We start from the raw sequence: 104,830 nt of genomic DNA, 5'->3' as shown, positions 1-104,830 counted from the left end.
ATTTCTATAGAGAAATTAACTTAGGTTTCCGAAAAAGAATCGAGCTTGATCTGAAACTCGCACAAAAAAATGTTAGAAGACTGTAACCTTATCTGCGATTCCGAGAAAACTACACCATCAACAATAATAATACATTTTCATTTATGAGGACTTCTCAAGAAACCCTCAGCCTTGACTCACATCAATACAGTATGGAATAAAACGGAAGTAACCCCTTACCAAGCGAGTGTCATGCATTAACAAGACTCTTACGGTACACAGCTGGTATATGGAGCCAGGGTTATTGAGCAATGCACATCAGGGTATAATAAGTATTTTTTGGCAGAGAGAATAAAGTATTTCAGCGAAGACTGTCTGGACTGCACATGCTGCCAGTGCCTGCCCTGGACTGCTGGAGGCACACAAAAGTTGTTGAGATGTTATAAAAATCATCGTCAGAGCTGCTGATCACATTTTAATGGGTATTTGCACACATACAACATGCTAATACGATTTGTGACAAGCAGAATATTTTGGTGCAGCTATAAATTAACTTTCCTGTTTTATGACATTTAAAATTAGTAGTATACATTAGATCGGAAAGTCGGTACAGTACATCTGATCTGTTTAGCTATTTCACTGGTAATACTGCTGAAAATAATTAAAATTTTCTGTGCCACGTGAAAAGTTTTAATAGCATTACAAAAAAATAGTCAGTAAAAGGTGGCGTTCACATATTCTTAATCATTTTACACCTCTAATAAGCTTTATTTTATTTAAGCTTTGAAACACTCACAGTATGTGGTCTCATGAAAACACAGTTATTCTTACCAATAACCTTAAACGGCTTTCAGCATTTGAAAAGGATGTCTATCATAATCCATATCCAGTGTGTTAAAGTGCCAGTCTCTTTTAAATAAAATGATCTGAAATTAAACAGCAGAACCTTTACATTTTTAAAGTAAAATATTTCTATTTAGTCAGACACCAAAATGTTTTGGTGGCACAAAGTGTTTTGGTACACAGACTTTCAGGTGTTGTACAGTACAGTATATGTCTAGTTTGAACAAACTTGCCAACAGCAAGACACTGGAAGTCTGTAAAATTATGCAATGAAAGCCTAATCCAGTGCTTTTGAGTCAGTTGTAGTGAAAAACCATGACAAGACTTCACTCAGGATTTACAGAAGCATAATTTGCTCAAAACCTCCTTAGTTCAAAAGTGCTTCTGTGTGGTTTTTAGATGGACAAACCTTTTCTTTGACTACTGCTCACTGAAGGGGGATTTACCTACTGAACTCCAGTTAGGATCTGAAAGGGAGTTTTCTAATGCAAATAACAGCCAAAAGAAGGATTTTCTCCTTCACTTCAGCTTCAAGGGCAAAAGGGGATAAGAAATGAATGGGCAACGTTTGATAGGATCTAAAAAGTCGGAAGTAATTAAAAAGCTCTTATGTGGTGCAAATCATAAAATAGGGAACTCGGGAAGGGAGACTTGCACTGGGGTAATGCTGAGTCAGTGAAGTGAACTATCTTTAACAAACCTATGCTGCTTCATTCTTTTTTCCCATTGCACCTCACAGATGTGTACATTTACATTCCTTAAAGTGTATGGGGGGAAAAATGTTTGAACAGGGCTCAATTTCTCAGCAAGCGTGTACAGCAGAATGGAGCTGAGGGAGAAGCATGGTTTATACTGTACCTTTGTTTTTCACTTTTCTTGCCTGGTGTTTAAATCACATTACAGTGAAGATTTCATTGCCTGAAATCACATGATTCATGAACACGCAAAAGCAGTTCCCAAAGTTATGTTTGTGAATTTTACGTTTGATTGCAAAGCCGTATACAATACGGTTCAGTGGCCTTTCAAACCTATAAAAATATTTGTCCTGTGAAATGATAAAGTGATGATGTAATCTTTCAAAATATTAGGTAGATGATATGCCCACCGAAGGGACTATGTATCTACAGAAGAAGCAAATAACAAGGAAAACCTATTTTTATAAAGCCTTTCAAAATTAACAAACTGTACAGTACTTCAGGGGCACATAAATCTCTTACTTTGTTCTCATCAGGCTCAAACCATACATGCTAAGAAATACTAGAGGGTACAGATAAAGAAAACTGTTCACTGAAGAGAAAAAAATGGATTTGTGAGAAAGGATGAAGGTTTTTTTAAATAAAGCTAAAAAATAACCTGGGAATTCATAGTGAAAATGAATTCAAATTGAAAAGGGGGATTTATAAGAAACATTAAGGCTGATATTCTTTGGTACTTTTCCATTTTCTTTTAAAAGACAGCTTCTAAAATACCAGATGGATACTTCATGTAAAGTAGTTCTGTATCAGTCCAGATTCTCATGATATGTTCCTTAAAAAAAACCCTTATCTGCCCGACATTCAAGAAGATTCCTTTTTCAGTTTGATCTTCGTCAGTATGCTATTTTTGTTTTTCCATGACTTTACCACCATTACACAACAAATTTACTTTGCCAAATCATACTTCTCTGTGCCTTACAGTTTTTTGCCACGGTCCAACGATACAATTTTATATGGGCTAATTTGTTTTACTGGTGAGCCAAATCTCATCTTTAGCCATAGTTCTTGTATTTTTCCACAGGTAAAATAATGGAATGAAGTATCTCCCTTTTGAAATATTCCAGTTCTATAAGCATCAGGACCATCAGGTTGTCAGTTGAGCAGAAAATTCCTGCATTCTCAGAATTTTAGGCAAGAACTGTGATTGAAAACTCCTCTACAGTACTTCATCAAGGAGACTTCATACACCCCTGAGCAGCATGCTCTACATCTCTGGCTGGAAATGTATTAATAAGCTGTAGTCCAAAATGCAAAGGCATCTTAAATAATAATTTAGAACATGCACAAGTACAGTAGACATTTAATATACAGTATATATATACACTGTACAGTATTTGTTTTTTCCTGAAAAAAATCAATGCCACATTCATAAAGACTTAACGGTGAAGGAATAAATGATTATGGACTCTGTAATGAAAATGAATTTAGGATGCAATAACATGACGTAAAACATGACAATATTCAAGTGTTTCATTAAATCCATTTAATGATCTCAATTCACAGTAATATAAGTTTTTTTTCCTCTGTCAACAGATGCAATGTCTAAAGCATCTTATGTCTTTCCTTGGAAATGTATTAACAAGCTATAGTTGAGAATGCAAACATGTACAAATCTTTTTAATTTAAACATGCAATTAAAACCAATATTGTAAAGTAGCAAGGTATACATTTAAAATAAATCTAATATTAGTTTTTCCCTGAAAAAAATCAATGCCACATTCATAAAAACTTAAAAGAATGGTGAACCAAAAAATGATTATGTACTCTGTAATGAAAATGAACATAGGATGCAATAATACAACATAAAACATGACAAAATTCAAGTGTTTCATTAAATCCATTTAATGTTCTCAATTTACAGTAATAGAACAAGTTTCTTCCTCTGTCAACAGATGCAATGTATAAAGCATTTTATGATGCAACACAGTTTATTATCTCTCATTAAGTAACATTACCAGGCAATGTTCTGGCTGGGTGGGTGGACAAAAGCTCATGACTTTATAACAAGGAGTCTGCTATACATCTAATCCCAAAGCATTTACATCAATATACAGTATACTGTATACATTGCATTATTTTTTTTAAAGTAAAACAATAACATTGTGGAATACTGAAATATCCAAAGTTAATATAAAAAATGGCATTACTATTAAAATCTACAAAAACTTTTCTAATTTTTTTTGTTAAAAAATAAAAATCTAAAACAACAAATTAGAAAAACTGATAGCTTGATGGTTCATCTTTGCTAGCACGTTTAATTTTGAGGTGAGATCTTTTTCCGCCACCTTCACAGCTGTGATGCCTTGCAAGATTTAACAAACCTGGATTCAGGAAACATGGAGGGTGTGATACATATGGTTCTTTGAATAATTAGAGATACCAGGACATCATAAGGAAGCATCATATTGACTTTCAGCACTTTCACTGGGTGAGGATTTCTTTATGCCAAAACCAGTTTTCTGACACCAGATGACTTAAAGATTCTAGTCACAGCTGTTTCTACTGGTGACATAGAGCAGATTACAACATCAGAAGATTATTTCAATTCAAATTCCTTAGGCAGTGACGCTAAAACACTATAAAATGATGTTTGAATGATTCAGTGGGGACGGAGACAGCAGAGAAGAATGTCTTCCTGCAGCTCAGGGAAGACTGCGACCGTCTGGAACCCCCACCAGCATGTTGTTCTTCGGGGAGCAGCTCCCGGGCTCCATGGTCATTACTCCGACGCAGTAGCCATGACTCTCTGCTGCCCAGGATCTATCCAGGTCCACAAGGCCCATGCACTGCTTACCTGTCAGGGGTCACAACGTAAGGTGGCAGGCTGTTTGAGATCCTTTTTCACTTTTAGCTCGTTGCTGAATGGACCAATTAAAATGTTCATATTCATATCTGCATAATAATAATAATTCCTGACACTTACTATTGTATATATAGCGCTTTCCTGGACAGGAACAAGTAAAGGGTTATTCCATGCTGAAAAGAGAAGAAAGGAAACACAGCGTTTCGGTTGTGGAGCCTTCTTCAGGCGTGAGCCGAAGAAGCCGAAGAGAAGGCTCCACAGCCGACACGTTGTGTTTCCTTTCTCCTCTTTTCAGCATGGAATAAACCTTTACTTGTTCCTTTGCAGTCTACGCATGCTGACGCAGCTTCCTACTTGAACTAGCTTTTCTGGACACTCCACTCAAAGAAATCGTGCAACTGCCAACATCAACAACAAGTCTTTTTTAAGGTAAGTTCATTTTTTGTGTGCATCTTAATCAGATTCTTGATTGCAATGTATTGTACTTCTCACTATGAAAACCTCACAGTAAAGTAAAACCTTCAAAGTAAACTCAGCACACCAGGCTTATCTGGTGAGGGTCTGGTATGGAGATATAACCCTCTGGATCATTAAATGTGTTGCAAACCTACTGAGAGACATGATCAGTCTTTTGGCTCAACAGATTTGTTTGCCTGTCTGTGGTCCATGCAGCTTTGGAGCTGGGAAATGAACGAGAAATCCCAGACAGGTACAAACTGTGATGTGATGTGATGCTGACCATAACTGGTCAAGCTGCTGTGGTAACTAAAACACCAGCATCCTCTTGTGGTACAATAAGTCTCACCCTTCTTTTGAGTCTACAGTATAAACAAAATAGCCTTCCTGTGTTTTCTGCCTGCCCTTTCTGACCAGGAGTCTGACTGAGAAAATTATTGTCCTGAAAATTCATCACAAAATACACATCTGTGTGACTTAGACACCTATATGATAGGATTAACGTCTGACTGCTTTGTGATTACAAATAATGATTAGAATAATATTAATCAATTTGACATCCCAAAGAATCTCAAAGTGCTTTTACATACGGGAGGGGGCTTAAACTAATATTGCTACTTCTGCAGGTAAGTCTTCTCACAAGTGTTGTCTCAAAATACCCAACAAAATTACAGAACTTGTTTATAGGATTTCATTAGATCAAAGCCATCCTGCAGAAGGCAGATGTCCAAAAGATTCCTGTCACAGCTGTTTCTACGTATGACATACAGTAGAGCACCTCTACTTTAAAGCATCAGCAGATCAATCAAATTCAAATCAGTCGGATGGGAAGCTGCAACATTATAAAAAATATGTTTGAATGATCTCTGCTTCTTTGCATGTATCTCACAAAAAATCCATAGTGATAAAATTTGAATCCTAACTCCATTTGTATTTTAAATATCCTGAATTGTTGCAAAGTGGATATGCTATGCATGCCAATTTATCAAATTCTGCATAATAGCACTGGAATGAGATATGCTTCATTATACATATGACAGGGTAATTTGCCCAAACCATGAATTTCTAATTTTTACATTTAACAAAGGAGAATTAAGGTTACATTTATATAAAGGTACTTTATATAAAAAGTTTCTCAGTTCATCAGGAACAACATTTAATTGTTTCGAAATTGATCTTCTTAGTGAAATGGTTGATAGAGTTCATGTACTGCGGAAAGCTTGTGAAGGGTGACAGCAATATCACTGCAATAAAGACACATTTGTTAAGCATTAAATCTCAAGACCAAAGATGGCTAGCATGTGTTTGTTGAAAACTTGAAAGTGTTATTTTATTGCCAATAAAAAAGGAGTGGGAAACAATATGACAAAAACAATCGGATGTATAGACGCACACATGCCTCTTGTTAATGGGAGAGTGGAGAACCCGTGCTTTTTTTATGATCTGTAGCAAAAAAACTGTTTATAAACAATTGTTCTCTCATGGAAACAGTGCTAATTAACAATTATGTAGTGATTCCTGTAATTGTTTTTAATAATCCCTCCCTTCCCTTTCAAATGTGAATGCAAACCTGTAGTTGACAGATTTAAAAAATATTTTGATACACTACTTAACGAAGTAAAGTATTAAAAGAGTTTCTGGTGAATTTATATACAGTAAGTTACCAAAACCTCAAAAACAAATCAAACAAAAAAGTAATAAATGGGCCAAAGATTATCAGGCAAAAAAAAAAAATTTAAATACTTATTTCTTCAATCAACCTAAAGTTCTACTAGCTACAGTATATTAAAGAATGAAAAGATATCTTAACTGTTCTATAAAAGAAGCCAAAATTCAGTTTTACCTCTCACACCTGTTGGAGTGAAAGAACATTAAAGACCATCTGCGTTACATGACCAATATACAGTATATGGTGTGATAAGTCCATGGCACCAGTAGAAAAATAACACCTACCTATTAGGCGTCGACCAGCAGGCAGTTGGACAGCTGTCTGGTCTGCAAATCTGCACAGGATCATGTGCTCCTATAAGAGGCACACACAGAAGACATGGTGCAAACGTCACATGGCTCTCAATGTTACATGGGGAAAGAGGCAGTATCAAAGGAAAGCTACCCTTGGCTATACAATCTGAGCAATACAGAAATGATTAAAATTATGTTAATATACCCTGATGTTTGAAATTCATTATCAGGGACATACAAAATGAAATAAAAAGGAGAAAGCTGCAAGTTAATTTATAGTGCACTTTAAGTATAATTTATTGAATTCAATTAATCACTTCAGATCACTGATATTCACAGCTGGTTCAGAAGGGACCTGATTAGTCCTGCAGATTGGATCTCAAAATCCCCCAATTCAAGGCCATTAGCAACAGGGCTTGAATGGAACAGAAACCACAAGACACCGTGACTCTGTAAAGCAGCCTTAATGAAAACATAAGATGGCACAAAGGGGGGAAATAACAATTATTTAATTAAACAAAACTAGCCTTGGGTTTAATTAAACTATTTTGATCAAAGTTGATGTTTTTACTGATTTTCAATGAAACACTATCCCAGGATATAAAGTGAACTGCAAGGAAAAAATGTTTTTTAATGCTCTCAAATCTCCAACTGTTAAATCATGACAGCTGCTCTCTTCTTTGTGTTAGATGGGGACATGTGGCTTCACATTCACACAAGTAAATCCTGTACCCCTCTGGAGTTATAAAAGGTCTCATACAGGGGTGTGGACATTTCCATCTTGACCACAGGGATCATTCTGGTATGGTTAGGCATACATTCACGACAAAGGTCTGGGAATGATCAGAACTAGGATTACACTATAGTTAAGATTAGGTTTGTGCAAGGGTAGGACCAAGATACAGTAAGTGTATGATATGATCTGGTATTTTTTCTTTCTTTTGTATTGTGCACTGGTACAGTACCTCACATGAATACCAGGTAAAATTATAAGGTAAAACATACCTTATAGGACAAAGCATCCAAAAACTGCTTGCTGTAACAAAGCATATTTTAAAAAGTGAGAGACAAATAACAATAAAAACGAAAACAAAACCATTGACACCACAATATGATTCCAAATTCCATTAAATTTCCATTCTATACAACAAAATAACTGACATCTTCAGTAATGTTAATATATTAGCGATTACGAGAGTCCAGGAAAGAGATCGATTCGTACTTCCTGTCAAAGCATCAGAAATTTTGACACTTTATATTGGATACTACTATATTCATTACAGACATTTTGAGCTTTATTCAGCAAAGTGCTGGGTAAATTTAAGTTTTCCTTAAGAGAAAAATACAATCATATAGGCATTGATTTCAAACACATTATGAACAAGTGAAAATTGAAAATAGATATTTTAAGCAGCATCATCTGTAGGAAGATGAGGGAAATTAGAAGATTAAGGAAAAAATATAACAGAATTCACTGCAGCCAAATAATTTCTTCTAGTTGCATTACCTTCATGTGTCTAATTATTGTACCCAACCACCTGAAGCAAAATAATTGAACTGAGAAGTAAATCTGATCAAACTATTCTACCAGAGAACCTCAACTGAGTTTTAATTAAAAAAAATTACAGCACCAGTGAGGGAAATATTCATTTTTTTACACTATGTATACAAAAGAAAATCTCAACTAGTTGTTTGATATAGTCACATGGATTCCATACTCTTTTAAAAGTGCTCTAAAATATAGCAATTGCTTAGCTCTAGGAATTTAAAATGGTCAAACACACCCCTTACGTTGGAGTGGAAATCACATCATTAGGAATTTGCTTGGAAACAAAGTGTGAGAAATAGAGATCTGTAATGTATGAAATTACTCCACTTCCCAATTGAGTCTCCTAAAAAACGGGATTTGATCTAATCTGATTCTAAATGTTTTAAATACCTATTATTTTACTTTTTAAAATGTACCATTACTAATTGTCAATAAAAATCACCTAACCACCCCTGAACTATCTAATATATTTTATGCTACAAGCCATAAAGTCAGTGTCAAATGGGGGATATTTGCAGCTCTTCCTGACAGCATTGCAAACTCACAGGCACACATAGCCAGGAGCATGTGACTGTCTGAGTACCCCCCCCCATCTTCAGAACACCAATCTTCAGCCAGTCCTCTGAACAAATGCTTTTACTCGTCCAGCAAGTAATTTTTGCTTCAAGGATCCTTATAAAGCTCGCTCCAGTACATTTAATGAACTCGAGACTCACTACGAATCAGTTCTCTACAAATCCTCACAACAGTGTAAAAATGGAGAAACAAAATGTGGATGTTCAATATTAAATTGGCGGCTTTGAAATTTAATAAGAGGTCCCACGGCCCCCTTTTTAATATCTGATAGCAAGGCTTTAGTTTTATACACAGTCATCCTGGAATCACACTACATTTCTTAATAAACCCGATGCTTGTAAGTCCTATATTCAGCAGGGAGCTCATCCTGCAGTTTTCATCAGTGTCTAACTTCTTAAAGCAGAGGGCAACATAATATCTGTGCACCAAGGTCAAGACACTCGCTAGGAAGGCCAGGCTGTGCTGCGAGAAACAGATCTCTTCTTACCTCCTAGGGAAGGTGAACTTGAGTGTGTTCTGAATGAACCCGTAGCAACAGGGGCTGATGACAAAGGCAGCTTGGGCTTTCACACAGAGCTCAATCACCATGTCCGTTGCCACTCCACAGGCGTGAAGTGCAACCTGAACGCACACAGACAAAAAAAAAATCCCCCTCTGAGCAATGGCAAGAAAGCTGACAAACACAACAGTCAACACGCACATCAAACACCAATTCTTTTCAAAACTAAAAACAACATGCTTTTTTTCTTTCGCTTATGTGTCGTAAGTAAAACAAAGGAAAACACCATGTCTGACTTTCAATCTAATAAAATGTACTTGGGTGAAATTAAAATTTCCATACAGTATGTAACAACGGAATAAAATGCGTGGCCTCTGAAGCAGTGGTTATGCACAGATACAGTGCCTTGCAAAAGTATTCATACTGTTACCTTCCTAGGGTTTCCCATTTACTGCAGTTAACTTCCAAAATCATATATACACCTTTTTTTAAATTAATATATTTAAAAAAAACTAAAATCTCAAACTAAATACTTCCAAAGGCAAGACAAGTCACCTTTACCTTGGCAAAAACTAAAGAGAAAAATGAACAACAGGAGCTGCATTAGTATTCAGAGCTGTAAACTCAATATTTGGTGGAAGCACTTTTGGCAGCAATTGCAGCCTCAGGTCTTTTTGGGCACTTCTCTACCAACTATACACACCAGCCTTGTGTACTTTTCCCCCATTTTTCTTAGCTGACATGATTAGGTTCTCTCAAGTTGCTTGAGGATTGCTTAAGGCCAGCAGTTTTCAGACACTCAAGGACATTCACTTTCTTATTCTTAAGCCACTCCAGTGTAGCTCTGGCCTTGTGCTTTGAATTATTGTCATCCTAAAAGGTTAATTTATGTCTCAGTTTTAGCTCTAAAGATGTTTTTTTCTGTAAAGATTTGATTTTTTCTGTAACCTTACAGAGATACAGTAGGTATATTTCTTGTCAAATCATGTGGATCATTATTATTACAGACAAAGGCCACTCAACAAATTGTGTGTTATGTTAAGGTATTTTTACAAATTTTAATACATTTATTTAGGTTTGCCACAGTAAAGGGGTTTGACTAGTTTTCCATTTTTCTTCTAAATCAATTAGCTATTAACTTTTTTACATTTTGGTTTGAATACGTTGTAATATGAATATTACATATTGAATATGTTTGCTTTGAAGGCTTTTATCATATAATGAATTTATATATAATACATTAATTGATACTTCAAGCATCATGGCTGCAAGTTTTCAAACAAAATATGAAAACCAGGCAAAGATCTACAGTAAATACCTCTGCAAGGCACTGTTATCATGACTCACTAAAAAATGAAAGGACCAAGACTTTGCAGTGCATGACATTTTTGACAGCCCTTAAAGAAAACTAGTGCAGAATTAACATAAATACTTAACACAGAAAATAACTGTCATCCGACATTTTAAATGGAATAATTTAAAACGTTTTCACAGCTTATTAGCTCATTATTAGTATTCAAACACTCCAATTTTATTCTTACAGTTCACAGATATAGAGTAAGAATAGCAAATATTACCCACAAATATACAGTGCATGTTAGACTGAAAACCATTAAATTGTTTTCCAGTGTTTTTCATCGGACATATTTATTTGCAATGTATCACAGAAAAAAATGAAATATGAAACAACCACTTACCAAATTATATAATAAATACAAATTACATTTTCGCTTCTTTCGTTATTTCATATGCATTTTACCCCTTTTTTGGGTGCTTTTACTATTTTGACATACTGTAGAGCTTGATAAAATACTGTCATTGAAAACTAGAAAAAAGGGTAAACGTTTGGTCCGGTGTTTTAAGAGCTCCTATTCTCTATTGGAGTAGAGAATCCTGTGTCAATTGTTTTACTTCCCCAGAATGCTCTGAGCTGAATGGTTGCATGTTGAGAGGTACAAGTTTAGCCAGCCAGAACCGTGGGATTAATGAACTGAGAGCAGAACATTTTCGAGAAAGCAGTCCAGCTCTCTATGGAAATTACACGGTATTTTCTTTTATATTGTCACCGCAGGAAAGCCAAATACCTGTTTTTTTCATGTAATCCTGTCAAAGAAATCTTTCATGGTGGTATTGTCGGACTGAATAGTGCAGCAGGACTGACTTTTTAAAAGTATGATTGAAGTCTTTTTTTAAAATTTAATTTCTCAAGGGACATAAAAATGCATTTCATCAGCACTCTCCTTTTAATTTCCCACTTCCACAGCCTTCCAACATTAAGTTGTCATGGCCCTCTGTCGTTATTTCTCCTCTCATTATTACGTCCCAAGAGCAAAAAGGTGGCATCACTACTGTACATGTGCAAAAGAGGCAAATTGAAACAGCTTCTTTAGTAATTGTTCATAGATGTTTAATAACATTTATTAACGTAATACAAGTTATGTTAATAATTACATTAACATTTATTATGTTTATAAATATTAATAACATAATTAACAGTAGTTCATATAGTTAATAACAATTGTTCATAGCAACAACAATACATTACCCAATATAATACTGGAATCTTATCTGAAACCATAAAGTTGAAGATCACAGTTGAACAACACAGCAAAATAAAAAAACTGCAGAGCAATTTGCGGAGCAATACACTGCTGTATCATATACACAGATTCCTAAAAAATAAACATAGCAGTTTATTTTAGGTAAGGAAGGTTCTGCAGGATGAAATAAATTTGCCTGTGATCAAATTGAAAAAAATGTTGATCAAACAAATGACTTCTTTATAGGTGTAGTAACAGTAAGCACCATTTGACACATGCCCCTTGAAATAAACATGACTGGGAATTTATATCATTTTTGGTATGTTTAAATTTGATCACATTGGAACAATTAAAACTCATCCTGAGATACGTCACAATTTAAATTTAGCCTCTCAAAGACAGAAATCTGTAAAAATCTGTAAAAAATGTACTGATAATAACTTACAACAGTCATGGTATACTGAATTGTTCATTATTAGGTCACTCCAGTCAAAAACAACCCAGCATTCCTGACAAAAAAAATAAATGTCATAAAAATGATGTCAGGCATTAAACTTACCAAATCTCATAACTGAATGTGATAACAATTTCCAATAAAATTAGAAAATAGAAATATGTTTGCAGAACGTGTCTGGTTTTTGAAACAGCAAGATATACTCAAATTATTTCAGAACACTCTGGGGTATAATTCCTTGAACCAGCACATTCACACATGGTGATTTTTTTTTCTTATAAAAAGGCACAACTGTTCCAAACTTCCTTTGTACTAAAATAAATCTTCTGAAGTTTAATCTAACACAGACTCCCTGTTGTGTGATTAAAGCTCTTTTTCTGCTTGTAAGTGGCTTGAGATTTTTTAATATAATTTAGGTAAAATCACGTTTTGGGGGGCTTCAACAATTACTAGAGGATTCATCCGTTCATCCTAAAGGATTACAAAGTACTTGACATATAGGAAGGGACCAACTTCATCCACCACTATGGTGCATCATCCACCTGGGTGATATACAACAGTCATTTTAAACCAGCAGCCTCACTACACAGCAGATCAGATTGAAAAGAGAATACCTGCTTCACCAGTTGAAATAAGGAACACATTTTGGAAGACCAGATTGCAGAAACCAAATGCAATCTTCGAACTTCAAACAAAAAGCCAATTATTAAATAACAGAACGTATGTGCTACGAATGCTTTTTGTTTGTTTTGAACAGGAAATTAAAGAATAAAATAGGAAACAGGCCTTTTTGTTAATACGTTTCACTTGTTTTCATTAACAATTCAAGCAATACAAAACTTTTGACTTCAGTTTAAAGTAATGAAAGAAAGAAAAGCACACCATCCTACCATTTTATAGAAAAATCCTTTAATTAATCCTGACACTGTTAACTACTGAGAAGGCAATGTTGTGTAATGGACTGTACATTTTTCTCAGTACTGGTGGTCTTCTGTTATGCTTAGAGTAGCTGCAGAGACTAATGTAACATTTTTCCAATTTTGCCAAAATCAAGCATCACGTCTAATGCTTATTTCAGTAAATTAGGTGTATTTTCAGTGCCCTTCAAAAACTGCCAATATTGGACACAGAACGTCTGTTCTTTTACAGTATACTATATAGATGTTTATTGCTAATCTCAAACCAAACTGAAAACACACTAAATTGGCCCCAATCTCTGATTTCTTTGCTGTTTTTCCTATTTTCTAGTTAAACCTCATGAAGCACACAATTCCAGCCAGTTTTGTGGCTTACTGTACTTTTGACTCCTACTAGAATAGAATGGCATACTGTATACAAGGTATAAACACATGTATGGGCTCATCCTTTTCCATGTTTATTTTTAACCATGTGACATTCCTTATAAATGGCCCCTGACAGATTGTTTTCCAGTAAAAAACACTAACAATCTGCTGATTACAAAAGGGGGGCACTGCGTTTCACTTAACCTCTCAGCCAGAGAGCTTTGTTTCTCATCAGTCAAGGACCTTTTACAGTTGACACTGGTCAGCAGCCATTTATCTTACATTTCAGTCCAGCAGTTTCCCAATTTGGTTGTATTTTCATTATTACTGCAGTTATACTTTTTTGTTCAATGTTTAGAATAAACACATTTAATAACTATGGAAAAATATCCTAAGCCCAGAGGCCACCAAATAAATCATAATGATTTTGTAAGAACGCCATTACTTTACCTTGGGGATGTGGTGAATGTGGTGAAAGCTTCACTTTTCGAATGCACTGGGATTTGAACGTCTGAGCAATTTAGAATATTTGTTCTGGGTATGTCTTTGTGTGATGGAACTGTTATGCATTCTTTGGAAATACTGCTGTAATAGCAGAGATAAGCTACTGTAAACTGTCTCTGCATAAAGGGCAAATTGCCGCTAGTTACTTTAATATAAAAACAATTCCAGGTCTAGTTTTACTATAGCCAATTCCTACAGTATTTGTTTAGTATTATCTGCATGGTCAGCAGCTCTCACAGTTCAGAGATATCAATCAGTACCATGCCTGTTGTTTCCGTTAACTGGGCAAGAAAATGTCTTGTTGGTAGTTTTGATAGAAGTGTGGCTTATGTATCTGTGTAACAACAATAAATAATCATAGTACAACAGGGCAAAAAAGACCCCTTGAATATAATTAGAAAGCAAAAATATTCCGTAGTAATAAGAAAAGTGAACTCCCAAATCAGAGTAAGTAAAAACAGGAACCACGATGCTTACTGTCAATCTTTGCACAGTAGGTGTTGATGGTACAAAGACCATCAAAGAGTACAAAGAGTCTCAGAAGATGTTGTTCATTTTTATTGAACCTGTCAATGCTCATGGAAGGTTAACCAGGCGACAGAAGAGCTGAGTGATCTAAAATCACCCAAGATATTCAAGTTTTTGCCCGGGAGGATATGCCAATTTCCTAGGAAACATCACCTTACAGTTTCACTAAGCTGTTTCCACTGGTCAGTGTATTTGGAACTGGTTAGGCTATAGGAGATGCAGGAGCAGAGGAGGTCTTTTATCAAGTCTGCCTATTAGGTCCCTACTTCTAAGCTGAATTAAACCAGTGCTGATGAGTGCAGTCTATACTGCAACAATGTAAATGTTAATCCACAGCTCTTTAGACAGCATTTTCTCCCTCCGGGTTAAGTAAGGACATGCATTCCCAAGGAGTTCCTCTGCCTGAAGTCATTGTCTCCTAGCTTGCTTGTTTACGTCCAAGCACAAGACAAAGCCTCACTTGACAACTGCACTTACAGATTGAGTCTTGTTTACAAATTATTTTTAGGTTTACATCAGAGTACCTTGTCAGATCAAAATAGTATAATATTTCAAATGTGAAAACCATTTGAAATAAATAGAAGCGACAAAATGCATTCTTAAGATTAAGACTTGGATTAAGTCAAAAGGTTGACCCATCCCTGAAATGCCAATTATAAACACAGTATTTTATTACAGCTTTGTGTTTGCTATCAGCCTCTTGCCTCTTTTGAAAGGAAACCAAGCACCAAATACTGGGTTTGTAATCTGCAATTGAAGGGCTGCGATTTAAGTTTGGTCCAAATGCTGTTCTAAGAAAAAGAGAACAAAAACAATACAAACATATTGAGCATTTAAAGATATCGGCTGGAAATAAAGAATCAGAAAAATAAAAATGCAAAAAAAATAGAGACCAAAGAGTTTCCAACATTACTGCAAGAGTGAAGAAACTTGTAACAACGTAGACAAAAGGCAGGAACATGGAAAAACTCTGGATCTAGGAAATATGAGAAAATAAGAAGATGAGATAAAAAACACACTTATTAAAGAATAAGAATGTGCCAGCTGCTCATAACGCAACCATGATGGATTAATTGTTATTGTGAAATGATAGCAATACTTACTCCCACTTGGAAAGGCCCAGTGAAGTAGTCAAGATTTGCCTGGATGAATCCAATGTTGTTTAAGCCAAGCTCACGGCATCTGTTCTTAGCTCTGACCAGAGACTCCTCTTTGTTCTCTATCAGTAAAACCTGAAAATTGCATGTAAACAAATGCCTTAAAACCAATAACCGACTGCTTCAAAACATAAAAGCTGACCCACTTCTTGGCAACAAATAAGCATTAAGTTGGTAGATTATGTCTTTTGTAGTTCATATGATTGGATTGGATTATTATAATTGTATCATTCGTTACACTGTTTTGTGTTGACTGTGTTAAGCTGCTGTTGCACTGCAATTTCCCTCATGGGATCAATAAAGTATCTATATGTCACTGCAATGACTACATCGCTGTACAAAGATGAAACACACATACTGTATAGGTTTTTTCCCCAGTTTGGCTCACTTGCAATGAATGGAACGTTTGAACAAGATGTAGTCCATAATAGAAGAAAGGGATAGTTTCACTGAGGCCTCACCTGGCATTCTGGTAAGGTGTGAGCAAGAACAATTCCCACATGACCCTGAAAACAAAGACAAAATAGAGAAATTCAAAGAGGACATCGCACAGCTTCAGTCCATTTCTAGGTATCTATCATAACATTGACACAGACCTGAGAACGTACAATAGGGTAAAAACTCAACATCGTCTCAGGAATGACTGCATGGCATGACAAGAATTCTGCGCGGGAGCACGATGAAAGGAGACAGGTCACTGATACAAAGCATTACTTATACACTACCCCTCCACTGCAGAAATCCACTACAGTGTCACCAGGCTGGGCCGCTTTTGTCACCATGGCAACAAGGTTGTTCAACTGCTGCTGTTTCCTCAAAGCACGGACATCTGACATTTTTCCTGAAACCAAAAACAAATTTTGTTAACTGTGTCATTAAAGCATACGCAATTTTAATATGCTAATTACTATGACTACATTCTTTCTTAGAAGCCGTGGGGTTTGTATTTACCACTAAGTTACACAGTGCCTGTACCATGGTAAAACAGTGATAATTGCAGTTTTGTACACAGAGGAAAATTAGGCCTACAATCCTTTGTAAAAAAAAAAAGAATATTGTGATGTAAAATGATTGAGCAAATGGTGTTTAAATAGACTTCTTTAAAAACAAAATGAACAAGTGCACGAGTTTAAACAGATGCAAATGCAAAAGCTGCAAAACACTGTTCTCGGATATGGTCTGATGTTGCTTGTTACCTATTCAGGTAATTCACCATGAAATGTTTCTGACAGTTTGAATTTAAGGGAATGGGATAAGAGGAAGCATATCAATTCAAAATTGCTTTCACAAAAATTTCCCCATGATTCACTGCACGGTGACACACTGATTGACTTCCCTGCTATGTATTTATTTTTTTGCAGTCGGTTTCCAACAGCTCAGTAGTCTGGAAAAAAAAACACTGCAATGCAATCCAAACAAAAGGAATGACAAATAGCAAGTATGAAATACGATAAAATGAAACTGCTCTATGGTTTTACATAAATAGAACATTTAACTCTCCCCAGTGTAATCTTGAAATGGGCCAGAATTAATCTTTCAACAACAAAGGACAGGACTGGTGTTGTATGTGATGCTCCAACTTGCAGATGTGCTGTAAGAATCACGGATTACGATTTTTTAAATGGAAGGTTTTGCTGAAGCTCCTTAAAAAATCCCAACATATAACAAGTGTTCATCTGCATACTAAAGTATTGAAAAGGTGTCTTACAATTGTGGTGAAATTATCTCCGCATAATTTTATTCACTTTTTTTTAACTGTAAAAAAAGTCCTTGAAAAACTTTCAATGCTCATGCAACTGTGCTTTAACACAATAAAGACACCACCCAGAAGAGAGGTCTTCACATTACAGGTAAAAATTAATGAGGGCCATCCTTTTCTTCAAGGGGCAGGAAGTGTTTATGTGAGCTAGTTTGCAAGTGGGACCTTTTCAGTTTATGCTTTGCTCAAATTACAAAGCAAAAAAAAATCCCTGTTAAAATGCCTCCCAGAAATGCTGTTAAACACCTTTGTAAATAAAGGGTCCTCATTTCCCCTTTTATCCTTCTAGATTTTCTGATTATTTGCAATATTTTGCAGCTATGGTGCACCATGAGTGATTTTGCTATATTAAGTGATCACTTGCCTATTTTATAAGTCACGTCTGTTTCAAAAAAATTCCTTGCCTAACTTTCTGCCTTACATACTCTTTTAAAACAGCAGAGTGGGATTCCACTATGCAGGTATGCCATCTGGGTGATACGAGAACAGTAGCCAATGTTTTGCCAAACGAAGATTCCAGAGATTTGGGAAGAACAATGGAGGAAGGATGTCCCTTATTAACTCAAACCATATTTCTGAACCTTCAATCCCGAAATCAGCATCTGGCTGTTACTCTATCATGGGTGTAAATCAGAAGTGATGACGGTTTTCTTTTGCTTTGTGTCACGCTATAATAAGCAGTATGCTGGAATAGCAGCAACACATTATACACGCTTTTCCTTTTCACGCATTTCAGAAAATGATGCATGTCAGTCGTCATACCATAATTGTGTAAAGTAGGAAGTTCAAACTGTATCGTCCAGCAATCCAGCTTCAAAAAGCTGCTTATTCCTGGTCAGGGTCATTGAGACCCTGGAGTCTACTGCAAAGCAGGAGGCCAGTCCAAGTACATACCCACACAAGGTCCATGGGGACATTTTAGAGACACCAAATAACCTTGCCAACACATCTTTAGAAGCTGGGAGTAAAGTGCAACATCCACAGAAAACAGATTTGTACGAGGGTTGACCATGCAAACTCTTTCCCACATGCTTGCTCTATTTTCAATTCTGTATAAGATTTTTTTTTTAATTCTGCTTATTCGTGGTAATAATCATGTTTATTCCATGAACACCCTTCTGTGCCTGGCTATTAAATCCAGGTGGAGATCAAGTCCTAAATCACCAAAATAATAACAAGAAAACTGAGAGCAGGTAAGTCAAGGAATTATATCATTTAACCGATTACTAACTGTACAGTATATGATCTTGATTAGACAGAAGGAACAGCAACATACATTGTAATTTTACATTAGTCAGTTTTTAGAATTGACCAATGTGGAAAATGACACACTTGGGAATACAAATTTTGATAGGAGAAAACAAATGCTAAAAGTATTGATGAGTTAGATGAGTGCCATTTACTACTATCCACTGCAAACAATGGCAGCCCACTCTTTCATGCAACCAGCTCATAACAGGCAACTCCAAACACCTGTACAGCCCGTGTGCCTACATTACACAAAAGTGAAAAAAACATAAAATAAAGGCGACGAGAGACATCAGTGCAGTAACCAAGCATCGGGTTCAATAAAGGAAGCAAACGTGATCCAACTAGCAAAGTGTTCTAAATTCAGGATGCAAATTATAGCTATTAACACCTTCTGTCCCGGGGCACTCAAGCCTGTATTAAAAAGATTATGTTGGTGCTTCCTCCAGTGATCCCGCAGAAGCCTGGAGATAAACCACATGACATTCAGAATGCTTTGCCCGCTGGATCAGGTTAAGACCTGTGAAAAAAAGGCACTTGGCCCACATATGTAATTCAGCACAGAAAGCGCTGTAGCCATGTGTTGGCTTTCTTTGATGTGCCATTGTGCTACAATAATTCGATCAGCAGTCATGAGGGCTTTCATGAGCCCGGTGAGCAGATTGGCTTGCAGCTTACACTTCTCATCTGAAGGCACTTTTGGTGGTGTTGCAGCATTTATCACCCAACAATTAAAGCTGCACAGCACCTAGCAATTTCCACAGCAGGCATTCTCATAAATAAAGGAATCTGCCTCAAATAAATTGTTAACACCTCACAGCAGTACAGATGGGATGGGACACCCATATATATAGCAACAGGTGTGTAACAGCTTAGTTACTTAAGGCACATTTTCCCCCAAAAAAGTATGGTGTGCAACAAAAGACTTGCTGGAATGTAAGAGGGAAATGTTTACACATACTGCTGTTTTGGAACGTATCTGACAAGAGATTAATTAAATTTTTCTCAGTCAGGTTATAGAGAATTGATGTAGTTGCATACAATGTATATATATATATTATTTTGTGGACAGGTCTTTTAAAATCATTATGAAAGCAAAAAGGAATTAAAAAATTCAGCCAAGAAAGTTTCTTTGTAAAAATATATTACATATATATTCAAATATATCAAACTTGTTGCTTATCAGTTTTTACTGTTCTAGCTTCCTTCAGAAAGTCCAAATTCTTCCACACATTTCTTCCTACAGAACACAGAGGTGCATGGTCTGGAAATACACAGTACAATAAGAGCTCTGTTAGGCACAAGAAGGCACTTATGTTTGCCGGGGAAAACAATATGATCTTTTAAAATAGCAGTAGTCCCACCTATGATACTTAAAAATACTGAGGATTTCAATTAGACTAATCAATTAAATAAATCAATGCTGCAGTTTTCAAATTTCTACCTACCTACAGTACCAAAAATGCATAATGCAACCTTGGGATTCATTTAGTAATTAAAAGAAGAAGAAGAAAGTTCTTCGAATTTGTCCTTCACTCTCACTCATACTATTAGAAAAAAAAAGTTTTCTGTAGACTGTCAGAAACATTTTTTCAGAAACAACAATCTTTTTGCTGTAACATGGATAGTAACCTTGTTTTTATTAAAACTCTCACCTTCATGTCTAATACCTTGCTCCTGCAAAAAACAGAAAATGTTTATAGTAAAGGTCATTTAAAAGGGTGAGGCAATTTTTATTGCATAGTGATATTTTTAAACCGTAACAAAGTGCTCCAAGAACGTGCTTCAACATTTTATGTTCTCACAGGTAAAAACATTGCAGTGTGACTTGGGCTCTGTTGGAACACACTCGCATTTGAAATGTTCCTGCAGTCAGGAACACAGCATCTGCGTTATCAAGCACTTATTATGATACAACCAGGTCTTCTCATCTTCTAATGCAAAAGCAGTAAATGTAAATATACTGGAGCATGAGTGATTGAGATCGGACATTGTGATGTACAAAGAAGGAATCTTTAATGCCCTCTTAAAGGGAAACGCTATTTTTATATTTCGGGGTTAGAAAGAATCAGCATTGATGATTGCATTTTAAACCACAATAAAAGTAATATGTACACAGTAACTTGTAAAATCTTCAATTTACATAATAAAATAGATTAAATTTCCAGGTATGCGCAGTGCCAGGTTCTGCGATTCAGAATGAGGCCGGGGACGTACGCTGCCTTATTACATTGTAATCACGCAGGCTTGTGAATACCTCTACTGTATGTTAATCCAATAGAAATATTGCCCTCGATTTAGAGATGATTTTTGCCGACAAATATTATTTATTCTTCAACATTAGAACATTTCTGTGTTGAAATATGTGCTGTACAGCCTGTTCTTATTTGTTAATACATCATATAACATTAGTAATTAGAGGGACTAGTGAGCAGGAAGGGCCGCATCATGTCGCAATTTGCACAAACTCAACAACTTGGTGACTATACTGTACTTTCGCAAAGTTCAATATTTTGTGCTTAATTTGAAAATTGTAAGATTTTTCTATGACATCAATGGATTTATTTTGTTACTGAGATTTAATAACCGGTCTCAGAAACTGGGACAGCAGATCCTTTTTAATGTAGGGAAAGGGCAAATCTGAAACTGAACTGGTAACTGAAAGCAAAAGAGAAAAATGGAGCCCAGGCCAGACTTTTAAGCTGCAGTGTCAGTTCTGGCATGAACAAAGAAAATTCACTCAGTTTTCTTTAGTTTCCCTTTGTCTCCTTGGAAACCTACAGTAGCCTTCTCCCTGGCCCCCAATGAAAATAACAGCTGTGTCTGCCAAATATCAGGTGAGTAAAAACAGTGACAGGTCCAATACTTACAAATAAGTTAATGCAACAAGAAAATGCATGTTCATGTTTCTCATTCATGGTCCATTGTCACAGGATATTCAAATTTTTACTCCAGTACCTGAGGTCTTAATTACACATTTGAACAAAATTACCACTTAATTGCACAAATTTAATTAAATCTAAGCTGTGAGGAAGGCAATGATTTATGGATGCTGCACAGTGGCCTTCAATGATCAGAGCTAAGGAATGATGCCATGAAAGTCTTCTTTTTTCTGAAGCTGCCCATACATTGCATCTCCTTAAATAAGTAAAATGACAACCAATAAATCCCAATTTCATTCATCTAATTAAAGGACTACAAAATATCTGTCATAATCTCCATTCTTCAAACAACAAAGCCCCTTAAAATGAAGAAAACAGATCATAAAATAAACAAGGAAAACAACCTTAATTAATTAAACCATTAATTACCCAAGTGTTTGTACAACGGTCAGTGAATCAGTATCACAAAAATTGAGAAGAACAGACACCAATTCTCCAGTTCAATATTCCCTGTCTTCTTCTTAAAGAATGTAACACAAGTTGTTCTCGCTTCGCACACAAAAAAAAATTCAGGAAATCTTCCTAGCTTGCTGTCTGCCAAAACCTGAATCTCAATAGAGGAACCAAAGCTCAAAATCACAACTAGAAAACACAACTAATACTTCACTGTTGTTTTGGCACTAATTTCAAAGAATTAGATGTCTGCTCTGGAAGATTAAACACTGTATGGACTCCCAGCATGCTAAATAGTCACCATAAACCATTTGGAACCTCATCAAGGTCTTTCTAAGGAATTTCTAAAGGGGCCACATATCGTTCATAGAGCTTATGTCTTTAAATTTTGTAAGGCATTGATGTATTAAATATTATGTTAATGCTTTAGCTGCCTTGTTTCTGGTGTGCTAGAACTAGTTCCAAACAACAACCTTCTATATACATGATTAAAAGAACAACATTTAGATACAACTCATTCCTCACTTATGTACTAAAGGAAAGCCTTTGTTTATACTACTTAGTCTTATTATATGCAGTATACTGTACTTTTAAAATGGAAATCCCCTTGTATTATCCGAACAACAGCTAAAAACATGAATAACTGGAAATGTCTTGCAGGGTAACATACTCAGTAACAATGAAAGAGTAAGAACTGTATGTGTATGACTGGGGTAAATTTTAAAAGTCGTGACTCTGTGAGATCATACCAAGTGGGCTAAAGTATCAGGTCACTAATATTCTCATCCTGCTTAAATCTAATCTCATTATGCCAGCATCTATTCCACCCTGCAACTCACAACTGGCAATTGGAAGTTAAGTAGGTATGAGCCTGGTCAGTACTTGGATGGGAGACCTCCTGGGAAAGCTAAATTTGCTGCTGGAAGAGGTGTTAGTGGGACCAGTAAGGGGCGCTCACCCTGCAGTCTGTGTGGATTCTTATGCCGCCAGTATAGTGATGGGGACACTATTCTGTAAAAAAGGTGCCTTCTGTCAGATAAGATGGAAAACCAAGGTGCTGACTATGCTCATTAAAAATCATAGGGCATTTCTTAAAAAGAGTAGGGGTATAACCCCAGTGTCCTGACCAAATCTCCCCCTGATCTTCATCAATCATGGCCTCCTAGTAATCCCAATATATGAATTTGTGCACTTTGGCTGCCGTCCCATCATCCAGGTGGGGGCTACACATTGCAAAGCGCTTTCAGTGGAGTGTCCAGGAAAGCGCTATATAATTTTAAGGATTATAATATTATTATCCTGAGGGATCATAGCCCTGATTAAAATTTCATAACCATTGTTACTCCCAACTACCAAAGGCTGTGAGGTAGCCTACACTAAAGATATCACTGGTTCCCAATTTAAAAAAATCAATAGTCATTCAGTTCAGATATGTCATCAGAAAACATGAGGATGATGCAAGTTAGGGAATTTTAGATGATCTCATAGGTGTGGTTCAGTGTGACAAGATGTATCTTGTAATCTAGGAAGTAATGCAGGTAATTGATTTATAATGTAATGCTCAGTACTCAATTAAACAATAATTCTTAACAGGGTATGTGTTACTGGCATGCTTGCAAAAGCCTTCAGCAGCAACCCAGGATGTGGCAATATCTCATATTAACACATATCTTGGAATGTGTTGCATCCTTAATTAAAGTGATTTATGAATGTGGCAGTGTTAAAATAAGAAAAATGTTGTATTTTAATGAATGCATCCTCTGATGTGCAAAAATAAGTGGAAATGCTAAACTGTTTTAGTAACTGGTTGAAACTGTTAAAAATAAACATGCTAAACAGTTCTTGAAGTGGCTTGTGCTGTAGGTTTTACTCAATTTTGAGACGTACACTATTATTAAACCTAATGCTCCATTAACCCTTCTTAGGTTGTACAGTGATTGCACTGTTTTCATGTGATGTTACAAAGTTCATATCGGAATACTGTTCTTTAACCGTTTTTATCCTGGGGATTAATTAAATAATTAATAACAATTGCTTGATTTTCTATAATATACTCAACTCGAACAATCTCAGAGCACTTTATAAAGAACAGAAGCCCCACTTCATCTACTGTATCACTGGAAGAGCACCCCTGAACCTATGCAGCATCAAATCTGCCCCAGCAGCACCACTTGGACAGTAGATCAGATGGAAAAGACAAAAAAAATTGCCATCTGATCTGATGGGGGAGTTCAGGCAGGTCTGAATATAGGAGAACAGTATGAGATTTAGTCAGGACTGGAGTCACAACTAATCTTACAAACAGCACCATAGGATAGTTAATCACCAATGGTCTAGAGGGAAGTCTGTCACCTACTACTGACACCTACAGTTCAACCCATAATTAAACTCAGAGTAATAAGGACAGCATATAAAGACAGGAAAAGGGCAGACTCAGGGAAGCTGTTGACAAAATATTATCAAGTTCTCACTATAATACTTTGCCTTTTAAGGTTTTTTAAAGATGTTTCATTTACTCCACAAAGTTACAGATGGGCTAAACAGTCACAAGAGTCCAAGAGCCCATTTTTGGAACTACATCGATAAACCATGTGGTCTCAAGTTCTCTTGTATTTACAGCAAAAACAGCAAAGCAGTTAAGAAGCTGAATGCCAAACCTCTCCAGCTTATCCAAGGACCACATTACCACAGCAACAGAAAACCAAGGGAAGAAAACAAAATCAAAATCTGCAATAACAAGAAAAAGAACTCCGGTTCATTGAACTTATTTCTGCAAGCAATTATTTCAGGAGAGGATGCTATAGTATTTCTAATTTTAAAAAATATAATATTAAGTTAGGGTGCAGAACTTACACTGAACAAATGAACTTCATCAAAGGGAGAAACATACGTCACATTTACTAAAATCCCAAATTAAATATTTTTTGAATCGCCCAAAATAAATATAAAATAAGGGCAAAAGAATGAGCTTTTTAGTAAATCAAGATCTGCTGAGATAAATAGCATGATAGCAGCATCTACCAGGAATCCATCTGCCCAAGTGTCTGTGAAATCATAATCTCAAATCCCAAAAGAAGAGGTTTACATTCTTATCTTAGACAACATGACTGAGCATGTTGCAATGGGTGTTGGGCTGTTGTTCTTTCTCACCAAGCCACATTGAGCTAACACCAGAGAGATCTCTGTTTTGCCTTTGGCAGTCCAACAGATTGGCAGTATCGAGATAAGAACAGGCATTACAGTCCAAACCATGGTTACTTGCACTATGACAATGAACTACTGGGCATTACAAATTGCTGACAAATTTGAAAGAAAAATAAAAAAATATATATTGCCATTGTCAAATCTTCACTCCAGATGACCATTTCAAGATGTATCATTCAATGCATCTTATAGATAAATTATCAATCCCTTTCAATCCCGTTGTCTTTAAGTTTAAATTTAAGTTTAAAAACTATTAAGACTTCTACGGTAGAAGAAACCATGGTAACAAGAGGAAATGGAAGAGTAATTTACACTCAAGTTGCATGCTGATTCTGAAAACCTATGAGCACCGATATAAAGACATATTTAAAGCATGACAGCTCCTGCCTGCGTGACAAATGTAGATTCATTTGCAAGGGTGAAAGCATCAGAACATATGAAACAAGTAATTTGGTAATTTTGCACAACTTTAACACAAAATTCAGCGACAATGATCAAGTATTAAACATATTTGAATATGATCTCCCTACAAAACTAAGCAGAAAAACAAAACAATGGGTTTTTTAATATTTTTCACACAGCTTACAGGAATATTGGAAGACAGAAAATACACTTAAACGTTGTGGTAGGGAAAGGACTGAATAAACTGTGAAATAACAGCAAGCATTCTGCTCTGCTTTGTTTGTTTCACCATATTTTCGGACTCGTGGCACTTTGCTGTCATCAAAGATATACCCTCTCCTGTGTGCTGGAGTCAAAGCAACTGGCTGACATGGCTGAAAAAATTAGAATCTTCATTCACTATGTGTAAAACGTAGAAGGTGCACATAAGTAAACAGCTTCATTATACAGGGCTGTAACTCAATTCATTTGCAGTGCATCGCAAGTGGTACATATTCACAGGTGTGTATTTTTGTCTGAGGGAAACACTGAGCTGTTTGTAATAAAGCTGATGCCACCTATACAGCAGCAGTGGAAGATAAAGAACATGTTCCACTCCCTCATGCTGCAGCGAGCTGAGTGATTTGCTGTAGTGTTACAGCGCCAGTAAAGCACCAGTTTGTTTTGAAAGAGCACTCCTGAGGTCACCCAGCGAGAAAGAGGCGCCGAGTCATGCACACTTGGGATAAGAAAAGCAGAAGTAGGATAATATGGAATATTTTAAGGGTGGCCACCCACTAAGACTGAAGAAGAGGATTTTAAATCCTACTTTTTTGATCAGCTCCCAAAATGTGAGATACAGTGTAAACAGTGATTCAAGGAGGCAATTTCAAAAAGAACATGCTTTCCAAATTATGTTTATTAAATGTCTTAGACAGATGATAGGTGTAAACCCAGGTCCCTCCATTGCTATAGGGGAATAAAGTAAAGAATGATAAACATGTTATGAAGAATCAACACAACTGCTAAAGTACATTTGATAGATATTTTGCAGTTATTTCCATACCAGGTTTGTTTTCCTTCCATAAGAAAAAAAAACAATTAATACTGAGTTAAAAACATACTTTCAATCTTATTATTCAAAAATACTTTTAGCTTGGACAACATAATAAAAAAATCAGAAATATAAAATGGTAAACAGTATAAAAAGACAAAAAAAAATCCTGTCCAATCTTTGAAATCTTAACATTTACAGAGCATTAATTTAAAATTGAACAGCTCTACTGGGAGCCAATAAAACAATATGGAGAAAGAAGGAAGAGTAAACTGCACCATTGTCACTGAGACAGAAAGTATGCAAGCCCAGGCCCAGACAAAGTGCAAGCCAGGTGAGTGAAAAACAAATAAGTCCGAATTTCAACAGCTACTCCTTTTCTTCACAAAATCGGAGAGAATGCAAATTGCTCTCTGCAAGCAGAGGAATCCTATCACCCTAGGATTTACACTTTCGGCCCTGCACATACTATCTGACTGACTAAATCGATAAACACAATGCGGGATCAAGGACTGCTGGGCCTTGCTTATGTTTACCTACAGTATGTCTGCTTCCAAGTGAAGTTCTTCAGTGATAACAAGTACAACTACTACCTTCTTTCTCCCTCATTGTCAAAAACTGTGGTTGCCAGTGCTGTTCTAGTCATTTTAAAAGTAATTTTTAGTTCCAGTTTGAGATTTTACATAAATGGTTGTAGAGGAATTGTACTTAAATGAACAATTGTACTTGTACTTAAATGATTGCTTTTGTATTTTTTTTTTATTGTCAGAAAAAGGCAAGAGTCAGTGTGTACTGTATGTGTAATGTTGACAATTAAAACACCATTATGTTGCACAAAAATACAATCATGTATGAGAAATATCCTATAAAAAAAAGAATCTAAACTCGCTGGCATTTGTTAACATATGACTTGAATATTAAGTGTATTTAAGGGAACAACATATCAATGCATAATCTTCTTAGGCGGACTAGCTTGGAGGCTTATTGTAGTTTAGGAATTTGCTCCCTGTCACATGTTGACACGGTAATTTTAAACATGGCTCTGAAAAGTTGAAAAATAATGTGGAAAACATTAAAATAATAAATCTGCAAACAACTGTTGAACAATGATAGATAATAAGGGGACTTAATCCGCAAACTGTGATTTGATATTGAATTGCATACTTCTTATGAGGAACAAATGGGCATCTCTAAAATGTTTTCATCACACATTAAACGTGAAATTTTCTGAACATTTATTATGACAGTGTTGACATGTTGGCCATGCAAGGCATGTGCAGACACCCAGTGGTTACAAAAAAGCTGATTTCCTATAGCTAGACCAGCTGGTGCCAAAATTCAGAACCATGCATTGTGTACAAATTCACAGATAATACTGAATGGGTCCCAACATAAAGAAAAAAGTCTAAAGCATGAAAAAGAGTAAGAGGAAAATAAGAGTAAATGTTTTACTGTATTACACAGTAATAATTAATGTTACAGCTTGCAAGCTGTGGTAGAAATGAACTTGGCATGAGATTACCATACAGGACCTACACCAGAACAAACAGTATCATTGCACTAAATATGTTCTTCGACATGAACTTTTTGCCCAAATCTTTAAACCATTGTAGACACAGAAATTATGTATTATTCGCTTTTTCTTTTATCAATGCGCTGTGGGTTAAATACGCAACCAGCAAATAAGTAAAAAAAAAATGCATAATTTATATGGTTAGCACAGTGGCACAGTGATTAGCATTACCTCCTTGCAGCATTGGGGCCCTGGGTTCAATTCTTGGGGTGCTATCTGCATGGAGTTCGTATGTTCTCCCCCATTCGTATGTATTTCCTCCCACAGTCCAAAGACATACTCCTATAGCTGGTTAGTTGGTGTCTGGGACATTCGGCTCTGTGTGAATGCGTGCATGTTTCTGTCTGTGTGTGCCCTGCAAAGGACTAGCGTTGCATCCAGGGTGTATCCTGCCTTGCTCTCACTGCTAACTGGGATATGCTCTGACTCCCCTGCAGCCCTGTATTGTATCAAGTGGGTAGAAAACAGATAGGTGGATATAACTTTCAAGTATAGAATACAAACTATTTTATGTAATGAACAATAAATAATGTAAATATTCCCGTAGAGATACAGTTTTAGATGATAAAAAAATGAAGTATAGTACACATATATAGTATTTTCTCCAACTTTTGTAGACTTCTAAACAGCAATAGCATTATTTTCTGAAAACAAGCACACATTCCACAAGAATTACTGCATTACAAATGCTTACCAAAAATATAAATAAAAAACAATTAAAGACGGGGTAGGTAAATATGAAACCCATTTTTAAAAGTGAAATTGTACATGAAGTTCTGACCTGGTATTAAGTGTTTCGTTCAGATTGTGTTTCGTTTGGAAGCTTTAGTAAAACAGGGAACCTAAGACACAATGCCTGAAGACTTGTAGTGTGTTCAAAATCCTGTTACTTTCAGCTGCACTTAATCTATAAAATAAACCAAGTCTGTTTTCCGAGGGAATGAAAGAATGTCAGGGTGTCAATTTGCCAGAAGTCCCTCAAAGTTTTCTTTTTCTTGGTTTCTTAAAAATTAACCTGGAGCACCACTGTTATTCTGGCTGGATGGCATTCTAACACCTCTCTACCACCCCTGTGTTCTGGCCTAGGTAATTAATTACAGAATTAGAAAGCAATAAAATAGCATAAAACATTTTTAGAAAGCAAGATAGGTGCTCTTCTAAACTTTACTGAACAAAGAAACCTATCATAATATTTATGTAGAAAAATGAAGTACAGATTTTTGGCTTTTGATTCTTTTTATATTTCTGATTGCCCATGATTCTGTAACGCAACAGGGGCTCAGGCGGGCGCCCTTGCCGCATCTGGTCGGCCCCATCCCGACTGAGGCTCGAACCTGGGACTCCCGTGTCTCTCTGCAGTGACCTAGCCCCGTGAGCTAAAGAGAGATCTCTCTACAGCCCAGTAGCTGTAGTCCTGCTATCACAGGGAAGGGCGGTGACATCACCTGCTCTGGTACGCCGGCTCTTACACAGTGCCTGTCGGCCGTAAGCGTTACAATACGTTCGAGTGACTATTTTTGCATAAGCATTAGCACTATTACCTGTCATGAATGTCAAGCCTGGTGAAAACCAAGACAGAAAAATGGAAAAGAACTAAAATGCCCAATTTATCAACAGAACCTCATAACTCTCTAAGAGCAATTTCTAACCTGGCAGGACGTTACATCTCGTAGACCATTAGTCATGACACCTCGCCAAGAACACTGGGTAGGTTCAAATGCCAAATATGGAGGACTAGTTGCTACAGAATACCACTTTTAGTCTAGCATACCTGCCCTGCAGTGCATTAATCAAGTAATGGAACCACACTTTCTGCCCTTCCTGTAGGCCCATCCGAGACATAACAACATTCCAGGATAAAAATGCTTGTCCTCATGATGCTTCTATAACACTGGTTTACTTAAGCACCACTGAACGTTAGTGGGACAACTAAGGTTCAGAGACCAATGAAAAGGATCATGCTTGTGCTCATGCTCATTCCTATGAGAGGAATGGGACCAAACCTCACAAGATGGGATCTGCAACATAGTGAAAAGCATGCGTCATGGGTGTACTGCTTGTATTGCCTCGAGCATTGGCCAATCATACTACCAGCCTGTGACTTTCATAGTATATTAGATTTTAGATCATTATAATGAATCAGCCAATTGTAAGAGGGCTGTGAATGGGAACAAGATGGAAGGTATTGTCAAAACTACATGGCCCACGAAACAGTGGGGGTATGACCTCCTTTCCTCTATCACCTCACGCATTGGAGGAAAACATTTGGTTGGGCGACAGCCAAAAAACAGAAAATGAAGGCTTTCAGTTGCTGCAGACCTCTGATACAGAGCAGAACCTCTGATTTGTGCTGCACCAGATGGAGAAATGAGTGAGGAAGTGACTGACTAAAAGACCACTGGATATATTATGACATTTTGTGAAAAAAGGTTACAGAGAGACTTGGTTTATGCAAGATGTTTTTTTTGTCTTGATACAGGTGAGCAGTTTTGCTGCCTGGTTACTGATAAAGAACCACTGAATAAGTTTAGCTATAGCTCAAAAAACAACTGGGCTTTGTTTTATTTTTTTTAAGTTTCTCTGGCACTTTCAGTAAAGAGTACCTTATTTTTACCTTATGGCTATATTTTTTGTGTCTGTTTTTTTCCTGAGCCCCACCTATCAAAACATCACTCTAACAGCAATGCCTCCTCAGTGATGTCCCACATTGTTTTGTTCGTTCGATAAAATGTTAATGTAACTTCTATAAATAAGATTTATAGAAGATTTATATCTCTTGCACATAAAGTGGTTGCAGGTATAAAGTGATGTTTCTTTTAATATTCAGTGTATATCAATGACCTTGATTTTGAAATAGCTAGTAAACTTGTCAGCATTGCAAATGATACTGAAATTGAAGGAGCTGCAAGCATGGCTGAAGCAATAAAGGAAACTGAAAAAGATATATGGGTATATATACAGTATACACTATTCAGAAGTGGACAGATATATGACGAATAAAATGTAATGCAGACTAGTGCAAATTATTATATGCTAGTAAAGGACAAAAAAATAAAAAATAAAATGGATGCCACTAACCTTGAAGAAACAGCTTTTGAAAGACTTTTAGGTTATTGTGTCATCACTGTCCTCCTCTAGTTAATATAGGCCAGAAGTAAAATACTAGGATATATTGCAAAAAATACAGAATGCCAATTACGGGGCAGCTATACTAAAATGAACCAATGAAGTTGTTAGAACACTGTGAACAATTCAGAATATTACTGCTTTGGAAAGACTTCAAGGAATGGAAAACAGCATTTCCTAAATATGCAACAGATTATTCAGGAAAAAACAATTCAACAATAATCCAGAAATGCCAAATGTTAAGAACTCTTGAAATTAAGATTAAGAACATAAAACAGTTCTTCACATAAAAGATGCCAGGCATCTATAACAAGCTACTCAGACATACTGTTAAAAGTGAATCTATTGAATCTTTCAAGAAACAGATCAATGAGATTCCTGAATTGATTAGCTACTAATGACCAAGGAAGCAAGATGGGCTGTAAACTTTATTTTTTTAAATTAGGTTTGGAAGCATGACAAACGTTTTCTACCGTCAATGTGTCAAACAATTCTCTGACACAAACAAATCAACAGTAACAGAAATCTTTGTGGGTCATTTTAGTGTAGCAATGCACAGTTAGCCCCTTGCTTGCTTTATTTTTCTTTTTGAACATGTTTATACATATTTTAAAACTGAATACAAGCAGAAAATGTTGTCATTGCATATAATAAGAGTTAAGACGTCGTTGGGGGTGATATAATTAAATAAACATCACGGAATAACAAGGAAACTGCAGCGACACAGGGGAAACCAAGTGTAAAACTGCACAATAATTGTTTGGCAGAAAGCTATGTTTTCTCTCTGGCAAAGGAACATCAAATTTCACAGACATGTCTCTGCAGTTTTAAATGATGATGATAAGAAGGATGGGGAGGAAATTATGATGGTAACAATGAAACTCATAGGGGCCATATGTTCTTCATTAAGCGTTGTGTAGACCATAACAATTACCATATCACAATGAAGGCTGTAATAACAATTAACAGCATTGTACACCTACTGTTACTTCTTTGTTCTTACAATACTTTGCATTGCTTTTCAAAATCAGCTAGCAAAAGATTGACAGTAAACACAAGCAGTGTTAATGGTTTGACTAAATTGAGACATTTATTTAAAATATGAATTAAATGAAAATCCAATCTCACAACTACCCTGTTGCTACAATTCCCACAAGATAAAAGGTTCTAAAAATGGCAAAAATGCAATAATTTTTCAGTTCTACTTCACCTTAAAAAGATAATGTAAAGGTTGTTTGGTGACTCAGAACTCATCAATGCAAACTACAATGTGGACTTATGTTACTTACGTTTTCAGATCATTGCTGGTTACTATTGTTGTAAAGAGTTTTTTCATGTCTATGCACTTTCAATGACTGCCTGTGTGTTGCCAAATGCAAATACAGCTTTTGTGTGAGCAGTGTGCTGGGCATTAGAACAGTCCTCAAACCCCAGAAAGATATTCCTCTCTCCCTACAATTGTTAAGGGACTTCAAGTTCTCCATGTTGAGAATTCTGAGTTTTGTAATAAATGTACCTTTCTTCATACATCATTTTAAGGTACTGTATAATAAAAAAGTCACATAAAAGACACACTAGACTCAAATTAAAATAGTAAATTAAACAGAATTGCACTGTAGCACAATGGTATAAAAATAATGTTTTAAGACAGGATATGAAATTGCTGACTGAATTGAAAGCTCTGATGTGGATGGGATATTATTTCACTGTGATGGAACAACAGAGTAGAGACCATAGGCTCCCAGTGTTCAAAGCCTCATCACATAATACAGTCAGGAGACACACCATTCAAGCCAGTAATGGTGAGCAGCAGTATTTTGATTTTTATTTCTACTGTAAATACACAGGGAGCCAGTGCAAGGAAACAAAAAGATGATATATGCTCATTCATTTTAGTCATAACCCAAGTAACTGAATCCTGAAACGTGCTGCAACATGTTAAAAACATATTTGGGTACTACTGTATATGAAGCACTGTATTACAATAATGAAGCCTGGAAAAGACATGCATTCATTTCTGTATCAGACCGGAAGAGATTGGATATGGATATGGACAATATCATGAAGTTAAATTTACAACTCTCTGAATATGAAGTTGAACAGAGATTTCACAGCTGAATATTTAAGACCAATTCTAGGACCATCAGTAGCCAAACTTTGTCTTGTCATAGTTCAGATGTAAACAAGTTTTGTGGCATCTTTTTTTAACATCATCTAAAGCAGTGTGACCCGATCGAGGGTGCTTGCTTAACATCAGGTTTCATGATAACATAAATTGTTAGCAAAAAAGAAATAAAAACTAATGCCATACTTCTGAAGACTCTGAGCCAATGGTGACATACAGATACTAAAAAGCATTGGAATACGAAAAGAGCTCTTCAAGACACCGACTGTGTTGAGGAGAAACGGAAATTGTTTTGAACAAACAGCTTTTCGTCAGTACACTATAACAAAGCAGTTCTAGTTATACCAGCAGCCCTCTCCAATATATTCAGATAATTGATAAGATCAATAATGTCAAAGGCAGCACAAGGTTCCAGGAGGAAAAAATGTGATAAAAACAAGTGACCCTAACAAGAGCGGTGTCTGTGCTATTGCATAGTTCTGAACCCAGACTGAAAAGACTAATATATCATACTTTATTTACAGATAAGTGAGGTTGCAACAAAAGAGCAATATCCTACTTTAGATCCCGTGCCAAAATGGCTGCGTTGGACATTGACCGATACTTACTGAGAAGGCTGGAGTCTACCTTCTGCTTTTTTAAACAGTAGGTAAGTACAAGTACAAGAGCTGTGAGAACAAGCCCATACCTGAGTGATTCACTGATAATTTTAGTGACAATGGGATAGAGAAGAGCAAAGTTTCAACACAGCAGGGCAGAGGGAATGAGATCCACATGAGAACATGTGGTAGGTGCATTAGGATACATTAGGAAGCACTGCAGCGATCCATTTTGGATGATTTCAGCTGCTGAAGAAAAACTGCATGAAACTCTGCTAGCAGAGCTGCATTTAACTTGAAAGAAATACATTATTCTCAGAACTGGAATCACAAGATACAATCTGACTCTGTATGTTATCAAATTTATATTGAAAAAGCTTTGAAAATGATTGCATTGGATTGCAGACTTTTCTATAGTGCCATTTGTAACTAGATTAAAGTGCTGATGAATTGTGGGAAAAAAAACGAGTTTTAGGATTACTCTTTTCTTCTTCAATAAGTATCCTTAAAAAGCTGACCTTGTAACAGTCAGGCCATTACTATTAGATTACTGGTGTTGTTTGAAGGCAACCAAATGCACAGACAGTCCATCCAACTAATGCCATTTGGGGTATGCCTGCAATGTAGTTTCAATCCAGGGTTTAATGTGCTTGGCACATGTGGAATTAGGAACACTGCACACAGAAATTACTTAGATTCTCTTGTCAGTTTTAATGTCTAAATAGTGACATTTTGATTACGAGTCAAACTGTACTTGTAAAACATGTTTTAAATGCATGTTTAGAAATTCATCGGATATACATCTATCCATTTTATGACAGCTTTATCCAAAACAGGGCTGCGGGGGAGCTGGAGCCTATTCCAACAGGCAAGGGAGGGGAAACGCACCCTGGATGGGATGTCAATCCATCGCACGGCACACACACACACACACACACCAGGTTTCCTAGAAACCAGTTATCCAGCCAGTTTGTCTTTGGACTGTGGAAGACAAATCAGCACACCTGGAGAACATGTGAACATGGGACCCCAGCACTACGAGACAGCAACCACCATCTGATGTATATGAATAACCCAAATGTTTTTTTTTTAATTATTTGAATATCAATGTTTTTAGAAAAATAAAGCTTGCATATTGATTAACTGTTTTTGTTCTGATTTTGATTCATTGCTTATTCACAACTATCCACTCCAAGCAAACCTTGACTGTTGAATTAGACAAATGTCGATCAGCATAATATAAATAATAAACACATACAATTACTCGCCATGTGCCTTCAATTAAATATCCGTGCTCCTTCTACAAAAGGAGCATGTAATTTTCCTAACAGTAACTTTGCACATTTACAGCAGTTGTAAGTGTTCCTTTTGACTTTCAGTATAATGAATTATTTCACTTCAGCACCTTGTAGCTCCCAAAGCAGTGTTTAAATATGAGGCATATGCTTTGAACGGTTAGACAATGTGTGAAAACTGTAATGGAGTGAAATAAAATCCTAATGAATTATATAAAACTATCCTTTAGGATGTGGTTATGTCAAATTTCTTATTTTTATGAATAAATAGCTGGTAAAAGCCCATGGAATTTGGAGTAGTCATTCTCTAAATATTTCCTTCTCACTCCCTCCAAAAATGGCTTTCAGAAAAAAAAATGCAATTTAAGAATCCGTTTCCTTCAAGGGTCTAGGGCCAATGTTTCACATTTATACAATAACAATGCAAGTGCTGAAAAGCAGTGTCACTCCAGGAATCTGGACACACAAAAGAACATACCTGCCTTATCTTGCATACAAAACACTTCAGCACAAGATGCATAACTAACACGAATACTAAGAGATTAGCTGGTGGTGATGCTTATGATTTAGTACCATGCAAAGCCAGTTTGGTCACACACTATGGCTGTATAAGAATATAAGTGGAAAAAATTCACAAGCCACAGAACGTTTTTGTAACCCAAAAAAAATGAATTGTATTTTGCAATTGAACAGAAATGCAAATTGGTTGTTTTAGATAACGTCTCTCTTCTAAATGCATTCCTCAGAAAAAAATAATATTTTAAATAAAACGAGATATTTTAATCAGAGGGAGGCTAGTTCCCAAGTGTCCGAACAGGTGAAGGCCCTCACCCAAGTGTCTTCGAGCTCTGCGACTCCAGTGTCGCCAGGGTGAGCCTGGGTCATGTGACTAGCCGACTGTGACCAGGATTCTCTCAGCCGCGATGCACAGTTGGCTGAGGATGAAGGAGTCTCCCTACACTTACTCATTCTTCCCCTGTGTGTGGTTCCACGGTTTGTAACCAGGAGCTGTGATGCGAACACATCATAATATGTGGCTGTTCGGAAAAAATAAAATAAAAAAAACTTCCAGGAATGTAAAACAGTTTATGCACATTCCGTTCACAGACAAGGATGGATGATTTCAGAGAGGGGGCCTGAAGACCTTCTCTGGTTTTCAAGTCAGTTGCATACATTATAAAAAAGAGGAAAGAAGTAATGAGAAAATTCCGTATTCATTAGGCTTAAAATTCAGGAACATTTCTTTATATTGAAGCTGGAAATATCTGTCCTACTCCTGCCTGGCTTCCAGACCCAGGACATGCTGGAGGAATTATATGGGAATTTTAAAGAATTACGGAGAATCCCGCTGGAGACAGTTACCAGGGAAAGGGAAGTCTTGTCTGCCCTGCCTGTTATCACTGTGACCCTCACCAGGATTAAGAGGGTAGAAAATGAGATGTGACGAATTTGGAAAACGATAACCTAAGTCACGACCAAAAGTGAAGAACACTGTGCCAGTATGCAAAAATCCCTACATCTGAAATTTTAGTTGGTCCCAATGGATAGAACTAGAGGAAAATAAATCAGTTGAAGATTTCATGTGAATAATGTGATTGTCACAGTTTGGGCTTTCTACTTAGCTTACAAAGAAATGAGCTGAGGTGAGGTTTTTATTGTTCAAACACATATTATATACTGTAGCAATTTCATCTACCAAAGAAAGATGAAAAACACACTTTCACTAGTGCCTTTTTACTGGTGGAATTAGAATTTAGAATTGCCAGCATCTGCATAGCACTTTTCATCCAAGATTTTAAGGAACACAGATCTCCCATAGATGAAGCGCAACACCCACCTGGGGGATATCTGGCAGTCTTTACATACCAGCAGCCTCACTACACAGCAGAATAGCAGGACAAGTGAGAAAATACATACTGTAAGCAATAAGTTGGTTTTAGACTGTACATACCCAAGGTGGAATTTAGCTAGAACATTGGGGGTTAGCACACTTTCTCTTTCAAATAGTGTCAACGGATCTTCTTATAACTGGGCAGTCAGCACACTGATCTACTGTCTTACCTGAATGACTGCTCTTCTTACACAGTCTCCCCTGTCTCCATACTGGGGTATACAGTAGTTCTTTCTGGTCCAGAGGGAAAAGTATTGCCTATTGCTCAACCAGTAGTACATACAGCAGCAACCTGGCTTTCCTTCTGCGTGTCCCAGTGTAGTAATGATGAGACCCAAACTTGTGCAACTATTGTGTGATCAGGCTATAGGATAGTAATGCTACTGTGAAGTAGGTTTAAGAGGTAGAAGGAGCAGTAAACAAAACCAAGAACTAACAAAGATAATACATCAGATGAATTTTACTGCATTTATGGAGTGTAGTTGAATCATGCATATCACATCACTCACTTGGTTCTTGGATCTTGGCTTTAAAGGTAATCATTGCTCTATTCCTGATATTTTAAAGTATTTTCTATCAGAATGCACAATTTATAGATTTAAAGCCTTTGTATATTCTTTGTGCAATTCAATTTGAATGACACAAGTTTAGCTTGCTACAATCTATAATGTGAAAAGTGATCAGTCCTTTTTAATGAGATGGTAGTGTCCAAATGACAAAAACAACTAAGTTTAATATATATATATTAAAAGCGAGAACTTGTATTTTTCCAGTAAAAGACTAAAAACAGCTGCATGTGTAACTAAAAACAAAGGAGAAAAAAATAAATTTCATCCATCCATAATATGTTGTGTAATGAAAGGATCAAACAGCCATACTCAAAGCGTTGTTCTTGCCAAAGTATTAAGTCCAGAAAACATTTTAGCTAGTACAGCCTCTTTCCATGTGGCCATTAATACTTAAAACACACAACTCATGCTCGATAATGATGATGTTTAGACAAAAACATTAGAATAAATGGTACTGAAAGCAGGCTTTGTTTAAAATATCCATCATAATTGTGCATTTCTCATGTAAACATCCCTTGTACAAGACTCAAAAGCTATGATACGCCTTATAATGTCATAGCCAGGGTTTTAGCAGAAACCTCATAGCTTCTTCGGTTGCAAGAACCTCTAATGCGATGTAAGGTAAAACCACCATGCAATGCAGACACTGATAATGGAAGCTTTTTCCCCGTCATTAAAAGAAAATCACAACCAAAACACTCCAACTCATCACCTACCACCCCATACCTGGAAATGCTATCAGGCACAAGGCTTGTCACTTTTTTTTTTACAGTGAGCCCCTTTGTTTGTCTTAGCTGTCAGGTAATGTGCCATGATGGTCTGCTCTTTATCGAAAGCATGTCATCTTCCCTGCCTGCAGGCTTTGTAAATCACAGCCAAGCGGCTCCATCCCCATTCCCACAGCATATCCCCGGGATTAGTAATACTCTGGCCGCAATCCAAATGCTGCCTCCTTCTTGTACAAGCTTCATTCTTAAATCTAAAGGGCACAGGGGGCCGACAAAGCAAAGCTCTGCCTGTCTTCTTCCAGAATCCTGCTGCTGTGTGAGATAAAGGGGATTCACATCACACTGCGGGGCCATTGTGTTTCGCATTGTGGGAAGGCAGTAAAGTGATGCTGCTAAGGGAATTGGCTTTTCAGCTATTGCTTTCACTGTGTCTGAAATAATTATACTTACTATTAAAAATATCTAAAAGGATTAAGATATAAACGTGATGGGGCATGTTATTTATCTATTTCTATTTTATGACTCTATACTGTAGGTTGCAGGAGTTCAGGGAAAATAGCTGCAATGAAGGGAAAGGTAGGATAATATGGTAGCACAAATTCTGATGAAAGGCTAATTCTGATGCAGTAGACTGGGAATACTTTTAAAGACTCTATAAGAATGAAATGAAGTATGACAAATATCAGCGCATATCTTAACACAAAGGTTATCAGTTCATACAGGTTCTTGCTAATTACTTCCAAACCTACAACACTAGCTTCCTTTTGAGTGGAACAGTGGATCTCTTCTTTCTCTAGCGAGTGTATTGGGATTCATTTTTACTGTTATTAGATATGACCTGTGGTCTGTTTCGTTAAAATGTTTTTTCTAATATACAGCATTTCTGGTGTCATTAGGGAAAAGGCGATGAAGGCAATTCACAGATGGGTGTTTTGCAGCCAAATTAAAATTAATCCACTGCATTATCTGGACAACAGAAATGTAAAGTTAAAAGGAATTTATTTTAGAGATGGAATACCTCCCCAAAGCCTTACCATATTCTTATAACCTTCACAATTGGTATGAAAGGTCACAGTTTTTTTCTCACAGTCCAATTAAAGAAAGCCGAAATCCAGACAAAGGCTTAAAACCTAAAATGCCCTGAATTGAATCTCTGTGTCAAATTGTCTTTTATGCCTGTCAGGATAATGGACGTAGAGATCCACTGGACATCTGTTTGATTTCAGCTACATAGTACGTGGTACAGAATTCACTCCCCCTTCAAATCAAACAAACTCATTTCCACAGCTCAGACACTAAACAGTGCCCCTTGCATTCCATTCTGTTCAAACCAGGCCCTGTGATATGGGTGTAAGGATGTACTTGAGTCAAAATAAAGAACATATTTCAATACAGATGTAATTGCTAGGCTATGCATTACAATATATTTGATGGTTCTGATGGGCTACTTTGTAAGGCATGATAAGATGTCACTAATGATACAGGAGAGACAACCATATTTTTTCTGTTTATTCATTCCAACACATCTGTAAGATGTGATTCAAAGGTGGATACCCATTGTTACATCAACACCAGTCATAACCCATTAAAGAACCACATTGGTTGTTCTCATCTCACATTGGTTGTGATTTGTTTGGTCTTGCACTCAAATTCTGTTACATTCTTTCCAAATAATTAATCATTTTAAATCAGTGGTTTCCTCAAATAGATTTCAAAACTAGGGAATCATGAAAAACATATTAGGATTGAAAGATGGAGATGTACTATGACAAGGACTCCTGCTAAATTAAAACAAATAACCCTGAGGAGGCACAGAGATATAACAAGGTGGATAAAACACCAAGCAAAAAATTGAGCAGGCCCAAGCACATCCATGTAGTCATGAGACAGTTATGAAAGAGGATACTTATGTTAATGATAACATGCTGTAGGACAACTGGAAAATCCACTTTTCTTCTGAGGGGAATTCAATCATTCACTTTCCCTGTCAATACATTATGATACCCTAGTTTATATAATATAACCTGGCTTAAGGTAGCATTACTATGTTGACAAACTAATATAATTGTATGATTACTATGTCACAGCATTGTTCACATATTTATGCATTATTTAAAGCTTGTAAAATTATTTTTTCAGCACAGAGTTAGAATTCTGCCAGATTTAACTCTATCAATATACTTGTAAATGCTGATAAAACAAACCCAAAACAAGCTAGGAATTTATATTGGGTTTGATCTACAATCCAATGCTTCCATGTTGTGAACGAAAAGTAACAATTAAAAAGATTTTACGAACTTGTTTGTGCTCCACCAGTTACTGCTTACTCAGCTTTGAAAAAAAAGGTGCACAGATAAGGGTGCTTGAACATCTGCAGGTGCAAACCAGAGAAAGAATCTGAGCAGAAATGAATATAGAATGGAATTAACAAAACAAAATGATGAACAAACATTAAGAAAAATTATCTTAAGGATGTTCTAAATATGGATTCATGCATGTTAAATTACATTTCTATTGAAATGCTGAATTGTGACATAACATAACATTTATGTTGATGATAAAAGAAAAGAAGATGAACTGGCAAGCAGAACTGAACCATATTTAGACTGCATTGGTGCCAGGAGTTACCGGGAGTCCAGCCCAGGTTTAAAAATACTTCTTAGGAAGCATATCAATACAATGTGCGTGGAAAATAAGAATGGAAAAAACTACACATTTTTTCAGACCCGTGAGGGGAATAAGATACTTGAGAATATCTTCAGAACCAACCAACATATCCTCAAATAAATAAAAGCTGCTGAACTGGTCTTAGGCACTTCTATCAAAGATGACTGCGATACTAAAATATGCAAAATACAACTTTGAATTAAAAATACAAAATGGATCACACCTTTAAAATAATTCTGGAGCGTGGATTTACTCAGCTTTATGTACCTTTGATTCAGCACTTTAAAAGACCCAATCCTCCAAGCCCTGTCACAATTCCAGAACACCCCCGTTTTTTCACATAAGTGTTGGATTGATCACACAAACTTAGTGCTGAAAGCATCAATGAGCAACAATCTGGTCATGTCAAGCTGAAAATCGTCTATGGAGTAAAAAGAGTGACTAGAGATCACGAATGAAAGATAGAAGAAAAACAATCCCCTCAACTTGAGTTGTTAAAGAAAGAGGCTTCTGACTGACTACTATTTCAAAGGAAAAGATCTTGATTTGCAGTACAGGATCATGTCTATCTTAATTAATTGGATCAATGAGCTAATAGTTACCAAAAATACAATGGATCAAATCTTCTTCTGTAACCTTCTTAAGTTTTGGAAAATACATACAAAATTCATTGAGCCTCTTTCCATGGATAAGTTAATTATGTTTTTAAATGTGGCACACTAAATACACTGTAGGTCAATGTTTATTATTATCTTAAATGATTCATAGACTGTTGGATAACATTTACAACAAGGAATTACCTATTAAAAATGGTTTCTTAAAACTGCACTGCATTAATTGGTTCTTTTTGTTAAGACCTTAGGACTGTTGTTCGACTGTGTTTTAAGTCAAAGTTAACTACATGATGGGATTGCCTGTCTTTTCATTCCTTTTTGTAGTCTCTGCACTGGTTTAGATACCAATTAAAGATAACCACACAAACTACAGTCTAATAATCTCAACTATAATGTATACATTCACCAGAAGCATTATACTGTATAACCATAGAATATAAATTAATTTAAAAAAATACAAATTAAAAAGGAAAATAATTGTCACCTTGCAAATCATGCAGTTTGGGCAACAGGCAGACAGAAAGCAGGTTTACAGTAACCCTGCCTAAGACTACAAAAACAATTCAAGCAAGTATCCCAGGTCAGATTCTCTTTCACATTTGAAAGCCGGTGAAGAAAGGTCCTTCAGCTCTGATATTTGCCAGGTAAGAGATAGCTTGCCCTCTGGCACTGAAAACCTCACGAATAGTGTTGACGGAGACCAGACGTTCTCAAACACAATTGTGCTTGCTTTGCAAATACCACCACTGGAAAAGATGCTTTTGAGCCTTCCTAAGCAAATTTTAAAAAATGATTTACTGCTTATCTTAAATATGACAGAAGTAACCAATATGAAGTTTAAAAACTGTTTATAAAAACATAATTGGTTAAGTGATTAAAAGGCAAAGTTACAATTATGCAATTGAAAGTATTGCTTAATTGCATAGTTATAGGAAACATTCATCTGGATGGAAGCACAAATGACAACACATGTAGCATTTATGTCGTCATGGCGCACATTAAATTAAAGGCCTGTTTCTTATCCTTTGTAATAGAGTACCTTTTAGCAACAAACCCTTCATTATACAATTATTTTCAATTATGAGTTTATAGCTTTAACACCCCCCATTGTAATGTGCAAGCAAATACTTATTATGATATAAACTTTAATCTGCTCTTAATAAAATATTTCCTTAACCTCCTAAACATTGTTCATCTTTATTGATATGGTTATTAAAAATAATGACCTTTCTAAAATGTAACCTCCATTTTGCCCAGCAAGACATCCGATCTTATCTACATGTATGGTATTACTGAAAGTACAAAAAATGCAAAGACTCTCGCAGCATCAATTTGGAAATATTGTGGCAATAAGATTTAAAAATCAATCATAGATGTAGCACATCTCCAGGAGGCCGAAGTCTTTTTGTCCATGGAAAAAGTACTTTTACTTTAACATGAAGGTGAGATAATGAAGATAAGAGTGATAATAAGCTTAAATTGCCCTCCTGGGATGAATAAAGTATTTTAAATTGCATAACAAATATCAGTTTGTCCCAACAACAGTTTGCCTAATTAAGACAAGACAGATGTATTAGGTCACTACAGAGTACTGGAAAATCAAGACAGCAAGAAGAGCAGTTAAGAATAAAAATGTTGTTTGCTATCTTATAGGAAATTTGACTTTGGATTTATTAGAAGAGGGGGCATTCTCTTCAAGTCAAGACTTGACAGACAATGTGTTTTACTTCTTGTTGCACTAGATCTCATAGCTGATATTGGAGACACCTCTGTCAGTATTTGATCAGGTAATTGATACTTACGCAAGGCAGGTATAGCTGGTCATTCCTAGGACTAAACCCATAAAAGGTGTCTGAACACTATTGTTTTTCAATGTCAAACAAAAACCTGAGCAAAGACAGAAAAATGATACCCCAATCCTTCCCCCACTCTTTTGAAAAGTGTCTGAGAACGGCACTTTCTACATCAGTATTCCTGATCATACTGAGGAAGTGGTTTGGAAATTCTGGTCCACAGGAAAGAATAATCACCTACTGTTCTACAGTATCAACACTTCTCAACAGATCTTCAGGTCCCAAGATTTGTTATATTATACTAACTATATAAAGGAGACAAGAAATGCAATTCGCAGGCTGTTAATAAAACTCTTAGAAACGTCTCTCAAGAAAGGGACAATACTGACAGGCAGACAGCATTTTTAAGTTCCACATACAGTAGTGTGTGGACCTGATACAAGTATACAAAATCCTCACTGGCTTTGACAAAGTCAAGTCAGTGAAATTCTTCAGAATCAATAGTGAAATACAAATGAGAAAACACATGTAGAAAATACACTTCCACTGGGGAAATGCATTCAAAAAAGGAGGCACTTTCTTTGCACAAAGGTTTGTGGGAGTAACACAAGCTGCCCATCTATGTTGGTGATGGTGATATGCAGGCTTCTTTCAAAAAATGAGATAGAGTATTTAGATTTTTAGTTGTTCAGAAGCTATTTGATCTACAGTACCTGTGCTAAACGGTTATTGTTTCTAGCCAATTTTATGTTCTGTGTACTAACACTTGCTGCAGCTTTCTTTGGAGGTCTCTCATCCCAGTTCTGATCAGGGCTGGCCTGGCTTAGCTGCTGAGATCTGACTAGATAAGGCTACTGCTGCTATTTTGCCTCAAGTAAAATCTTAACAAGACAGAGAGAGAGAGCTGTGGACCCTACCCACAGAGAAAAAAAGATACCTCCATCTGTCTTAGCTCCAAAACAGAACTCAGACAGCCCCAAGAATTTTATAATGTCTTTCAGCACTTTAGGAGCCAACTCTAGACAAAAACCTTTGAAAAACCCTTAGCTAATTATTCTTTGTAATTTAGAAAAATGTAACTAAGCAACAAGTGACAAACATATAAATACAAATGAACATATCTGCATTTGTTAAATGTCTTCACTTCTTATTTTATCTGAATTAATTTACTGAAATTTAAAATTTTAAAAAAAAGTTTTAAATGTTGGATCCAAACTTCATTTGGCATGCTTCGTTCAAATTTCCTTTGATATACAGCACAGGTTTAAAAAGGACAAAAATGCAGCTATTTACTATTTCTGTAGTCAGGTTCAAATTCCTTTCCTATACAATGATTTGCTATTATTTGCTTTTATGATGTTTAATACAGTGGGGGAGTAATACAATTTTGCAAATGTTTGCGATAGTCTAAATGGCTTGGTCACAGTCCAGCATTGCACTTACCCACTGGACATTTCACTGAAACATCTGTTGTGTTACTGTATGTGTCATGAATCATAATATTTTAATACCTAATGATCTCTGTAAACCAGGCAGCGTGGAGACTTACAGTATTATTAGATCAACAAAAAGATGGTTGTTGGTGAAATGACTGAAGCACCTTATCTGTCAAACTGCTCATTCCTATGGCCTCCAAACATACTTGGATTTGACTCAGCTGGGAAAAGTTGATCAAGTTTAACACAATATTGGCAAAAAAATGTAATTAAAGGATTTGAGAACTAGATAAATGGTACTGGATCCTGAAAACAATGCTTCCAGACCAGAATTTTCCAAGAAGATAAAAATCCAAATCTTTTCAGAAAGAAAATTGAGTGTGAATAGTCCACATTCTAAATTCATGTGTGTTACGGTCATATCGAAGAAATTGTAAGCCACTTTTAATTTGGCCACAGCTTTCACATCTTGTGCCTTGACTTATGCAGATTAAATTGTGGTGTGGGAATGGGAAACAGGAGATACAGTACTAAACTTGAAAAGACATAGGTGCTTATGTAGACACATTAACATTTTGTAGTCAATGTAGGGAAACAAAAAAGTCCAACAAAATGTTAGGATCATTAAATCATGAGATGAGTATGTTAAAATAATACCATGCCCTAGAAAGCCCTCATTTGAAATACAAAATACAATTTTGGCCACCAAAGTATTCAACAGGATATTACTGTTCTGGCTTCAGCCCAGAGAAGAGCAAGAAGATAACATTCCAAGGCCTAAAGGAATGTCCTACAAAAACAGACAGAAATACCTGAATGTTTTCAGTTTTGAACAGAAAACAGGTCCTACAAGTGGACCTGAGTCCAATATTCAAATTCCACAAAGGTATTACCAATGTCAACCCAATGGAAAAAAAACAACAGTAAAAAATATATCTTATAAACCAGAGATTATAAAAATTAAGTGCATTTTAAATTGAGAACAGTTGGCACTTCCTTAGGCAAAGGATTATGGGACTATGGAACAACATAACCAACAATGATGTTGAAGTCAACATCCTATAGCCAGGATATAGCTTCTTTCAAGAAATGGCTGGATGAGATTCTTTGTTCAATTACCTACTACCTACCAAATAGGTAAGATCAACAAATGAACCCCTCTCATTTGTACTTATATTCTTATGGTAAAATGCAGTGGACAAAATTTGTCATGGTTTACATTAAATAAACTGCTAAACCTTTCGATAATGGGTCACAAATGCGACAAGCTGTTAACTTTGAATTATACATTTTAAAATAATTTATATGTTACAGTTAATTTTAACTACTTTTGGTAATAATATACAATACGTCAGTTGCTATTAGGCTTATGAGAAGATATAGCTTTATTAATGCATTTGAGATTATAAGAACTTTAGAAATATTTTTTTTTATCTTCCCTAATCCCAACTACTTTCAATGCATTCAGATGGAAAAATAAAATAATCGAACAGGCTTCTAAGAGGGTTAATGTTTTTTGGGATTTCTTAATCTAAAGAGATCCAAGTCCTGCATATTTCACAGACACTGTTTTCATCTTTGAATAAGGCATATTATGAGTACAGTATGTTGCAGTAAGCAGAGAGGTGAAATGAAAAACGGAATACCCTCCAGTCCTCCCGAGGGTATCCCAACTATAAATAAATAAATTACTGCAAAATTGTCACATACATAATGGACAAATCTGACAGCAAATAGATTGGTAGTCCAGAGGGAAGCCTCCCCAGACAGGAGGTCATGAGGTCAGCACAGCCTCAGACTGCCATCATCAGCCTCTAACACCTTGAGTAGATCGCAGTGCAGATAGCTAGAGATAGTGGAACTAGCCTGAGCTTCACAGGGGAAATAAACTCCCGACTGTCTCTGACCCCTTAACAGATCTGAAATAAATCTTTAAACAGTTATTTTCAGCCAAGGCTAGCACACATTCCCTCCAATGTCCAAAGTGTTCATTTAACACTCACTGCTAGATTTGTCGAAAAACGTTGCCAAAATGTTTTTTATACGGTTTTGACAGCTTAAACCACATAGCAAATGTCAATAACAAATGATAAAGACTTCAAACCTTCAAAAAGCTGATTCATTTATTTTTTCGCTCTACAATACTGAACAAAAATTAAGAAGATAAGGAAATAAAGATCAGAAAGGTGGCCTGAAATAGTTAAGTAAGGAAAGAGACAGGTGTCTTAAAACAGATCAGAGCATGTGGATATTGGCAATTATACATAAGATAAAGATGGATGTGGAAAATGTATCAGATGACCACAAAAAGTTGTATATTAACTTGCTCCAACTTAGAGTGCTGTCTCAGGTCCTAATGAAAACAGCTTTTGGTTTGAGGTATAACACTGCCACCCAGTAAAAAGAATTGTCCAACCAAGCCAGGTGGATGCTGCACATTGGTGGTGGTGGAGGGGAGTCCCCATTACCTGTAAAGCGCTTTGAGTGGAGTGTCCAGAAAAGCGCTATATAAGTGTAAGCAATTATTTTTCTTCTTCTTATTATTATTATAATAAGTCAAAGTCACAGGCTGTATTGTAGTACAAAATGTATCAGCAAAAATAACTTTGGAAAAGAAGAATGTGAGAAACTGGAGCTAGACAGTAATTTAGTATTTAACAGACTGTGCCCAGGACAGAAATTCACCAAAGGACATCAAAGCACTGCCCATAAGCATTTTACTGCTCTATCACACTTTCTGGGAGGATTGTTAAAAGAAAGCTGTTCAGGGAATGAGTTGCTAAAATAACAGAGCTTTACTATCTACTCAATAGTATAGTCATAAACGAAGTGGCAGGGCTCCCAGATATCATGACTCAGTTAATAAAGGTATTTCATTAGTAGGCTGGGTTATATAACTCACTACTTCAGATCAACACAATGGCCTTGCAGACACCGACAGGGATCCATCAAGAAGTGAAAAACAAAAGTGCTGATGGTAGGAAGGTTTGAAGTTGGTTGAGGTTGCTTCATCTTCCCACGCAAAAGTAATGCCATCTGGCTAGCTGGGCACCTATGCATTTGCAGGTTTGTTGTCAGCAAGAACTGCATCAGTCCTCCAGCCCATAGCCTAATGCTCAGCCCAAAAAGAAACAAAATATGAAGAAGTGTGAAATGTCTGAGGTTTAATAAAAAACGTCATAGGTTGGAGAAAAGAACAAGTAAGTGCATTATTAACACAAATTATTGTTCTCTTCTTCTTTGCTCGAGTATGAGGGTGCATTAAATGCATGAAGAATTGAAAATACACTTCTAACTGAAAACAGGTTCATCTGAGAGAAACTGAAGTTGAAGAAACTGATTGTGTTGAGAAGAACAGAACAACTTCGCTATGCACCCTTAAGAATTTAGCTGCTGTATTGGTCAGAAAAACAAAATCTGAAATGGAAAGTCTGGTTTTGCAAAAACTCTCTACTAAATTTTCTTCCTGTAATCATAAAAAAAGTGCTTTAATGGCAATACCATATACAGTAATAGTGTGACAACAGTATCGGGTTTTCATCCCAAATGTGAAACTTCATTCTTAAGGCACATGTGGCCCATGTTGCTCATGAGAACTCCACAACTCTAGTACAATATGCCACATTTAGCTTTTTGAATGCTAAATAATCAAAATCCTAATCTTTTTTACAGACATTTTTCAGCAACTGCAAAACTCTTTGCTTGATGGGTGTAGGCCTGTTGTCAAACAAAAAAGTGCAGAACCAGAGAAAGCTCTACAGCATATGACAAGTAAAAAGCTTTGTAATGTGCACAAAGGGTAACCCATGTGAAATGAGCAAATTCTCTAATCAGGACTGTTTGAAAACAGTACCCACTATATAAAGTAGTACAGAAAAAAAACGTGCAGATTTTCTATTTTAAAATATGCTGTACAATCAAGTGCTTCACATTGATGAGATTTTCAACAAATTAATTTCCCTTTTAAGTAACACCTATTGACTTCAAAAATGTAAAATTAGTAAAATTCTGAAAAACGTTAGCAGAAATAAAGGAAACATTAAAAAACAACTGCCAACATCCAGTTCAGTGTATATAAATGGAAAATATATATATATAAAAATATATAAATGGAGCAGGCCATGTGTTATTATACAATCAACACTGCATCCAGAAATGTAAGTAAAACCCGCACTCTACTTTTGCCTTGGATATGTACTCATATGTTCTCATTTTGAAAGAAAAACACTTATTAGTTCGTACTTTAAGAATTACAGTAATGTGTTTCTTTATTTTCTTATTCTTGTCAAATACTCAATTCTTCAGCTGCATAGTTTGACTATAAATAGCTTTGACAATCAGCTGAGTATTCACATCACTGGCTACCTGTCTTCAGAATGTTCTCATCACGATTAATATATTCTTGCTTGAAAGCTTCTAAACAAACACATTCAAAACTAACAGCAGACAGTTTTCCCTGAAGCACTGCTATTTTGTAGCTCTTTGTGTGCCTTGTTATCACCTCAGTGAAGGCAGAAAGTGTAGACAGATGAAAAACGTTCTCAACGAAACCCTGTACAAACTGACTTACTCTTGTTCTGGCTCTTACTAATTACAAATACAGTACTTGATACATCGAAGAGGAACTTTGCAATACATGGACAGATACACTGCTGGATAAAGACAGCAAAATCATAACAAAAATCCATTAAACCCTTAATTATTTGGTTATATGTTTTTTTTCTACTGTTCGGGTAAAAAAAGAAACAAAAAATATTAACAAGAGTGGAATGTCTGAGGCTTAATAAAAAACTTTACCTTCTCAATACAATAACATGCATACCTTCTAAGCAACATAGGATTTAGCACTCACCATAAGAAACGTAAAAGAATAATGCAATATCATGAAGGGATATAAATACTAATGAATAATTTATAACATTATTTACAATCTTTATTGCTGCACAATTAAAATCTATTCACATAACCACACATTCCAAAACCTAGGTCACTCGTAGACTACAGCAGGTGACATATTACAGAGTTATTCCATGGTTTTGAAAGTAGCCAGAAGGAAAGCCATAGAAATGCAGAGATGGCAGGATAGCAGGATGATGCTAGTTTCTTTAACAGACAGTCAGCAAAGTTCTTTACAGATCATCAATTTGTACACAGTCGAATATGTAAAGTCAGCTATTTGGTAAAAAAAAAACAGCTTGCAGAAAATCACCTTAGTAATTATTAGCCCCCATGCATGTAGTACAGAAACAAGTTTATTTTGTATTTCTTAAATAAAACATGAGCATTTTATTGGAGCTGTAAGCTGGTGACTTATTATACTGCTAACAGCACACAAGAAACGCAAGTCAGTCTGTTTCTTGGTTTCTATTAATGATGTAAACATGCCAGCAGAATGAATTCTCATCTTGTACAGTGTCATAATAAAAGGTTCCAGACAACTTAAGGGTAGGACACATTTCTTAGCATCCATTACCCTGAGGAATGTGAGAGCACAGCATGGAGTAAATGAGAAAATGACACTGTAGATCTACAGTATTACAAACATGAGACTGAGAAATGAATTTGGACCAATAATAGCAAATGTTCTGATTTATGATCCCAACACAGAATCAAATCTCCCAACCAACAATAACACTACAGAAGTTGATTTTGCAGTCAGCCATGAAGCTTCACCACACCTTCAGCAACTATTTTGTTGCATCCATGATTTCTTTCCGTCAGGTAGACAGCATTAAGAAGAAACAGCCAAAATAGCATCAGATGTGGTCTTTAAATAAATGTAATCATCAGCAGGTCACGATAACAAATTGCCAGAGAATCTGGTCCAATAAAAGAGAAATTAATAGAAAATAGCAAAGGTACCAAAATTGGACCCTGAAAAAAACCTCAAGGAAATAAGCTATAATAGATGTGGAACTACAAGTGATTGTTTTGTCCTAAAAATGAAACAATGTTATTTCCCCTCATGAAAGATAATTGTGCCTACAGTATATACTGCATTAGCCTACATGATGTGCAACTCTGCTTAGGATAGCACGCACAAACAGCTACAGTCACAACGCTATACAGCGCTTTCATCCTTAGGGACGTTACAAAATTGCTCACCTTCAGTGGGATTGACAGCTGTTGGAAGGCTGTTCCAATCCAGGGTCCATGAAGGACAAGGATGAGGAGTGAAAACAGCCTCAATGCCACATTCCTGAAGCAAAGAAAATCATGACATTACATTAGATCGTCCACGCCTGTCTCTTGCATTACTTACATTATAGAACTATTTATGTATTTTAAATAGAGATCTTAAATCCTAAACATTTTAAGTACAAAGTACTGCATATACTGTAAGCAGGGTTACACAACTGTCTGCGTTTCCCCCTTGTTTAATTTCTTCATTATCTTGACTTCCAGCTATTCATAAAAAAAACAGCTTGCAGAAAATCACCTTAGTAATTATTAGCCACCATGGATATAGTTCAGAAATATGCTTATTTTGTATTTGTTAAATACAAGATGAGTATTTTAGCAGTCCTATAGGCTGGTGACTTATTATACTGCTAACAACGTACAAGAAAAGCAAGTCAGTCCTTTTTTTTGTTTTTTATTAATGATGTAAACATACCAGCAATTCACCATGAATGATGACATAAGGAGGTTGGTGAGCTGAATGGAGGTATTGTCTCAAAGGAATGTCCAACTAAATGTAGACTTTTAACACAGAAATGTACTGAAAGTGCATGTGCCCTAATAATTATGGCTATTTTAAATCACTTGTTTGAACATGAAGAATGTTTTTGTTCTAATATTATCAAATAAATACATGAAATAAAAAAGAAAAATACATTTTATTGCTTGTATTCTTCACATTAATCTCATGATCACGGATTCAAATTTTTCTTGAATATAAAGCAAAAAGCAAACATTTTTAACTTTTCTGTCCCAATACCTTTGGAGAGCCCAGTACTGTGCTGTACAGTGTACTGCATATAAAAGGACAGACTACAAATCATACTAGCTCATGAAATTTTAGTGCAAAGGCTTGGCATAACAATTACATTGGGTCTACAAAAATATATAAACATTTGCACTACAGATTTATCAGGTCTTCAAGTCTTATATACTGGTGGCATCTTAATTATATGCATATACATATGTAATATATTTATACTGTATAAAGATGCTCAGATGTTTGGTTCTTTATTCTTTTTTTATTCTTATTGGCTAGAGAGAGCAGTCCTTTTAAGGACAGCCCTCCAGGGGGTGTGGTGGCTCTGTGATGGCGGTGCAGTGGCTCTGTGGCTAAGGATCTGCACCTGTGGCTAGAAGATTACTGGTTCATATCCCCCGGCCGGCAGAGGAATCCTACTCTGTTGGGCCCCTGAGGAAGGCCCTTAACCCCATGTGCTCCAGGGGTGCCAGATAAAAGGTAGACCCTGAGCTCTGACCCCAAGCTTCTCTCCCCGTCTGTGTGTCTCATGGAGAGCAAGCTGGGGTATGTGAAAAGACAAATTCCAAACACAAGAAATTATATATGGCTAACAGAGTGATCTTATCTTATTGTGTTATTTCCTGACACACAACGTACTCTATTTTAACATATCCAAACTGAAGTGCTTTCTGCATATTCATCATTTCCAGACATGACTAATGCACAGTACTGTAAATTTTCCTGCCGCAAAACAGGATAGCATGTCACTTTGGGAGCCAAGCTTGATATCTGCTTGGCTCCAGAAGCAGGGTTTGTTTGCACAACAGAAGGCGGCACCAACAACAGGTGCAGCAAAGCCCAGTCTGGAGACACACAAGAACTTGTAATTCCATCTGCAGGACACGGGGAAAAATCACATTTACAAGGTCTCTGTGTTCCTTTTACAACTGTTTTATATGAACTTCTCCCATGCGTGTTCTTTACCCAGCAGGAAATCTTAAATTTATGCCTAGTAGGTGTAAGAAGCACTTTGCCCAGCACAGCAGTTAAGACCATTGGGATGTAATGAGAAGGAATGGATAGTGACTCAAAGCCACAGAACTCCATCACCCCAGCTGTGTCAATTTATCTCAAACCTAAAATTAGCTTTGGATGATAAAGTGCTAGGGACCACCACTTTGGGCTTATAGAATTACTTAGTACAGTACTACACAGTGGAAATTAGGATTGTAGGGGACAGCAAGGATTCTAAGTGAACTATGAAATGGTTCATTATATGACAGGATTTTTTTGTGACTTACACTTTAAGCAAAGTAAGATTTCATAGTAAATTGAACTAGACTGAATGTTAAAGGTGCCAACCTTTGTGGAACAGACAAATGTTGTTGATAAATATCAGAAAATGCCATTCTTTTTCAAAATGCTGCGTGTCACTAGATTGTCTGTTTCAAAGAACATTTTATTACATTACGGTGTGTTGTCCTAGATGAAGGTACACAGCCTCAGGGGTTGAGCTGTGGAGATGTAAATCATTATTTGGCAATAACTATGTAGCTCAGTGATACTACAACTAATCATTTGGAATAACATAGAAAAAAAGAAACAGGAAGGAAAAGAAAAGGGTAAGTATTCATTCTGATGAAAAAAAAATTACGGTATGCCATTCCAAGATAATTTATGGAGACACTATTTGTAAAAACGAACTTTTAAAGTGGAAGTGTGGCATTTAAAAGACAATGAATAGGGTTTTGCAAATCTGCCCAAGGAGGTCTTTATCTCAAAAAAGGCTGTTCAGCATTTCTCTCTACTTTCCACTTTGTCCTAAATTTTCATTATGAACCATGCAATACCACTACAACTTGTTTGTAGCAAATTGTACGTTTGATTTCTCAGAGATGTGGGGGGACTCCATAATACAACCCAACTTCAGTCTCCGAAAGTTGGAGGTTTGGGGAAATAATACACAACACTCAGGAGGAAAATGGCACGACACTGCCCAGCCCCCCCACACCTCTCAAACATTACTGATTCTGGCTTTGAGAAAACAGCAGCAGCAGGTGGATAAAAACAATAGGCAAAGAGGAGCAAAAACCTACAAGCAGATACAGACACTGAAGAATCAATTTAAATCACACAGTGGGACAGTGAAACAAATAACTGCACTGAAAGAAGCATGTAATTCATGAAACATCACGTGGTATACAGTTATTACCATTCAGAAGCTACAAACAAACCCCGGCATTGTGATTATGAAGTTTGATTATTGATTTTTCGGCTTTATCCTAACCGATTTAATCCAATATGGAAGAGGAAGCTGCAGCTCCTGATCAACCAAGAGACTAGAGGATGGTGAGGTGATGAATGCCAGGAAAAAGAGGTCTAGTAGCTTATATCTATACCGTAGAGCTGTTGATTGTCAAAAAAGGTGGCTTGTCCTCCTTTCAAAGTTTAATTTTGAACTACATTTAGGGAACGTGTTCCGTGAACTCAAGAAAACACAATTTAAGAGTCAAAGCTAAAATTACACTGGCTGTGTAGTAAAAATGAAAGAAATGCTCTGCATTTACGGCACAGGACAGAGACCTACTAAGAGGACAAGTACATTAAGTGAGCAGAATCACGCAGCCGTCCTATTAGTGCGAAACTGCAGAAAACAAAAAAAAAACTTTTGTGCTGACAGTTTTACGGACGCTGTGAACATGTTTCAGCAACAACTGCCCCGGCGTGTAAAATCGCCTTAAAAAGCATCTGTGAAACAAAAGGGGAATAAAAAAAAGGAATATTGAATTACTCTGAGTTTGGTCATAGTGGGCCTTGGGCCTCCAATGAAGGGTGCCTGTGCTTTCTCTGCAGGTTCCTGCTCGGGCGGGCAGAGCTCCCGGCTCTCCAAGGCTGGGTGCCACCCTGAGTCCGGGAGGAGAAGGAAGCCGATTCCACAGGTGCCCGCAGCCCTGGCCACACCCGGCACTTCCTGCACACGGCGGTACCACCGCTGCAAAAGAGGGAGCCGTGCCAGCTTATTACTTTCACGGTGGTGGAGGGAAACCTAGAGGAAACCAAAAGGAAAAACAAGAATGCAGATCAGTGATCCATCCAGGCAATTAAACACAGAAAGGCAGGTGGTAAGCCTGGACAGCGAGAACACTCAGCCGGGAGTGAAGACATGGAAACTGGAGGAGGGGGCAGAAATTCAGGGGGGTTTTCCCATGTCACATGCACTTGGATCCAGCTAAGGGAGATATGCTAGACTGACTGTGAAACTCAAAACCATCCCTGACCAACTGACCCCGAAACCCTCATCGTAATAGTTTGCTTCCTTCCCTATCTGAGGGGATGGAGGGTGTAGGTGCTTGTTAAACACTTAGGAGGTAACCCAATCCTCTTGTCCTCAGACGCATCAGGTTCAAAGCTCAGCCTGCCAACAGTCAGCCTAAGGATGGCATGAAGGCATGTGAAAATGGTTACTGGATTTGGCATTTTCACTTTTAACACCATGCTCACATTACCAAAACGATAGAAAGAGAAGTGCGCACAAAAATATGCTAAATGGTGATGCTTTGAAATAAAGAATACAAAAATTAAAAGTTGGATTGGTCTACTACATATTCAGGACAACAAAACATCCTGAGATGACAAGAAAAACACAGTCACAGAGAATGAGCTCTCTCGGTATAATATTAATGGTCATAAGACTGTTGTTCTAGAAGGACTTCATCATTTCAATTAACAACAGAAGACCTACGTTTGAATCCAAGAACTGACAAGAATGCTATTAATTCAACCAGCAGGACCACCATCAAGGAGGACATGGCGGAACTGTCTGTTGCCTCTTCTACAGTACCTTCTGTGAAAAGGGTATAAAGGTACACTATGAAATGCAGACACATCAGAACTGCGATTGGAATGTTGCGCACACTTGGTGTCTGAGATATTTCACCCAATAGCAGAGGTCACGCAGTAGGTCACTTTGAATGAGGCCAGAGTGAGAAAGTCATTGCATGTGCTCTTGACCTGTCAAATGGATGAATGAATGACATCACCTAGTTTAATGACAGCAGTTCTGCAGCTGCCAAGCACTGCTCTGGATGCCCATCAAGCATAACACCATGTGGCAAGAGGGCAACGACAACAGCTAGTTCACAAAAAAAGGCCTTGCTGGAGCCTGTAAGATGTTGCAGAGACAACATGCAGGACCGAAGATATAGTTTAGATATCCAAAGTATGTGCATCTGCCAATGAGGAATTCTAAAGGTTTGAGAGGTTAAGGAAGTTGTTTGGTCTTGTTCACAACAAGGACTGCAACACCCTGATGCAGGTGTCTATCACCTGCTTCCACATAATGGTGAAAGGTAAGAAAATACAATAGGCTTAATGCCCTAAAAGCAGACTTGCAGGATTTCAAATGCTTACACATGCATTTATGCTAGCAAATATATTGGGGAAGATTCTGTACTCGGGGTGGAGGCAACTTCGCACAAACAAAAACTCACTCCCACCGAAGAGAAAAGAAGTATACAAGAGGGTTACTGGCTTTAATAATGGTTCAAAAGCAAAGAAAAGAAAAAAAAACGGAATCTCCTGTTGAACATGTTATGCAGAATTAAGCTAATAAAACTTGGGTTATCACCAACCCCATGAATATGGTCTACCCAGCTTATTCTGATCCATGCTACCACACTCACATCTACCAAACCTGTTCTACTGACCAGCGCTCTTTGGGACACGTATACATTTCATACAGACCTCACATATCAACCCTATGGGACAATCCCAACAATCCAAACAATTTGCAGTAGATAGAGTAGCTCCCTCCACAAAGTCTATGAAGGAACTGGGTTGGTTTCCCTTTTTACCAGCCCCATCATTACCACACGCCTTCAATCATTGTCTCATTCATCTGTACATGTATATAGAACCTATATATGTTCCTCTTTGAGACCTTTTGTTTTACTGTTTTGTTTAAAATCACCCTGTGAATACAGCAAACCACTATGGATTGCTATGATAATCACCATCACACGTTTAAGAACACTAGGAAGGAAGCATCACAAAGGTTATTCAGTGTGACCATACCATTTTTAAGTCTTCTCCAAGACAAGATTCCATTCATGAGATGGATGATAATGCAAAACAGAATTTATCTACATGTTTTATAATTTTCTAATAACAATATCAGGCTTGTGTCCAGAATTGCACACCAACATAAAATGGAAAGATTGAGTAACGATTTTGCACTGACTCCCACACATGAGCTAGGAAAAAAATCAATGAGAAAAAAGTCGCTGAGATGATTTAAATGTGGGACCACATTAGAGAGCTCAGAAGGCAGCAGCATATGTATCTCCAGTTTCACTGTAATACTGCTGTGGGCCCTTTCCCATTTCAAGACCCTAGATACACAAAGGCTTGTTCAGAGCCCTGTGACCATGATATACTAAGCATGTCAAGGTTCCCTTCTTACTCTGCGTACACATTCATGAAATACACCACAATGTTCAGTGGTCCCTTTGCTGGTAACAGAACATGAAGTGTAAGTCATAAAAATCCACCACACACAAATTAGATAAGGGCCCTTACCTCTGGGTGTAATGTGGGTTTCTTTGTCATTTTTTTCTTTTTCTAGCTAAAAGAAATAAAATATTTATTTTCCTGCCCTGTGAGACAGCAGTATAAACCATTTCCTCATACGTGACACTCAGCTGTCAGAACTGTCAAACACAGCGGTTTACGGAAAGAAAGCTTTCACCAGTACCTGTACATGTAATGATATGTTTATTCTAATTTCTCATCAGTTCAAGTGCTTAATACCCTCTTACTTCCCTTCCTTGTCGTGTTGAACATTTTTTCTCCTGTTTGCTTACACAAGAACCGTAAAAATGTTTCGGTACAGTGTTGACAGTGGCCAGCCCACAATTATTCAGTCTTATACAATGTTTTTCAGTCTGCAACACACAACTGAGCAATTCAGTCCCTTCAAACAGTCCTGCATTTGACAAAATGGCATTAGACACAAAGAAACACTCTCAACAGCCAGATGCCTGTAGCTGTCTGGTCTTTAAGGGGACAGTTTAATAGCTTATTTGCCACAAAAAGGCCTCTTTCATTTGTAGATAGACACACTGGGTAATAATTTGTGAATGAGATTATTCGTGTTTGATCATTCAAAATTCTTGGTATGGGACTTATTGAAATGTTTAGGCATATAAAGGGCTTTCACTGTGTCATTGGTGGTGGTGCAGGGCTTGATAGTCTGTTAAGCCTACTTTGGAGTATTTTATCTGCAGAACCTGCAAGATCTTTGAAGTAAAACCTCCGGCACAGTATTAACATTATGGGTTTTGTATCTTCTCAGATCCTTGTTTTAGGGCAGGGTTTATAACAATGCTTTTTATCCTTAGCATTATCCACTTTTATTGTGAAAAGAACCTTTCTTACACAAACAGCAAATCCTGAATCCAGCCGAGACCTACAGGATTTCCGAAACGTTCTTTACATGCAAAACTGGTATCTGTCAGTTTCACAGGGTATTCCCTTTCCAGTACATGGATTTGTATTTAAGAGCTTTTCTTTTTGCTTTTCTTTAGAGGGACCTTTACCATCACATACGGGAAAATAATTCTGTGGTTGCTTAGCAAGAGCGTGACAAAATTAAAGCATTTAAAGCAATGTTTGCATTTACAAGATCTATAATTAACCTTATCACTGCTACATATGAGAATACAATAGCAGTATGTCCTGATAATAATATAATATTACAAAACATTAAAGATGTGAATGGTTAAAGCACATGGTACAATTCTCCAACAAGTCAAAAACACTTCTAGTGGACTTAACATTAATAACGTGCACCTCATGCATTCCACACCTGCAAGGTGGCTGATACTGTACTTTAAAACTGACCATAGTTAATGATTAATTCCCTTCATCTGAATTAACAGGGCACAGAAGGCTAAAGGGTCAAATAAAGTTCTGTTTCTGAAAGAGAATTTTGTGTGCATTGCTTTTGTTCATGTTATATTGGCTGACAGCATGTTTCACTAACCAGCAACAGCACAAACACTGTAGGCTTTATCATTTTTTTTCCCCCAAAGTATTGAGTATTCTGAATTTCTGTTTTGTTCCAACCTGACACTCTGTGGGAGGTTCGAAAAATCCTACTTTTTTTTTTCACTTCCACAATTATATTTGAATGTAAGTTCTGAAATGTAGCTGAATACAAGTTAATGTGTAAGCTAAAGATACATCCACTAACATTTAATTATTTTATTAAAGATTTTTATTGAATTAATAGCATTGGTGAGCCCCCCCCCCCCATATGTAAAACTACAAGTACTTTTTTCACCCACAATAAAGACTCCAAAAAGTTGTGAATAAAACAACTTTTTTTCACTAAGTATAGCACCTGGCCTGTGTTATTCACAATTTCACTGATTTGCATCCTTACCAGAAAGTGGTGCAAACAAGGCAGCAGGACAAGGTCTGTAAGGGTGAAGTACAGCCCCTCTGCAAACACATGCTCTAGGGCGGGCAGCTCAGTGGTCTTGACTCTCCTGATGTTAGAGGGCCCCCTAGTGGCTGACAAAGGTGTATCCTCCACAGACAGCTTGGCCAAGGCAGCCCTCAGCTCCAGCTCTTCCGAGTTCACTGACTCCCGGAATGAAGCAGGCTGGGTGGCAGAGCCTGCCTCTTCCTTCTGCTGCTGCAGTTTCTGCCGGCGGATCTTGTCGTCATTGTGGACCTTAACGGGCTCTTCCAGTTTCTTCTCCAGGCGCAAGATAGCGGCGGGTATCTCTGGATCTGGGCCTGCAGGCTGCCTGAGAAATTCCTCCACAGCTGAGGGGATGTTGAGCTCACAGAGCCGCGTCCATTGACTCACCTAGGCCAGAAATCAACACAGTTATTCCAGTAAATAGAATTCACTAACATTTCCCTCAAGACAGAGATACAGCAGCCCCATGTCCCCTTTTAAAACTATTATCATAATCACTGATGACCTCCCCTACCTATGACAGAAGTAATATAAGGTTTATCCTGGTGATGCAACATAACTACACCATACAAGTAGCAGAAAACAGACCTGTCATTTGTTCCTATAAACTAAATCAATTTCCATTGCAATGTAATAAATTACACTATCTGCATTTTCCATCATATGATTTAATATGATGACTACTGAAAGTCACACACAAAACAGAACAGACTACAAATGCCCCTCTAAAGCACATACCACTAAACAAAAGTATGGTAATAATAGCAGATCATGTCCATGTGAACCTCACAAATATAACCTGAGTGCTTGTTTGTTCTGGGGAGATGGGCGTCGAATGGGGTATACTTGTTCTACTTATATGTGTTCACTGTCATTCTCAGGAGCTATTTGTTCAGCAAGTTATCTTTGTTTAACATAAACCCGTTGTGTAAAATGCACTTTCCCCATCTCAGTTAAAAAAGACTTTTTCGTTTCGAACGTGCAGAAATGATTCAGTGAAGTATAATGAGTGAATACCATACTGCTTAAGATCAGGACTGTTTTTCTTCCCCTATTTATTGATGAACAATAAGCTGAAGTGATATGAGAAACTACCTTCGCTGGAATGGTTAATAAAAATGTAGTAGTAAAAAAAATTATCATCACAAGCAATACACCTACAGTAATTAGATAGTCAACAATACAGTCTAGCATATCTGCATTAATAAACAAGCAAAAGGAAAACAAAAGAATGAGATAACAGACTTACTTCGGCACAGGCTTTGAGGCAGGTCTTTTTGAAGCCCAGCAGGGCCGCTACATCCTTGCGGCTGGGATCTTCCTCGCAAGTCCTCTGAATGATATGTCTCAGCACTACGGCCAGGCCTGCTCGGCAATACCTGCCCTCCTCCTCCAGCACCGCAGGAAGGCAACAGCTTCTCACCAGCGCGGGCAGGTCCTGTTCGGAGACGACGCTGGCGGCCAGGCCCCCCGGCACTCGGTGCCTCCATGACTGCGCCGGGTCAGGCCGAGAAGGAACCAGGAAGACACGGAATAACTTGGAGTCACAGTACGACAGGAGAAAGAGCGTTATGGACGTGTGGAGAGGGAGAATGGCCTCTTCACTCTGGTCAGAAATGTCCAGGTAGAGACACTCTTCTCCCCTTTTTGAATTTGTGTGTTTCATTGCATTGGAGGCACAGCAATATACTCTGTAAAAAGAAAAGAATATTAAATGTTCACATAACAGCACAATAAGTCTGTAGGTACATTTATGTACTTATATTTTTAGCTTTATTAAAGTAGAAATATGGGCTAAACCTTTAGAGTACAGCCTCAATCTGTAAGACTCAATGACGAGATAGTGTGATTCTCAATAATTTTCTATACATACTCTACATACACAGGGTTTAACATTTAATATTCAAGAAGTGTATATGTAACATCTTTGAAACTATGCATAGGAAAAGTCATTGCAATGTGATAGTAAGCGAATGTTTTTCCTTTTATATACAGTAGCACTTTGCAAAACAAAGGATTCCCAAGTGCTTCATATATAGAAGGGGATCCACAGTCCACAACTGAAGAGGTGCACCTCTTTGAATTGGCTTCATTACTTTGTTCTCCTTCCCACTAATAGCTGATGTGTGGTGAGCGTTCTGGTGCACTATGGCTGCCGTCGCATCATCCAGGTGGATGCTGCACATTGGTGGTGGTGGAGGGGAGTCCCCATTACCTGTAAAGCACTTTGAGTGGAGTGTCCAGAAAAGCACTTTATAAGTGTAAGCAATTATTAATTATTATTTTGGGATATGTGGCAGTGCCACTCTACAGCAGATCAGGCATAGAAGTGAGAAATTGATTTCCCTGTTGAATTAATACAGAATTTAGGAAAGCCAAATTGCAGGACACAAGGATTCAAAAAATAACAGCCAAAGTCGTCTTGTGTGACTCTGTGTGTCTTCGTGATCTACTGTTTGGAATCAAGCAGACCATTTTAGAAATCCACCTCCTTTCTGTTAAGCAACTGCAACATCAGCACAACTGCAGACCAGTGCAAAACAGATGTCATGACCATTACAGGAAACGTCATTACACTGTTTCACCCAGGTCTCAGAAACGACACACCTAAAATTTAAAAGGGCACGTTAGTGGACTTATCGCAGGGGCATTCATAATCTGACCATATTACAGAGATTAATGATTAGGACTGATTTACAGAAAATCAGACAAACGTATGCAGGTCTGTTGTTTTGCCTTTACATTAGAAATTTACTATGACCTAAAACCAGATTATCTGACTCCTATTAAAAGCTTAACTCAAATGAGAAGCAGCAATAAAAAGCAGATGAATCTACAGAGCCCCCAGAAGAGAAAGACATGCTGTGACCCACACATACGTTCTGCCCAAGAGAAAAATCAGCGTGTCAATGAAAATATGCTACCGTTAAGATTAGTTCAACTTCACTGCAAATTTTTCATTTTTTAAAGGTGAGGAGTAAAAGATTCAACACCCTTCATGCGAATGCGATCAACATCAAATGTAACTGAACAAGCAGTTTTCAAGACAAGTGCACTAAAATTCTCTCTCTAGCCCAAGTGGACCCTAAGACACTATAACAAATCAGACGTTTAATTAAATTAAAATAGTTAAAATGACAACGACATTTCGTTTCATTTACAACATTTAACTTAAAAGTAAAAACATATCAAGAGGTATTTCTGTAGGGTTTTTATTATACAGATCTTGTACACATGTCTAGCTTTATAAACATGTTGCGCCTAAAAGAAGTTGTTGATGTTTATTATTATTTTACTGTTTGAATCTCTCCCATTCAATTCACCGCTTTTCTTGTTTGTTTTCGCAAGCGTCAAAAACGAAATCAGCTTACTCTACTCACAGCAAGCCTCTGCAGCTACAGTTCTCTTTGCACACAGTCACGCTGTTTCAAACCTTTTCTTCCTTGTGTCACCAAGAAACGTGTCCGTGTAACATCTCACACCCTTAACCGACGGTTGGGAAACGTCATCTTAAATTAAATAGTCGTTAAGTAGTTGGAAAAAATGGCACGTAAATGAATTAACTGTTTTTATTATATGATTTAAATGCTGATTAACTGTTTTATGAACGATCAAAAAAGTTTTTTTCCCCGATAGGGTACAAATATTATGTTTTGTTTCCCCCGAACACAAAAAGGGGAAGGATGGTTATAGATCATATCGGAAAGGGACATGCTCACGGCGTAAATTGTAAATATACGGAGCTATATATATATGTATAGGTATATAAATTGAACAGATGTTAGTTTGCATCAGTTTATTTTTGTTTTTTATTTTCGAAAAACAAAGGTAAGAAAGGAAATGCGTTAAAAACAAGAGGTGTTTAAATTACAGTTGAAATAAGTTTGTTGCAAGGTGTATGTATGTACTTCCGTCCAGATGACAGATTAGGAAATCTAGTAGCAATATTCCCATTCCGAGATTTTTACACCAGTGGTGATGAAGTGTAAAACTAGAGAGGTGAAGTAATATTTGGAAAAAAAGGCATTTAATCTCAAAGATTTTGTTATTGTGTAATACGTGTTTTTCTTTAGCAATAGTATATCCTGTGCTGCGGAGTAGTTGTACGGCTGGTTCCGGATTCTGGACAAAATAGTTCGTTCAGAATAGTTCTGAAGGGAATAAATCATACGAATAAATTAATCAAAAATGCTTATTTTTTTCCTTATGATATAAAGCGTTACCACCACTGGCTGTTAGATATTTATAAAAGGGAATACCAATGAATATTTTTGTTCATATAGAAAATATCAGTATCATGACTTAACTGTAATAGTATTAGGTTTTGAAATAAACGACAGGGCATTTCATTAATAAAATTTGGACGATCCAACTGGCAATTTACTCGGTGCGACTGTAACAGCATAACAGCATGTTTCATATGGCTGTGAACCAAGAGATTAATATCGTTTGTTACACTACAAAGTGACTATTCAGATACTTTTACAAATTTCCATTTGACCTCTGATTTTCTGAAAATAGGACAAAATGAGATTCAAGTCATAAAAATATATCTGCAGAAAAAGCTAAACCTATACATCCCTGACAATATAGTGCAGGCTTTTGGTGGAGGTGTCCATTTAGTAAGTAACTATTTAATATTAAATGCAAGCAGTCATTTTCTTATGTTTTCCAGCAGCTGAACAGGATTGAGGGAAATGTGGCCACTCTCTGAACCAGAAAAGAGATTAAATGATGCATAATGTTTTGTCAGTTAAACAGTAACAGACAAAGAAATGCATCAGCCTTTGGCCCTTCCTTCACGTTCAGACTGCACACTTAAGGTATGCTCTGTCACTGATGGCAACTCTCGCATCAAGACCCTTGCAGATTCATGTTGTATGTCCATAACAGCTGACAGAGATCATGGCTGCCACTGTAAGTCTGGAGCTGGACCCAATCTTTCTGAAAGGCCTTGGATACCTGCATTCCAAAAGCAAGGATTCAGCAGAGAAACTGAAGGCACTGCTAGATGAATCCTTGGCAAGGGGAAGTGATTCAAACTATCGGACCACGCTCAAGGTAACCCTTTGCAGAAAATTATGAGTAAGGCCTTACATTTGAGCCATGATGCACTAGTTTGTTGCAGAGCCATGACCTTGCTTTTTTTTTGAGAAATAACATTTTAAAATGTAACAAAAAAGGGCTTTGCCTTGTGTTTGAACCTTGTTTACAAAGGAAATCCTGTAATCTGGACACAGTTCAGCCTACAAGAGTAAAAGTAATCAAAGACTTGTCTTTAAAGAGTTTCACTCATTTTGTTCTGTTCTATTTTTTTTGTTGTTGTTCTTCACTGGCGTGTCCTACCTGTGGTGTGAAATCTTTCTTTCCCCAAACAGGAAGTGGAGGTCTCCAAGGTGACCGTTACGAAAGTGAGCTTGAGCAAGCAGGAGACAAAATCTTCCTCTAGCTCCTCTTCCTCAGGCAGTGGCAATGGCAAGTCAAGCAGCTCTGAAAAAAGCAAAAAAGAGAGTGAGAAAAGAACATCGGAGAAGGTAAACTGTCAGGAAAACGAGGAAAAAAAGGAAGATTCCCATTCATGAGGATGGCAAGCATTTGCCAGTCCTAGTTTCTAAACAACCACTATCTGAAGTTTTTCAGATACCTTGGGTTAGGTATCTCATTCTTAAGGTGAAACTGAGCAGGAATACATGAGTTGTATCATTAGCATGCAAAGCTTATGTAGACTGTTTCACATTTACACAATGTTGTTGAACATTCTGTGGCTTTTTTAATGGTTACAATGTTTTTAACCATCACTCATCTTAGGACAAAGGTCCTTGTGTTCTTATACTTAATGTATTTAAAAATTTAACCCAAATCAGTATTGTTTGCATATATAAATACTGTAATATGAAAAAGAATATTTTAATAATTACTACTTAGTAGAAACCCAATAGGAAACCCAAATCAGTATTGTTCGCATGTATAAATACTGTAATATGAAAAATAATATTTTAATAATTACTACTTAGTAGAAACCCAATAGGAAGTTTGCTATTGCTGGGTGTTAATTAAAATTGGGGGGCTCCTATGATACACGTGCCACAGTTTCACCTGTATTCTGTCATTTCAGGTTAAAGTGGATCCCGTTGATGCAATTGACCCACCAAAGAAACCTCGCCTGGAGAAGCAGGAGAATAGATCGTCTCCCATCACAGTTCAAACTAGCAAGGACCTCCCCATTCCTGATTTGTCCAGCTTTGACGAGACGAGTGCCGATGATTTTGCTATGGAGATGGGTTTGGCTTGTGTGGTTTGTAGGTGAGTAACGTCTCATTGCATACAGTATGAACAGCCTAGGTTGATCACCTATAGAACATAAAGTAATCTAAATAAAGCAAAGACGATCTTGTCTTTTATTACAGTTTTACACATTTGTATGTTTTAGTATATTAATAAATATTAACTAAACTGAAAAATAAAAATTGGCCTGCCATACTTTAATGGTTTTTTTATAATTTTCTTAGATTTTTCTAACCAGTATTTGGGAATAGAAGCTGGTATTTCACCATTCTGCGCATCACAGTTATAGAATACAAAAAAAAATTACTTCAGTTGGGATAGTACCTTTTGGGATAGGTGTCTGGGGTGAAGCGTAGGCTCTGTGGCTAAGGATCTGTGCCTGTGGCTGGAAGGCTGCTGGTTGAAATCCCGGGGCCGGCAGAGGAATCCTACTCCATTAGGCTCCTGAGCAAGGCCCTTAACCCTAACTGCTCCAGGGGTGCTGTACAATGGCTGACCCTGCGCTCTGACCCCAAGCTTCTCTCCCTGTCTGTGTATCTCATGGAGAGCAAGCTGGGGTATGCGAAAAGACGAATTCCTAATGCAAGAAATTGTATATGGCTAATAAAGTGAACTTATCTTATCTAATTTTCACTGATGGCTCACCCATCAGTGAACATTTATTACCTAGAACAGCTCAAAATGGAGAGAGGGCATGAAAATGGGCATTATCATTAAAGGGGGAGGATGAAGTTTAAACAAGTCAAAAATTTTAATTACCACTGGATTTGTTGTGAAAATGGTGTGAAATTGTTTTGCACTAATGTTTGCTTTGCAACTCTACATCAGTTAAATATACATTTGTAAGACCTGTTTCCTTTCCTTTCCTTCACCCTGTTAATGCAGGCAGATGACAGTCACCTCAGGGAACCAGCTTGTGGAATGTCAGGAGTGTCACAATCTTTATCACCAAGACTGTCACAAGCCACAGGTGACAGACAAGGACGTCAACGACCCACGTCTGGTCTGGTACTGCGCCCGGTGCACCAGGCAGATGAAGCGCATGGTAAGGCTGAATTCAGAGCCTAGATTGCAATTAAATGTTAGACTTAAACAATAATCAAATCTGTGTAAATAACAGAATTGGATCAAAGGTGTGAACAGGCAGTGTTGTGCATCTGCATAAGATACACTGCCTCTGCTTTTTCCTGAAAGGAAAACTGAAAATTGGTAGTCAGTTTTTTATATAAGTATCCAGAATATGTCTGGAGTGAAGCTGCATCTTACACTAATATAAGAAACATGTAAATGTACCATTCAACAAAATGTTTTTTTTATTTTTTTAAGTAAAATTGTCGGAATATCTCTGAAAAAAGTTTTACCCTGCTTAAAAGCAAGGTGGCAGCAGAGGCTGAACATTTACCTGTAGAAAATCATATCAAATCAGCATTTGGTTTTAATTATATTATAAGGTAAATCATACTGTTTTGATTTTTTATTATTTCAAAGCCTGCATTTGATGTATTCTTTTCATACTTACTGAAAGAAACACCAACACAGATATGTCATTTTTATCATCTCTGTTGGGATTAATGCTTCTTTAGGACAATATTTTGTCTGAAAGTAAATGTTAAAAGTTTAAAAGCACAATCTGCAACACAGATACTCTTTTCTCTTACTTTACAACTGTAAACCTTGCTGCAAATTAAATGCTGTTCTCTTGAATAGCTAAATTGATTTTTCAGGTACAATTCCTTGCCTTCTAAGTCAAGAGTATCTTTGGTAATTGTAACTGTGACAAAGTAGCATCAGATGTAGCATACCAACAGCCATTAATTTGGTCATTAAGACATTCAGTCATAATATTCTCAAAAGACCAGACGTTGTTAGATGAACATAAATTCCTTTAAAAACTGCATTACTTTGAAGACAATTCAATTGAATCCTATTCTTCAGTTTCTAGAGTAGAAATATGGCTGAAGTGAATAAAAACATAAGCCCCTCAGGATTTAGTTTTCAGAGGCCAATAATTTGTTGAATAAGCGTTTATATAACTTTTAAACTCTGACTCCTATAGTTCTAAGAGATTCACGTGGTCTTAATAGAAAAATGGATGGGACTTTTGCACAGGAATTGCTTTGGCAAATAACGTGTATGATTTGAGATCAAATATCTTGTGTTTGTTTACAGGCACAAAAGACTCAAAAACCTCCACAGAAACCAGCCCCTGCTGTGACCTCTGCTGTCCCCGTTGTGAAGGACACTCTGGTGAAGAAGCCAGAGGTCAAGCCCAAGCAGGACACTGCCAGCACATTCCAGGCTTTTAAGAGAACAGAAGTTAAGGTAAGGTGTTTTCCGAGACCTGGACAGTAAAGGGAACTGAGGCATTAAAAATGTTCCCTTATTACACAATCTAGACGGCTGTGTTAACTTTCATAATATATAGTTTGCAGCACAGGGGTGTGTTGTTTGAATCTGAATTTTCTCAGCCTGAGAGATTTTTCTTTGCCAAGTACGCAGGTTATTTCAAGCGGATCCTGGATCTCGGCGTTTATTGTAAGGAAGGGTCTGTGTGACTTTTGCAGGCGTCCACTGCGGTGTCGGGAAACCCCTCCGGCAACAGCTCGTCCCTGCCTGCAGCTAGTGGTTTGACCGGATGGGCCGCCTTTGCAGCGAAGACCTCCACGGCTGGCCCAGCCAGCACGAAGCTGGGATCCTCCACGCCGAGCACCAGTGGGAAATCCACCTCTGTGACCTCCAGTCAGAAGCCGGCGGTGGGACTGTCTGGGCTGGCCAGCGCCAAGTCGGGACTCGGGTCCAAAATGGCAGCAGGCAACGGCAACGGCAACAATGGCTCCACCGCTGTCCCTCTCAAGCCCCCGCCGCCCCTGACTTTGGGGAAGCCAGGCCTCAACCGCTCATCCAGCAGTGACAGCGTCAATAAGGTGGGCTTGGCGGGGCCCAGCAGCAGCCCTGCGGCAAGTACAAGCCAGGCTGGCAGCAGTGGTAATGGGGGAAGTGGGAGCAATGGTGGGAATGGTGGGGGCAGCAGCAGCAGCACCAGCAGCACCAACAACAACAACGGAACAAAAGCGTCTGCTGACCCACTGGCTGGAGGGAAAGCACCCACCTCCCAGGAGTCGCAGCTGAATGCCATGAAGCGCTTGCAGATGGTGAAGAAGAAAGCAGCGCAGAAGAAACTGAAAAAATAAGAACACTGTTCCAGGTGGATTAAATACAAGCTACACTGCCTCAGAGTGAGAACGGAAGAAGGCACGTGTAGCTTTTGGATTTTCTCCACTACGCTTTTTTTTTTAATAGAAAAACAAAATACTTGAATTCTTCACTATATATGCTGCTGAAAAATCCTAAATGGTATTTCAGAAATACACGTGGAAATAGTGTGCTCCACTGCATTGCAGCTCATCCGATCACTGAGTACAGTTCTTGTTGTCCTCTCTCAACAAGTTGTTGTCAGTGGAAAGGAAAAGGTTTTTGGGGAAAGCAAATAAAATTGATAGCATTTGTTAACTGAGTTCTGCGTTTAATTTCTGTTCAAACCATTATAAGAACTGAGAAACCAAGACCTCATTTTAGATTGTACAGATGGACTTTATTATTTTTATGATAATTTTTCTATACGTTTTCCATTTCCCAGCTTCTTAATTGTATTCCAGCTGTTCTCTGCACCTAACTAAGCAGCTGTTGCACTCTAAGGTAATCAGCCATACTGATGTTGTGTGGACTGCAGCCTAAATTTATTCCGTATGATTTAGGTGAGACTTCAACCTAAAATTTTAAGGACCTAAACTTGCACCTGGACTAGACTAAATTGTTAAATTGTGCATTTCCTTGACATTTTAAACCAATCGGGTAGGAAGACAAAAACAATGTCACATTTTATTGATAAAATCTTACAGTTGCACATATATCAAGTCTGTTGTATCAATCTTGCAGTTACTTAGGTGATTGTTTACTAGTTGTTTTACACATTTTCTTTCAGAAATCTTAAGCCAGATAGTTCACCCCATTGTCAACAGATGCTGGTGTAGTTAATAAAAAACACTGTTATCTTTGTCAGGTTGTCATTGCTAAGTTTGTGAAGATTGAGCCTTTCACCCGTAAAACTAAGTGTTTATAAATTATTTAATAGAACTTTTACAGACAAGAGGTGAGAGCATGGGCTCAGGAAAGTAACAGATATTTATTCAGGTATTTTAAATCATTGAAACACAAGAACATAAATATCAACACTATATCTGACAGTATATTACAAGTATTGCAATCAATCCTTTGTGGTAAATAATGCCATAATGAAACCGAAAATCAGCATTTCTTTCTGCATGGTAAACAAATACTGAGAAGGATGGGAAAGCAGCTGCCAGTAAGCCAAAATAATAAAAAAAAAGACAAAGGTAAATTATACATATCTTAGATCTGCAAGTTTTTACAAGTTCATTCCAGAAGGTTAATTCTGAGGTAGTAAGAGGATCAGCTCTGTAGCAATGCCTCAGAGTGTTGCTTGTGTTATTACCATTGTAAGAATAGGACTGATAATGGTGACATAGTATATCTTCCTTTAATTGTTGTTTTTGCTAATAATAACCTTTGATGCAAAGATTATTTTTTTTTTTTAGTATTCACCAGAATAAATTAAATGTGTTATTAAATCCTTTCAATTCTTTCCATGTGCCAGTGGTTTGGGATTTTTGTGGGAGTCCAGGATTAGGAGTGGTTTACACTTATCTGCATTACAGCAGGTCAAATTCCAGTACATTGCTTTGGGATTTTCCCATTATTCATTCCTTCTTGGTGCTGAAATCAATGCCCACTAATAAAATGTTCAAAGGGGTCCATTGGTAAATCACCCTTACGGTGAGATATACTGGCTCATACTGACCCCCCCAGCTTGTCTACATAGTGTACCAGGCTGATAAGGAGAACCTAACATGGCACAACTCCGAGCTCAGATAATTTTGTGAACTTTAGAACATTCTCACCCGTGGGTTGCTGTGGTGAGATGCAAATGGATAAATCAGAAACTGCTCCATATGCAATATGGATGTTGACCAGTGAAATGAGATGGAGATAGAGGAGGCCAGTTCCTGAAAGTATTTCCTAGGTCCAGCATCACAATTTAGTTTTCCCTGAAATTTCTTTTTGTGAAATATGATAAGCACTGTAAGTTGAATTGTTCAGGGTCTACAAGAATTTTCTGAATTAAGAATTTTAAAGATAATTGTAGGATTTTGGTTGAAGACCAAAAGTTTATTAAGGCTAACGAGCAAACTGAAGAAAGGAAATTAAAAATCATTATTAAATCAGAAGAGGAATCATAATCAAGTATGTTTATTCCATAAGCATGCAATGTCCTTGCCATAAGTATAAAACTTGGCTTAGATAGAAGTTCCCTTTGAAGAATTGTCTGAATATGTTTTGTAACCTAAGGGTGGAAGATATGTTCTTCATAGGCTGTCAGATTAATGGTAACGATTAGTAATAATAAGCAAAATGTTCATTTCTTTGGACCGTTTCTCAATTGTATAGCTGCGTATCTTTATTCATCTCATAAAAAAATAAATAGAACGTACATCTAAGAAGAGAAAGGTATTCTCTGACACTGCATGATTGTTTAAAATATATTTTCATATAAGCATTTTTGCATATAAATCTGTATATATACATTATAGATAGAACAACATTTACTTAAACAAATTAAGGTAGAATAACATTCATTGCTTTAAAACACTGTATGTGGCAATACTAAGTGCTCAGCATTTATAGTGCAAGATGGTACTTCATTCACAAAGATAATCTCACAGTGTTGACAACAATAATAAAAATAGCAGGGATTCTCATAAGAGACTGAATTAATGCAGCACTCGGCAAAGTTCATGAGAATCTGTTATGCATACGACATCTTTCCAAGGTAGTTTGCTGGTACATAGCCTTTCTGCCCATTGGCTTCAGCCAGCCACCACTCTTTATTGCCGCTCAGGTCACAGAACTTCAAGATCCGCACATGCTGGTACTCCTGCAGGCTCAGCTCCTGCTCACAGCGAGCTTGAAAAGCGTAGACCGCATAGTACTGCAACATAAACAAACAGCACCTCTGGTTAGAGACTAAGCTACACCACACGCTGTACAATACTAGTCATAAAATGACAAAACCACCCTGCTCCCTTAAAAGATCATTACCACAGTTTGTGTTTGTTTTTCCCCAGCAGGTGTCAGTGTTTACAAAAAAAAACACGTTTTCACTGTAAGATTGTTTTACACATACTGTATATCCTGCATTACGTGGGGTCAGTCTTTTTTGTCGAGGTTTGCTGAAACTAATGTCTGAAGGTTACACTGGACGCCCCGTCCCTTTTTAAAAAAATTACAGAATTGGCAAACACTGGTGTTGTGTTGTCACAACAAACAGCTACTTTTCAGTATTACGTCAGATGCGTGCAATCTTCCACTCCATTTGCTCCCCCTTCTCTATTTTCCAAGAAGGAAGACTGATGTCCTGAGTGGCTTGGCCGTGATTATGATGAGTCAGTTACATGGGTCACCTAAAATAATACAGCGTTAACAGTGTCCAGAAATCTACGTTTTTAGCACCCATGAGCAGCCAAGTCCATTACGACTGAAGGAAGAATTGGTTTAAGTTCATAGCTCCAAAAATTAGGAATGAGTTTGAGGGCTGTTATTTTGCAAAATCCCCAAAAGATTTGGATTTGTTGTCATCTTGGAAATTCACTCCACTCTATTAGAGGGGGTGCACAAGAATAATAACTCTAAATTTAAATTGGGAATGCATATGATTTTCTGAGACAGTAGGACCTTCACACTGCCAATAATTGAATGCTCATTAATCCATTTCAGGATTCAGCTGGAATGAAGACCGGTAGAGAATATTCCTCCTGGACTAGGGCTGGGAATGACTGTCAAAGGATAAAGTGTTGAACCGCACTCTACACAGGATGCCAGACCATTCTGTGGCACATTCACAGGAACAATTTAGAGATACCAATTAACATATTAACAGAAGAGTTTCAGATTAAAAGAAGATCTTAATTTCTCTTTAAAAAGTGAGAGAAGAGCAGTACATCCAACGAATCCCCATGGAAATCTGGGGAGAATATGAAAGAACCCAGATTCTAACCAGGACCCAAAAGCTATGAGGCAACAGCACCATGTCCACATCACTGTGCTGCTCTAAATATTTCCCTTGTGACCATTTCTAGCTCTAATGAAATTTTGTGAACTTTCAATGTTCTAAGTATTATGAATTATGGTCGTTAAATGAAACGTGATTAGAAAAAAAAACTTCATCAAGTTCACATCAAAGACCAAATAACTCAGGCATATTAATTAAAATCAATAAAAAGTGTCCTGACATTCAGTAGAGGCAGATTTCCATTCTCTGTCTAATTCAGAATTGCTTACCCACGTCTGCTGATTATTGATCCAAATGAGTTTGAATTTTCCAGAGCTCATTGACAACACTAAGTGATCTGCTTGCTCGGTTAGGCATTTGGTGTACTTAATTTGGCACTCAGTTCTGAGTCCCAAAATACCCAATGAGAAGAGAATTGTTTCCAGAAACATCAGTGTACAGAACTTTATGCTCCCTTCTCAGCTTGCTTACTTGTATTTCTGTCGAAACAACTCTGGGAACGCGGGAAAGACAATGTGTCCGACATTCCCATAGTGTGTCGTGTTTTCCTTTTGCAGTGGCTCAGTTGGTTATGTTTCAGGCAACATACTGTACCTGCATGGAGGCTCAGAAAGTGGCGCAGGGCTAACATGAATCTCATTCAATGTTTTTAATAATTAAAAGCAGTCTTGTTCTAGGTAGAAAGCTGTAAACAACTAGTGTGTGATTCCAAACTACGCTGGAGAAAAAGATACCATGATTCCGTAGAACCAGGTTTGAGAACCACTGCTCTGATTTACTATGGGTTGAGCAGTTTGCCAATAGAAAATATATGGACCAGTATGTACGGGCATGTGGATTAAGTTAAAATAAAAAAAAATCTTAAAACTCACAAAATCCTTTTTCGACCAAAAAGTGAACAATAAAGATGTATGCTTTACAACTTAATCTAAGACTAATCGTAAACCTTACATTGCCCTATAAAGGAAATACTTTGCAAATAAGTGAGGTCTTACAATTTCAAATAATTTTTAGCCTTGCTCCCCTACACAGTCAGCACTGTCTGCTTAGTATGCTTTTTCCTCAGAGCCAGCATTACGATGCATATCTGTGTCTTAGAGATAAGGCATCTGTTCATGCAGTGCATGTTATATCAATTTACTGTACTTCAGTAGCTAGACTATTATAAATAGAAAAAAGGAGTTTTGAGACCAGTATAAACAGAAAATAATAAACAATACTGAAAAACAATTGTGTTGCTCTATATTTCAGATATCCCTTCCTCAGTTAGTTTGCCTATTTTATCTGCTCATCTTAAACCTGAAACAGGTCCTCACATGATGTGCCTTTTCAAGTGATTCTAAACATTTGTACTTGTTTGATTTTTATATGTGTCCTGTAAGTGTATTTTCATTACTTTTAATAGTTATTTACAAAGCCAATTTATCCACCAAAAAACACATAAAGACTGCCCTGAAAAGAAAGGGGCATATGAGTTTTCCTCACACCTGAGTTCATATGAGCTTCTCCTCTTTGACAGCTGCCATGCTAAAACTGTTCATCTACTCCACTGTTTTTTCTCATCCTCAGTTTACTTCATGACTCCAGTCCCTTCACTGGCTCCTGTTGCCACCCACATCAGATTTAAGCTAGACTTTGCTTACGTCTGTCAAAACCAGTCTGTTCCTACCTAGTGTAACATCAGATTTTAATCTCACTCCTTCAGCTCTCTTCCACCAGACTCTCAGTACCTCCTGCATTCTCTTTTACTTGTACACGTCTGCAGTACGACATCCCATTACTGAGGTGAAAGAGTGTTTCTCCTCTGTGGTGGACTGACCTGCCTGCAGCAATCACAACTACTAAAACCCTCACCGCCTGCCTACCATTCATCTGTATAGACAATATCTGTGATCTCTGGTCTCTGAGATATGTTCGTCAGTATACCCTTGACTCCCATGCTGGTGGTGTGATTTTCTTATTGTTCGGGCGGGTTGCCCTGAAATATTGAACATTCTATTACATTAACATTTTTAGACTCAAGAAAAGTATTTTAAAATCATCACATCTGACGGGATATATGTACACAATACTCTTCACATGTATGGCAAAAGTGCTGTTTTTCATCTAGTTCCAGATCTACACATTGCTACCCTATGTCTGAAGCAAAGGCCACCGACAAATTTGTTAAGCATATCCAGTATTGTTGGGAGGACTGTATTTATTTTAGACGTTTCCTATTCTAAGTACAGTTTCATGAGCTCAACCTATCCAAGTTCCCTGTGCTCTTTGCTAAACCTTGTCCTCTCACGGCTTGTGCCTCTCAGAAGGCAGAGCCTTACCTGCTGGTCATCAATGCCGTCTGCCTCAAGGTCAGCTGTGGACTGCAGCCCTGAGATGGAGGAGCTGCTGTCACCAGCAGTCAGACAGAAGCTCCTAAGGCTGTTGCTCCCGCTGCCAGAGACAAACAGGCTGATGTTGTCAAAGTCATCCTGCTGTTCGGGAATGCTGCCGTTGAGCTCCCTGGTGGGGTTGTATGGCTTCAGAAAGGAGGAGTAGACATAGCCCACTGTGCCTGTTGAGAGGAAGAGAGCTCTGACTGGCCAGCTTGAAGTCTGGCTTTACTGTGGTTAAGATGCTTCGAATGCTGTACAAAGTAATTAGTCAATCAAATTAGAAATTCACATAAGGAACTTATAATCTAATTTTAAATTCATTGTTACATACTGTACATATTTCCATCTACTTCATACATTTTCTTACCTCTTTCTTTTCCTTATCCTGTATGTGCATATATAAAGTACACATATATACTGTATTGTATATATTTTAGTGCACTAGCAAGAATAGTCTTGTTTTTTTATTATTTTTATATACCGTATACACACTTTTTGACAATGAAGAAAGAAACCTCAAATTCCACAAGAGAAAAACCAAGCTGTCAGTTTCTCTGTACCAATACAGGTTATGTGACAAATGATGCTATTAACATAAGTGATCTGTTTTTCTTTCTATAATTATTAATAATAATATTGATATACAGTAACAGCAATTAGCAATCACAGCTCATCCCTTACATTTCTATAATAGAGAGACAGTATTCATTCACCTCTCACACCTTCCTCTTTCCCTTGGCAAAGGTGCCAGATAACCACAATCTGATCTAATCTCATCCTTTTATCTGTCCTCCTGAGTGCAGGATCATATTGACTGCTAGGCTGTAGTGTGTTGTCCTGGAGATGTCTGAGAAGAGTCTCCTGATACAAACGCATAGTAACTGCATTTGTCCTTCCCAGAGTGTACGCTTTAGGTGCTCCAGTCACCTTTCCACTTTGAACAGTTATAACTACACTATTATAACATTCAGAAGCAATAGGCTGTTCTCTGCAGAGAATATACTTTATATACAAAGCAGAGAAGAGCTTTGATCATACCAAAAAAAGCATTTTACAATGAAAGGGGATGTTAAGGTAATGGGTTATATAATACATGCTTAATAAACCACCAGTTTAAATGAACAATGTATGGGGTGTATCATCAGAAAATGGGGCCAATCAATTTTGCTTTGTCTTTCTTTCATAGCCTCTTGGGACTTTCGTTTTAAAGCTGCAATCTACTGTAGGTCACACAGGTCATAGTTTGGTAGAATGCTTTCTTGCTTAGAACCTGTAAGCATCCAAAAAAAGATAAACAGGCTTGGAAGTGTGTGAAGTTTGTTTTCTGTAAAGTGAAACTCAATGCCATAAAGACAAAAGGGCCCATGGTACATTTCCCAAGCAACAAGCTGAAGAAAATTCTTTTTCAATCAGTTTGTTTATTACAGTGGTGGTTTTAATGGACCGTGAAGGTATCAACACAGTCTGTAGGGCATTCCTGGAATGACAGATTTTGCAGAAAGCTACTCCGGAACACAGCAGAAAAGCAAGAACCTAGACGAAAGAGCCCGCATGCCAGCAGCATTACATAACAAAGGGCACTTATAAGTACTCACTGCCCGTGTTGACGAGCCATCTGCTTGTGCTCCCTAGTGGATCTTTCTGTTCCTCCACAGCCACCAGCTCCCCCTCAAACAGGCTCACATCGTGCTCCTGAGTTGCATTGCAGTTGCGTTTCAGCTGGTACAGTCTGTCGGCAGGGTAGCTGGAAATAAGCTTTTCCCTCTGAGCTTCAGTCTGACGGGGAGTCTCGTACTACAGGGATGAGAGGGAGAGAGTGACGGTTTTGGTGAGGAAGTGAAAAAAAGTGTTCAATTCAATGTTAAAGGCGAGGAGGAGTTTGGAAGAGAGCCTGATCCGATTGTCAATTCCATTTTTAAATGATGGTAGTACTAGTTTGCCCTAGGTGGGGAAGCCTTCCAACACATTGTCATTGTTTGAAGTTGGTAAGTTAAAAGACCAATCAGTAATCAGTTAAGATCTAAACGGTTCCGTAACACCTTAGATATTATATACAATTGCATGTACAATTACACAGGATTGATGCATCTTACAGTAGGTCTTAAACTCCACGGGTCACAGAATGAACTGTCCCACAGTTGATGTGTACAGTATGTGCACCTAATAAAAGAAAGACAGTGATATCCATCAAAGAGAGCTCACCAGAACTTTCCTGGATTTCTCAAAGCTCACTTTTCGTTCCATTAACTTTTGTGCATTTTCTTTGACAAAAACCAGGTTGTTCAGCTCCTCCATTATGCTGTTCTGGACTTCACTGAGGTTCGACAAAGGAGCCTTGAATAAAGACAACATAACATCTCGAAATCAGGAGAATTAAGCATCAGACACACCAATACCACTTTCTTTCATTTAAAATACACATTTACCAGTTTCTGTGGGGATCTTATATTTCAGACCCCTACATCAAAAAGACAAAAAAGATAAGCCTTATAGCACAGAAAGTTTCATATTTTCTGGTGGAAACAGTTTTAAAAGGGCATTTTAGTTTTTTGTGTAATAAATCTTCAATCAAGCCACAGTCGTACTCTTCAGCTACATGCAAATTGAAATCATTGAACTTTATTTTAAACTGTTACACATACTAATTGTCATGATCACTACTCTTCCTCTTAAGGGCACTCCAGCCCTTCCTTGTTCTGCCCCATTACCCGCACCTGTTCCTTATTCCAGCCCCTCTTCTTTTCCTCCTTAAAAGCCAGACGCAGACGTCATTCGAGGCTCTTCATTGAATTCCGTTTCGTGAGAGCCCGGGTCCTGCTGCATCTGGCTCCGTTATGCTGTTAACTTTCTGTTCCTGATCCCCCCTGGGTCCCTACCCGGTTCTTGGTTTTTAATCCCCTGGATGGATTGCCTGGCCATGGACTTATGCTTCTGTTTGGATTCCCCGTTTGGACTTCGTCTTGGATTGTTCGCCCGGGACACCTGCACACCTAGGACACCCCCCCATCTCCACATCCGTCTCCTGCATGACTTTTTCTCCAGTGTTTCCTCACTATTCAGGATTGTGTCGTCTGCATAGGGCCCGGAAAGAACTGTTCGTGACACTAATACTTTAAAAGCATCTTTGTTTAGATTGTTTATTTTAAAAATATTTATTTTTAAAACTGCCCAGAGAACTGACATGTCCTGTATTCATGTGTATTTGTGCTATTACTGTACATTGTTCTATATCCTTTTTTATACGGTTCATTAAAGAGGAATGCAGAAGGCAGTGGAGAAGTAAAGCAAGTAAAACAAAGAGAAACATGTACAGATTTTTAAGAAAAACTGCACAAGTTTTCTCACTTAGATGAGTAAAAGATATATGGTTTCAGCTGTAGGTGACTGGGAAGTGTCTCTAGGAATTTTAGGTGTGTAACACCTGGCTGTGTAAAAAATTCCAGCTTCCAAGCAGAGGGGATGTTTGCTGTGGTGCAGGGGATGCCCTGATCAAAAAACTGCTAAATTTACCTAGTTAATTAAGCTGTGAGTAAATGATTGTCAATGAGCAGCCCAGATACTGTACACACCATATAAGATCACATTAAGACCACAGATGAGAAAGAGGGAGAATCAAAGGACAAGAAGAGAAAACGTGATGATTGTGCCAGGCGAAAGTGTTTTTAGGGAACAGGTTTCCTGAGTAAAAGATACCTTGGTTTAAGACAGCCTTTCCTGCTTGTGGGCGTATTTTTAGAAGAGGGAGATAGGCTCCCACTTACTCTTTGGCATCCGATGAGAGGGAGATTTAACTGCAGGTTGTATTGCATTTATTTAGAAGGCAATTATTTTATTTGGGACTCTATAGGCATTATTTAAGCGTTTTACACTTTGTAGCAGTCTGGGGTTTTCTGGGTGATTAGGATGTTAGGCCTCTGAAACACCTTGTCTATACATAGTGTAAATATAGTAACTTGTTTGTTGTATGTTTTGCTGTGTGTAGTATAGTTTGTGTCACTGTCATTGTCAATAGCATTTGTTTAACCAAGTGTGCCAGGATTATTACTCTTCACCAAAGCCATGCCAGGGAGCCAGGAATTCATGTGCCTCTACTTTTACATACCACTCAGGTATATTCTGGAAAAATCACAAGTTGAAGGTTATGAATATTTATTTTACTAATTAAACCGCTCAGTCAATTCTCATATTTAAACCAAATTGTGATGGTGATATAGCTTTAAGAGCTAGAAGAAATACAGCAGAAAACAGAGGACTAGTTTTGACCCCATAATGTATGAGAAAACTAGTGAAACTATACATTTTTCCTTAATGAAAAATGTGTTTTGTAATGTAGGCATATTCAGCTAACGCATAACGCAAAATGTGCAGCTCCGATAAAGTTTTAAATTGTCTTCTAAAGATTAATTCACTGCAACTGACGACCACCTACCGGTAAGAGCTGTATCGGTGGTGCTGCTTGCCGGGCAGAGTCCATGAGGTCCCTAAAGAGAGCAGCGAAGCAGTAGATGGAGTTTGACAAGATCTTCTTGGCGGCCGTGTTAAACCGCTGCAGCTCCTCCACAAGCTGCGCGTTCAGCGCCTCGTAGTCGCGGCGAGCGCACCCCAGCTCGTCGGAGGCAGCCCTCTCCAGCCGGCTGCAGTAGTCCAGCAGCTTGTCGTGCCGTTTCTGAATGAGCTTCTGAGGAGCCGAGAACATGGCCTGTAGCATCGACAGGGGCATCAGCACCAGCCGTTCCAGCTTGTCTTTCTGGAGGAGAACCCAGGCAAAGGGAATATTTATTATTCGCAGTGATGGTATGAAAGCGCACCCCAGCATGCGGTTTCCTACAATTTAATCCCATCTGTAAGGCTGTAATTAGTGGCTTGGATCTGTGGTTTTTGGGCTTGTGAGGTCAATTAAAAGGTCAATTAAACACAGATTTGGATAGCTATGCTCTAAAAGTTTATTTAAAAAAAAGCATTTCTATTTAAACTGAATTGTCCCATGTACTGTTTTTCTATTGCTGTATTTTTTTCTTCATGGATAGCAAATCTGGGATGCTCTGATTTTTATTTGATCTCAGCTGTAGAATCTCGGTCTTTTCTTCACTTCCTCAGCTATAATGGACCGTTTGTAATCTAGGACATTTTGCCCTAATGTTTAGACCAAAACCTTAAGGTTTTTTACCAACAACATGACTCTCCCATATTCTCAGATACATCCCAGAGACATCACCAAACCGTACATACTGTATCATCTGGGATATTTGAACTTCACACATCTTCCAATCCATTATCTAAATGAAGCTGTCTTTTAATTTGTTTTATTTCATATACTGTATACAGGTGCACTCAAGTTTCTGTAACAGTACCACCTACAGTATCTTGATTAATAATACTGCAAGTGTCAAGTGAATAAACTACAGAATGTGTGCTCCTCACTGAGACACAGTCATCAGACTGAAGATGCCACATTAATTGCTAGGTGCTGCTTAGTGCTGAAAGTGAATGAAAGGAGACAGTACAAAAGAGGATAATGAAAGGCCTCAGAGCAATGTGCTTTGAATTCCGATTGAATAAGAATGCACTGTGAGGCTGAATGACAATCTCTCTCACACCAACAGAAGGAAGCAGATTCACTGTACTGTTAGCATGCCAGCTACAAGGACACCATTGTGAGAAGCTTCCAGGTGCTTAGGAAACCATGTGCCCAGATGCCCACCAAGGCAGAATAACATTAAAAACGGAAAAAAAGAGAAGACTGAACTTTAAAAAGTGAACAAATCGTCGGGTTAGATATTAAAGAATGATGAAAGTGCAGTTAAGGCTGAAAGGCTTGGGCTGACAAAGGCATACACTGTAGGTAAAAAAAGATCGAGTAATAGGTTTATTCCATGCTGAAAAGAGAAGAAAGAAACCACAACGTTTTGGCTGTGGAGCCTTTTTCGAGTGTGTAAAAAAAGAATGTACAGTGCTATATAGACAATATTTTCTTTTATATTGTATGTCACCTTGTACAATACAAATTGCTTAATGTTGTAAGCTGCGGTCTTGACACACAAACATTTCCTTATTTTAACATTATGTGAATCAAAAGCCAATATATATGAAACAAAAAATTAATATATACTGTATATATACACACATTTAAGAATATATCATATGTAGGTGGTACAGTGGTTAGCAGTGCTGTCTTCTATTCTGGACCTGAGGTGCATATGTGTAGGGTTTGTATGTTCTCCCCATGTTCACTCAGGTTTCCTACGGGTGCTCTGGTTACCTCCCACAGTCCAAATACAGTTCATCCTGAACTGTAGGTTAATTGGATTTTGGGAAAACTGGCGCTGGTATGAGAATTTTAAGCCCGTCTGTGTGTACCCTGTGATGGACTGGCATCACGTCCAGGGTGTAACCTGCCTTGTACCTGTTGCTAACTGGGATACCGGCTCCCCCACAACCCTAAATTGGATAAACAAATTAGAAAATGGGTGGATATAACACTTAAGAAAAAATAAAAACATAAGGCCAGTAACTTAGAGATTTTCCTTTTTTCTGTTCCTGAACTATTAATTAGCTTTCTTGCTGTGCTTCCTGTTAGTTCAGAGGTTCAAAAATATTAGTCAGTAACAGGCAGTAAAAAGTGTGGCATTCTCACTTACATAGTGCACATACGGGTTGTCTCCATTCTTCTTGCAATTTAAGCCATTTGTGCTCAGTTTCTCTGGGTCCTGTAGGATATTTTCAAGGTCCTGGACATTTTGGACAGCCACTGTCATAATCTCCTATAAAGTTATTGAGCCAGAACAGAAAATTTCCCATTTCATTTTCAACTTGTCTGTTGAGATTTATTTGCCTTTCAGTGAAAGACAACGGTTGAGGTCAAGGCAGCTACATTTGCATTTAAACAATTTTTCATTCAAACATCTTTTCATTTAAACAGTTATTCAACTAACTCAAGCCAGAAAAAAATCGTAGCAGGAGACAATTCAACCCACTGTTTTGTACTGTTTAGCAGCAAGGCCCACTTTGTTGTTACGCTTGAATAAACTATATTGAACTATATTCTAGAGCGAACATGCTAAGCAAAAGAAACAATTGCTTCAAAAAGTTAATTTAATGTCTCCTCGAATATGCCTTACAAAATTGCAAAGGACATTACGCAACAGAACCAGTCATACTTCATTTTTTCTTACCTGTGTATAATGGAGGTAGCAGCAAACATTTTTGACCAACTGCCTTACAGCTTTTTCAAGATTCCTGAATACTTTTTCTTCCTTGTCAAATATCTCATCCTTAACCTGAAAAGTCAGAGTTAATATTTAAGCAGGGACACACAGTGCTTTCCCGAGTTTCTTCCATTGCAGTTGCCTTGACAACAGACCAAATAGGAAAAACAAACAATGACTCAAAGTCAAATCCATGGGAAACCTCAGGCTGTAGAAGCGAGATCCTGAGCAGTTTAACTAGTAAAGATGTTTGCAGAAAATGCAGAATGAGTATCTGTGGTCAAAATCAGTGGGTTTCTGTCATATGCCATCTCTGTTTCTGGGGTGCTCAGTATTGAATGAGTTGGACCAACTTACCATCAAGTTTCTCATCAAGTGCTGCTGCTTTAAAGAGACCTACTGTAATAAACCAGCAGACACCAGACAATACGGTGTCTGGACTATGGCATCCAGCACTGAGAAGGAATCCTTGGAAAGGGATTCACTATTGGATCTTGAACAATACGTGGACATTCATCATTATGATAGTTTTACATGGCAAAATATAAAAATGATATGAAGTCCTATAAACTCACCAAAGCCATAAAGTAACAATGTAATTTCTCTTCCAGGAGAAAACTGATGAAAAAGTACATATTTAGTCTTTCAAAATGATACTCTACCTGAGGTTCGACTCCACTGAGGATTTTAAGGTACTCGGTCACTCTGTTAGACTTCTTTTTGAGGGAGTGAATATTCAGCTTGTTTATCCTGCTCTTCAGTGTGCCCTCTTCATCTGTCCTTTTGTATTTCATAACTGAGGATGGGAAACAATTGCATGAAGGGTTTAAAATGTTCATAGAGCAGACGCCTTGCTTGTTTACAAATATTAACATTGGTTAATGACATTGGTTTAAGGTATAATTTCATCAAACATTGCATTTGTTACTTAAACAAAAAATTGTCGTCAAGTTTCAGAAGGAAAGACATGAAAGGAAGAACAAATAACAGAGCTAGACAAACCTTAGTTTATCTAAGATAATTAACATGGAAGGAAGAGGAAATACCGCATGTTTCAAGGCAGTTTGACAATCCAAAATAAGGCTGGATTTAAAATTAAAAACATGACAAACAGAAGCAAATGTTGTCTCGTGTCAGATCAATGCCTGACTTTTCTGTTTGCTACATTCATTAAATGCTTTTATTTAGGTTTTAAAATACAGGAAAAAGTGTATTTCAACAAAAGAAAGCATGAAGGAAGATTACAATTAAAAGAAAAGTGATGAATATTTAAAACAAGTCTAGACACATTTTGTTTTTTACTTTTCATGAACATGTCAATGTTTTGTTGGGGGTATAAGTGCCAAAAACACAAGAAGAATAATACAGTACTTACTGCTGTATAAATAATAAATGCAACCTGTCACAGTTACAGAATATATTACAAATAAGGAATAATGTCTGTGTTTTGGGGGTTCTTAGGTGCAGACTGAGAGGGTACTACCACTGAAGGGGATAGCTGATGAGGGTTTGTGTGGATGGGGGAATGGTCATTTTTATTTTAATTATTAAATGTGAGAGAGACGAGAACTGCAGTGTGTATTTTGACATACTGTAGCTCGACTGGCTAAGAGAATTGGCAGCTTCATCAGAAAGGCAGGCATATTGAAACTCCTCACTCCGTATTGCGAGGACTGAGCTGGGGAGTTGCTGTAGAGGGTTAGGAGAAGTGGCAGGAGGGGTACAAGAGAGATTGGCAACGGGCAGTCCCAGGTGCAAGACTTTCATAAGTACAGTAGGTGAGCAGAAATGTGTGAAATTAGGATCAAATAACCTTTCCTCTGAATTTCTGTAATAAATTCCATTAGCAAAACTCTGCACCACAGTGGTCAAAGTAATAACAATGTTGATTAGGGAGAAAATTGTTATGTTAAAACATAACATAACATGTTTCGATGTTGAAAGATTAGGTAGTATAAATACTACCAGGAACTTTTGTGTTATGAAAGTGACATACTGTATGCCAAGGTTTTAAAAGGCATCACATTTCTTCAGTACTCCAGGTACATTTTTGAGAAGCGAAAAGGATTCTCGTTCAAAAAGGTACTGCATCCTTTTCAGTTTGCAAAATAATCGCTTACAGAATGCTATGCTGCTAACAGTACAAGTGTGAAAGGTTAATGTGAATGTGAACGGGAAGTTTAATTTCACAGAAAGTAGAAGTTCACTTTGTCATATAGGAACTTATTGAAACCTTCTGTGTTTGCAGGATTTGCAGGATAGTTTTTAAAATGGCACCCTTGATGCCATTAATTACATTATCCACATTATTAACATCAAAACACTGTAAGTATTTTAGCCTCTGATCACGTTTGCAAAGGTAACTGTGAAGAACTGAGAGAGAAGCAACTTGAGACCACTGGGGAAGTATTAGGCGCTTGGGCATGTGCAGTTTTGATATGCTTCCTCAGGTCTGTGGCTTTCATGTAGCTTTCCCACTAAGAAGCTCAAGCGGTAGATGCAAAGTGTAAAATAAGTAACAGTTTTAGAGAGAGAAAGGATGTGGCAGTGACGAATGGGTTGTCACACTGGGCAATACAGGAAACAGAAGTAGAGTGATCTCTGCCTACCAGTATAATAACACGTCCTGAAATACTTCCTTGGAGGCAGGTATTTATGGAGATGCAGGAACGGGACAATATAATTCCAGAATCTTAGGAAAACTAGTTGCCATAGGATGGAACACACATGGTTTTTACTAACTAAGAAAGATGCACAGCCTTTGGTTCTGTGCACTGTCTTGGTGCTCAAGTGGGAAAATTCTTACCTAAGTCTTTCCTCCTTTTAAACTCATTAATGTTGATATTGATGATTTTCACAGCTACCAGGGCTTCTTCCAAGGGCCGGCTGTCCGGGTGGTCATCAGGAGTGGTATTCCACAGCTCTCCCAGTAGCAGAGGGTACTTCATCACTCGCTGGACTGGTTTAATTATCAGCGATCCCATGTCTAATAGGTTTGGTTTTCCTCTAAAATGCAGCAACAGCAACAACAGCAAAAAGTCCATAAGTTTTTTACACTGTAATTGTAATGTAGATACACTGTAATTCTTCAAAGCACTATGCATTCCTAAATTATAGTAGGAGACTTTTATTCCATTTTTTCAACAGAATTCTGTAAATTGAGGTGAGGTGGGTGTTTGATGCGTTTTAGTTTTTCTTGAGTATGGCTTTTCTTCTAGCTTGTGCCCACTTCAAAATACACAGCCCTGTTAAGAACTTCCTCCACTTCCCCAAGAAAACTTTTAAATGGCAAAGAACTGCTGTTGGCACACAGAACAATCACCTTTCATTGAAGGTTATTGGTGACGCAGATCTTTTTTTATTTGAGGGAGGCAAACAGGAAGGAAGCTTGTAATCAGTTTGTGAGTCTGAATTACAGGTTTATTAAAATATCTTAAATATGCAAATGGAAGGCTTATATTAAAAGAGTCAAGTTTGAAGGCATTTATTTCTCACTAATGTAAAAGAGAAAGATACTTACTCACGGTCATATATTTGCCTGTGAGGAAAACAGGGAAAAATCTGTTAATTTTTGCTTCTCTGTTATTCATAGACATTTCATACAATATTTAAACTTGTGTTAAACTACATACATAACTATTATTTAAGTTCAGGAATGTTCATAATGAGACACTATTCCTTTTCAGTTTGTAACTCTACACCCACATTTGTGTGTTCAGATAGCAGGAGTACATGATGTCATTCAAGTGTCAGAGTGATCCGTGATATTCACTGTGTGCATACATTCTCTGTTTGTTGCAAAACAAAACACTGATGATAGAAAAGAGAAATCCCTTCGCAAATCATAGGCTTGTGAATTCAGACTTTTAGCATGTTGGCTTAATGAATATGTGATGCAGGAAATCAGTACATACGGTAGAAGACATTTATTTTGAAAAATAATTCTGTTAGTAAAAGAAACATATTTGTTCTAACACTAAACATTTGCAACTAATTTAAATGAAAAGCCTTCATCATACAGCTAATTATAACTTCATCCGTCCATTTTCTAATGGTTTTATCCATTACAGGGTTGCCAGGGAAGCATATCTCTTCAAGCAATGGGTGCAAGCCAAGCTACACCCTAGACATGACACCAGTCCATCACAGGGCATGCACAGACACAGCCAAGCACATAATCATACCAGGGCCAATTTTCCCAGAAGCCAATATATCTACCAACATGTTTTTGGACTGTGGGAGGAAACCAGAGCACCAGGAGGAAACCCATGCAAACTCATGGACAGCAGGAAAAAATCCACACAGATAGCATCTCAGGTCCAGAATTAAAACCAGGGACCCAGTGGTGTAAGGCAGAAATGCTAACAATTGTGCCACTGTGCTACCTTAATTAGAACTGCCCATTAGTTATTTTTCATTGAGGTAACAAGCAAAGGTTAATGTTTCTTGTATTCTGTGTTCACTCAGCAGAAAAAAAAAACCCTTCCTAGATTTGTTTTTCCTTTGCTTTTGAATATCCACTACTTGAAACAACTGCCTGGAAAAAGCCAAATCTTATTTTAATTAAAATGAATAACTATGTCAAAATGTACAATGATTTAAACCTGTGATCTTGATTTTTTATGTTACGTCTCCCGTAGGTGTGCAATAGCATCAGAGAAAGTATGACACATGGAATTGTATGAGAAGAATAACTTTGAGAAGAAGCTTAGATCCTAACCTCACACACTCCTGCTCGCCTGAGTACTGTAGATCCGATCAAAAGTAATTCAAATAATGTAGTTTGTGTAGTAAATCGTGTAGTTCAAATAATCCTTCCATTTTCTGACTTCATCCAGTTCAGGGTTGTTTACGGGAGCAGGAGTTTGTTTCACTTAAGCAGGTCAAATAATATGCCACATAAACTAACATGTAAAGATTTACTTTAACTTCTCTTCAGTCTGCTGCGACCTTATTTTGTTGTACCACAGACCTGTGCCATCTGACAAGTTAATGACATCACTACATCGTCACTTTTATTTAGTTCCCGCTTGCCTGCATTGACATTACGGTAACCCTTATCTGCTGAACTTCACAACGGAATTCCTAACAGAACATGAATCTGCTGGGGCTTACTTCAGGGATGATATACAGGTTCTGAAATGCTGTTGAATTTCAGCATCTTTCTCATAGGACTTGAGTAAACTGTTGGCGTCATCATGTTGATAGCAATAGATTTTATAGACTTCCTCTAATGCCTCTTTGCTCTGTATGAAGGTTTCACCTAGAAGACAAAAGGCAATATCCATTGATGCATCAAAACAAACAAATCCAGCTGTAATTTCGTGTCACTGGACAGGCGTTAGGCAAAGTGCAATTGACCTAATTGTCAGAAGCAGTAAGTCTTACATACAGTAGCAGACAAGAAGGCTTTGAAAACATAAACATTATTTAGTGCACTGTACAGTACCATACCTTAAATTATTATCCTTTTCAAATTGAAATCATGGAAATACAATTAAACCTTTCGGCTAAATCTTTTTGTTGAGTTTTTAGTATGTTACTCAAGGCACAGCCATAAATTATTTTTTCTGAACTGTCTTTTTTAGCTGTAATTGTTTCAAAATCTTGCCAAATAAACCTCTTTTTCTATTAAGTACCACATTTAGATATTAAGAATCAATATTCTGTATGTGGCTGATCAGAAGAAATACTGTAGAGCTTGATATGTCAATTCAGAAAGTAAAAAAAAATATATATTATAATTATAAATATATAAAAAGAATGTATATTTTTATGCTAAGTGAGAACTCACAGATCTAAACAAACAGTGCCGCAAACACTTCATTTCTCAGTGCCTATGTTTGAACTGTGTTTCATTGGCTGCAGAGAAATGCATCTTTTTGAAGAAAACCAGATCTCTACACTACATTGAAAGGCAGGAAAATAACTATCATTAATAATGTCGCAGACACAGTTAGGGAGACGGCTGTAGATCTACTGAAATCAGATGTTCTGCTGCGTTTTTGTAGGCACAGCTATGCAGATTCAGTATGTGTTCTTGTGATCATCACATGTAAGACTTCAACACTCCAAACAACTTTGAAACCACACCCCATCAGATGGTTGGTATCTGTTTTCTTTTATACAGTAGGTAATTCTTTGGTGCCAACTAAGAGAGGCATGATACCATGCATCCATTTACAGTCACTAATTTAATAAATTTAACCTAAGAGGGCCAAAGTGAATTGGAGGAGATCTTAGATGGGACATACAGTACAGTACACATGCAAACAGAGGGAACTTTAGAAATGTCAATTAGTATGGACAGCATGTGCTTGGACTGAAACCGGAGGAAACTGGAGCCTCCAAGTGCATAAGGCACGAACAACTCTACACATAAGGCACCCCAGGTTGGACCTGAGCCCAGGACATGACAGCTGTTAGGCAGCAGTGCTAATTGCCACTCTTGCAGTCTACATATAATATAATAAACAGTGGCCAGACTGAAAGAGCCAGAGCACTGCCAGGACGTACTTATTATCTGAGTTTCGGGGTCTTGTTCTTCAGTAGCATCCTGCAGCCTACCGAGCAACTCAGCTGACACCTTGCAGACGGACTCGATGTTTGTGAAGAGGCGGTCCACATCCACCACCTAAGGGAAGAAATGAAAGCAGTCATCCAGCCAGCTAAGTGGTCGATACAGTGCCTGCTCCAATAACCATTCTGTCTGATAATTCCTTATTTTCGGATCACAATGAAGTTTGCCCACAATTCCTCTTGTATTCAGCCTCCTCCTGCCTCACAGTTAACCTGGGAGAAATATATGTTTTTTTGGCAAAATCAGCCCTATTGATGACATTTTTTCTCCTGCATCACAGGAGAAATTCACAGAGGGATAAAAACTGAATTGTATACTGCACATTTAAAGAGAAAAGCTACCCCTGACCTCTAAATCACCCTCACTGTACAGTAAGTAAAAAATAATATGCTTTAGAAAATACAGATGAACTAATAAAACAAGTTAATAATATGGGATACAGTATGTTGCACAGGATCTGGGCTTTGAAAAGTAACTAAACTAAATTGTTACTGTACGATTTTGCACCATTTTCTTTATAAAATCAAGTGAAAAATCAGAAGGGTAATGAGAAGAACAGAACCTAGTTATGATTTTGCTTCATTTATACTTTCATTTAATACCAACCAAGTGACCATCATTTGGACTGTTGGGGGTGTTACAGGTTACTTGATGATGACAAGAATTTATTTTTTATACACAAAGATAACGCTAGATCTGTCTGCTCTCTGAATAAAAGTGAAATAACCAAACAAATGAAATAATTTTAGTGAACAACTCAGCAGTTTTAGTTTTTATATCTTTGGATTCCCCCTGGAAATAAGCAAGGAGAAAATGATCCCATTGCCTGCCATACAAATAATGCACTACAATATTAATGATATTACAGTGTATGAGAGGCTGCCCCTGTAGGCTAGTTCATTAAGTGGAAATACATGTGCTGCTGTATTATTATTACCTTTGAACTGTGACATTATTTAACTTTTTCTTGTGCAGCTGTAGATGGGAAAAGATTCCTACAGAAATTACATTACTCTCTCATTAAAGTCATTGCTTTTTGTCTTGGTTATTAATGCCCATATAGTACATTATACACAATGTATGAACATATATGATATGGTATCTCCTATGAAATTCCCAGAAACCACTTTATTTACTGTAGATGTTTTTAACCAAGGAAACCTGTTGTAAATTGAAGAACTGTGGTTTTATAAACACCTGTTCGTATAGATTCTTCTACAGTTCTATAAGGAAGAGTAAGAGAATAAAGAAAGTACCTGTGCTTCTTTCAAAGGCTCAACCACCTCTTTGATGCAGTGTTCCAGGTCAGTGAGATAGTCTTTTTCAGTCTGAATTAGTTCATTGATGACTTTAGACCTTCTTGACATTTTTCTTAACCTCACTTCCTCTGGATTGAGGGCTGGAGAAGCTGGGGAGGCTGGCGCAGATCTCTCCAGAGGGGCCATTTTCTCTGCAGGCACAAACACAAGCCAGAAACATCAACTGACTGCATCTTCACACAGAAGGGCACCGTCAATCACAAAGAACACTGGCTATACTATGCTATGAAATGGAAATAATATGTTACATTTGATATTTTTAAAAGCTCCAACTTCAGGCGTCAGTCGAACTAAAAAGGATTAAATGTTTTTTACATACGGTAGATAATAAAGGTTAGCCGGTGCAGCATTATGTCCGGATAGTACCTACAGAACTGTATTTCATTTCCAGACCTAATGAAAACAGGTCAGTTTAGTATATAATTTTATACCTTTAAAAGATTGAATTTGAAAGAAAAATTCCTGTTTTTATAGATGCAAAAGAGATCACTGTTCCTGTCAGAAATGAATTGGCAATTACACTGGAAAGCTTCAAATAAATGACCTAGAGGAAAATGAAGGGACAGACAACATAAGACTGAGAACAGGAGGCACGTCTTTACACAAACAGTTGTGGGAGTCTGAAGCAAGCCGCTCAGCCAGGCTGTCAAAGCTGATAGTCTGGCTTTCTTCGTTAGAAAAATCACCTAGCAACCCATCAAGATGAATAGCTTCCTCTATTTTGTAACCTTTGCATTGTTGATGCTCTAGTTTCCATGTCCACATGAGCACCTAAAGACACCCATCGCTTTCTGCTCCACTTTGTGCAAAACATCATATTTTTTAATAATGGTGTTTAGTTAAACAGAAGAAGGCCAAATCTGTACGCGTACAACTCCTTGGTTGAACATGACACTGTGTGTATCATTTCTGGCCCCCTTACTTCTAGTCCAACTTCAGCGCTGCAAATGTTTCTCCCTGGCTCAACCTTCAGAGGTGAGGGGGGTTGTGGCAGCACTGATGTCTGACCAAACCTGTCATTTCCTCAGCTAGGCAAGTGGGGATACCATGGTTCCTGGGATGAAAATGCCATGAAATGCCAAGTTGTAATTAATTGTGTAATTATGAGGCCAGAATGCAATCTCCAGTGCCTATAGGGAACTAAAATAAATTACAATTCGAAGTCTTATGGAGTGTTCAGGAAGATGTACAGTAGGAGTGTCAGGATTGAACCAAACATGGAACAAATAGGACACTAATCTTATTATGGAGAAAGAGAATAAATAAATCTGAATACCAGGGTATCTAAATCATTGAAGTAGTGAAAAAATCAAAAGCAAGACAGTTTTCTTCTTTACAAAATTTAAAGACAGTAAATCTAACTAGGATCAATCAACCAAGAATAGTAAGCAGATGAAGTAGGAATTTTCATATAAAAATATTCCATCAGCATTGAGTGATATGCAATGTAGAATTTTGTTAACATAAAACATTCTCAGTAAATATTTTGAAAATATATTTTCCCTTTTATGCCTTGAATTGTTTACATTTGATATATATTTCCTTTCATTGATTATTTTGTTCTCAATGCTGTTTGTGATGAAATAGAGCTTTAAAAATAACATTTAATCTTATATAGATATTTCTGTATTGACCTAAAGCCCCTGCTAATTATGTCTTCAATCAAGTGCGGGTAACTAACGTCCGACAAAGACACAGAATCAGCAAACCAAAGCGTTATTTACCATTTCCATACAGTATCTGTCAAGTTCCCATGATAATTGGCCAGCAGATTTGCATAATTCATACTGTTAAACTAGCAATGCAGCATGGGAGGAGTGTCAAAGAAGGAGGCCACCCCCTGTGGAGGAATCTATGAATTGTTCCTGATATAAAGCTACTGTAGGCTGTCCAGTCCTGATCCTTGTGGGCATGGAGTACGGGGTTTCATTACAACTCTTAACAGCCTTGGTCAGATCATTATTAGCTTAATTAGACCAGCTTAACAACGTCTCCCAGTGTTTTGGGTGCTGATGCTTTAAAGAGACCTAGAAAACCTGCAGACACACTGGTCCTCCAGGACCAGGTTTGGACATTCCTGCTGTAGAGGCTGCGGTGATGTATTGCCGTGCCTTATAAGCTGAATATCATCAACCTTGATGGCCAAAGTTGGTGTTCAATCATGCCTGTGTTCTGTAGTGCATGTGTGACATGTGCAAATGGCTGACTTGCAATATTGAAAGACATTTACAGTATGCAAATACACACCTAGTCACATGAAGAAAGTACATTGAGCTACTTTCTCACGGTGAACAGGTGCCCCAATAGTAATACACCTGTGTGTTGAGTGCACCGACCCATAACACTTTTCTGAAGAGACAAACAGCTGCATACTGTGGCTTTCCTCCTACAGTATATCCCAAATATGGAAAGATACATTGTGCTTTCCATACGAAGCTTAAGATACATCTTCACACTTGCTGTTCACCCCTAAGAGTAGAAAGGACATACACTTCTCACTCTTGTGAATGCTATTGTATTCCTTTATCTGATGCTTATTACATGTAATTTTTTTGTTATAAGTGAAGATACTTTTGCACATTTGGCACCTAACGCTGTACCAGAATCATCCTTAATACAAACAACAGACTTTCAATCACATTGAAATCACTTTCAATCACAGTACCCAGATACTACGTGAACGTACCCTGTTCCTGAGAAACAGGCATGATGAATTTCAAATCTGTGATATCACACTTTTTAAAACCAGCAGCTTTTGTTTCTTTATTAAAATATATGGAAACTGGAGCATTAATTGCTGCCAATAATATTAAAAAAGGAAAGCCGCAAATCTTTCTTTAATCTGAAAAGGTGCATAATTAAAATGTTCACTTTCTTGCACATTCAGACATTCAAGTTTGTGTGAGTCATTATTTTCAAATACAGGTATTCGGTACACTTTGTACCACACAATCGCATGTTTTATGGCTTCCAGCAGCTCCAGTGATCTAATTCTTTGACAGACAGTTCCGTTTAGTATAACAGTCAGGATTTTATCAAACGTTGATGTCTTTTAGCTGCCTGCCCGCCTGCCACAGAGAACTAAGCAGTCGCACAAATTCAGGAAGAAGGATGATTTCATGCAGCAATTAGCTCCCTCTGCGCAGACGACTTCCGCCTTTCTGTATGAGCTCGGAGCCTGGTGTCAGGTTACGAACTAATCACCTGGGTGATGTAATACTTCGGCTTGCTGAGGCATTCCATCTGTTACAGCTGGGCGAGCACCTGATACAAATACTCCATGTAATTCAGACTGCGTGTGCTTTATCTAGCGTACAGTGTACTGTATATTTTATAAAATGTGTCTGCTAGAGTATATGATTTTTTACTGCCTTTGGATTTCTGTAAGGGACTTCTTAAAACGTCAGAATCTGCATCAAATCCCATCTAATTGTGTCCGTGAATTAAACTGTCTTGAAGGTTGGACTGCTTACTCAAAATCAAATAACGTTTTATTTCAACGAAATTTCAAGCAAATGGTCCTGATCCTTTATTAATAGCTATGAGAGATAAGCAGTGTTTTGGAAATTTAAAATACACTTTAAATTTCTTTTAAATGTAGTTTCTAAAATACTTTTTACTTTGACATTTGGCTAAATGCATCAAAGAAACACAGAGCACTGAAGTTATGTACAGGAAGTATAATCAGTTTTGAAGCACTAATATATAAGAAAGGTTATGAATAATAAATGTATAATCTCTTCCCCATACCTTAAGCAGTTTGCTAATTAGCAGGGCACAATAAATCATGTTTTAGATTAACTGCATCTAATATCTACACTACATAGCATATCTAGAATGCTCGATATATATACAAGCAGTAGCTGCAGATCAGGAAGTTTCAGCATTTCCTGGTCTTGACACAATTATTGGAGATTATAGAGAGATGATGTAACAGAAAAAATGTAACCTTTCTAAAGAAATTCAGGAACAGGTTTCTTAGATTCTTTCACTTTTATTCTGAAATCTTGAATTTCTTTGCTCATTTGGGCTAATGCAGTAGCTATTGTATTAGTTGAATGAAAAGCAAGAAACGCATAAACTGAGAAATTGAGGAGGGTGTGTTCTCTCTTCACTCTTTCAGTCAGTTCAGGGTTTACTTATTGAGCTAAAATACAAACTCATTAAACAGGCTTTCTGTTCTGAATAGCAGTCATTCATATGCAGCAGGTCCTGAAGAACATTTAAGACTTTTGAATATCTCTGATCTAAAACTAAGCAGCAATTAAGACGTTTTCAATAAACTCTTCAGCCTGAAAAGGAGAACTGTTGGTCTATCCTGACTTTACAAAATCCAGCAAAACTAGAATAGCAACAAATTAAATAAAGAGGACCTGTTCAGCACAGACCAGAGTACAACTGGACCATGGTCTCATACAGGAAGCAAGGCCTTTAAAAGCAGCTCAATAAGAGACATCTGAACACTGTTCACAGAGCATGTCTGTTATAAATTCAACCCCTTTGCTAAAAGCAACGTCCCTGTGTTCACTTTAAGAGCCTTAATTCTCAGGAAAATCTTAGGACATCTTTATCAGGAGGTACTGTCCATAAGCTTTTTTAAAAAAATCATCTGCTACTCATGTATTTTTCTTTCCTTAAACCTGTACATATTTTGTAGCCAAATCATTAAAGTTTAGCTTTCTCCCACATATATTTCTGCAGGACTGAAGATAGTTTTAGATGTCCCGAGATATTTAGGGACAGGAAAAATGCTACCTCCACAGCAGGTCAGGATTTTAATTCACTTGTCTCACTTTCCACTATTATGTGATTTGTGGCTTCATTTCAAAACTCAGCTGTTCCCATGAAAGTGGATATCATCCCCTGATTACGCTCTTCATTGAAGTGTTTTAACTAAAGCTCCTGAAATGGGTAGATTAGACCCCACATTGTTTCGACCAAAAAAATCAACCTGAGAAACAGGATTGTCTCTAAAAAGAATCTAAGGATTTGGCTCCTGGATTGCTGCCACTGACCTGAGAATGTTTGCCTATATACGTTTTCCTGTAACTCTTATAAGTGTGAATGCACTAAACTACTGTATATGAAAGAAAAGTGCTTTTTTTTCCTTTTACCTTAAAAATAAAAGCATATACTCTCAGTGAATCTCTGTTTCATTCATTAGAAAAAGTATACATAATATATCAGAACATAAAAGAGTTCTAGATTGAAAAAAGGCAAATAAAGAGGTTAATGAATATAGTCACTGTATATTGTATGAAAAAACATGATATTCTACATGGCATGTAGATGTTTCCATATGCTATTTACAGTAAATACAAGTAATTTGTGGTGTAGTCCTAGAAAATGGGACTGATTTTAAGCTGAGGAAAATACCTACTTTTTCATCTGCATTTCTGAATGATGATCATGGGGCTACTACAGTATGTTTGGAATCCTGTGGTTTGCATCTTCCATAAAAGGCACTGGGTTTTAATGAATTTAGAAGAGTCTTAGAGGTTCTCCTGCTCATATATACTGTAGGTTGCTAAAGGTCATGTATTGCATAATTATATTTTAACTCTTATTCTGAAATCTGCTGACTTTCAGTGTAGTGAATTCCAGGGTCCACCTATTCGATGACTGAGCCTGCTTGAGTGGAATTCATTGCCCAGATCCATTAGAGGCTCTGTCTGTCTCCATTTTTCACTATAATTCATTATCTTGTTTTACTCTTAACTGAGTATCTTGTTATTACTGTGAAGTTCCCACTTTCTTTCTGTTACTGCTATGTTCTATCCACGTTTTGTTTTAGAGCAAGTTACGTTTCTTGAAAAGTTAATAAAATGACATTATTATCATAATAAGCAGTGTTTCCATTGTGAATTCACACTTGATATTATTCTTTCCAGGTGAGGTTGTTTTTGTTCCTACTCAGCTCTCAAGTGTCTCCTTAAATTAGATATGAGTTAAATCAGAAATTAATTGTTGTTAATGTCTAAGGCAGATGATGTTTTGGAAACACTGACATACTGTACCTGTTGAACTAATTTATTTTATATTTGGAAAATGGAGATTATACACCCTGATGGCCAATCATAATATTTTATTAGCTAATTTGGTAACTTAAATGTATTTGAATATCTCTCATACAACCTTAACTTAGTTTTTGCAACTAATTATTTTGAATTATATTAGGCTGCAAACATTCTTAAATGCTACTTCAACAACAACAATTTTACTTCCCTGCAGTTACATGTCTTTTGAAAAGACTAAAGAAGGATTTTTGACTGAAAATCCTGAAACAATTGATTCTTAAAAACATTAACCTTTTGTACATCAACAAAACTTCCTTGTCTTTTTCAGTTATTTATAGTTCTACTGACTCTAATTTGTTTTTAAAAAGACTGATATACAGTACAAGCAAGCAAGCTGAAGGGAAACTTAAACCAGCCTGGTAATGAATAGTTTGAAGTAGAAATAATGCATCTATTGTGACACTTTAAACATAAGAGTGCCATTCACAACAAAAAATAATAAGCACCACTGTACAGAGCAGGATGTGAAACTCTATACTCTACACTACAGTACTAGACAAGAAATGCCCCATGATCCTGGTATAAAACACCAGGGTAACACTTGTTGGTAGAATTTCCTTATGGTTGGCTGTGGACTGTGAGGTGCTAACAGTAGTTTTACCAAGCATTATGGCTTGTATCTGCCTAAAGCACTACATTCCGACAAGAGAAATAAGCTGATGGATTACTTCCTAAAACTCTGCCGTAGGTTTAAAGCAGAAGCATCACTAACAGCTGGTAAATACAAGGCCTTTTGTAAGCAATGTGAAAAAGCTTCCCTGCAAAACCTGATTTAAATGGCTGTCTGAAACAAAAATGCAAGTGGACTTGTTTTAATCTGAATGGCATTAATAGAAGAGGACCTTTTATCTTTTTTAGAGATCTGCATTAAATGTGTTTTTTCTTGATGAGTTTAAGGAGGTTTTAAAAAACAATCCAAGAAAAGGAGGAACTTCTGTCTTTACTTCACACTGCTGAAAATTACATGAAACAGTACTGTCACTGATACAGATGGCAAAATATACAAGTACAAGAAACATGTATAACAAATACAAGAAAGTGTTAATATGTGTGAATGTAATGTACGCATTTCCATTTTACTATAGTTGTATTCTCACATTGCGTACATTTACAACCTTAAACCTTTAAAACATTTTTAGCAATAAAGTAAATTGCCTTCTTTGTTGATATGAATGTAAAATGTTAACATTAATACATCCAGTCACTTATTTGACAAAGCTGTGTATCTTTTTGTATTTCTTATTGTTTTCTGTCTACATTTGCATAAATTACATCATTCCCTCAGGAATAATCCCTGTGCCGTTACATAACAACACCACAGGACCAAAGGTGGAAAAAAAACTTTCTCAGGTTTTTTTCTCATCTCAGTCTTTTTCCAGGGAGACAAAAATATAGTGCCCTGTAACTTTTAAATTACATCCTAATGACAAATACCGTTTTCCATACAATGGCACTTCTCAACATAAGGAACTAATCACAAATTCAATGTAGTATATACATGACAAAGATCACCAACACCTAAAGCAGACACAGAAATGTTGTAAGGTCTCAATATTTGTGATTACCTTTAAGTTTTATGCTGTATTCTGTCCTGTCTGACTGGCTTCTTCTTACCAGCGTTCCTATATTTATGTCCCCTTTGGAGTTGTCCTCAGCCACAATAGTGTCTGTTTTTCTTCTTTCAAGGTACATCTTCGGTTTAAGGAAGAGGCCTTTTCTCCTTTTAAATCCTTTAAAGTCATTTTCCTTGACTTCCTTGGGATCCATGGTGGGGATCCTCAGGTATTCCCTTCCCAGCTTGCCCTTACCTGAAGAACAAGTGCCACAGAGCCAGATTGCTTGTGAAATGCAACAGGTGAACTACTTCAGCATAGCTGGCTGCCAGCTTTGCACAGGTAGCTCCGCCTCTGTTAGAGTCATTTACCTGTCACCTAAGAGACCTGTATCCACCACAGAGGGAAAGAGAGAGAGAAGGGCAGCAACTCTACCAGACTGATCAAGAAAGTGAAGGCTTCTCATGCATCTTCAGTCCAGCAACATGAACGGATGACAAATGCGCCTATGGGGCTTTCAGTACATTTTGGAGAGGCCTTGGATTGATATTAATCTCCTTGAAAAATGTGACTGTATTTGCATAGTCGAGTCATAGGGAATGTAAATTATGGAGAACATTTTTGCATTTAAAGAAACACGGCTTTGGTCCAAATGTGAAGGCCTGCCCTAAGTAAACAAACTCAAAACAACAGCAAAAACAATACATAATTAATCTATTAACCACGTCTCATTTTATTTACTGTATGACTTTTTGTGATTACAGTTCAGGTGGGTAGCTGCGTCAGCATGCATAGGCTGCAAAGGAACAAGTAATAGGTTTATTCCATGCTGAAAAAAAGAAGAAAGAGAACACAACGTTTCAGCCGTGGAGCCTTCTTCAGGTGTCTCTCCAAAAGGCATATTTGGACTAAAAAATAATAATAATAATGTTTCTTTATTAGCCCTATACAATTTCTTGCATTAGGAATGCATCTTTTTGCATACCCCAGCTTTTCTCCAGGGAGACACAGACACAGAGACAGGGAGAGAAGCTTGGGGTCAGAGTGCAGGGTCTGCCATTGTACAGCACCCCTGGAGCAGTTGGGGTTAAGGGCCTTGCTCAGGGGCCCAACAGAGTAGGATTCCTCTGCCGGCCACAGGATTTGAACCGGCAACCTTCCAGTCACAGGCACAGATCCTTAGCCACAGAGCCACCGCTCCGAATTGTAGGGCTACACATTCTATGGCTTGTATTAATTTACAAGGCCAAAGTTGAATTTGTATTTTATTTCCTGGTATAACGCATAGTGTGTATTTAGACATAATACTGTCATATATCAAAGCAAGCTGCACGTAGTTGTCTCAGCACAGCAGTGCTTGACGTAGTCATACTGTAGGAAAATAAAACACATGGCACGGTCCTTGTTAAGGAACTTGCTACAGCCCGTTAAGGTTATTGAATCTATTCATGGTTTTGTTTAATACATAAACAGAATATTCACAGCACCTCAGATAGCATTGTGAGGTTTTAAAGACTTAATTGAATACATTGAAAAGAAACAGAAATTCCTTATCTAGAATGGAAGAGATAGGTTAAGAAGATAGATTAGGAATAATCATTTCAAATACAGATCAGTTAACAAAACAGGAAAATGCCGAAAACAGACAAACAGAAAACAGACATGTATTTGTTTTGGATAAGCACTATTGGTCAAAGAAGGCTGGACTTGAGCCATTATATTCAAATTCTTGATCTTGTGAGCATCACAAGAAAATATTGTGCAGTGGGTTGTGTCAGTAATATTGTTAGTATTGTCTGTTTGCTAGACCAAGTATAACAATAAAATGCAAATTCAATAAGTATTTACTGGAAAATACATGGAACTGACATCACCTGAACTTACTGCAATATAAACACGAAAATGTGTTTCAAAACGGGCGAGGTATATATCCACTGAGCAACTGAGGGACCCAGGACCAGGAAGTGAGTGCTGAGGTACTAGTACAGAGAGCTGTCTGTAATTAAATGAAAATTCTTTGAAAAACCAAGGTCACCAAAAAGTGGAGCTCTTATTAACCTAAGGAGTTTTGAAAAGCATACTTATCTTAAAACTGTTACATCCATCTCAATGATCTGCATTCTGCCTGCTAGAGTTACTAATTCGGCTTAACTTTTTGCTTTACACATATTTAAATTATTTATTTTATTCGATTTTATATTTATATTATTAGATTTACCAATACACTGATATGCGAAGACCTGTTAATAGTGGTTAATGGTCTAGAAGTATTGACTTTAGTTGGACATTGTTTGGACAGAAGACATTTAGCAGATTATGTATGAGCAAGATAAAAGAACAACCAATAATTTCATTAATCAGAAATGCATCATTTCAAACTGATATGTTCTTCCTTTATGAAAAATCCAACCGAAACAATGACTAAATTCTAAACATGTCATCAATAACTGTTCATATCAAAGCATTCCAACAAAAGTAGAATATTCATGTTTGGTTTGAATTTCTCAGCTCTCTCATGAATAAGAGACATCTATCCAAATATAGCAAGCTGTGATGGAAATGTATGTTTAGACAGATACTTATTTGCTCTGTGGACACTGTCTGATCTAGCATCTGAACAGCAATTAAAATAGAACCTTTTTCATACTGTGCATTTAAAAAAATAATGATATCTATGCAAGGGTAACTGGGCGTGACAAGCAAGAAAATACAGTACATCATAAAATGTGCCAACAATGAGTCATGTGTTTTACGTGGTCAGTTAATGGGTTAAAATGTAACTCGGTTCTGATAAACATACAGTATTTACTATAAAACAGATAAAAGAGTAGTTAATGGAAAAAACACTGTAAAGATGTGTTGGAAGTGCATACAAATAAAGAGTACGATGCCTGAATAAAATGAGTCCCCTTCAACCTACTGGATCAGACGTTTTTTTTCTGCCTGAAAAAATTCATTTGTATATGTTCAGCTCAAAAATCACTCAGATCCAGTGTGCATTGAGTTGTGAAGACTGGTCTGTATAAGATATTGCAAGTTAAACACACTACCATATATGCATTTATTTGTTTTATTAACCACAAAATCACAATAGGTTGCATCTTCTTGAAAGAAAGTAAAACAGCAAAAAAGTATTTTTTAATAGAGACTATCTCACAAACTCTTCATACCATTGTGCAAATGGAAAAGCTTAATATAATATTTAGAATTTCAGAAGAATTGACCTATTTTACAAAGTAAAACAAAAACTCTGAGAACAAGATCATTAGAAGACTATTGAACTACTGTTCCATTGGTATCATGATAAAGTCTCCCTTTGGCAAAAATATTTTACATTGACTCATGCCATTTAATGTGGGTTTCAGCTGCAGACAACATTAAATACATTTCAGTCATGAAGAACTTTTTATCCAGGTCAAAATAATGCAGGATAAGATTTTGATTGAAAGCTGAAAAGAAACAATGATGGTGGACAGCCTTGTTGTGAGTTTAATCTGGTTAAGCAAGAATGTTTACCAGCAAGAAGTAATGACAATACTGTCCATTCTATGTAACAGATAAGGGGACCAATATATAATGAATATATTTCTCTTTCTTACCAGTTTAGGAACTAAAGGAAGGGATTATGTTTCTACTCTGTACTTTGCACACACAAAAAGCTTGTTTCTTCTCTTTGTAATACCATTGTTCCATTCTGAATGTACTTTTTTGCAGATTTTGCCGAAGGAATCGTGTGCCACCCAAATATCCCTAGGTTCAGATTCTGAGCTTAGTACTCAGGAGATCACAGGAGCTCTTTGCTGTTGGACCTAAATTATTAGGGGGTGTAATCAAATAGCCAAGTTAATATCCTGAAAGGGTTTAGCAAACTGATATACTAAGAGATTAATGGTGAAACTAAGACATCAAGACAGCAATTGAAGTTAAGAGGCAGAGCATTTTAACATTTAAAACAAATGACACTTCTTTCGGCAAAGGGTGGTTGGTATCAGGTACAAACTGAGACACTGGTTGAAGCTGTTTCCCTGGGATCTTTTAAGAAATAGTTGAATAATGCATAAATAGCTAGCAGCAAATAAGTAGAACAGGGAGAATGGCCTCTTTCTTTTGGTCATTGTCATTTGACTTCATATTTTCTTAAATGTACTTCTTTAGCTGTTTACATTTTGTTATGCATAACTTCAAAAATAATATCAAACATTTTGTTGTCATCAAGTTGAACTGTGGCTTTGTACAGTACATTTAGTTTGATTCTGTGTTCTCTAAAGTAAAAAAAAAGAGATTCACTATTTTATTTACACGAGTAAATGTTGTCTCAAAATACTTTAGTTGCATAATTGGCACCCTCTCTGCAATTACTCTAATCTCTGGAAAAATTGAAAGTTTTGAATGTTCTCACAAAAAAGGGATGAACTTCATGATCCTTATCTTAGAGCTATGCTCTATGCTAATATTTCTGAAACTCCAGTGAAAAACATTTTTATCTGCAATCTGCCCATATTGCTTTGCAGTAAAACTGCATCCTGGTGCACATCCATATGTAAAACTTTATACCACCTATTCTTGCGATTGAAACTATTTGTTACCCGTGATAGCTTTCTTGTTGAATTGTCCATCTATTATTGTGTTGATATTGTGAACAGTCCTGTTATTTAAATTGTTGTAGTTGTAGTTTTAAGTGAATAGGTAGCTTGCTTTCATTCACTTTTTAATGTCTACATAACTTATGCTCTTAGACAAAAACACTACACATGTATGCATTTGTAGTCAGGATCTTCTTTCTTTCTTTAATACTGTATGTCTTTGTTTCAGTATTCAGCCTGTTCTTTAGTTACATCCCCCAGGGTCAAAACAAATGAAGAACGTGGAAGTTCTGGTTAGGCAGGATGATTTTCTGGAGTAAAGAATTAGCAGTGATGTCATACCAGCTGGTAAAACAAGCTCTTTAGTAAAGGGCAAAATGCCCACATGGAGGATGAGCCTGTGCTTAGATCTAGCCTTTACTATACTGTACATAGCACCTAACAGCTAAAATATAGAATATGAACTGAGTGTTAATGCACCAGACCTTTTGTTAAAAGAGTCTGAATTTTAAATAAGGGTCTGATATAAAAACACTATTTGAAGTGGCAGAGTAATGAGGTCAAGAACTCTCAGTCAAGGGGGCTGACATGTCTTGTAGTGGTTTGCCCATCATGGACAGAACTGGGAATACACAGAGCATAAAGGGAAAACAATGAAACACATTCTGATTGTTTTCACAATGCTCCCACCTGGACATTTCTTTTCTGTTTACCTTTAATACAAATAATGGTAAATACACAATGATGTGTCATTATCCATGGATTTTTGTTTACTGTCTTTGAATGGCTATAATTGCCATTTCAACTAACTACACACATCAGACCTGTGAAGCTAAGACCATGGATCAGTTAACATGAGATTCCAAGTTCATCAGAATTGATGATGTTTTGTTAAATACATTTCAGTATGGGCTTTTTTGTTTTAAACATATTTTGCCAAAATATGTTTGGCTTTGCATAAAAATGGCTAAAGACCATAACCTGTGCTAAACTGCTGAGGTGCATGCGCAAAACCAGGTCCTTATCCAGTGAGGCCATGTAACACCCATTATATTCTGCGTATTCTCAGTAATCTGGATTTCTTTTGTTTAAACAATAAGGCGCATGACAATATGAAGGAAAAACAGCTTGAGTGGGTGTGTATTTGTAGAGCGCTGTGTACACAGTGCTGATAAGGACTTGGTCCCTAAATGCACAGGTTTAATTATTTCTTGTAAAGCCATTATAGTCTCTGTGATGTGAGAAAAACATCAAATTCAAAAGGAAGGACTACATAGCGAATTGCTGGTTTCTATAGTGACCATTAAGTAGGTGATTATAAAATGTAGAGCAGTGTGTCATTCAAATCACATTAGAAGAAAGTGTGGCCAGCTGGTAACATCCAGGAAATCCTGAAGTTAGACCTATCCCTCCTCAGAATCTTAATTTGTGCTCTTACACAACAAACCTATACAGTCGTTCTCCTGTTTCCAGGATAAACTAAATACACAGAGCATTGAAGGGAAGGTAATGAAATACATTCTGTAAGTGTATTTCAAAAGAGACTCATTTGCTCATTCACGCAAAGCACAACAGCACAACAGAGTCTGGAATATCAGTCCCATATACAGTATTATTATCTTCCTCTGTCCCAGTATACCTTTTAAAAGATGTGTTCATGACTTAAAGTAAATGTTGTGAAGTATCTAAGTACTTATGTATTCATAACTTTATCCCCAAAGGTAAAAATGTACTTATGTCATGTATGTTATTAGACAGTTTCAGAAGCTAGCTCAAAAGTCAAAGCATCTGGTAAAATGAAGTGAAAGGTAACTTCATCATCTGCCTGCAACAGCTGGACAAATGGCCAGTTGTCCATTTATTCTGACATCTGTCTGACAAATTGTCTAATAGTTATAGACATATTGTAAAAAAAAAATCAACAGAACAGCTACAGAGAAAATGAGCTTTTCATGCAATTTGCCCTTCAGTGACCTAAATTACCACCCTCTCTGTGACTCTCACCATAAC

The 104,830-nt window shown here is 37.3% G+C and overlaps 3 protein-coding genes across 8 annotated transcripts; 1 reads left to right on the top strand and 2 right to left on the bottom strand.

The window, feature by feature from the left end:
- Positions 1 to 3,403: 3,403 nt before the first annotated feature.
- On the bottom strand, positions 3,404 to 63,165 carry gstcd (glutathione S-transferase, C-terminal domain containing). 4 transcript variants are annotated; one of them, XM_006630011.3, is made up of 12 exons: positions 63,077 to 63,165; positions 60,946 to 61,387; positions 59,652 to 60,083; positions 54,999 to 55,253; positions 51,391 to 51,484; positions 16,614 to 16,729; positions 16,350 to 16,394; positions 15,835 to 15,963; positions 9,411 to 9,544; positions 7,804 to 7,834; positions 6,790 to 6,859; positions 3,404 to 4,371 (listed from the first exon to the last, which is right to left on the bottom strand). In XM_006630011.3, exons 2-12 carry the CDS (start codon positions 61,360 to 61,362, stop codon positions 4,220 to 4,222), a joined length of 1,875 nt encoding a protein of 624 aa, XP_006630074.1. In that variant the 5' UTR covers positions 61,363 to 61,387; positions 63,077 to 63,165; the 3' UTR covers positions 3,404 to 4,219. The 4 variants fall into 4 exon arrangements, with proteins under 4 accessions (XP_006630074.1, XP_015201259.1, XP_069047439.1 ...); XM_015345773.2 differs by having other exon boundaries at positions 63,068 to 63,127; XM_069191338.1 differs by lacking the exon at positions 63,077 to 63,165 and adding an exon at positions 63,020 to 63,038.
- A 136-nt stretch (positions 63,166 to 63,301) lies between these two features.
- On the top strand, positions 63,302 to 69,491 carry ints12 (integrator complex subunit 12). 3 transcript variants are annotated; one of them, XM_006629898.3, is made up of 7 exons: positions 63,302 to 63,524; positions 64,590 to 64,757; positions 65,075 to 65,230; positions 65,812 to 65,999; positions 66,867 to 67,026; positions 68,151 to 68,303; positions 68,546 to 69,491. In XM_006629898.3, the coding sequence occupies exons 2-7, from the start codon at positions 64,602 to 64,604 to the stop codon at positions 69,170 to 69,172; spliced, it is 1,440 nt and encodes a 479-aa protein (XP_006629961.2). In that variant the 5' UTR covers positions 63,302 to 63,524; positions 64,590 to 64,601; the 3' UTR covers positions 69,173 to 69,491. The 3 variants fall into 3 exon arrangements, with proteins under 3 accessions (XP_006629961.2, XP_069047408.1, XP_015201256.2); XM_069191307.1 differs by having other exon boundaries at positions 64,375 to 64,757; XM_015345770.2 differs by having other exon boundaries at positions 64,372 to 64,757.
- A 490-nt stretch (positions 69,492 to 69,981) lies between these two features.
- On the bottom strand, positions 69,982 to 98,591 carry arhgef38 (Rho guanine nucleotide exchange factor (GEF) 38). The gene is made up of 14 exons (XM_069191288.1): positions 98,250 to 98,591; positions 90,545 to 90,738; positions 89,225 to 89,342; positions 87,824 to 87,971; positions 86,229 to 86,246; positions 85,515 to 85,714; positions 83,371 to 83,504; positions 82,676 to 82,780; positions 82,142 to 82,264; positions 79,933 to 80,250; positions 77,706 to 77,837; positions 77,099 to 77,297; positions 75,450 to 75,682; positions 69,982 to 72,048 (listed from the first exon to the last, which is right to left on the bottom strand). The coding sequence occupies exons 1-14, from the start codon at positions 98,449 to 98,451 to the stop codon at positions 71,866 to 71,868; spliced, it is 2,307 nt and encodes a 768-aa protein (XP_069047389.1). The 5' UTR covers positions 98,452 to 98,591; the 3' UTR covers positions 69,982 to 71,865.
- Between the last annotated feature and the right edge of the window lie 6,239 nt (positions 98,592 to 104,830).

This window comes from Lepisosteus oculatus, chromosome 1, assembly GCF_040954835.1.
Source record: "Lepisosteus oculatus isolate fLepOcu1 chromosome 1, fLepOcu1.hap2, whole genome shotgun sequence".
NCBI classification, from domain to species: Eukaryota; Metazoa; Chordata; class Actinopteri; order Semionotiformes; family Lepisosteidae; genus Lepisosteus; species Lepisosteus oculatus.
The sequence above is the reverse complement of the archived record's forward strand: the minus strand, read 5'-3'. Positions and strand labels throughout refer to the sequence as shown.

Coding starts and splice junctions, on each gene's coding strand:
- gstcd (XM_006630011.3), bottom strand. CDS start 61,362: ATGAAACACACAAATTCAAAAAGGGGAGAAGAGTGTCTCTACCTGGAC. Junction 9,545..15,834: donor CTGGGCCTTTCCAAGTGGGA/GTAAGTATTGCT, acceptor GTGTGCGTTCAG/GTTGCACTTCACGCCTGTGG. Junction 4,372..6,789: donor TGCTGGTCGACGCCTAATAG/GTAGGTGTTATT, acceptor GACCCCTGACAG/GTAAGCAGTGCATGGGCCTT.
- ints12 (XM_006629898.3), top strand. CDS start 64,602: ATGGCTGCCACTGTAAGTCTGGAGCTGGACCCAATCTTTCTGAAAGGC. Junction 67,027..68,150: donor CCAGGCAGATGAAGCGCATG/GTAAGGCTGAAT, acceptor GTTTGTTTACAG/GCACAAAAGACTCAAAAACC. Junction 68,304..68,545: donor TTAAGAGAACAGAAGTTAAG/GTAAGGTGTTTT, acceptor TGACTTTTGCAG/GCGTCCACTGCGGTGTCGGG.
- arhgef38 (XM_069191288.1), bottom strand. CDS start 98,451: ATGGATCCCAAGGAAGTCAAGGAAAATGACTTTAAAGGATTTAAAAGG. Junction 90,739..98,249: donor ATACAGCATAAAACTTAAAG/GTAATCACAAAT, acceptor TTGTGCCTGCAG/AGAAAATGGCCCCTCTGGAG. Junction 77,298..77,705: donor AGAAATCCAGGAAAGTTCTG/GTGAGCTCTCTT, acceptor TCATCCCTGTAG/TACGAGACTCCCCGTCAGAC.